The sequence below is a fragment of the Adiantum capillus-veneris genome, chromosome 18, assembly GCF_014529385.1.
Source record: "Adiantum capillus-veneris isolate H3 chromosome 18, ASM1452938v2, whole genome shotgun sequence".
In the NCBI taxonomy this organism is placed as follows: domain Eukaryota; kingdom Viridiplantae; phylum Streptophyta; class Polypodiopsida; order Polypodiales; family Pteridaceae; genus Adiantum; species Adiantum capillus-veneris.
This window is the reverse complement of record NC_140948.1, coordinates 68,294,079-68,438,257: the sequence shown is the minus strand read 5'-3', so window position 1 is coordinate 68,438,257 and position 144,179 is coordinate 68,294,079. Positions and strand designations below refer to the sequence as shown.

Here is a 144,179-nt window from a genome sequence, read left to right as displayed (position 1 = left end):
AATAGTGCCCAAGGTACTTGGCAAGGTAGTTTTTTTAACATGGCTTTCTTTTTGTTACGGTGACATTGACCAAGTAATTTTCCATGGTGGTTTGTTTTGCTATGAGTGTTTGTTTTTTTCATGGAAGTTTGTCTATTATTGTGGTACTTGTCATGCTAGTTTTTTCTACCATGACAGGTGTAGGGGTCATGGCTATTTTTTCAGGTATCATGAAATGGCCAAAATGCCTGTCATGGTACTTCTTTTGATCATGGTGGTGTTTTTTTCATGGCAGTATTTTCTGCTATGATACTTTTCTTTTTCTATGGTTGTAGTGCTCAAGGTACTTTTCTACTATCCATGGTATATGTCATTACCTTAGAGGTTTTTCGGAAAGCCATCTCTATTATGGTGGCAGTGCCCAAGGTACTTTTTCATGATTTTTTCTGCTATGGTAGATTGTTTCTTTAAGGAAGTTTGTTTGCTATGGTGGTTGTGCCCAAGGTACTTGTAAAGGTAGTTTTTTCTACCAAGGTGGTTGTACGGTCATTGCTGATTAGTGTGTAGTGTCCAAGGAACCATTCATTGTACTTTGTTTTTGGTCATGGAGCTTTTTTATCATGACAGTCTTTCCTATTATGGTAATAGCTTTTGCCTTGATGTTTTTAATGGAATGGCAGTTTTTTGTTATGGTGGTAGTGTCCAAGGTACTTTTCTACCTGCCATGGTATTTTTATTTGCCTTGGTGGTTTTTTGGAGTGTCCAAAGTACTTTTTTATGGTAGTTTTTTCTGTTAAAGGTACTTGTCATGGTACTTTGGGGTGTAATGGTGCTCCTCATATCTAATCCCTGTGGGACTTTTGTTATTCATTTGTCATGCAAAAAGAAGTGACTGACTTGGAAGCATCAGGGAGTACGTGTGTGCAATAGATCAACTTTTGTGAGAGCATGTTGGAGCAGGTGAAGGCTGGTGACACAATGTTACTGCTTTTGACAGCTGTCCAGCACTTGAACCACTTGCAGGCTACAATCTCTGTTCCAGGACTATGTGCTGCATTTGGTCTTGCATTCATGGCTTCCCATGTGGTTTGTGTATACACACTAGCATGTGGTCATGCATACCATGCTGTGTGTTTTGTTGCCTGGGTTGGATCAGAGACGGTATGTGCGGACGCCTCTTGCAAGAGTAGTATTCCGGATTCACTTAAATTAATGCTCCTGCATATAGGTTGGTTGCTCTTGCTCCCAATCTCATATAAATGCAAGAACTGTTCAGGTTGCCTTCAAGTATCTGCTGATTGCACAAGCCTGAACTTCACTGATGTGCTTGTAGGTTCTGGCCATATTCCTTGTGTGGCGCCGATACAGGATGACGTGCCAAAGGTTGTGGTACAAGCTAATCCTGAAGCCCATAGTGTGGACTCCAGTGAGGGCACTCCAGCTGTGAAGGTTGACCCCCCTGCAAGCACAACAGCAGTTGAGCCACAACCAAGTGAAAGCAGTCCAAAGGAAGATGCAACGGTTGACGATGCGGAGGCAATAGGGCAAGAGGGAGTGGATGTAGTGTAGCGCATGGTAGCTGGTGATGAGAATCTAGATTCTCCCATCTTTTTGAGTGACATGGTGAAGGTGTCAAAGAAGTGCAAGAAAAACGGTGATGGTAAGTGGTAATGGTATTGGACTTGTCAACTTCTATGCAATGTCTGCATGGGGCTGATGTGTTATTTTATGATATAGGTGGACCTTCCAAAAAGAATAGACCTTTGGAGTCCACACGTTCAAAGCAGCATGCTCAGCATGCAGATGGAGATATGGGAGACAAGGAAGCACCCAGATCACCTCCTGCCATGAAGAAGACTCCCAAAAAGAGTACTCCCCTATGCAATCCTTCTAATGTTTCCCACCCCCCCAAGACTCGAGTTTGCAAGAAATTGTGACTCTTCACTTGTAATACAAGAATCTGTGATTCTTGATTTTGAATGCAAAAGAAACTTTTTTGTCGACCTCTATGTTTTTGCCGCTTTTATGTTTCATAAGCGCAGTGTCTATGTTTTTGTCAGCCTCTATGTTTTTGTCGCTTTTATGTCAAATATTGCCTCATGTTTATTTTTCAATGTTGAATGCTGTCTTTTACAGATCATCCAAAGGAAAAGGGGACCCTCAAGCTACCCGTAGAGGAAATCATCATCATCAGAGATCCCCAAAAGTACATTCCCCCAGCTATCTCCTCCTTGCCATATGATGATCCAACCCAACTAGCCCTCATATTAGATCTTAATGGTGTACTTTGTCTTACATGTACACCTAATAAGTATGACCTTTCCTCTATCCCCGATATTGAGGCTACATCATTTGTCAAGCATGAGGAGGCAGATGGCAGGTACCTGTTTGTTCCAAAAGATGCACAGGATTTTATTGCATGGGCTGTGACATGGGCAAATGTTTACATATGGAGCAGTGCAATGCTCAGCACAGTGGGCTCAAGAATTCAAAGATGTTTTCCCCAGGTTCATAGCTATATTAGTGGATGGGCTGGACAACAGTTATGTGATGTGGGCAGTTACTATTTTGGTGGTGGAAAACCAGCATTTTTCAAGGTATTGCAGAATTTTTTGGCGAAGTTGCAGTGGTATGATACATGCAATGTCCTTTTAATTGACAATAGTTCTTATAAATGTCATTATAATCCCTGTGGTACTTACATCATAGTGCCTGGTATTGAGCACCACTCCAGCCAATACTTGTCAAAAGATATAAAGGCCTGGCTAGAAGGGTGGCAACATGCTACACATAGCCATGCCTTGGCGGACACATTCAACAAATCAAAACCTACTGATGACGACAAGTATGTATTCACAGCAATTGCAAAAGGGTTTGAAAAGACATTGTATGATGCGTACTTATGTGGGCCACATCTCACGCCCATAGAGTACAATAGACGTCATTTTTTAGGATGACAGATCCTTTATGTACCTTTTGTAACTAAACTAAACCCGTGCCAGGACCTTGTATATTTATATGCTACTTTCTATGTGGAAACCAATTTTTTGGCTTCATTTTGATTGCCATTGTAACTCATGTAATGACTTGATGTCAAATTGATGAAGATGTAATATATTCCAACTGGCTGGATGCGTTGTCTTTGTGTCCCAGCATTGAAGTGTTATTTTTGTGATTCTGTTATTGTTTCCCAATTTAAGATAGTTACAATGTAAGGTACTTTGGGTTGGCATACCAAAACTTAACAGATTGTTATGTACAGAAACCACCTGAGGACTACCTATAAGGTACTTTGGGCTAGCATACAACAACTTTTACAAGTCCTTGTTTCCTACATAGTTTAAGACAGTTTCCACCTGTGAACTACATGTAAGGTACTTTTGGTTGGCAGAACTGTAAAGTACCTATAAGGTACTTTGGGATGGCATACAAAAAGTTTTACAAGTGCTTGTTACCTACATATCTTAACATACAGAAACCACTTGAGGACTACCTTAAAGGTACTTTGGGCCGATAGATAAACTTTTAGAAGTGGTTGTTTCCTACATATTTTAATAGAAGTGCTTGTGAACTACCTATAAGGTACTCTAGGTTGGTAGACTGGTACTTTGTGTTCCAGAATTGAAATGCTATTTTTGTTACTCAAGTAGACAAAAGCGTTTACAAGTGCTTGTTTGGACTGGCCTGCAAGAGGTTTTGAAACCTATGATAGGCTCCTACAAAAACCACCTGTGGAATAGTTGCATGGTACTTTGAAGCTAATTACTGGTACTTCTATAAGTTACTTGGGCAGCAACCTATATCACTATTGGCATACTGTTGTACACATTTTCGTATACCTCTGCAACGAGTTTGAACTTATGTGACTCTCCTTTTAAGGGTTCCAAGGGAATCTTAATTGATCTAACCAAGTGTGATGCAAGAAGCACTTTTGATTGACTAGCAGGCATGTAATAGATATGCTCGGAACCTTCCACTAGCTCGTAATAGTACCCCTCAACCAAATAGCTCCCTGCAGAAAGTATGTTTCCCCAGGAATCACTCAAGGCTCTTGTTGTTTTGTATTTCTCCTGTGAGCACCTCAAAAGGTAGAAGTCAGCTCCATCTTCATTGGAATTGGTGGCAAAGGTATCACCGATGCATAGAGCATCACTAATTGCATCATGGTGCCCACCATACATCGGCAGATTTGATCCTTCGTCATCTCTAAGATATTCACTTTCTGCATTGTCACCATCCAATGCCTCAAGGGTTAGATACTCCCAGTTCTCAACATGTGTGTTGTTCAAGCATCGCCTCCAATGCTGGGATATACAAAATTCACAAAAACAAGAGAGAAGTCTGCAAACGGAGTGTACACTTGTCACTCTTGGAGTATCCATTGACACAGTGTATTGATTGTGAGCCTTCAACTCGCTTGCAATTCCCCTTCTTCTCCCTTGGCATCTCAATTGCTTGGACCTCCCAAAAAATCCGATTCACCCCTATGTGACTACTTTCATCATTAAATTTATGCTTCAAGAAGCCAACAACATCCTTGGCACACTTCATGTGCCATGCATCAGCCTTTAAATGCTCACGTGTTAAAGCCCTCTTAACAAGTGCCCCTGCCCCATCATGCTCCCCTTTGCCATGGCCCAAGGCAAAGAAGGTCCACATCATTTCAATGCCAGTCAAACCATAGTACATAAAACAATGACCCACCTTCAATGTTGGGCAGATTTTTTTTTTTGGAAACTTTTCATCAGAGGTGGAATAAAACCTAGCTTACCTTGACACGGAGAAGAACGGTCTAGATGACTTGAATTGAGTAGCACATCCATCTGACCACACCCAGTGCCGCTTCAAAAAGTTGAATCCCTAATTTTGAAGCCAAACACTATGCAGTTGTAACCAATGTTGCAGAAAGAGCGTGTCATGATCTTTGTCATCAAAAATGTAAAAATGTGTATATTTTAATACCTGGTCTTTCTCGTCTCGAATGTATGTAATGTGCACCAAGATGGTGACTTGTGAAGAGTACCAATGCATTGACTGGATTTCATTTTGCTCCTTAAATGAGTAATTTTCCGCAAAGACAAAAACAGAGACCACTACATCACTAGGAAACCTATGAATGCAATCTTTGAACTGCTAAGATTGCCACCGGGCAATAAAATTGTGTCGGACGTAAGTGGTCAGATGCTTTTGAAGAAAAGTTGTGAAATCCTTGCATCCCATTTCCTTCACCAGAAGATCCTTGCGCTTCTTGCCTTGAGAATGGGTTGAGGCAATGTCTTCAAACACCTCAACAGAAATTTGGGCTGCACTTTCAAGTGTTTCGTTTGGACAAATCATTAATCTCTTCGACCCACATTGAAGACATTCTCCCTTCAAGCAAGGCAGCTATGAAATGTGGAGTCCATTGGTTTTTCACATAACACACTTTCAGTCAATGCGCTTACGCTAGTGTATGTGTACGTGGCAGCTTCACACTTACTTGGAGCCTCTTTTGGCAAGCATATAGCACACATGCAGCCACGTCCATCACCATGCATGCCTGTCTTACTGTGTTTCATATGGTTGAATTCTTCCTTGAGATATATCATCTGAATATGAGCAATACAGCAGCACGTGTAACGGTCCTTCAACTTACGAAAAAACCAAGGTTTCAATCCCTCAAAACATCTTAGTGAGATCTTGATGTGTGGATATTGCATTTGGAACCTCCTATAAAGCTCACCCTGTGCAAGAAAAAATAAAACCCATTAGAGGCTTAGACTTTTTTCAAAGTAAAACCCATCAAAGTAAAAGCTCTGTGAGGTATTCAATGATTTTTTTATACCTCCAAAGTACCTAGAGCACCTCTTTACTATCATGGTACTTCCATGATTACCTTTGAAAAGAACTCTATGGTACTTTCAAGGCTACCTTTGCCAGGTATTCTAAACTCTTTCAAAGATCCAGAGTACCTAAAGAGCCTCTTTACTGTCATGGTACTTCCATGACTACCTTTGAAAGGAACTCTATGAACTTTTTCTACCTCCAAAGTACCTAGAGAACCCATTTAAACTCGCATGGTACTTTCAAGACTACCTTTGCGAGGTATTCTAGACTCTTTCAAAGATCCAGAGTACCTAAAGAGCCTCTTTACTGTCATGGTACTTTCATGACTACCTTTGAAAGGAACTCTATGAGCTTTTTCTACCTCCAAAGTACCTAGAGAACCAATCTAAACTCGCATGGTACTTTCAAGACTACCTTTGCGAGGTATTCTAGACTCTTTCAAAGATCCAAAGTACCTAAAGAGCCTTTATACTATCATGGTACTTCCATGACTACCTTTGAAAGGAATTATATGACTTTTCTCTGCCTCCAAAGTTCCTAGAGAACCTCTTCACTCTCATGGTAAATAACTACCTTTGAAAAGAACTCTATGGTACTTTCGAGACTACCTTTGCGAGGTATTCTAGAATCTTTCAAAGGTCTAGAGTACCTAAAGAGCCTCTTTACTGTCACAGTACTTCAATGACTACCTTTGAAAGGAACTCTATGAACTTTTTATACCTCCAAAGTACCTAGAGAACCCATTTAGACTCGCATGGTACTTTCAAGACTACCTTTGCGAGGTATTCTATACTCTTTCGAAGATCCAGAGTACCTAAAGAGCCTTTTGTACTATCATGGTACTTCCATGACTACCTTTGAAAGGAACTCTATGACTTTTGTCTACATCCAAAGTTCATACCTATGAAACTTTAGGAGCATACCTATGAATCATCAAGAAAATGTATTGGATGCTTTATGTAAGATTTTCTACCCAATCGTTTTCGACACACATCTTTTTTGTTTGGCAACACTCTTGTCTCTGTCTGCCAAAAGGAAAAAACAAGGTCTTTTGTTGCCTGTGTGATGGTGGAACTTTGAGGTAGTTGACGACTACATAACTGCAAAGGAAATGCGCCAACCTCAGCTTATTTTAACCGTGAATTGGTTGCTGCAAAGTTTCACCGATGCAATCCAGTAAATCTGTCCAACTTGGAGTTGCTAATAAACCTTGATGGATCTCCTTCACTATTCACCAACATCATGCAGTCAGCTCTTTTAATCTTTCGCTCCTCTTCAGACATGGATGCTTTGACTTTAGTAATTGTGCCTCGAATATTGGATAGTATTGACTTCTCAGATGCATGATGCAAACTTCTAAAAGCTGGTAGTCCTAGAAGACATTGAAAGACGGTTTTCTTAGCATCGCAAGTCATGCCTTTTGTTGCTTTTTGCCAGCATTTTGAGACTTTCATGCAAACCTAATTCACATATTCTATTGATCTTGAACCTAATGCATCACTTTCTCGTTGTCTCCTACGGCTCTCTCTTTTCATCATAGACCAATATTCTCGCATCCGATGGTTACCTTCATGGCGAATTGTGACTGAGTCATCCCTGTGGTAATTGTGAGTCATGTCATCATGATGTGGAGTGGATTGCGCATGCTGCTGAAATATTCAGAGCCCTGCAGTGTACTTGGAGGTGGCTCGTTGTGCACAATCCTCTCTTCAAAACATCTGACACCACAAGCAATGGCCGGCCATCCAACATGGCAATTGCGTGGAGGTTGTTGATGGTGCAGAACGTGCTGTCCCAAACTGCTGAAATTGACATTCCACAAAAGGTGACAATCAAGTGGAGGTTGCAGCTCGGACATAACCTGTTGGCCAATCTCTTGCTGCAACATCTCCATCCCAATCTCCTGGACCATAGTCTCCACACCTTATGACAATTCTCCACAAGGTCCCTCTACAAGTTCCTGCTGCAATTCTCCTTCTTCTTGCAAGGGGGGAAGAGAGAGAGAGAGAGAGAGAGAGAGAGAGAGAGAGAGAGAGAGAGAGAGAGAGAGAGAGAGAGCTTGTAGGCTACTGAAGGGGTAGGTAGAGAGTCTTGCATTCGACTAAATCAAGAACCGTTAAAGTAGTTGGCAGAGCGCCTTTAGAAATATTGAATATTTATCTTTTGGCTTTTGAAAACTGCCAAGAAAACACCATCCAAGAGTGCCTCACAAGAGGTGTCAAGGACACTACTTTTTGCACCACCAACCCATGCTTTCAGCCACACACACGCGAGAGCTGTGGCCACCAAGTGCGGACCAGGAGCCTTAGACTTGTGGAGCTGTAGTTTTTACTTCTCTTGCAAGCCAATTTGCCAATCTCATGCTCCATAACCAGTAGTGGCATGGGAATAGCGGAGACAACTGTCTCGATTGTCGATGCATATTAGGTTCTACATTCCTAAAAAATGTGGTGCTTCACCCACGGATGAGAGAGAGAGAGAGAGAGAGAGAGAGAGAGAGCACTTTTTGATGCATGGAAGGCTTCAGTGCTCGAGGATTTCTCAAGCTCAATAAAGAAGTAGTATAGATATCAAAGTATTAAATTTGTGGCTTGGAGTTTCTTTATAGCCTTCAAAAGGAAAAGTAGTGTAACCCTTTAAGTGACACATGGATGCCTCTCTCTCTCTCTCTCTCTCTCTCTCTCTCTCTCTCTCTAACACACACACACACACACACCAGTGCCCCATGCAAGGGTGTAATAGATTTTCAATAGGTGTACTCGGAATGGTGAGAGAGTGGATATACTGAGTATTCAACTTTTCTACGTCTATCACGCTCTTCTATTTTGGGGCTATTTGAGATTCCGAATGTTTGCAATAAGCCAAGTTTGTTGTATTTTTGCCACTAAAATTGTAATTTTTGGCTAGATTTCAAGCTTGCCAATGAAGAAAATTGACAAAAATTTTGCAAGTTTTAGTGTCACTACTAACAATTCTTCAAATTTCAACCTAAAATTCAAAAGCCTGTTTGATTGTGCAATTTTTTATTTTAAGATTTTTTTGATTAGAAAAAATATTTTTGGCAGGTCCTATTTGAGAAACCCTCTCCCTCCCCCCCCCCCCCCCCCTTCTGTGTGTGTGTGTGTGTGTGTGTGTGTGTGTGTGTGCATGCTCATGCTGTCCCACATAAGGTGTAGGTAGTGCCAATTGACTCCGAGATCATTTGACTCTGACCCTTTGTGCAAAGCTACAACATGCACATTCTCGGGGCTAGAATGAAAATTATACATGAAGGTGCCAAGTGCGAGATTTTAGCTCAACATTATAGAATGCGTGAAATCTTTAAAAGTTCTACACTTTTTGAAGCTCAAGTATCAATTTCAAGGCTAGAAAGGAAAAGACAGTTCTTTATGCTCCGCACAATTTAGCCTGGGCACATCCCAATGGGACATTGAGGGTCATTCGGACCGTCAAATTTGGATTGCGAGTAAATTCAAGGCGAAAAAGTAAATTTGGGCCAAGAAGTAAATTTGAGCTAGTCAAGATTGTCTTGTACCTTGCACGTCAAAGCCACAACCTGTCCTATTCAAGAACCTGCCCTATTCAAGGCATGGGCTCTAACCACCACGTTCACATGCTTTCACTGAAGATCATGGTACTCCTATGCATTACATTGTAAGTGCAGACTAATTTGTAAATTTGGGTGATGATCGCATGGTCTACAATGTGTGCGTGTCATGATCTATCACCTCCACCCTTGATCACATTTAACCATGCCCATGCCATATAGTGCTCGATGTTCTTTACGGCCTTCAAAATGCGAAGTACAGCCACCCTTTACAAAAGCAAAAGTAATCACCCTTCAAAATTGAAGGCTGGAGTGAAACTCCATGGCCTTGCTAAAGAGTTTAAATAATATAAATATAGATATAGTACTAAGTATTGTGACTTTTTGACAGAATTGAGAAATCAAAACTAAGTCTTTTCATTTTCTACCATCACAATACTTGCTACTTACCCTTCACTTTTACATTTCAAACCAAATGACTTGCTACTTACTCTTCAGTTTTACATTTCAAACCAAATGTTTCTTAAGGTTCTTGAAATGAAGGAGAGAGTGACACATGGATGCCCTCTCCTTCCTTGAAAATTTTAAGCTCAATTATATATAGTATAGATATAGATGAAATGGACCTTTCAAGCTCATTAAGTACGAAGAGCCTTTACTATGCAATAATATTCTCCCTCTTTGAAAAAGGACCGGTCTAAGAGAAAAATATACAGTGACATTCATAAATGCAAATAAGTCCTATGAATCTGGCTCTTACAAGCTAGTGAAATACAAATAGCTTTAAAGTATATAAATAATATCCTCCTTCCTTGAGAGCTTTTACTTTACAATATTGTTGCCCTTCCTTGATAATTGACCTACTTAATACTTGACTCCCCACCTAATTGTTGGGGATTCAAGCCTTTTGTCTGGTGTCTAGCATGTGGGAAACTCCCCTTATGAAGCATGTAGGCAGGTTCAGTCAGAACTGGAGTGTTTTTTGCATGGATACCTAAAGCCTCTTATATATGTAAGGCTTCTTGTGAATTAATGGAGAATCATAGTGTCTCTTTTCTCTTGCAGTATCGACTCTCTCTCTCTCTCTCTCTCTCTCTCTCTCTCTCTCTCTCTGCACCTGCACCCCGCCATGGCTGCACGCCATCACCCCCCACAGTCACCCTACCCGACACCATCCACTAGTATCAGAGCCTCGAGGCTTGTGCTTGATAAGCGTCGCCGGAGCAGCCCCTTACACCATAGAGGAGTTGCTTATCGACCTGCAACAATCTCAACAAAACCACCTGCAACGTTTGTGCCTTGTGATGCTCATGAGCCTTCGACACATGATCATCTTCTCTTTTGGCCTCTACAGCCCGCTGCAAGCAAATTTCACCATTGCGCATTGTGTCGGCTGCTACAGAAGCTCTTCTTTTTTTCCTAATTGTGAGTTTCACACTACACACTATTTTCAATCGGCTGTGTTATTTGAGCCTTGGCTAGAGGGTCTTCACACCCCCCACCAGTCAAATCTTGAAACACTTACAAGGCAGTCATAGCCAATAGAAGAAGCTTCTCAAAACGCTGCAAAGAAGTTAATTGGCAATAGTGCAAACAACTTCTCAGCATATCATCACATCCTCTTTTTGATATGCATATGTAACTTGAAGACGAAAACAAAGCTGTCAATGTGACATTGTGCTTGGTAAAATTGAGCCTTAAAGTTTTGAAACCTTTTCAAAAGGAGGTTTTCTATTTCACTTCAACATGGCATCAAAAATCGACAAGTTTAACGGATCCGGCTTCCACACCTAGCAAATCAAAGTGAAGGGATATGTGATGCGCAAGAATTTGTGGAGCGTCGTCAAGCCGCTACCAATTGACGAAGCATGTACATCCGCTGCAGTTACCATAGCGTTATCTGCCTAGCAACAATTCAAGGAAGAGCAAGTATTAGGTATTATTTTGACATCTCTTGAAGATGATTTTATTCATTATCTAGATGACATGCAATCTGCCAACACTGCCTGGATACAGCTAGAGAAGGTTTTTGGTGTTAAAGCTAAGTATTCCTGATGAGTCTAAAGATGGACTTGTACTCTCTTGCTATGCGTGTTGATGAAAACATTACATCTTTAGTTAATCGAATGAAGAGTATTAAAACTCAACTTGTTTATGTCAAAGCCCTAGTGCCAGAAGAAGATCTCATAGCTGTTTTGTTTTAAAAAGTTTGTCTGACAAATTTCATCAAATTGTTACTTTTTCAAAGGAGAAAGATCCGCTGCCCTCCTTGGATGGTATTATCAATTCATCACAGGAAGAAGAACGAAGGATATCGCGTACCAATTCTGCTATTATTCATAGTGCATATACTATCTCCAATGCAATATCCCCCATCAGTTCTTCTAATACTTCCAGTGCCTATGCAGTCACTAATTGTGCTTCTACCTTAGCTTCATCTCGACCTTCCATTGGTACCAGATCTTCTGCCATTTGTGGGTGCAACAATCATCAGACAAAAGACCGTTTCAAGAAGAATCCTTGTGTTCATTGTGGTAAAATAAATCATCCTTCAAATAGATGCTTTCAAAAGGGTAAAAATCAAATTCATGTGATTGAGAGAGACACCGAATCTCCAATATATTATGTTGACAGTGAAGCCTTTTTAGTTCAACTCTTTTCATGTTTTTTAGTCAAAATAAATTGTACCGACTATAGACACTGCCACAAATGAGTGGTAAGACCTCCCAAATTATCAGTTTTTTGTTCAAGTCCTATTTTGTCCTACTTCTCATGAGGTTACTGGGTACACCTTAAACCCAAGGTTTGGAAGTGAACCAAAAACTCCATTTAGTGGGAGCTAATTTTTTGGACCTACACCCTATATGTTCAAGGGGGTTTTACCATCGTAGCACCAGGTTATGGATACACTAGAAATCCTTGGTTTTCAGAGAACCGTAAACTCGCGGTTGAAGAGTACACCACAAATTCGAGGTATCATGAGAGGGTCTGTCTAGTCGGGCTTGAGAGGGGGGGTTGTTGGGGATTCAAGCCCTTTATCTGGTGTCTAGCCTGTGGGAAACTCCCCTTATGAAGCATGTAGGCACGTTCAGTTAGAACTGGAGTGTTTTTTGCATGGCTACCTAAAGCCTCTTATATATGTAAGGCTTCTTGTGAATTAATGCAAGAATCATAGCGTGTCTTTTCTCTTCCAGTATTATCTCTCTCTCTCTCTCTCTATCTATCTCTCTCTCTCTCTCTCTCTCTCTCTCTCTCTCTCTCTCTCTCCTTCTCTCTCTCTTATCTGCACCACCTGCACCTTGCCATGGCTGCACGCCATCACCCCCCATAGCCACCCTAGCCGACACCATTACTAATCATGTAGTTCTTTTCCATTCATGAGTTTTTTTTCTCCGTTTGCTACTTTTATTCAAATAATTGTAAAAACTAAATGTACACGTGAATGTTAGAGAGAGAGAGAGAGAGAGAGAGAGAGAGAGAGAGAGAGAGAGAGAGAGAGAGAGAGATCTTCACCTCTTCATGAACATAACTAGCACACAATATGTCTAAGCCTAGATAGAGCCATTTTAAGATCTTTTGTGGCGACCTCTTTGTGGCTAGCTTCTCAGAGATTGTACAAGAAAGTAAGGAGATAATATATGTGATAGGTAAAATGCAATCCTTGAATGAATGGCTTAGGGTGTCCGTCGCCATTTGGTCGAGCCTTTTTGTGTAAAGAATTAGCTTTTGGAAATAGTACGTTACTGATGTAATCATCTACTTCTCAAGGCTGGACATGAGCTTGAGGCTGATTTGTACATTTCTTGGTGGCATTCTAATACAATCAATTACAATTGTGAGTTTTGCAAGAAAAAAAAAGATCTTTGATTTTATGGATTTTAATATAATTGAATAATTATTTTAAAGGATGTTGGACTCAATTTTAGTCCCCGCCTTTTTTTAATCATATTTTCTTGAGCCTTTGTTATTTTTACGATCCAATGTCAATATACATCTAGGTAGTGTTAGTTGTTTCCAGATGATGGTTGTATTTAAAGATATTTCAAGCTTAAAATAGATTTATAGATCAAAAGGTAAAGAAATATCTTCCATAAAACAAACCAATGTTTAAGTCATTGATCAATGACCTTTGGGCCCAAAGTCACATATTGATGGTAGAAAATTTGCCAAAGATAGCTATGTAGAACTTTATTCTTTTGCCAAGTATTCAAATTTTTATTTTTGATTTTTTTGCACTACAGGCATAGAATCAAAGAAAGCAATGCTGTAAAAAGAAGTTTGTTTAGTAGTATGTGACAAACATTGCCAAGTGCATGGATTTCTAACCATTTTTCTAATAGAAAAAGCGCCATCTTTTTTGTTCCACCTTTTTGTTGATTTAGGCAATTAGATAACAAGTGTCATAAAATATAATATCTAACTTTACTAAATGATTTTCTCATATTAAACTGATCATTTAATGTGGGAGAATAAATAAGAACAAGAGTTAGAATAGAGACATGTGCTTCTAGACCTATCTCAACACGGGACCAAAAGGAGAGATGGTTGCATCTCAGTAGGGGTCCAAAAGAAGATGGTCTATCAAAGAGCAAAGTGCAATAAGTGCTTCTAGACTTACCTCAGCAGGGGACCAAGAGGAGAGATGGTTACATCTCAATAAGGGTCCAAAAGGAGGTAGTCTATCAAAGAGCAATGTGCATCTAATGGAGCTTAAAAGACCTTAGGGTTAGCTTCATTAAAGACCTCCAATGGTTAGTGTTAAAAGTCCTTTGACTGAGCTTGAGGTGGGAACCCGACCTAAGCTTGAGGTGCTTGTCGTGCTTGATGACTAAGGTGCTTGAGGTGCTTGTCATACTTAATGGGGGGTAAGGTGCTTGAGTAAAAAAGAGACCCTACAAACTTAATGATGAAGGTGCTTGAAAAGCTTCCTATGCATGAGAGTCCCAAAGTTAGGGGAATCTTTGACTTAATTTTCCACTCACCCAAAGGGCACCCCTTTTTCAAAGGGGCACATGGGACACATGTCAGACTCTCACTAAGCTTAACCACATGGTGTGCTTGAATGCTATTGGTTGGGCTAAAGAGGGTCCAATGGGCTTCTGATCCATCCAACAAACATCTAGATATTTTCAAGCTCTCTCTCTCTAAGGGGTAAGGAGGACACTTGTCCAAAGACTACCCATGTACTTGAATGCATGCTGCATGTGATTGGCTAGGGGGAAGAGGGGTCCAATGAGCTTGAAACATGTGTAAAAGCTACAACTCACCCCAAGCAATCAAGGGGCGTGCTGGGGGGATACACACACACACACACACACACACACACACACACGCACACTCATTTTGTGGATTCATTCTCACTTGGTGAAAGTTGAGGAACTCCACCTCCTTCTCCAAGCTTGTGAGAAGTAAGAGCCTACACCAACACTCTTGGCTATGGAATGCAAATCCAACTAAGAGCCATGCTTCAATGCTTAAGCTTGCCATCTTCTCCATCTTCATTACTATGTTGTTATGTATGCTAGCAAGAAGAGTGATGATAAGTGAGGAACTATTTCTTTCTCCTATGGAATGTTTCTTCTTCCTCTTCCCGACCCTCATTCCCCGCTAGCTCTCTCCACCTTCGAAGGTGTTTGAGGGGACTGAGGCTTGGGATAGTTAATGCTTTCTACAAAGTTTATGTTATGCTTGTGATGCATGAAGATTTCCATCTTCATTGCATCACCAAGGTCACAAGGAACACAAATATTGTATTATACCAAGTCTCTCTTGATGGGAGAAACTATAATACAAATTCCTATTGGAGCGGGAACCGGCTCTGTATGAATTCGGTCCTCAACTATTGTCATGTTCCTCTAAACTCTCTCTCTTTCAAAAGTATTCTTCATGCCAACTTAACTAAGTACCATGTTTATGTTGCTACCATCAATTAAGTTCACCTGCTATGCTCACAAAGTAATCTCACAAAAGTGCTTGATCTAATTTCCTAATTCCGCTACTCTCAAGGTTCATAGGCCATTTCCATTACATTGGTATCAGAGCGTTTGGTTTCTCTTTTCTTGCTTAAGAAGAGAGGTCCTTAAGTAGCCTATTAATGGTTGATTTTGTTAATTATATTAGGGTTAGTGGAATTGGGATCTATTATCGGTTTTGTTGAGCCCACTATGTGGGATATGCTACACACCTCGGGAGCTTTGGTCTTAATAATGGAGTCTTTTTAGACTTGCCTATGACTTTACCATTATTGAGCCATAAGAATTCCGAAAGGAGCTATACCTCGGCAAGTTTGCTATGTTAGACTCACTCCACTACTCTCTATAATTAACCAATTCGAGCCGTGGGTGTATATACTTAAGTGCCTATTTTCAAAGGCTAAGAGGAGTAGCAACTAAGGTTTTGAATTGCCAAAGCATACACTAAGTAAACACCTAAGTTTAATTAACATGGCTGACAATAACCAAGAGAGTAGAATGAACATTGATAACTTTGATTTTTCACATGAAGGTGTTAATGATGATGCCCCCATGTTTGTTAATTATCTTGTTACTAGGTTGCAACAAGTTATGGGCAACCCCTCTTTGCAAGCTGAAATTACTCAACAACTTCGTGCTTATGGGATTTCCTTTACTCTCAAAGAGGAGAGAGAGCTTAGGAGGCCTCTTGGTGAGACCCCCAAAAGAAGACTCTCTCCCATACGAGAGGAGGAATCCAAAGAACGAGAAAGTAATGACTCCCTAAGTTCCTCAAAAGATGTGGCTCCATGAAGATGGCGGTTTAGACGATCGCCAACTCCTCCCAAGAGGAAATGGTTATAGTCCTTCTCCTCATCACTCGAAAAGGGAAGAGAGGAAACAAAGGAAGAAAAGGGCAAGAAAGGGGTAACCCTCTTCTCCTTCTTCTTCACCTTCCTCCTCTACCGATGAAAGCTATGGCTATTCTCCTAGAGAATACAAGAGGGGAGGACATCACAAATCTTACCCTGCATGGCGATGGTCAAAAAAGCTAAAGAAGTTCAAAGAGGGAGGAAAGAGTATCTCATTTCTCACCTATGAAGGCACCTTTGGTGCTACCGACAAAGTATTGGCCTTCATCCAACAATTTGATGAGGCCTTTGGAGATGAGGGCTTCACGGAGTCCTCCAAGCTACACCATGTAGCTATGCTCTTCCAAAAATCGGCTCGTCAATGGTGGGCTAGCCTTCGTGGCAACGGCGAATCCCCAAAGATAGGGAAATCTGTACGAGTTTCCATCATGAAGCAATTCCTTGCAAGTGATGCAAAGGACAAAGTGCTTACCAAATGGTGAAGTTTAAAGCTTCTCTCTCATGAGTCTATCCACAAATATGTGGACAAGTTTTGGGATTTACATCTCAAAGGCTAGTATCTTTCAAAAGATAGACTTTGCCGAGCAAAAGCAACAATTCTATGCGGGATTACCCAAAGAGATGGCAGAGTATGTCAACTCTCAACGGCCTGGTTCTATCACCAAAGTAATCCACCACACCATGGTTGCTTCGTGCATCTATTTCCAACAAGGGGCTAGACGGAATGTCAAGCCCATGGAAAATAAAGACAAAAGTGATGCCAAGGAGAAAATCAATGCCCAAAACTCTTACCAAGGCTATTCCAACAACAACAACAATCGGTCCAAGGAGAAGGGAATTTACAAAGGTAAATATAAACTCTCTCCTAAAGAGCTATAATCTTTTCATAAGGACCACAAATGTTTTAAGTGTGGGGAGCAAGGCCATGGTTATCGTCCTTGCCCCAAGAGAATTGCCCCCAATGAGACTCCTAGAGCCTCTATGTTTGAAGCTCCAAAAGAGGATGCTCATTGCCAAGGATTTCTCCTTTCCTATGCTTGGGGAAAGATGCAAGAGCATGATGCCTTTATTTTGTTTGACCCTGTTCCAACTCACAACTTCATGTCCACGGAGTTGACCACCAAGCTAGGCATACAAGCCCACAAGATGGGAGATACATTGAAATCTGATGGAGCTATCAAGGGACAAGACCTCTCAATGATTCCCTTAATTGGAAAATTGAGGCTTCATGTCCAAAGCTATGTGGACAAAAAGGATTTCTTCATCTCCCCTCTCAAACATGATAATGTTAATCGTTGGGGCACCATGGTTTAACTGCATGGCTTCCAACATGAATTTCCTTGAAAGGAGAATCTACTTCACCTACAGGAAAAAGAGCATGTGCATACATGCTAATGAGTTGGGGAACACCATATCCTTGCAATAAAGGGAATAAAGAGGAATTAGAGTTGTCTAATTTTCTAAATGGATCCCAAGATGTTTTCATTGGTGACATCCCTAGTGAGCTACCTCTAAAATGAGGGATGATGACCATGCAATTGAGCTCCTACCAGGAAGCTCACTGCCTAACAAGTCTCCTTATCGCGTTTCACAAGCTCAACAAGAGGAGATCATGAGGCAAGTGCATGAAGTGGTGAAAAAAAAGGGATGGTGAGGTCTAGCTCCTCTCCATTTTGTTCACCATTGCTTTTAGTGCAAAAAGAAAGACGACACATATCACATGTGTGTCGACTATAGAGCACTAAATAAGATCACTATCAAAAATATATTTCCCGTGCCGCGGGTAGAAGATCTATTTGATAATTTACAAGTTTTGGCCTGACAAATGCTCCAGATGCATTCAAACTCATGATGGACAAAAAAATCTTCATGCCATTCTCTTGAAGAGTACAAGCGACACCTCCGGGTAATCTTTCAAGTTATGAAAGAGAATAAGCTTTTCATTAATCAAAAGAAAAGTGAATTTTTCCTACAAGAGATTCAATATTTAGGTCACATTATCTCTAAAGATGGCACTTGTATGGATCCAACAAAGTTAGAGATAATAAAAGGATGGCCTAATCCAAGGAATCTATAGGAGGTACGAAGCTTCATAAGTATGTGTGCATACTAAAGATGCTTCATAGAAAAAATTCTCGCTAATAGTAGACCCATTACATGACTTGACAAAAAAAAAAGAATGTTAAGTATTTATGGACTGCAAAAGTGTAAGAAGCTTTTGAGAAGCTTATCTCTCAACGTGTGCTCACACTACTAGATCTCTCAAAGCCATTTTAGGTCCAATGTGATGCTTGTGGTGATTGCCTTGGAGCTATTTTGCTTCAAGAAGGGCATGCCATAGCATATGAGAGTCAAAGACTCAACTTCGATAAGTGATTATTGGGCAAATACGAAAAAGAGCTACTAGCTATTCTATATGTTCTAAACACGTGGAAACACTATCTCTTGGAGACTCCATTCATCCTACAAATGGATCACAAAGCCTCAAGAACTTCATGACGTAAACCAAGCTCTTCAACAAACAAATGAGGTGGGCAAATTTTCCTTTGCAATTTAAATTTCTTATTGCTCACATTGTTGGCAAGCACAATCAAGCGGTTGATGCACTTTCACAACGACCAAGGGTAAATGTGGTGTCTATAGCAACTCACAATGATCTATCTTTTATGGTAGATGAGTATGCTAGTGACCAAGACTTTAAGTACGTAATTAGAGCCTTTGCAATAGGGAAGAAAAAAGAACCACTCACCTTGAAGGGTGGTTATCTTCCAACGGCAATAGGCTATATGTTACTCACCCATAGAATAACAAAGTCATGTATGAATCCCATACTTCTCCTTATGCGGGGCAAAGAGGGATCCATATTCTATTCTTTAAGGAGTAGAAATGTATTTCTGTTGGTCTACCATGAAAATTAAACATACAACAATATGTTTCAAAATACGTGGTATACAAAAAGTTGAAATTTGATCGAGGGAAGCAACTTGGATTGTTTCAGTCGACAGGCTTAACAAGAAAACACACTCTATGCTTGTCAAAAAGACTATTAAGGCACATCAAATGGCAACCCTCTTCAGATCCAAATTTTCAAGCATCATGGCTTTATAAAAGTGACATAAGCATAGATGATGTGTGTATTTAAATTCCATTCTTAAGTTATTAACCTTGCTTCATTCTAAAATCTTGCTTTTTTCCTTAGAAAGATAAGAGCACATTCACACGCAAGAAATAACAGTGTTTTCTTGACGTAATTCCTTTTTTGACGCTTCTATTAAACAATGCCTTGCAAGCTTAACTTCGTCGAAAATGGCAAAGTTGGTTTGAGAAAGGGCTCATTAAGAAGAAGGAAACACGAGTAGTTCCAACCTTCCAGTCTTGTTAATCTCAAGCAGATAATCTTTCTTACGCAAGCTTTACCCCATCTTTGTAGCGGTGTGAAATGTACCTAAGAGGCATTTCACACAACACTGGTCAAGGTTGAGTAACTGCTAGCAGCTTTATCGTTTTGGTGCCATCATGTAGAGCTTTCACATGCAAATGTAGAGTTGGTGGAAGTAAAGAGCTCAACTTGTAACTTTGCCAAAATGGTCAAAATTAGCAAAGGGAGATGGGAGTAGAGATTGCACATTAGGCCGGAGAAAAATGTGCCTCTAACATATTAGACTATCAGAATTACATAAAGAAAATGGAAAAACGTTTTTTTTAAAAAATAGCGATACTCACCAAAGATGAGTTATGAATTGAGACCCAACCATAACACATACTGTTTTGAGCTTTAAATACCCATAACGCAAAGCAAAATCAATAACACCATATTGTTCTGGGCTTTACATACCCATAACAATACATATTACAATCTCATGCACAGTATGTCTTATGAGACCCAACCATAACACATACTATTTTGGGCTTTAAATACCCATAACGCAAAGAAAAATCAATAACACCATATTGTTCTGGGCTTTACATACCCATAACACATAGTAAGATCACCTAGCTCGCAAAGGGAGCCACCTTCCCAAAAAAAACCAAATAGAAGAAGGTAGATAGCATATCACACTAAGGGGGAGCCATGATCTCCATCACCATCCGCCAGTGAACACCAACCATTTGGAAGGAGCCAAAATCAACTAGTGAGATTGATATTGTTACATTGCAAGAATCAAGCTTTTACAGGCGAGCCAAACACCATCTTCGGAAACCAACCAACCATTTGGAAGGAGCCAAAATCAACTAGTGAGATCGATATGGTTACATTGTAAGAATCAAGCTTTTACAGGCGAGCCAGACACCCCCAAGGGCGTTGCCACCAAGAAGGGGGTTGGCTGCCTATCACATACCATCTGCCTAACATACCATCGCAGAAGACTGCTTGTTGCACATATAGAAGTGACAACCAATCTTTCCCCCATAGGAGGGGCGAGCCTATCCTAAGAAGCAAAAAGTTGGTTTGGGGGGGGGGGGGGGGGGATTTGAAACACCATGTGTGGGGCTATAGGCGCCTCCCTTCTGATGCAATTCGAACCCCTCATGACTTGCCCTTTCCCCATGGCGCATCCTCGCCTAGCATCAGTCACCTTGTAAGCCGCCCTTTTGTAGATCGCATGTGAGTGCCCAACTCACGCAAGTCTCACAGGCTACAAATGCGCAACAAACCTTGCTCTCCAAAACCCTAAATCTTCCTACAAAAGGAAAATTTGAAAACAAAAAAAGTGATAAAATCAGGAGGCCTTTATAAAAACAGCTGGGTGTTGTCAAAATTGAAACAAATCTCTCCTGTTTATTTAGCTTTGCTAAGGAAAGGTAATGATGGCATTAGGTCTCCCCAATCTAGGCCGGTGTGTTCATCCTTTCAAAACATCTTAAATGCATAAGTGAAGGTTGAGTTTAGGAAATGAACAGACCCATGAAAATGGAAGGAAAGTCAGGAGACTTTTTGTGCCCATATAAAAAGATGGTTGAGTACACATTGATACATATGATGGTCGAGTACACATTGATATATATGTGTGTTTTTTGGCTTTCTAAAAGAAACCCTTAGTGTTGTGTTGGATTAGAGAGACTTTCATTGTTTTTAGTGCATGATGGGACTTACCTTTCATTTCACATCCTGACATATCTTTACTTTTCTTGCATTCTATTGTTTTAGAATGCTAAAGTGAAGCTTCACCTTGCATAATTTTAGTAAAATTTACACACACACACACACACACACATATATGTTTTTTTTTGCATTCTATTGTTTTAGAATGCTAAAGTGAAGCTTCACCTTGCATAATTCTAATAAATTCTATACACACACACACACATATTAATTAGTTCTTTTTATTTCACCTTTCATTTCACAACTTCACATGGCTTTAAATTTGCATTCTATAGCTTGATTCCAGTCAGTGTTAACATTCGAGAAAGTCTCTTTTATTAAGCGGCCGCTGGTCGAGTTTCCTCCTCACAAAGAAGAAAACCGGAAATACTAGCAAAATTTTTGAGATTTGCAAAATTTTTGGATGACTTTCTCACATATTTCATCGGTTTTTCTTTTGTTTATCATGGTTTGCAGCTAGCTAGTCTCGATTTTCAATTGGCTCAAGGCTAAATGGTAGTAGCCAACCAACCTTCTTTGTAGGCACAAAGAAGCCACAACCTTCAGTTGAAATCACTGTTAGATAGAATGGCTTTGGTAAATTGGTACCTTAGATCTATTAACTGGCATGTGCTTCACGAGAGAGAGAAGAGGTCTAGTCCGAACTGCAAAGCACCATACCACACTCTCTTTCTTCCATTGCCTTGTGTTCGCACAAAAAAACCTTACACTCACGTGCAAACCATTAGATCCTCATCATAGGAGGGGCTATGAGCGCTCGTGGATGTGTCCTAGAGGTAGGCAAGGAAGGTGCTTGCATAGTAAGGCATAGGGGTAAGAAGAAGAAGGAGCGCCCGGGGGGGTGGGGGATATTTAGGGGTATATTCGATACTAATGATCTTTTCAAATGTTGAGCCACTATGAGAAAAGTTCCAAAAATGAAACCATGCCATAAAAAGGTATTCAGAAACCTCTAGCTGGCAAGAAGATTATATCCCATACATTGAAACAAGGTGAGGAGGCACAAAGGCCTGCTAAGGTAAGGGGAGATGAGGGATAATAAGTTCAAATATGTGCTGACAATCACATGGAATTTTTATTGTGTTTTAATATAAAATTATATTATCTATTAGGCGGTACCAACTGTTTAAAAATGATAATTTCCTTTAATTATCTTTCAAGATTCTTTAGTTAAGACTTTTTTTATCGTTAGGGTTGTCGACGATGTGACTGCAAATCTCTCTCTCTCTCTCTCTCTCTCTCTCTCTCTCACACACACACACACACACACACACACACACACACACACACACACATCATGTCATGCCTCAAAGTGTGTGCATGGCCTTGCAATCTCTGCATGTACAAACTGTTGAGTGCACGCTCACGATTGGGGTAGAGCTAGCAACAACTGTGATGGCTAGGCGTAAGTGATTGGGGAGGGAGGCAACACGAGGTGCAGATGATTCAAAAACCTGTGAGAGCCAAGGTTTCACCCAAACTCTGTCGCGTGCAAGGGAACCTATGAGGGCCACAAAATTCACACAGAGATTGCTTGTCACGACTGTTGCAGGAGGTCTTAGTGGGAGAGAGGGCGGGTGTAGGGACATGGACATGCACACAGAGCCGAGGTGATGAGGGAAGGAGCTCAAAAAGAAAGGGAATCTTAAAGGGTAATGAATCTTATTTTGTAAGAGCCATTAGTTGCAAATATTATCTATTATACATATATATTCACAAATGGATTTTAAATTATGAAATGTTCCACTTAAATAATATGAAAGATGCACATTCAAATTAATAAAATAAAATGAGAAAGAAGTAAATTAAAAACAATAAAATTAAAAATTAAAACAAAAAATATTTTAGTGTTTTTTCATAAGAAAGTGTAAATTTAATAAACATAAAAGATAATAAAACAAATTAGTGAAACGAGTCTTTATGAAATCCTTACATCGAAGGGCTCTTTATCAAGATTTTACATCATGGGATCAAACTTCTAGGAATACTTTAGAAAATAGCATTGAATAGACCATGATTCCTTTTCATTCACAAGACTTTTGAGCCTCCTTCGGACACATTTCATGCAAACAAAAATGAACGACCTTTCCCCATATTGCACTAAGGCCTTCATGCAAACAAAAATGAACGACCTTTCCCCATATTGCACTAAGGCCTTTAACAGGCCAAAAAGAACCATATCATTGGTTTGCTAACTATTATAAAAAATACATATGATTAGCCTCTCCCAACCTTACCCTATTGTTTCTTGTTGTGTGAGAGTGAACAAATTAAAGGAAGCTATGGTGCAATAGGCCTTTGTGATTCAAGGATGAAAGGCCTTCATGTACAGGAAAAGAGAGAAGAATCGACAACAATTGCAAGTGCAATGGAATCTTGATAGATCCTCTCACTTCTTAATGGAAGAAAATGTATCTAGATCCATCTACACGCGACACTGACAGTTCATGTATCCATCTAGGAACTGTACAAGGCGCTCAATGTGTAGGTCCCTGGGTGAGTGTGTGGCCCAAAGTCAAGCCATGTGTCAAAAATCGTAGGCACCCCTTTTGGTAAGATCATGCAGCTCTCGCAATCTAGATGCAATCACCTCCATGTTTCACTTTTAAGGCATGTACGAGATCGAGATTAAAGGTCATGTGGTCTTACTGAATGATGAGCAGATTGAGGGCCTTGAGGGGGATGTGTAGAGATTGAGGGCACAGGAGGACTGGATGTTGGAATGTATTTGTGAGCAAAGGGATAGCAATGCCATGGCAGTAGCCATCCAACCTTCTTTTTAGGCACAAAGAAGGCGCAACCTTCAGTTGAAATCACTATTAGACATAATGGTTTTGGTGAATCGGTACCTTAGACCCATTAACCAGCATGTGATTTGAGAGAGAGAGAGAGAGAGAGAGAGAGAGAGAGAGAGAGAGAGAGAGAGAGAGAGAGAGAGAGAGAGAGAGAGAGAGAGAGAGAGAGAGAGAGAGTCTAGTCCAAACTCCAAAGTTCAAAGCACCTTGTCACACTCTCTTTCTTCCATTGCCTTGTGTCCGCACAAAAAAAGCCTACACTCACATTTGAACCATTAGATCCTCATCATAGGAGGGGGTATGAGCTTGTGGATGTGGCCTAGAAGTAGGCAAGGAAGGTGCTTGTTGTAAGGCATAGGTGTGACAAGAAGAAGGGGCCAGGCAGAAGGGGGGGAGGGGGGTGGGGCTGTTTAGGAGTATATTCGATACTAATGATTTTTTTAAATGTTGAGCCAGTATGAGAAAAGTTCCAAAAATCAAACCGTGCCAGAAAAAGGTATTCTCAAACCTCAAGTTGGCAAGAAGATTATATCCCATACATTGAAAAAAGAACCATATCATTGGTTTGCCAGCTATTATAAAACAATACATTTGATTAGCCTCTTGTATGAGAGGGAACAAATCAAAGGAAGTTGTGGTGCAATAGGCCTTTGTGATTCAAGGGTGAAAGGTCTTCATCCACATCAAAAGAGAGAAGAATCAACAGCAATCGCAAGTGCAAAATTGGAGGAGAGTCGAGGAGGGGTGCTACTTAGTACCAACATGCTAGGGGTGTTGCGAAGAGATATAGCCTCAAAACCTTAAGCCTACACTGAGCTCAAAAGTCTACCTCAATACCCATCGTCCTAGTTTATCTGTTGCAAATCTTTGATCACAACCGACCACAAACATATGAAGGTCACCCAAACGTTCAACGATAGCATCCTCCCATAGCCAAGTTCAATGTTTTGAAAATCAGCCAACCTAACTTCCTTCTATAGATTTTGTAAAAGGTACAATAAAAAAATTTGTGCCAAATAGACGATTCATAATTAGAAAGTGAAAGGGATAGGAGAGATACCCTAAGCCTGAAGCGTGCCAACAACTTGTACTCTGCATGTGCTAAGCTTATGCATTGTCAACTTGTTGCTTAATTCCACATACCTTCAAAATGCAATCATAAGCAATCACGTTCATGGAAAGGCCCTCACCGATGATACTAGGCTAGAGTTTCTTTGCTCTATCATGAACGTGGCGAGCATATCCTGCAATTAGTACCATTCAAGAGACAACATTCCAAGTAGACAGCTCGTTAGAGCTTCATGTATTTCTAAAAAGTACGCCAGATTAGGTAGGTCAACCAAAGCATTTTCAACAAGAATCAAAATGACACATTGTTTATCGCAGTTGGGAGAAGCCCAGTGCTTGGAAAAAACTTTTTTCCAAAAACTTGGAAAACCTACATATAAGAAACTTTAGAGGAAAGAAATCAAGAAAACCTACACATGCAAAACAAGAAAGGAAGGTGCAGGTCAACAAATCGAGAAACACGACAACTCAAATAGCAAGGTCAACAAAAGCAAGAAACATAGCAACTCAGATAACAAGTCAGCAAATCAAGAAACACCACAATGCAAATAGCAAGGCAATAGAGTCTCTCTCTCAAATACGTAGGTCACAAATCAAGAAACACGATAACTCACATAGCAAGGCAATAGAGTCTCTTTCTCTCAAATGCTCTCTCTCTCTCTCTCTCTCTCTCTGTGTGTGTGTGTGTGTGTGTGTGTGTGTGTGTGTGAGTAAAGATGGCTGCTAATGCGGGCTATGATTAAAATGTTTTCTTCGAGAGCTCTTTGCTGAGAAGCTGGCTCCAGCCTTGACCAAAATGATCATGCCATGCTACATGAAGTTGAATGGGAAGGAGCAGAAGGCTCGTGTCATCACCTTGTCTGATTGCTATATTACATCTTTGACTTGTCATATGACTACAACAACTCCACCTCCTTATCATGTAACCTTTGTAACACACCTACAAGACCTCTCTCTCTCTCTCTCTCTCTCTCTCTCTCTCTCTCTCTCTCTCTCTCTCTCTCTCTCTCTCTCTCTCTCTCTCTCTCTCTCATTCTTAACACAAACCAAAAGTGTTAGTATTTTGAGAGTTACCCATAAATATGAAGGTTGAACATGAATTGCTAACATGACTGGTTATAGAGTAGTTGCTTGGAACATGATGGCGATGCCTAGGGGCAGTAGTTCCATTCTCTCTCTCTCTCTCTCTCTCTCTCTCTCTCTCTCATCTCAACATGAGATCAACACTATCAGCAAGTAATGATTAGTATCAACTAGATACAATTGCGAGGATGTGCAGAGCAACGGAGTGGCTGATGTAAACAAAAGTGAGGCCAAGAAGAGTGCAAAGGTGATGAGAGGGAGTTGCTTGTATATGAGGAGGGCCCACAGGTGAACGTCCACGTTCCAAGTTCCAACTTGAGAACACTCAATGCAATAAATTGAGGGACTTTCTAATGTGGCGTTGAGTCTATTGTGTGTGCATGCGCACGTGAGTGACACACACACACACACACACACACACACACACACACACACACACACACACACACACACACACACACACACTTTATTTTGTAAATATTTGGGATTAATTTACAAGTGGGAAACCTCAAGGCGAGGAAAACCCACGGAAAGGATCATGTACAAAAGAAAGAATAGAAAACGGTTCATTTGTGAGAGAGGGCTAAAAGAATTCACAGGAAAGTTGATTTATCTCAAGGGTGATATCACCAACTTCCATGGCAAAACCTAAAGATTGCCTAAGGGAAAGCTTGAAAAACAGAAAAGGATTTGCATCAAAGCGGTGGAACATAGAGCCATTAAGTTGGTTCCACATGGTCCAATAGGCCCGGAGTCTTCCCCACATAAAGAAGACCACAAATTGCTGCAAGGAAGGATAGAGAATGCCCAAAACCCAGAACCGCTTGTGGAAGACCATAGAGGGGAAACCGACAGCCGCATACAAGCTAATATGTGGCAAGGAAAAACTATGCTAATGTAGCAATCCAAAAGGAGGTGACTAACAATCTCCTCTGAAGTCAAACAACGGACACAACGAGAAGAGCGGATATGATGTGCATTGAGAAAAGTGCCCACGGCAAGAACTCCAAGCAAGCATCACCAAAGAAAAAATCGCTCCTTCAAAGGAAAGTGGCTCTTCGAGATTGCAGAGAGAGACTTCCTCCACCAAATATCAGACTTATGCATGGACCATAAGGCATTACAATGGTCGGCAAGCCAGTGCCGCGGTACAAGAAGAGCATAAACCTCACTGGCAAAAATGGAATCAAAAGACGTGCCCCAAAAATTCCAATCAGACATGCGGCTACCATCGACCAAAGTAAAAATGGGTAAAAAGTCACCCAGCATGTGACGTTGAAGCTCTCTGCAAAGCTAACAATAATGCATACCCAATCCAAAACGGTAAGCGGCAATGAAAAGTGTAGCCTACCCTATCAACCACGTCACCAACTATGCAAAGACCATGAGAAGAGAAAAAGTATGCCAGTGGAGGTGATCGATCAACCAAAGCAAGATAGAATGGTTGACTCTAGAGAAGACTCTCCAAACAAAGCGAATTCCCTTTCCCTTGTTGTTGACCATACCATGATAAATGCATTGTAGCCTCTTTCTAGGCAGAAATCAAACTGGAAGTAAACAAACATCCAGGAATGTGCCCTTCCATCTTGCCAAACCCTACCTCCTAGAGAGATGATTTCCAATGACCAAAGGAGGAAGTAACAACATGTTGACACAAGTAGGAAAGCATACGAGTCCAAGACTGATTTTGTTGCACAAGGGTAGGCAATAATATGGCTAGATCATTCCTGTGCAAGTCCAAGATATTGAGGCCACCAAAACGCTTAGGAGTACAAAGTTTCCCCATCTACATCAAACGTAAGCCTTTTTTGTGAGCATGGGTTCGCCACAAATGAGACAAAATTAATAGCTCACATAAGAGAATCGAGACAATGGTGAGGCCAATGCAACAATGGTAAATAGAATTGAATGTAAGCGATCAAGACACTTTGAACGGTTCATAGTTGAATATGAAATGGCCATGTGGATAATTTCCACTAATGAAATTTGACATTCAAGCATTTCATAACCCAATCTACTTTTTGAGCGTGAGTGACATTCCATCCAATTGGATATCCCAAATGCCCGAAAATCACATTTGAGAGAACAATCTCACCTGGACATAATAGATTATGCCAATCACATGGATTAAGCAGTAGAAGCTTTGATTTGCGAAAATTGCCTCTAAAACCAATCGCAAGCCCATATAGCTCCATAGCAAATCGAAGATGCATAGATGCCTCCAAATTTGTAATCTGACCATTCAACAAGCATTGCACAATCACCCAGCTGCCGCATGGGTCATTACTTACTAGAACTGGCTCAAGCTCATGACGAACCATCATCAATAATTCCGAATAACCATGCAAGCATGCATGCGCAATCCAATAACCGGAAAAATAGGAACATTGACCAACAAATTCATGTTGATTGTGTTCTTGCAAAACAACTATATCTGCCCTGCATGTATTTACATAGTGCAAGGCTAGGCGCCATTTATCAAGGTTGCATAACACACACATATTGTATGAGATGCATTTCATGTGATTATGCATGGGATATCATATGTACAAGTGGAAAAGAAGCGTAAGGAATGAAGTAGAAGTGCCCATGGGCACATCTTCATCCACCACATGCGTGTTTGAATCACTCCACTGATTCAATGCAGGGAATGTTTCCAAAGAACTTACATGAGATGTGGAAGCCTCACCAGCGAGTACATCCTTATAGGAATGCATCACTTTTTCTCATGTATCAATCAATGTGCTATTATTATTACATGTAAGTTGCTTAAATGAAGCATAGTGGAACATAATTACGAGAGGAGGGTGGAGCCTGAAACTTCACTGTCTTTTTAGGCACCCCCTAAGCGCTAGTATCACTAGACGCAACATTTTTGCCTTTCACAACATTCCCATTACCAAGAACAATAGAGTAAGGAGGCTTAGTTTTTTCTTTCTCCACATTGGAATTTGGGAGCCACATTAGCAATAGAAACTCCATTTTGCTTAGCCTCACCGATAGATTTACGCGTAGGGGTTAGGATCATATGATGGAACTGCTGAAGGAGGGGGTTGTAAGACGGGCTTAGGGCATTCATATTGCATGTGTCCAAATTTTCCACATTGAAAACATGAATTTGCAAACCTGCCAAATTTGAGTTTGAAGGGCCTCTTGCCCACCCATGGGTCTCTCAAATCAACCATGATGCCTTCCGGGGTTGGTTTGTTAGTATCCCAAACAATGCAAATTCTATTGGTGCTCACATCCAATTTCGGAGGGCAGATCACCTTTAGAACTTATGATGATTCCATCTATTGAAAGGTGGAAAGCAGCGAGTAAGTAGGGTCGCACACTGTTTTCTTTAAGTGGAGTCTCCTAGAGATGCTTTCCTAGAAGATAAAAGTTAATAGTGTAAAATGAAATGCACGATTCATGAGTAATGTATAAGGGGACACGAAGGCAGGGGGAGTGTGGTAGCTAGCATCGAGGGTTGCAGGAGGTGAAGGGTGTTTTGTAGGTGGTAGCAGATGTGGCAGGTGTTGTGGCACATCACTAGAGGGGGATAGTGAGAGGGTCCATTTTTTAAAATCTTGAGAGCGTGAATTAGAGAACACAGACGAGCCATTGGAGCGATGGTTAGCGCATAAAGTGTCTTGAGCCCAATGTTGCCGGTTCAAATTGAGCTCTTGGAAAGTTATTCAGGAGATGGTGGAGATGCAAGAGGCAATTAGGCAAGATTTGGGCTAGTAGAAATTGGATGGAGCGAGTAGGTACACCACCCCTCATCTATGCAGAATGAGACCCCCACAAGGTTTCAAAAAAGACCTGTTCTTTCACTTTGCTATAAATGGCCACTAACCAAAGAGACCAATCACCTTTTTTTGTCGGATCAAAATGTAAAATTCTTATGTTTAGTTGGTGACAAAAAGGGTACTCAATACTATAACCCATGCCCTTTGGGCAGGCCAAAAAGGCTCTATGTAGAGAGACATGACTATAGACATTTGCGTGACACATCACTTGTAATTCAAATCATTTCTTGTACACGTGAACTTTTTTTCGGCTTTTGCAAGAAATTCAAGAATTTAGAAGCAAACTAAAAAGCCCATCACACTCAATTCAAACCGACAAAACAAAGATGCTTTTCTATATCCAAATGAAGTAGATGAGCTTATACAAATATCAACATAATTAGCAAATTACTTTTTTAATGCATAAAGTAGACTGAAAAATACACAAGTCAACCTTAAACAATACAATAAACTTAATAAAAATTGAGAAGCAAAACTAACCTTATTAAAAAAAGGAAAAGCAACATGTTAACTTTAATGCTCATTTCCTGTTCGTAACATGCAATAGTTTTAAGCCATCAGTATATATTTTACGCCTAGGAGAACAAGGTAAAGAATCACGGTGGCTTGCTAAGGAAATGTAATGCAAAAGTAGATGAGAGTTGTGTTTGCAGGACATTTATTTTCACAACAAATATTTTGAAAGGTTGTAGAGAGAGAATATTACAAAGGGAAAAAGGTGACTAGTAGGTGTAGGTAAAGTTGTTTTAGTGGTAAACATAGAGAAGTTACTTGTTGACCAAATTTGGCCGAACTTAAAAATTTACTTTGTTGTATTTTGAGATAAATCTTGTAGTGAACTATGTAAAGAAACCAATGTGATTATTTCAATATAGGTTGGGATTTTAGAATTAATATTGACATTTAAATGACATCAAAGTATGACCAAATGACATTGATCATTGCATTATAGAAACATTTCCAAAGGAATGATGGACAGTAATTTTGTTAAAAATTTAAGTTAACAACAATAATATTTCATGAAGATAGCATTAATTAATGACATTTTTCTTTTTGAAAAATTCTCTTAATCAAGTGTTACATGTGACATGTATTCTCCTTTGAAGTTTATTTTATCAACATTGGGAATGATACTTGTTACACTAAAGTAACAACGTGACATTTGTCTATTAGACCAAAAGTCAGAAAAAAATCCTCAATTGTGAAGAAATTTTTTCATTTAAGGATAATTTTTAATTCCTTTATAATTTACTATTCTTTCATTTTTAGTTGTGAAAAAATTCTTTCATTTAAAGACAATTTATAATTTTTTAGTTAAAAATTGTCTTCAAATGAAAGAAAAATATACAAAAAAATATGTTTTAAATAAAAAAGTTGCAAAGAAAGTCATTAGGTTTTTAAATGAAGGGACCCATTGAAATTTGAAACTAACAAGGTGAAGGGTCACACTGGTATACTAAAACAGTTTAACGAAATGGACACATGTGAGGCTCTTAAATTAGTTTTTATCAAATTAAAATATAAAAAATAATTCAATCGATTGACATATTAAATTTTTTAATGAAATATAGACCATGCTCTTGAATGAAATGATTTTTGTACAAACTAAAATAACAAAAACAAGTGAAAGAATCACGTGGCTTTTTAAAATAATTAAAACGTGATAAAATCATTAGGTTGAGTTTAAGTAGAATCAATGTTCAAGAAAGGATTGCCTTAGCTTAGCCTTGAGTTGGTTGAAAATGGAGACTACCTGGTTGCAAACCATGGTAAAGGGAAGAAAAACTAGTGAAATATGTGAGAAAATTTTTCAAAAATCCTGCAAACTATGCTAGTATTTTCGGTTCGTTTCTCTGTGGAAAGGAAACTCAGTCGACGGCCGCTTAATAAAAGAGACTTTCTTGAATATTGACTAGAATTAAGTTATATAATGTAAGAAAAGTCAAGCCAGGTGAGGCTGTGAAATGAAATATAAAATTAAACAAACTCATTAATATATATATGTGTGTGTATCCATAGAATTTACTAGAATTATGCAAGTGCCGGTTCACTTTAACATTCTAAAACAATAGAATGCAAGAAAAGTAAACATATGTGAGGATATGAAATGAAAGTGAAATAAACATTTAAGGTAAGTCTCTACCATGGCATTGAAAACAATGAAAGTCTCTCTAACCCAACACAACACTAAGGTTTCTTTTAAAAAGCCAAAAAGGTGGAACACTAAGAAAAAAATTGTGTTTGACCCAATTTTCAATGGTCCTTTTTAAAGAAAGAGTAACACAAATGTCAATACCTTTCACAAACACCTTAAAAAAATATTAAAAAACAAGTAAATTGTACACGTGTCTTCCATCCGAACGACTTGCATCCACGATCCACAATTTGCACCAAAAATCCACCCATCGCATTATGACCTTCTGCAAGCCAAAAACTACATCAACCTGCTCTACATTTGTAATGAATTAAAGAACAACAATAGACAGTTCTGATTTTGAATGTAGCCTTCAAAAAAAAAGATTAAAATAAACGAGACTTTGCTTAGGCCTAGGCTCTCTCTCCCCCAACCCCCAACTTCATGCGCAGTACTCTGAGTGTGTTTCTTGTGTGGTTGACATGCATGAAGCAAATGAGGCGTCTGAATCTTTGGATAGTTACCCAGATAACATTCGTTTTTCTATGCCATCATGATATGCTCATTTTGGTTGGTGAGCTGAGTGAGAGGAGATTATCAAGCTCAGTTTGGAGAGCACCTTACTATACTGCTACGTATTTAGTTTAGAGTGAGCAAAAAAAATAAAATAAAAAATCTCTTTCTTGTTCTGCTTAATTAAACTGAGTTGTTTTGCTAGATACAAATACCATCTCAGAGAATTGATTCAGCCGTTTCCTTGTTTGAGGCCATTGGTGTGCTTTATTGGCACCGTATGGCATTGAAATTAAACCTCCTGCCCACATTCCTTGTTGTGAAAGCTTTGAAGGACTTTCAGCAGGAATGTGCTAGCATCATGAAGCTGTCATGTTATAAGTGGTGATGTGTAAATGCATAGTACTGAGTTCTGGGCCAAAGCTACGCTGTAAACAGGCACCAACTTTTGGCAAGAGCAAGTAGGGGTGTGATAGCTCGCCCACACCATGCGTGATGAGTTGATGATGACGCTTTCAATTTTAAAGGTTCTATTCTTTGTTGATAGAAAATTATCTTCCCCATGGAAGCGATAAAGGTATGGTAAAGGTAGTGAGCACTGAGAATTTTATTATTTCAGAGCCTCTCCTTGATGTAAATTTTACAAAGCTTAAATATCAGATTACAATGGAGGAAAGGAGCTTACAAAATATGGTTTTATATGGGTTCCCGTAGAAAATTTTTGTATCCCTTTCTTGGTAGCTCTTGATGATCTTAGTTGTTAGACATTGGGGAAAGAAACATAAAAAGGCTACTCAGATGCACTATTGTAGAAGCGATTTCTTGATAGGTTTTTTGCCAATAGCAAGGTTAACTAATCTTTGGTATCTTGGTGGTCAAATGTTTTGTGTTCACCACCAAAATATTTGCCATATTCATCTTCGTCGTTATTATTATCACCTGATCGATGTTTCTTTATACAATCACTTTACTGTTTGTTGTCAGCTCTTTTCCATTTTGATTTGTCTCGCAACTGATTTTTTTTTCAAGATTACCCAAAAATTTTCACCTATTTCTGTGTCTAGTCTTGTTGGGCATCTTCTTGGATTAATGTAGACAATAATAAATGCGATATTGTCCATTTGGCCTTTCTCCTCACCTATAACTTCAGATTGGATTTATGGCCTCCTGAAGGAACATGTTGCGTTCCCCCCCCCCCCCCCCCCCCCCCCCCCCCCCCCCCCCGATATATTCTTACAGGAAAACGACGCAATGTTTTGGTCTGTAACAAAACTTGCAAGGAATGGTTAATGTACAATTCTGTGGGAAACTCTAATAGCCTGGCTGATAATCTTATTTTTCCTGTGAGTTTTTTCCTCATGTAGCTCGAAAACAAACATGAAAAATAGGGTATGTTGACGAGAAATAGCTGACACTGTTTTTCTTAATCATTGTTTTATCTTTTCAGGCTGAAGATCTTTACAATATGAATCCAAAAGAGGGAGCACAATATTGTGAACAGCTCTGGAATGATGCAATAGAAAAGGTAAGGCACACAACTAACGAAAATGCAACCTTATCAGTTTGGAGGTTGCTGTGGCTTTGTTTTGGATTTGAGTACGCTCGAGCTGCAATCTGTAAGCCTGTTTGGCTAATAGGTGTAATACTTCAGGTACACTTTAGCTTTTGGTCTTTTACCTCCTTCATTTTAGTTTGGCTTTTAAGGGAATATTATAGTGAAGCTCTGGTTTTGGAATTGAGGTCTTTGGTACACTTATCCCAGTCAATGACTTAATCGCTGCAAAGGTGATTATCATAAGCAGGCTTTTTTATTCAAGATGTCAATGATAGCTGCATTATGACAATCCAATGTGTGGAAAATTAACTACCTTGGCAATTCTCCCCACCACTAGTTAATTATAATGGCCAATGGGGCCCTTTTGGGACTTCATTCAAATATTATTGGAAACAAAAAGGCCTAATGATTGAGGGGCGAGGTCTCTACTTGAATTCTGTTGTGTCTCTCTCTGATGGGTTCTAGGCTTTAGATTTTCAGATTAGGTTAAAAAAAACATCCGTCCACTGCCTCAGCCTGGCCTTGTAGGGGAGCTCCAGCTCTCAAGAAATGATCGTAATGTACCTGTTTCTTTATTTCTTCAATTTGATCGTACACAATTGCTGGATCAATGCTCCTTGGAATCAAGTACAAAAAGGAGGCTAAATTTCTTCAGGAAGTATTCCAGGTTGACAAGATGGTACTTGTACTTCATCTTTGTGTTGATCCTTATGCTTATGGAAGCTCACTGGAAGCACCGTGCTTAAATGCTTTAGTTTGCAAAGGGCAAGGAGGTAGATCGATCGGTCCCTAAGCTGCCACTTTCAGCGTGCCCAATTGGGTAATTATTCAAAAGTTGAAGCTATAATGAATCAAATTAGGGTCAAAAGCTGAGGCTACCAAAAGAAAAACAAGCAAGGAAAAGAAAAATGAGAGGTCCCATAAGTAAAAGTGGGCACTGATCGTGTGACCTACTGCACTGTGGTATCGAATTACACGACCTTCGTCTTCTCAAGGTTAACAGACATACCAGTAACCTGCACAAATGTGTGTAAAGCATCAAGATGGTGCTGCATCTCCTCAGGTGAATCTGAAATAAACACAATATCATTTGCATACAGCAATAAGGATATTCATGTCCCTCCCAACTGTGCTCCTTTGTCACCCTCTCTCTCTATGTAGTTTGAAGCCTCATTCACATACATACCAAAAAGAGTGGGGGATATAGTGGCCAACTCTGTTTCAACCCAGTGGTGGAGTGAATAATCTTTGGCATCCCTTCGGGTGCATGCACTTGTCCTGTAACTGTCCAGTAGATCTCCCATATGAGCTCTATAGGCACTCCCAGCTCCTGTAGTCTATGCATCAATCTACCCATCGGAAACCCACAAAGCTGCAATAAATCCTCCCATGAAATCTACCTTCAATGATAGCTCGTATTGTGAGAATGTGATCTAGGGTAGACAAACGCCTCTGTCTTGGCGCTCTGATGCCCTCTGTGCCCTCTCTCTCTCTCTGCCCATCTGCTCAACTCATGCTCAATGATGGATGCATCTGTCAGAACCTGGTTGAGTTCATGAAGAGAGCGTCCTGGTTCCTTCATGCAGAGGCGCATGCATATCTCATCAATATAGACACAGTCAAGACTCCCTTGAAAATGTATAAGGAGTGGGCCTTGGTGCTTGTGACGGTGCAGCTAAATTGTAAGAGAACATCATGATCCATTGCCACCCCAACTGCCCTAGGGCCTACCACAAAATCATCAATACATGGAATGGAGCTGGGTGTAGTCATGACATAATCCACTATACTAGCTCCATGATGATGAGGGAAACAAGTGAACCTGCTCGACTTAGGGAATCTCTGGATACCATTCAAGATGGCTAAACCATGTGCACCACCCATCTCAGTAAGAAATCTTCCATGCTCTGTCTGCTCTCTATCATGTGATAGTCTCGTGAAACCCATGTTTGTGGTATCAAGCTCTCTCAACATCTCCACAGAAGTGTCATAGAAAACTGCCTGACACTACGCTGTCCTAGCTTTGAAATCTCCCAAAATCATGATACTCCCATCTCTGGACACCTCCCAAATATCCTCATCCGAGTCAAGTCCTGGCGGATGAGCCCGGTGATCTCGGACTGTGTAAGAGTCAGAGAGGGTGCATCCAATGAGTATTGGAAGGGAGGCAATCTGTCTATGCTGAACCCATGCGCCTGAAACCATGATGTCATCTCCCCATACCAGCATGCTGTATCTCCCTGCATGGCTAACTGTTGAGAGGACTCAAGTGCAAGGCGGGCATATCTGTCTCTGGGAAGTTCCCACATGCGGTGTATGAAGGAGACCTATCTGGTGAGCGCCTCAACCACTAGTGGGGGGGGGGGGCAACTAGCTCTGCTCGAACAATAGCACGTGGTATTGAGGCCTTGGCTCTAATGAGCCGCGAGATCATAGAGACCAGAGATGAAATGAAATGTAATATTAATGTCTTCAAAAGGCCAAAATGACTTATGAGACCAAAAGGTTACATGTGGTGAATCTAATACCAGGTTTGGGTACAAAAAGTACAAAGAACTGAAAAGAAAATAGTGGGTAGGGGTGGGGTGAAAGCTGATACAAAGGGTGAACTGATACAATGGAGCTCTTTGACAGTAGAGGCATCATATATACACATCAGTATCCAAAAGGCTGTAAAGGTGCAATGTCCTCCAAGGTAAGCACTTTGTCGGGACTGCTCCTATGTCGTGCTAGTATGGTATGGATCCTCTGTCGCAATCTGCGTCGATGTTGAGAGGGCCCCCTCATCCGTGGGCGACGGGACCGCCCCAACTCTATTGCCCGATCAAGCAGTATGCCTCTAGTGCTGCTATGCTGTGGGGGCTGCTCGAACTCCTTTGAAAGAAATATGTAATGTGCCGTTGTCGTTTGATCTCTCATTGTGCCCCTCTTCAAGAGGTCCTCTCTGTGTCTGCGAATCTCCATTAAGTATAATCCGAGGAATCTCTGATCCTGGTATCTCATGACTCTAGAAAGTGGTCCAAAATTCACTCTGAATAGATAGTGAAAGCGGCCTCGTATCTCATAATACACTGGGCAGTGACATATGTAATGTAGCTCTGTCTCGGGCTCTATATGGAACATCTAACAAATCCTGGACTCAGCAGGTACTCCTCTAAATCTGGCTGTCTCGATCTCTAGCTGATGTGAGGATGTGCGTATCTGGCTGACCAATAGCAGATCATATCCCGTGGGATAGTTGAGTATCCATGTATCTTGGTTTGATCACAAAACCATCCTCTGTAAGTTGGAGAAGATGCTCTCTATAGAAAGCCATCTATGTACCCAGCTCATGTGTAGGCTGTATCCATGTCCTCTTCATATCCAACTGAATCAAGTCCTGTCTGATAAGCCTGGTAATCTCTGCCCTAGTGAGGGAGATGGAGGGTGCATGTAGAGAGTACTGAAATGGGGGTAGCCGATTCATACTAAAGCCATGTAACTGGAACCAAGGTGCCATCTCTGCATACCAACATGATATATCTCCCTGCAATGCTAGCTTTTGCGAAGACTCTAGTGCTAATCGAGCATATTTGTCTCTAGGGAGAGCCAAGTGCTATGCATAAATGAAACTCATCGAGTGAGTGCCTCCACTACCAATGGAGGAGCAGCGAGCTCCGCCCTAACAATGTCATGTGGTACTGAGGCCTTTGCCCTAATCATCCGAGAAATCATAGACACCAAGGGCCTCTCCATACATCTCCATCCATCAGTACTGCCAGCTATGCTATGATGATCAACGGAGGGACCCCATATCTCCACTCCGTACAACATGGCCGAAGTGACCAAAGTGTCAGAGAGCCAAAGCTTTGTCCGATGTTCCTGGAACTGAACCTGCGAACATATCCTCTCAAGTCTCCCCAATGCTGCATAGGCTTTGGTCAATCTTGTATCTGCTGCATGCCTTAGGGAAAATACTGGACCACTGAAAACCGCCCCAAGATAAGTATATGCATTTGCATACTCCACAGTCTCCCGACCTTATGTAAAAGTGGGGGCGAACCTCCTTACCCACTATGCCGTAGTGTTAAAGACCATTACCTTGGGGGTTCACAATCCACTGTCCTGTGCAAATACATGCAATCCATCCAAATGATGTTGCATCCCCTTTGGAGAATCTGAGATCCACACAATATCATCAGCATATAATAGCAACGGAATCCACGTCCTTGCAAGCTGAGCACCTCTATCACCCTGTTTGTACATAATCTGAAAACTCATCTATATATATCCCCCAAAGAGTCTCAGAGATAGGGGACAACCCTGATTCACCCCAATAGTGGAGTGAACCATGTTGGACATGCCTTGAGTAGTGTGTACTCGCCCTACCACTGTCTTGTATAAAGCTAAGATCCCCCAAATCAGCTCTATGGGCTTCCCCATGTCTTGCAATCTGCATGAGTCTGGCTCGTGGCACTATATCAAAGGCTTTGCGGAAATCCACAAAGCTACAATAAATCCTCCTGCCATGGTGTCTACCCTCCTCAATAATGGCTTTGAGTGTCAAAATCTGGTCAAGAGTGAAGAAACCTCTCCTGAACCCTGTCTGTCCTGCTGCCCGTATGCCCTCTCTCTCTGCCCATGTACTCAACTCATGCTCAAGAATTGATGCATAAATCCTAGCCAGAGTGTGACAACCATGATGGTGCGGTAATTCCTGGGAAGCATAGGACCTCCCGACTTGAAGATAGGCACAATTGTCAAGTCTTAGGAAAACCCTCATACATGGCTCTATTAAACATCATAGCAAGAGGCTATGCAATCATATCTCTGGCATGGATGAAGTGCTGTGCTACTAGACCATCATGATCTTGTGCTCTTCCTGACTTCATCCTGTCAATGGCTTTCCTTACCCTCTCAACAGTAAAGAAAGTACATGTCTTTGGGCATGCCTCTGGAGGGTCAGGCAAAGGTGGCTGCCCCGATGCTGTATAGAGAGATGTAGCATATTCCCCCCATGTCTTTGTGGAAGTGATGGCTTGCGGTGGAGAGTGCTCATGGAAAAGCCTCCATGCCTCACTAGAGTCCTGACTCATAAACAACTGATACAGATCACGCTCTAACTGAGATAGGTAAGCCCTCTTCTTTCGTCGCACTAGGCGGCAAAAGATAATCCGTGACTGTCTATGTGTAGTAGTACCCATGAGCACCTCTCTCTGTAATTTGATCCTCGTCTTTCTACACTTCTCATCGTACCAACTGTTCTGAGGCATGCTCCCATATCGTTTGCATGTAGGTTGGCCTATGGGGATATGCCTCTGATGCTGCATCATGGAGCGTCTCTGTCAGAATCTGGGTGAGCTCATCTAGCTGGCTCCTGACTGCATAGTTGCTTGTATATCTCATCAGTGTACACGGGATTCGTCTCCCTCGGGAAGGTATACCGAGTATGTGTGGAGACCTCTCCCAATGGAGCCGTGCTGAACTGGAACGATAGAGTGAAAGACAAGATAGCATGGTCGACCTCTACCCCAACTGGCCTAATTCCCACCATGAAAACCTGAAAGGAAGGAATGAGTCCTGGCGGAGTCATAACATAATCCATTGTACTAGTGCCATGCTGATGTGGAAAGCATGTAAAACCACCTGCTACAGGGAGTCTCTGTAGGTCATTCAAAATGGTCAATCCATGGGCAGTCCCCATATCAATCAAGTATTTGTCATAGTTAGTGTGCTCCTCATCTTGTGATAATCTAGACAAGCCCATTTCTGTAATGTCAAGCTCCCGCATCAACTCCTCTGAAGTATCATAGAATATTGTCTGGTGATGGGCAGTCCTAGCATTGAAATCCCCCAAGATAATAATGTCACCATCACTGGAAAACTCCCATATATCATCATCCAAAATAGAGAAGGGGGACTGTCCTCTAGGTGATGCATATAGTGACGTACTAGGAGGGAAACATCAAATAGCGATGTAGAGGTATCTGCTTGTCTTTGCCTTCAATCTCACCCACATGTACCTAGCATGCTCATCCCTCGGAGCTATATGTATCAGAGGCTGTAGGTCCTCCCAGAATAAGACTGCCGCTCCTCCTGAGCCTCGTCCTCTGTGCTCTGATCAAGTCTCTTGTCTGCAAGCTGTCTCCCATCTGTATCCGCTCACATGTGGCATGGACTGCCTCGGGGCTTGATGCGTCTCAGAGTAGAAAATGATGTCCCTCCCTGTGAAACTATCCTCGATGGCTCCTACATCAAGGCGAAAAGATCTGTTACAATTCCATGTAGCCACTCCGAGTGTGGTCCCATCGGTCTCACGCCGTCATGCGGGGCGCCTCTCCAGAATAACCACTTTTCCATCCCCGTAGAAGGCCACTTTCCCCTTCTCTGGAGCTGTCATTATCTCGGGCATAACTTCTTTCGTATGAGCAAGTTGTGAGAGTGTGAGGTCATCTACAAGGAATATGCCCGTTTTCGTTAGTGTTGGACGCCTCGTCAAGAAGTCCTTCTTTGCCTTCATGGATGGGAAATGCATGATAAGAGCTCTCTCCTTTGAAGTCTCCCCATTTCCTCGTGTCTTCTTCCCTACCCTCCATGCCTTTGTATGAGTAGCCTCACTACCCATCACGCGGAGAAGTTCTATGACTTCTCGTTCCACATCATCTCGGTCTTTTAGACCAGTTACTCGTACACGCAAAGCTCTAGTCGTCCTTCACTGCTCTTCTTCTAAAGCCATGTCGATGATTGTAGGAGTGGGGATAGATGTAGTTTCTTTCCCTTTCCCTTTCCCTTTCTTAGCAACTTCTGTCCATTTCTCGGCCTCATCCGCCTTCTTCTATGTCTTCGTGATCACATCCACCCACGAAGACGTCTTTGCCACATTCTGTTTCTCTTCTTCTTTGATCATCCGTACGTGTTCCTTGATGACCTTGATTTCCTCTATCACTGAGGGCTAGAATTCACCTTCCTCTAGTCCGCTGTTGAGGGCTGAGACCTCTTCTTTGAGTGCTCGTGAATCCGCCTTAAGTGCTTGTATCTCTGTGTGCAGGTCCTCTTTCTCCTTCTTCCATTGCACGCCTTTGTTGAGGAACATGCGAAGAAGGTTGGGCTTCTCCTTCCACCATCCTTCCATCTCTGCTTTATATTCCTTCATCTCCTTTTCCACTTGTGTTATCCGCTTGTTTGTCAGCATGAAGGTTGCTTTCGTACGGGACTTGCAAAATGGTGAAGCGCTCATGACCTCCATCATAACAACCCCCACAAGCCACCTGGGCGATTGAGTTGGTTACCTACTAGACTTGCAAAGCACACAACGGTGAGAGTTTGCTCACACCAACAACAGCCTACCTGTTCACAAGATGTGCACTCACACAAAATGTCCAACGCAAGCAGAGACTGTCACGCATGCTATAGTAGCAGCAACTTGCTGCGCGTTCACACCTCGAAGGCAAAGCGCAGGCTGAATATAGGACTTTGCAGGCAATAACCTTACGGCAATAAACTTACGTCAAATGTTGTAAGCCAGTCGTATGAATTACGAGGCGAGCGCGCGCGCGCGCACACACACACACACACACACACACACACACACACACACAGAGAGAGAGAGAGAGAGAGAGAGAGAGAGAGAGAGAGAGAGAGAGAGAGAGAGAGAGAGAGAGAGAGAGAGAGAGAACAAATGATATATTAACGTCTTTGAAGGGCCAAAATGACCTATGAGACCAATCTGTTACCAATTGATGAATCTGATATCGTGTCTGGGTATAAGAAAAGAGATACTAAAATGAATCTATAAGTGCTACTAGCTAGAACTTTGTGGGGTATGTGTGACCACTGATAAATGGGTGCCCAATACAAGAGGGTGATATAATATTGGGTCATGAATACATCCTCATTTTCTGTACTCTACATGTCCAGATAGTATGGCTTGAATCCTCTGTTGTAGTCTCCGTTGATGTTGTGAAGTTCCTCTCGTCAGTCGTGGGCTTCTCGATCTCCCTAGCTCCAATGCTCGGTCCATGAGAGTACCGCGGGTGTGAGAATGAGCCGAGCTTTGCAGTGGTGGTTGCTCCTCTATCTGTCCAGTGTCTTACAAATCAGTAATCTGTCTCTGGGATTGTCTCTCTCTAGATCTCCTCAGTAAACTATCTCTGTGTTTGTGTAACTCAAGTAGATACAGTCCAAGACATCTCTGGGCTTGATACCTCGAGTCTCGTAATACAGTGTGCACTAACATATATAATGCATCCATGTCTCTGGCTCTGTATGGCATAGGCGGCATATTCTGCTAGCTGCTAGTATCCCTCTGAATCTACTTGTGTGAATCTCATGCTGTTGTGAAGATGTGTATCTGACCAATGGCACATCGTAACCCATGAGATAGATGTGTATCCATATAGTTGGGTCGAATAACAAACCTATCCTCTGTGAGTTGGAGAAGATGCTCTCTATAGAAAGCCATCTTCGTGTCCAACTCCCGTGTCGGCTCTATCCATGTCCTCCTGGTGTCCAGCGGGGTCAGGTCTCGGCAAATGAGTCTAGTAATTTCCACCCGTGTAAGAGACAATAATTTCCACCCGTGTAAGAGACAAGGATGGTGCATGAAGGGAGTACTAGAAGGGAGGCAAGCTGTCCATGCTGAAGCCATGTATCTAGAACCATGATGACATCTGTGCATACCAGCATGACGTGTCCTCTTGTAAAGCTAACTGTTTGGAGGACTCAAGGGCTAATATGGCATAGAGTAGGAGCCAATGAACAACGTTGTTTCACTCCAATAGTGGAGTAAAGTAAACTAGATATCCCCTTTTGAGTGCGTATATTTCCCACCACCACTGGTCTCTACAGAGCCATGATCCCCCAAACCAACTCAATGGGCACTCTTATCTCCTGTAGTCTGCCATCAATCTGGTCTAGGCACCATGTCAAATGCTTTGTAGAAATCCACAAAGCTACAATAAATCCGTCTCCCATATGCCCTATCCTCCTCAATGATGGCTCTGAGTGTCAAAATATGGTGAAGAGTGGAGAAGCCTCTCCTAAAACCAGCCCGTCCCGCTGCTCGTATGCCCTCACTCTCTGCCCATCTGCTCCACTGCTGCTCAAGGATAGATGCATATAACGGTGCCATTGTGTGTCCAATCATAATAGTACGATAGTTTCCACGCTCCGTAAGATCACCTGCCTTGGAGATAGGCACAATAGTAGACAATCCGCAAGTCTCAGGTAGACCCTCACACATGACACAATTGAAAAGAACTGCAAGAACCTCTGCGAGCATATCTCTAGCATGTATAAAGTGCTTTGCTACTAGACAATCATGATCATATTCCCTCTTGGTCTTGATCCTGTCAATGGCCGTCTTTACCATCTTGGTGGTGAAGAAGGTACTCGTAGGGCATGGCTCAAGACAATCTGGAAGGCGTGTCTGTCAAGGGACCGCATATAAGGATGTTGCATACTGACCCCACACATTAGGAGAAGTAATGACTGGGGGAGGGGAGTTCTCATGAAAGAAACACCATGCCTCTCCTGAGTCTCTACTCAAGAAGAACTAGTATAAGTCTCGACCATCAAAACTAGGAACGCTCGCTTCTTCCATCTCACAAGGCTCTGGTAGGCTATCCGAGATTGTCTGTGATTGATGACCCCTAGGAGAAGATCCCTTTGAAGCTGTGCTATGGTCTCCCTACACTCCTCGTCATACCAACTGTTCTGAGGCATGCTCCAAGAATGGCATCTTTGATCAGGCATGTGTGGATATGCCTCTGCTACTGCATCATGCAATGTCTCAGTAAAGTAAAGTGGTGATCTCCTCCATAGAGAGTCCTGGCTTTCTGGCTGCTGTTGAAACTGGCCCATAGCCTCACTAAAGGGCGTTAAACTTTAGCTTTCACCCAAGAATATGTTGTCAAACTTTTCCTATACTTTATGACACAAGTAACTTACACAAATAAACCTGCAAGTGGAATTCACCACTTCAAAACAATCCACGACTTGGTAGCTAAAGTGCTCCCAAGTAGACAATGAAACCTGTAGGCCCCAAAGACTGGTGCCCCTTTTGGTATTTCTTTATTCAATTGTAGACAAACGACCCGAACACTTACTTTTTTTTTGTAAATCAATTTATATGTGCGAAACTCAAAGAGAGGAAAACCCACCAAAAAGATGGACAAGAAAAGGAACACAAAAGTGTTCGGCTGTACAAAATAGCTAAAAGCATTCATAAGAAAGCTGATGTATCTCTGCCGTGATATCACCAACTTCCAAGGCGAACCGTAAAGACTGCCTAAGGGAAAGCTTGAAGAAAGGCAGGGGATTTGCTCTCACCAAGCTGTCCAAACCTGTCAGGGCTACAACGTAATGGCGCCAAAACTCCTCTAGGTCAAAAGTACATATCTAGGACGGATTCCCTTGCATTTTAGAAGCTTTCCAGTGAGCACTTTAGGTGCGAAACCCTAAGCCTGCAAATAAACACAGCAGGCTGTAATTCTTTGTTTTGGATCATTTTTAGCGGATCAAACACGTCTACGCGTGTCTCAGGAGCTCCCGCACACAATGGGATAGTTCCCCTTGATTGGATGAGTTTTCACGTGAGAAAACTCTTTGTTTTCCGCAATTTGTAGCTATGGAGCTGTGCGTACCTGTTGGAGGATTAGCAATTAGCTAATTGGATTCCTGTTCAGAAGGCTTCTTGCCTTGGCGATCGCACATAAAACCCAGAGAACATTACATGGCCATGTGAGCAGCCTAACTAGTGGGGCATTACCATACGTGCAAAGGGGAGAGATGCACGAGAGCAAATCATCGTGCTACATGAGACAGGGGAAGAAGGCAAGCTTTCCATTTAAGCTGCAGAACGTGAAAATCCACCACAAAACTGAAAATCAGCCTCCACTCTCATATTTGGGTGCCCCAGCTAGGAAGAGGCCTTTTGGTGTGTGTTGGCCTGTAGGTTGCTCTCCTCTTGACATGTGTCCAGTTTGCCCCATTTGGTTTGATTCCTAACCCCCTCCAACCAATAAAGTCTTGCCGAGGGGCCTAAGAGACTTCAACTGAGTCTAGACACTTCTCTACTAGTCATATTTTAGTGCCGATCGGCCCAACCATCTCGTGGTTTGTTGGTCTTGACTCCTACCAATGGCCATTTCACACTAGCTATGCAATGTCCATGCATTTGTGATTTTAAAAAGAGGGTCCAAAAAATTGATAAAAAATGAAGGGAACGAAACCAACGAATAAAGTTAGTGTTTATCACAGTCTCGTGACATATACCCCTCTTGAAATCGCAAATGTCCTCGATTGCATGCATGGTATACATGCCACAGATGGTTTAGTATGATTAGCACCCTTTTATTATTGCATGTATCCGCAAGAAAGACTATCAAACACGAGTACAAATAACTTAATGGAATCTTCACATTTTTGTCATTTCTATCTATGATAGAAGTGAGCATTGTACCTTTAACATATGTCAAGCAATGTATGCTTCTATTGCACTGATTCCGTGTATACATAAGAAGTGCTATCTCCAACATCACCCCCCTCTTTAACAACGTGTCATAACCTTTGATGTCACGTGACACATCCCAACCCTATGTGTCCGTGGACAAGCTACACCACAACAGGGTTCAGTCAGTTCAATCAAGTCTAGATTAGCAGTGATCTAGCACTTTTGTGAGTCTATTCGTAGACCGTGCATGCCCAGTCACTTAGCATAGATGCATATCCTCCGGTTGCACACAGCATGATCATCGGAATTCCCATCAGAATCCATTAGCATAAGTTAGGGGAATTTTCCAATGCATTTAGCCTATTTTCCTATTTTTGGTTATTTTGATTGATTATTTTTAAGTGACTTTCCAACAAAAGTAGGTAGGGTAATTTTGCTAAGTTAATATATAAGCAAACCCAAGTTAGCATTTTCTGGCAGAAGAGGGAGCAGGAGCTTCCCGCTCAACAGGGAACTTCTCAGCAGTACCCCCCTCAGCATCAAGACCCCTCGCCATTCACCTCCCATGCCTGGCGTTTTCTCCCACAATCCCTAGATCCAGCATCGCCAACAACCAACCTTGCCTGGCGTTTTCCCTCCCTAGCAGATATCGCCATCAAAGCTTGAGACCTGGCGTTTTTGCCTAACCTCAATCAACGTTTTTCAGCTTCCACTAACGCTAGGCATTCACAGCGAAACCTCAGCGTTCTGTGGAGTTTTATCAGCATGAAGACCTCAGCCTGATAGCGTTTTTGCAGCAGGTTGGCAGCCCTTGGAAAACGCTGCCCTATCTTGCAGATTTGCAGCAGTTCCAACCAGCCACATCAGCGTTTTTATCTCTAGCATGACCCGCGACCCAAACAGTCATTTTCAGCCATAAGCACAGTACGAAAACAGTCATTTTCAGCCCTAAAACAGTCCAAGAATTTCAGCCTAAAGAAGATCACAGATTCAGCCATCGAGTCGTCGTCGTCATCGCCGTCGTCGTCATCGGCATAGTCCCATTGCATCAGTCCATTGCATTCGCATTGTACACCTTTGTGCAATCAAAGAATAGACCACTCTTGCCAACGAGAGTGGGGCCTTCGGAGGAGGGTTTTACAACCTCTTGGGTGTCATATCTCTTCTCTCTCCTTCTCTCAGTCTCATTCACTTGCACGCACAATATCCACTCACTTTGTTCGTGATCATAGCACTCTCCATAAGACGGAAAACTCTCTCTTTCCCTAAGAACTAAAAGGAACCTTGAGCAATAAAGATCACTAATCTTGAGAAAATACAACATTCATTCCGCTGCACCTAACATTTGACCTTTACTCTAGTGAGATGATCCGAGTTGGGGAATACGTGGGTTGTAAATCAAAGGCTTCAAGGTAAAGGTGCAATACATTTGGTGACTCTACTAGTTCACTCAGTTTCATCCACTTTGCATCCATAGGTGGATAGTTCTTGAACTTAGACTAGCATATTCTTCGGCACATCTCCCACAAAAGGTCTTAGAAGAGTCACATGAAAGGCATTGTGAATCTTCCAATTGTTTGGCAATTTCAGCCTATATGCAACATCGCTGAATTTGTCAATTACTTGAAATGCGCATACTGAGCTTTGGAAACAACCTTTCCTTGCCCTTCATTTTTTTTAGCCTTGCCTTTTCAAATTGTAATAGAATCAATTACCAAGTGAAAACAAGTTCATGTCGATGACGATCAACAACCCTTTTTTGCTTTGCTTGAGTCTTCTCCAAGGCAAGCTTAATTTTCTTGTACATTTCATCCATATTTTCTACATATCAATCTTCTTCAAAAAATTTATCTTTTGTATGCAAAATGGGAGGAACCTTTTTGCCATCCTCAACAATTTCAAAGGGTGCCTTGCCTGTTGATGAATGCACCGTATTATTGTATGCATACTCAATGAGAGGTAAATACTGTTCCCACTTTCCCTTATTGTCTGACACATAGCATTTAAGCAGGTATCGGACAGTAGAATTGGCCTCTTCTGATAGTCCATCAGCTTGTGGATGAAATGAGGATGAAAACTTAAGCGTTGTGCCCATGTTTTCAAACAAGCATAAACAAACTTGTTATGCAAGGATTACGATCACTGATAATAGACTGTGGCATACCATGGTACTTAAAACACATTGTACATGAACAATTGTGCCATCTGACTAGATTTTATCTTCTTCCTGATAGGAATAAAATGGGCTTGTTTGCTAAACCTGCAAAGAATGATCCGTAAACCATCATTCTTTGTTTGCGTCCTTGGAAGATCAAAGATAAAATTTATAGCAATACTGTCCCATGGCTTATCCGGAATAGGCAATCAGGCATGCTCGCACAAAGGCGTCCACATCTCTCCTCAAATTAGGTGAGTAAAAGAATGTCTCAACGACTTTCAATGTTGCATCAATACCACGATGCCCTGCATACGGTTGGACATGACTTTCTCCCATAACCTTATGTTGCAATGGGCTGTATTGTACTGATAGGAGACGGAAAGTGTCAAGAGAGCATGATCCATTGCTACACCCATTGGTCTGGGTCCTATTGTGAAATCCTGAATGGAGGGGATGAAGCTTGGCTGTGCCATGACATAGTCCACTGTGCTGACCTCATGCCTATGTGGAAAGTATGCGAAACTGGCTACTCTAGGAAAACAATGTAGGCCATTAAGTATGGCTAGACCATGTGTAGTCGCCATCTCCATGAGATGTCTCCCATACTTTGTCTGCTCTTTGTCCTGTGAATGTTTGTCAAGCCCCAAATCTCCTACATCCAGCTCTCTAAGCATCTCCTTTAAAGTGTCATTTGAGAGAGAGAGAGAGAGAGAGAGAGAGAGAGAGAGAGAGAGAGAGAGAGAGAGAGAGAGATCTTTTTACGTTATTAGACGCCGAAGTCGGCCTATGAGACAAATCAAATATACATTTGTGTGTCATCCATCTATCGGGAAAGGACAAAAGTACAAAGTAACAGAATATGGTCCTATGGTGGAGGGGGGGGGGGTGGTTGATCCATCGGAGGCTAGGATACAAGATACATGGTATATGGGGGGGGAGAGGTCTTAAAAGTCATTTGGGATCCAAATGGATTCCAGATCTCCCTTGGAAAACTAAATAAACTATTAGTAGGTCTTTCTAAAGACCACACTAGTGTTTAGCTGATCTGTCCCCAAAAATACAAATGGATCAGTCAACGTCTGAATGGTTTGGCCCTTCAAAGGGGATTTTGACATCGAGGTGTAAAGTTTTGTATGCTGGCATAAGAAAATCATGCATGATAGGTAGATATAATTTTGATTATTTAAGCCATGGTTTGGGAGAGGACAAGAGAGAGGTTTTTGAAGAATGTCGATAATTCCAATTTCATATTTTATGATAAATAGACAGCTACATTGTTTTATTGCATGGTTTGTGCTTTTTGTGTTATAAGTGGTTTTGTGTATCGATAACTTGAATATGATTTTATTCTATTGGTGATTGTGACTTTTATGTGCATTAGGTGTATATATTGAAGGCCTTAGTGAAAGTAGTCGAAGATGAACACAATTTTAAGTGGATGTATAAAATCTGGCTATTGTGTGTCCAGTCGCGATAGTACGGTAATTCCCAGGCAAAGTAGGGTGCCCAAATTTGAAAATAGGTACAATCGTGGACATGCTCCAAGTATCAAGGAAACCCTCAGACATAGCTATAAAAAACATCAATGCAAGAAGATCACCAAGCCATCATGGTCATATGCTCTCCCAATATTCATCCTATCAAAAGCCTTCTTTATCATCTCTGCAGTAAAGAAAGTGCAAGTGTGTGGGCATGCTTCTCGTGGATCTGGCAATAATTGCTGGTCCGGGGCCATGTAGAGAGAAGTAGCATACTCACCCCATATGTCTGTGGTTGCAATAGCTAGTGCTAGGGAGTGGTCACAAAATAATTTCCAAGCCTCAGCTCAGTCCTCTCTCAAAAATAATTGATTTAAATCTCTCTCCAGCTGAGTTAGGTAAGTTCTCTTCTTTCGTCGCATAAGGCACCGAAAGGTAGTCTGTGAATGTCTGTGAGTGATGACCCCAAGATACCTCCCTCTGTAGTCTGACTCTCATCTCTCTACACTCCTCATCATACAAACAGTTCTAGGGAATCTTCCCAGAACGAGGTCTCTTTATAGGATGGCTATGTGGGAAGGCTTGTGCTGCTGCATCATGTAGTGTCTGTCAGAAATTCTGTGAGCTCATGAAGAGGGCGCCCTAGATCCTCCACGCATGGGTGCATGTATATCTCATCGATATAGACAAAGTTTGTCTCCCTCATAAATGTCTAGCGAGTGGGCCTGGGTTCCTGCAATAGTGCAGCTATACTGTAAGAGAAACTAAGCGAGAAATGCAGGACTGCATAATCCACCACTACCACCCCAATTTGGCAAGATTTTGACCGAAACGTCAAATTTCTCGGAAACTGGGCAAATGGAGTCCAAATCAAGAAATTTTTGAGCCTAAACCGCATCTCGCAAGAAGTTGGGAGTACCTGTCAAATTTCATGGAAAGTGGTTCGGGGACCCCCATTATAAGAAATTTTCACTTCATTTTAAGCTCATTTCTACTATTGCCTTTTGAGAGAGAGCTCCTGCCATCTAGACCGAATGGGACTTCTAGCAGCTTCTACAACGCACACGACCACCCGACAAGCTCCAAACATGAGAGGTAGGCTCACCACCTTGAGCTTTCCGCGCATGTTTGTTGTTTTGTCGCGAAAACTAGCATAGGGTTCACACAGAAAGCGAGCAGTAGAAACCTACAGGTAGAAGTGGCCACCTAACGGCTGACCCAAAAGCAATGAAACTTCATCAGCAGCTTACCCTAGCATAGGAGACCACTTTTGGATGACCAAAGATAGTAGAAAACCATCGGAAAAAACCCTAATTCCTAGAGCCCCGCAAGAGGCCACCAAATGAAAAATCGGCGGAAAGGCACCCAAATGCTACCAAAACTCATGGGTAGGAGCATCTCGACATGCTCGACAAGTCTATATAGCCCACATGGCCATACGGTGACCCGAAGCGGCACTAAACTTCAGAAAAGGCATCAAGCACACAAAGCGTAAAATAGCTCTCGCGCCCAAACCGCATGTCCGTTTGCCACCAAACTTCACGAGCGGCTTTCCTAGACCATCAACAACCAAGTCCTATGGTGGTAGACCACCGCCAGTCATCGAAGACATGAAAACACAACCACGGGTGCTTCCAGAGCGACAAATTGCCAATCGGAGCTCCGGTGAAGCCAAAGTCGACAAAAACCATATGGCGAGGATCCCCAAGGGACAGTGAAGCTATGGAGACCAACATCAAGAAATTTCATCGCCGAAAGCACTCCAAGAGTCAAAAAACGGCTCGGAGGCTCTGAAATCCACACAGGGAGTTTCTTTCTATCAATTTGACTTTCTTGTTGAAATAATGCTTAAAAGGGACTCTGGGGGGCTCAGGGCAGGCACCAGTAGTGGGGTCAATTGTCAATGGTATCAAGCTCTCTCAACATCTATGCACAGGTGTCATAGAAGACTTTTTGCCATTGCCCTATCTTGGTGTTGAAATCTCCCAAAATCATGACATCTGGAAAATTCCCCTATATCCTCATTCAAAAATGAAAATGGTGATTTCCCTCTCAGTGGTGCATAAGTTGACGTACTAGGTGCAAAATAACATATAGCAATATATAGGTATCTGCCAGTCTCTAGCCTCAGTCTCACCCACATATACTTGGCATGATCATCTCTACAAGCAATGTGTATCATCCGCTGTAACTCCTCCCTCTAGAGTACAACTAATCTGCCAGACCCTCATCCCTTGTGCTCGTTTTTTTTTTCCCGAGAAAAAAGATCCTTCTATTAGTTAATAAAACTGCCCATAGGGCTACCCCTACGCTCTAATCTTGTCTCCTTTCTACCGGCAAAATCCCATCTATATCCACTAACATGTGGTAAACTTTGTCGAGGTGCTTGATGCGTCTGAGAGAGAAATGCAATGAAATAAAATGTTATATTAAACACCTTCAAAAGGCTAAAATGACCTATGAGACCAAATTGATACAATCCTTGTGGATCTAATCCAATGTCTGGGTACAAAAAGTGAATGACTAAACTAAAATACTAAAATCGTCAGAACAAAATCATCATCATCATCATGCCCGAGGATACTCGGCATCAAGCGTTGTCCGAGAAATTATTGCATCGGGCTGAAGAGCTTTGTCAATGTCCGCCTCTGTAAATACTGGTATTGGGCGCCTCCCATATCGTCCTAGAATAGTCTTGATTCTCTGATGGAGCCTCCGTCGATGTCGTGGTCGCCCTCGGAGACGTGGACGTCTAGCTCTCCCGATCTCAGTGCCTCTGTCCACTAATATACCTCTCGTATAAGTGGGCTTTGAAGTCTGCTGTGAAGCATGCTCATTTGGCTGCTGAGTCCCTGCTCTAAAGAAGTCAGTGATCTCCCTCTGTGAATGTCTCCCACTACCTGGTCTCCTCAAGAGACTCTCCTTGCGTCTGCACAGCTCTAGCAAAAACAACCCGAGGCATCTCTGATCCTGATATCTCATGACTCTAACCAATGGTCCAAACCCCCTCTCTGAATAGACAGTGAAAGCGGCTTCGTATCTCAGAGTATACCGAACAATGACAAATGTGATTAACTCTATCTCTAGCTCTATATGACACAAGTGGTATATCCTGACTTCTGTTGGTACTCTCCTAAATTTGACAGTCTCAATCTCTAGTTGATGCCATGATGTGCGCATCTAACCAATAGCACATCGTATCCCATAGGATAAATGAGTGTCCATATAGGCCAATCTGATCACATATCCATCGTGTGTTAATTGGAGAATATGCTCTCTATAGAAAGCCATCTTTGTGCCCAACTCTTGTACGGGTTGTATCCATGTGCTTCTGGTATCTAGTTGAATCAAATCCTGACGTATAAGTCTAGTGATCTTTGTCCTTGTAAGAGAAATAAAGGGTGCATCCAAGGAGTACCTGAATGGGGGCAGTCTATCCATGCCGAAGCCATGTGACTAAAACCATGATGTCATCTGCCCATACCAGCATGTTGTGTCCCCCTGTAGCGCTAGCTATCAAGATGACTCAAGGGCTAGCTGAGCATATCTGTCTTTGGGGAGGTCCCATAAATTATGCATGAAGGAAACTGACCTAGTAAGGAAGCACCCACTTCAGGAGATGGTGGAGTATACAGATGTATACACCTATCTTGGGGTAGTCTTTAGTGGACCGGTGTTTTCATTGAGGAGAGCAGGAGAAACTAGATTGACAAGAGCTTATGCAACCTTGGGAGGATTGGAGAAGATGTGTTCACAGGTTCATTTTTAAGAACCTTGAACAAAGCTGTGGCTTTTTGACACTAGTGTGCTTTAGAGGGTTTAGATTTGGGGACCCTCAGTGGACCACCATGGAAGATCTCGTAGCACTGATGGATGGAGATGTATGGAGAGGCCTCTAGTCTCTATGAACTCTCAGTTGATTCAGGCTAAGGCCTCAGTGCCACATGAGATTTTTCGAGCCGAGCTAGCTGCCCCCCCCCTCTCGTAGTTGAGGCACTGTGGTGTGGTGTTAAACACCATAAACTTGGTTTTCCCCAGGTTAACAGACAATCCACTATCGTGGGCAAATGTGTACAAAGCATCTAAATGTCGTTGCATGCCCTCTGGGAAGTCAGAAATCAACACAATATCATCAACAAAAAACAAGAGTGGGATCCATGTCCCTGCCAATAGTGTTCCTCTATCACCATCCCTCTCAATGTAGTCAGCAACCTCATCCAAATACATGCCAAATAGTGTAGGAGATAGCAGGCAACCATGTCTCACCCCACTAGTGGAGTGAACCAAATCAAAAATCCCATCTAGAGTGCACATATACCCCGCTATTGCCTTGTATAGAGCCATGATCCTTCAAATCTACTCTTTGGGTACCCCCATCTCCTGCAATTTGTGCATCAATCTAGCTCTGGGCACTGTATTGAAGGCTTTGCGGAAATCCACAAAGCAACAATAGAGCTGTCTCCCACGTGATCTCCCCTCCTCAATAATGGCTCTAAGTGTCAGAATATGATCAAGAGTATAGAAACCTCTACTGAAACCCACCTGTCCTGCTGCTCGTACACTCTCTCTCTGCCCATCTACTCAATTGCTACTCAAGGATGATGCGCACAACCGTGCCAATATGTGTCCAATCATGATAGTGCGGTAGTTCCCAAGATCCACAGGGTCCCTTGACTTGAAGATAGGTACGATAGTGGACAAACTCCAAGTATCAGGTAGACCCTCGCACATGGCACGGTTGAACATTCCTGCTAGAAGCTCTGCAAGCAGATCTCTGGCATGTATAAAATGCTCTGCTACCAAGCCATCGTGATCATATGCTCTCCTAGCCTTCATCCTCTCAATGGATTTCTTTGCCATCTCCGCAATAAAGAAAGCACATGTGTGTGGGCATGGCTCTCGCGGATCTAGAAGAGGTGGCTGCCCTGAGACTGTGTAGAGAGATGATGCATACTCACCCCATACCTCCGTAGAAGTGATGACTGGAGGGGGAGAGTGCTCATGGAAGAGTCGCCATGCCTCGCCTGAATCCTAGCTCAAAAACAACTGATATAAATCCTTCTCTAATCGAGCTAGAAACACCCTCTTCTTCCGTCGTACCAAACGCCAAGAAGCAATCCGTGACTGCCTGTGAGTAATGACTCCTAGAAGTACCTCCCTCTAAAGTCGGACTCTAGTCTCTCTACACTCCTCGTCATACCAGCTATTATGGGGTATGCTCCCAAAACGTCGTCGCGCCCAAGCTCAGTGTGTGGTATGCCTCGCCTGCTGCATCCTATAGTCTCTGTAAATATATATGTGAGCTCAGTGTGTGGTATGCCTCTCCTGCTGCATCCTGTGGTCTCTGTCAATATATATGTGAGCTCCCCTAGAGGTCTCCCCGGATCCTCTGTACATAAGCATCTGTAGATACCATCTATGTAGATAGAATCATTCTCCGAAGTAAAAGTGTATCGGGTATGCGTAGATGTTTGTGCTAGTCGAGTCGTGCTGAACCAGAATGAGACGGTAAACGTGAGGAGGTCATGATTTACTGCTACCCCAATAGGCCTGGGCCCGACTGTCCACTGTGCTAGCCCCATGTCTATCAGGAAATCTCGAGGCCATTCAAGATAGCCAGTACATGTGCAGTCCCCAAATCTGTCAAATATCCCCCATATCCAGTGTGCTCTTCATCTTGCGAACACCTGGCCAATCCCATATCACTGACATCCGATTCTCTCAACATTTTCTTTGAGGTATCGTAGAAAGATGTCTAAGACTAGCCCGCCTTGGCATTAAAGTCTCCTAGAAGAATGACACCTCGCCAATCCCATATTGCTGACATCAAATTCTCTCAACATTTTCTCTGAGGTATCGTAGAAAGCTGTTTGAGATTAGCCCGTCCTGGCATTAAAGTCTCCTAGAAGAATGACATCTCCATCCCTAGAGAACTCCCATATGTCCTTGCCCAAATCATGTAGGGTGACTGCCCCTTGGGTAATGCATAATGAGATGTATTGGGGGCAAAATAGCATATTGCAATGTAGAGTGGCGTCCCTGTTTCCACTCTCACTCTGACCCACGTATATCTCTCTCACTTTGACCCACATATATCTGGCCTGCTCATCTCTTTGAAGAATACGAATGAGAGGTTGAAGCTCCTCCATAAATAGGATTGCTACACCTCCTGACCCCCGTCCTCTATGCGTTGATCTGACATCCTGTCTACATGTAGTCTCCCGATGGTATCTCATCACTCTAGGTAATGTGCCCCCAGGAGTCTGATGCGTTTCCGAGTTTAAAAAAATGTCTCTTCCCTTAAAGCTATCCTCAAATGCGCCTACATCTAGCTTCATTGATCCATTACAGTTCCATGTTGCCATTTTAAGGTTGGTCCCATAGGTCTCGCACCGTCATGCGGTACGCACCGTCATTCAGTGCGTTTTCCAACACCACTACTCTCCCTCCCTTGTAGAAAACAATTTTGCCTTTCTCCCTCGCCGCCTTGATCTCTGGCATCAACTCTTTTTTTTCCCCCGAGAAAAAGATCCTTCTATTAGTTAATGAAACTGCCCATAGGGCTACAACCACCTCTTCAAAAGAGGGCTACAACAATCATGAAGGGGAGACTCTCCCAATGAAGAAACAGGATATGTACAATGAGTCTGAATCAAGAGATGGGAGGAGGGAACAGCCACACAGGTGGACGGTAATGCCATCTGAGCACACCCTGGACCATGGTGAAGAAAGGCCCAAGGCGCCAGAGTCGAAGGAAAGCCTCCCTACGCTCCCGCATGCGGTCGGAGCTGCGCTAGAGTCTCTCAAACTGTCATCTGAGAGTATGCACCAACTCTAACCAAAGATCCCGAACAGTCTCTGCTGGTGGTATAGGGCGAGCCTCGAAGATGTGGAAGCAACGGGCCCGCCAGATGAACCAGAGTGTCAGACCGCAGATGAGCCAACACCACTCTCTCTCATTGCACCACTCATGTGGGGTTAGCTCTGTAGTAGCAGGCTGGAGTGTAGGTTGACCCCCTGCAACACTATCATCCTGTTGGTGGAGGAAAGCTCAAACTGAAGCACCGGGCCCGTGAGAGTGGACCAAGCAGCTGCCCCCCAAGTGTATTGCCGAGCTGTGGAAAGAGTTGGCATCAGCCAAAGGACCCGAAGCCAACGTGCTGTGCCAAAGGACAATCCCAAAGACAGTGGCGCTGACTCTCCACAGGATGGTCGCAAGCTACGCATGCTGCCGAGAGACCACTATGTACAAGCCAGCTCCCAACTGCTGTAGCCCGATGTGCAACCAGCCCCACTGGAACAAAGTGACTCGCCGCGGCTGTCTGGAGTCCGCATCTTGGTTCTCGTCAGCCAGCTTGGCGTGTGTGTGCGTGCGTAGGTGTGAGAGTGTGTGTGTGGGGAGGTGCGCACCCGAAACCAGAGCGTGACGAACCTTGCGTTCTGCAACCTCTATACGCGAGGAGCCTGCCCTACGCCTTGCAGGTCTCTGCGTGCTGCTCTGCCCTACCCCCTACAGCCCCTGTGCGCTGCCCAACCCTGCACCTACATTCCTTGCGTGTTGCTCAGTTCTGCGTGCAGTTGACAGACAGTCCCTTGCTGGGTTTTCGCACCAAATTATGCTTAGCTCTGTGTGTGTGTGTGTGGGTGTGTGAGAGAGAGAGAGGATGTGTGTGTGCGCTCTTGTACAATGATCCGCAGGGCCGCTGGATGGTAGTTCAATGCCTGATAAACGGTCAGGTTTATGAATTTGGAGGTGTTTATGCGCATACAGCATCTGGGCAAAGGGATGCTCTATGGTGAGCCATCTCTTCTCGTTTATGGACTTCAAATGCATTCCTTTGCGGTGATTTTTATAATACCCTTGTGATGGATGATAGTACCACAAGTATTTCACACATGTTGTCTGTGGAAAGGCTAGAATGGGATAATCTGTTTGCTACTACTCCGATGATTGATTTATGGCGGCGTTTGTACCCAAATGCCCTTGGATTTACTTTTCAGCATGTTGCTCACTCTTCTTATCGAGCATGGTTGGATCGATGGTATTTGCTTAATCTGCAACAATATGAGGATTCTGTATGTGAGGTTAGCATCGATTACACTTTACAGTTATCTGATCATTACCCTGTTTTGTTGAATGTGAGTTTTGGGCAGTCTCGTTGTGATTGACCTCTTTCTAGGAAACACGTGCTACATATTAACAATGCTTATCTCACTCATGCGGCTTTTCGTGACATGATTTCTGATATTATCCCCCCGCTTCTTGCTCACATGCATTGTGATCTTGATGCTGCCTGGTATCGCTTTGTTATGAGGGTGCAAAGTGTCATTTATGACTATGGCACGCATTACAGGCAATGCACTTTGGGGGATATTAAGGATGCGAAGCAAGCTTGTCAATAGTTGCAAATGTTGGCTGATTTGCAACCTTTGTCTGACTCTGAGATGTCGGAGTTGTACGAAGCTTGTGTATGTATTCAGCATAATGACAAGCGTAAACTTGCTAAATGGTAGACGCGTGCCCGTCAACAGGCTTTCATGGATAAAGGCTGTGCTTCGAAGCAATTTTTCAAGCAATTGCATCATGCGAGGGTCTCGCAAGCAATCAAGCGGGTTATGCTTTCCCCAGGTGTTTGGACTTCTTCAAAGCAAGAACTTGCTCATGCCATGGTTTTGCATTATCGACAGGTGTTTGCTGCTCCTTCTCAGGCATCCTCGGTTGCTTGCCATGCGCGTCAATTGATGCTTTTCTTTGTTCATCCGATCATATCTCCACAAGATGCATGTTGCCTTGAGGACCCGTTCACTGCCTTGGAATTGCATAGTGCGTTACTTGCTATGGGCCGTTGGCGGTCTCTCGGTTGGGATGGGCTTACTGTGGAATTCTTCCTCTCTTTTTGGGACGCTCTTGAATTTCCATTGCTTTTCATGATTAATGCAGCATGGCAGAAATAGGATTTGCCACTATCTTGGAAAGAAGGTTTACTTAAATTGCTGCCTAAGCAAGCCCTTTGCGAGCGATTCTCTCACTAGCGCCCGATTACTTTGATGCCGATGATTTACAAGATATTGGCTAACATGCTGGTGCACCGCATTAAGGACCATCTTTTTGCAGGACTCCATCAGGCTCAATATGGTTTCATTCCACGTCGTCAGATTATGGACAATTTGGCTAATGTTATGATCGGCATGGAGTATGCTAAGTATACTCATCAAGATGTGCTAGTTATGCAAGTTGATATTGAAAAGGCCTTTGACACTGTACAGTGGGCTTTCATTGCTGCCACGATGAGGTGCCTAGGGTTGTGTCCTAAAATTGCCAATGTGGTTTATTTCTTGTATGCATGTAGCACGTCTTCGGGAATCTTAGAAGGCGAATTAACAAAATCTTGGCCTCTTGGTTGTTCGGTCAGGCAGAGTTGCCCCCTTAGTGCTTTGTTGTATGGTATAGCCACTCATCCGTGTAGCATGGCTATAGTGTCACTTTCATTGGACCCAGTAGTACAGTTGGTCTGGTCAAGTGGACATCGTGGCTAGGTCACCACCACCACTCAGTTTGGAGATAGACTTAGACGGTTGACATTTATGAGCCGTTGGTGGCTCTTTATTATTGTACCGGGGAGTAGTAGTTGTTGGGTCGGGTTTATCATCTTGTTTATATATGGTCCTACGTCGTCGGCTAGGGCAGCGAGTCTATACACACAGCATGGCTGCACCATCCTAGCACATTTGAGCCTCGACACCCCCATTGTACCTGTGAGTTCTGGGCTGGAGCTAAGTGTGCTGCCACGCCGGAGTCTATATCGGTTCTTTGAGATAGTTGAGTCCTTATGTTCTCGTCTGCTGTTGTGTCTCTGTGTTGATCAACTGTTATCTATTGTTTCCTTTGTTTTCCTTCTGTTTTGAGTGAGATGTCACGCACATTGCACTGAGGAGCACCCACTGTAGAGAGCACGACACACTATCAACGCTACAACCGACTGTTGATTTATCTTGATCACTTGACCTCGGTTGAGCGTCTTCATGGTTTGTAGTTACCTTCGGGTCGTACCTTTGTTGGCAAGGCTTACGCAGATGATTCGTTGTTAATGCCTCGTAATCAGAAGGCTGATGTCGAAGTGATTATGGAAGCATTGGAACTTTTTGGTATTGCCGTTGGGCTTAAGTCAACTTTTGTAAATCGAAGCTTGTGCCTCTTCGTTCTTGTGATTGGCATAGTCTATTGTGGCCAAGTGAGATTGTTTCTCCAAACGTGATTACTAGGCATTTGGGTTATCCAATTGGATGGAATGTCACTCATTCTCAGAAAGTGGATTGGGTTGTGCAACGCTTGAATGTCAAATTGCACTACTGGAAGTTATCCACTTGGCCATTGCATGTTCGTCTGCGAATTGTTCAGAGTATCCTGTTGGCTTATGTTCAATTCTTTTTGCCACTGATGCATTGGCCTCGTCGTTGCCTTGATTCTCTTATGTCAGACATTATGTCCCATTTGTGGCGGACCCATGCTCAGAAAAAAGGCTTGCGCTTGATGTCTATGGGAAAGCTTTGCACTCCTAAATGCCTGGGTGGCCTTAACATTTTGGATTTGCGTAGGCATGTTCTTGCTTGGAAAGCTATGTTGTTGCCTACACTTGCGCAGCAAATTCAGCCTTGGACTCTTATGTTTGCACACGTTGGTCAGCATGTTGTTACTTCCTCTATTGGCCATTGGCAACCATCTATCTGGGAGGTGGTTTTCGGCACGTTGGAAGGGTACATTTCTGGGTGTCCTCTTGCTTCCACCCTAGTGTCTGACTGGAAAGAGGTTACGACTCATCTTTCATGGAATCTCCGGCAGGAAGGTGATTCGATTTGTTTGGAGAGTCTCCATTGGAGCCGAGCATTTTCTCTTACTTTGGTCGACCGCTCCCCTCGCCAGGCTTATTTTCTCTCTGGCCGTGGCATTCGTGTGGTTGAGGATGTAGTCGATGAGGCTGGATATACTTTTGAGTTCCCCTTCGCCGCTCGCCGTTTTGGATTGGGCATGCATTACCGTCAGTTTTGGAGAGAACTTCAAAGTATGTTGCATGACTTTTTGCCAGTTTCACCTTTACCTGATGGTGATCGCATGTCTGATTGGGATCTTCGAGATACGCCTTTTCGAGATATTTCTACGGGTCGAATTTATGCTCTTCTTCTACCACTATCATGGCTTGCTGATCATTGCAATGCCCTTTGGCACATGCACAAATCTGAACTTTGGTGGAGGAAGCTTCTCTCTGCCTTGTGGAAAAGTCATTTGCCGTTGAAGGAGCTACTCTTTCTTTGGCGCTGTTTGCTTGGAGTGCTTTCTGTTGGCACTTTGTAGTAGGCTACAGTGTCACTTTCACAGGACACACAATTAGTACAGTTGGTCTTTGGTCTGGGTTGGTTCACACTGGACGGACTCGCTCGGCAGTGACGTGGCAAGGATACGGTGGTCTAGTGGACATCGTGGCCAGGTCACCACCACCACTCAGTAGAGATAGACTTAGATGCTGACATTTATGAGCCGTTGGTGGCTCTTTATGGTGGTACATATGAGTAGTAGCGGTTGGGTCATGACTTATCTTCTCCACATCGTCGACTAGAGTAGCGAGTCTATACACATAGCACGGCTGCACCATCCCTGCACATCTGAGCCTCGACACCCCCATTGTACCTGTGAGTTCTGGGCTGGAGCTGAGTGTGCTGCCACGCCAAAGTCTATATCGGTTCTTTGAGATAGTCGAGTCCTTATGTTCTGGTATGTTGTTGTGTCTCTGTGTTGATCAGCTGTTATCTATTGTTTCCTTTGTTTTCCTTCTGTTTTGAGTGAGTTGTCACGCATGTTGCACTGAGGAGCACCCACTGTAGAGAGCACGACACACTATTTGCGCTACATGTGCTCTCATTTTTGGCATGCCCGGTGGGACCTCAACTGAAGTCTCACTTTGTTGAGTTGCAAATCGAGGAGCTAGCTGGGTTTTAGCTAGCCTCGCCTACTTCGCCTTGCCAATGCAGCCTGCTGTTCTGGTCCTCTCTAGCTCTGGTCCAACCAAGCTCTCGTCCTGGTCTAGTCTTTCCTCATCTTGGTCCTCTCTTGCCCTGGTCCAACAAAGCTCTCATCCTGGTCTAGTCCTTCCTCGTCCCACTAGTCCTTCCTCGTCCTGGTCCAGCCTGGCGGTCTAGTCACTTGCCTGGTCTAGTAGAGTCTAGACCTGTGTTTGTGTTCAACCAGTTAAAGGTCTTCTTGTCCAAAGCTTGGTTGGGTTTGTGGTCACTGCGTGACACATAGAAGGGGTTCCTTAGAGCGTCAAAGCGCACTACTGAGTCCTCTGAAGCATTACAACAGAAGACGTCAACCCTTGGTACCTAGTAGAATTCCACCAACCTCATCACCCATACCTCCACATACGGCTCCATCCGGTTCTACATCTTCTAGGTCACCTTCCCCAGTAAAGCTCTCTCCCATTTTGTTACAGCAAGCTATTGAGCAACGGACTCCTGAGCAAGCGGCCATAAAGGCGTTGACCAATGTTTTGGCCAAGGTAAACATCAAGTTTCCTACTTTCATGGGACTTTCCTCAGAAGATGCAGACGACCATGCAAGGAGGTTTGTATCTCTTTGTAGAGGTCGTGGTCTTAATAGAGAAGATGCTTATTTGGTACTCGTTCCATCTATCTTGGATGACTTAGCATACAAGTGGTACAATCAGTTTGCAGAGAACCATTTTGCAACTTGGGCAGCTTTAAGACAACAGTTCTGTGTAGCATTCAGGCCATGTGACTACCAGGAAAAGGTTTTGGATGAGTTGGCCAACATGGTGCTCCAGCCAAAGGAGACTTTTGCAGAACTCATGACTAAAACCAAGTCTCTGGTTGCCAAGCTTCCTCAGCAACCAGGGGATTTTATGGTTAAGAAGTGGGTGAGAAGGTTCTTTCTAAAACTTCCCAGCAAAAACTCCGAGAGAGTCTCCGACCTGATGCCACTCTGGAGAAGTTTGTTGTGGCTCCTACTAGGATAGAGGGAGCTAGGAAGCTGTTCACCAACTTCCCTCAGGTAGAGACCCCCTCAGTGTTTTCGGTAAGTCCTTTTGATCCGTTAACTTCTTTACGCAGGGAACTGGAAGCCCTAAAGTTACAGCGAGCTCTTCAAGAGGAGAAATCAATCTCTCTCAGACAGGAGACGCCCCCACATCACGACGCTTTGGATCAAATCAAGAGAGAGCTAGAAGAGCTTAGGTCTCAACAGGAGACTAAGGCTATGGTATGGAGCAGCTCGTGTCGCTCTCCAGGACACCCTCCACAGGACTGTCCCCTTCATGCTTATTGCCATTTCTGCGAAAAGTCTGGGCATGAAGACAAGGATTGCTACTATATCAAGGGATTATGGCAAATACAACAAAGTCTAGGTCCTTCTCTCCAACAAGGGCTAGCACCAACATCCAATCTGGTTTCCCCCTATGGCCCTCCAAATTACATGCCACCTTTGCTCAATACCCCTACTGTCCAAGGTATGTCAGGTACTTTTCCGTCTCAAAGTTATTATCATACTCATGCTCCCTCAACCCCTCAGAGTTTCTACACCTCAGCCTCCAACTCCATGCAACAACAAGAGCAGAGACCACCTCGTCCCCCGTTTCGCCGTCTAATAGGCCCATCTTATGCTACAGATCTGGAGAATATGGGCATTACCAAAGTAAGTGTCCTTTACCTGAAGGGTCTCCTCCTTGCCGACATTATCTAGAGTCTAAGGACCACTACAGTAAGGATTGTCCCAAGCAAAGGGCATCCTCATCTTCAGGCCCAACTTAGAACCAACAAGAATTCACATTCCCGAAGATCAATCTGATCGCAGTGAACACCACCCCTCAGCCATCACTTGCTACTCATACAGTTCGGCCACAACAAGTGGAGCCCGCTGGCGTACTCACTCGCGCACAAAGAGCAGCTCTTGGTCTCAGCTTGCCAACAGTTCCATCTCGCCCATCTCCACTTCCACAACCTGACCAAATTGATGAGCCCTTCATTGGTGCTAAGAGTAGGCAAGTCTCTATGCTTTCGGACATTGATGGAGCCTTCTTAGAAGGAGTGGCTGACTTGGAACAGGTCAGAGTTCCAGAAGAAGCCCAGAGTAAAGGAGCTAAGCCCACAGCGGAAGCAATCTTAAAGAAAACCTTTCAACAAGTGTCCCTTTATGAGATGCTTCGGCTAGATGCAACCCTCAGAAGTGACACCCTCTCAGTCATTCAGTCTCTGTACCCAGGTGCGCGGCCTAATGGCGGGCATCTCCCTATACAGCCTTCAGAGTCTTACATGATTTCTTACCCAGCTGCTCCCCTCACTGACTACAAAAGTCCTCGTCTCACTGTGTCTATTCTTGGACATCAATTTTCAGGCATCATAGTGGATGGTGGATCTGGGATCAATCTGATGCCAGAGTTTACTATATTGGCTTTAGGTCTGCAGCCTACCCGCTGTTCCATTCACTGTTACATTGGCGGACCAGAGGACAGTCTGTCCAGTGGGCATAGTAGATAAGGTGCCTCTGAAGGTACAAGACTTCACATTTAGCTTGGATTTGATGGTGGTCAGTCTTCCCCAGGTGGTGGGAGGATTTCCTTTGCTTATTGGTAGACCATGGTTGCGGCATACTAAGGCACTTCATGATTGGGAAAACGACGCCATGTGGATACATACTCCTGGCTCCCCCATGCAACCAATTCGACTCGAAGGAGGTATGGATCCAGTGGTTCATCACAACTCATTGTCAGTAAAGTCCAACCCCAACCCCGAGCAGCCTATCCCACCTGACGGGTCTGACGAAGACCTGCTGCAATGGTTGGAAGCTACTACATCGATGCCATGCTATGTGGTCTCTATTCAAGCCTCACCTGTGCCTGTAACACTCTCTCTCCCGGCTCCTCCTCAGGCTGACACCAGTGACCCAAGCCCTGGAACAGAAAGTGTGCCAGTCAAAGAAGCAAGGGTGTTAGTCCCTGATGACCATGATTCAAGTGTTCCTCTGATGGAAGCCATCGGCCTTGGTGAACCTATAACATATCACCGAAGGAGGAAGAAATCTCCTCTGCATGAGCTCGTCAACGTTCCACCTCTTCCTCTAACATCTTCCGGGTCGGACGCCCCGCCCACTCAAAAGCACTTTGCTATGTCTGTGTCTGGAGACTTACCCTTCGAGGAGCTCCCACCACGATGGTTACAAGAGGAGTATGCGAAGTTTCCAATCGATCAAACACCAGCCCATGATGTCTCGAAGCTCCAAGAGGCAGCTCACTTTTCATCTTCTGAGGCACCCTCTCCAGCTACACCTCCTGATCTGGTCAAAGAAGTCAACCTGGGTGACCGTGACAACCCTCAACACGTCCTCTTAGCAGCTTGGTTATGGGAGCATCCCGTGTTACTCGATCAGGTAGTTTCTTTTATACACTCTTTTAAAGATGTTTTTGCTTGGTCCTACAAGGATTTGGAAGGGATCCCATCAGAATTGGTTGTGCATACTATCCCTCTAGAAGGGGCTAAGCCTGTCAGAGGCCGAGCTTACAAGCTCAACCCAAAGTATGCAGAGGCTGTCAAGTCAGAGCTCGAAAAAATGCAAGAGGTAGGGATCATCGTACTGCGGAGCACTCTGAGTGGTTATCACCCATGGTGATAGCGCCTAAGAAGCTGTCCAATAAAATCCGCGTGTGCGTAGATTACCGCGCTCTGAACAAGGTAACTATCCCAGATGCTTTTCCCACACCTTTCACTGACCGTGTGCTAGAAGATGTAGCAGAGCATGTTTTGTACAGCTTCATGGATGGGTTCAGTGGATACAATCAGTTGGGTATTCATCCAGGTGATCAAATTAAAACGGCTTTCGTGACTCCCTAGGGTATTTTTATCTACACTAGAATGTCGTTTGGGTTCAAAAATGCTCCACCTTCCTTCAATCGAGCAGTATATCTCATATTCTATCCTTTGCTTACAGATCATCTTCGCATCTTCATGGATGATTTTTCAACTTTCTCGAGTGTTCAGTGTTCAACCCCAGTGGAAAACCTAGAGGAGCACCTCGCTCAGCTCTCTGCTGTCTTTCTCAGATGCAGAGAGGCACGCCTGAAGCTCAATCCCAACAAATGTCATTTTTTGGTCACTGAGGGAACACTTCTAGGCCATGTGGTGTCTGCTAAAGGTTTAGCACCTGATCTAGAGAAGATAGTGGCCATCTTGAAGTTACCACCTCCCATCAACCCAATAGGTGTGCAGAGCTTTGTAGGCCATACAGGCTATCATCGCAGGTTTATACGCATGTATGCACAAGTGGTTAAACCACTGACCCGACTCACCACTGCTACTATCCCCTTTCAATGGTCCAATGCAGAGGCTGAAGCATTTGCATACCTCAAAAAATGCCTCACTGAAGCCTCTATTCTAGTGGCTCCCGATTGGTCTCTTCCTTTTCACGTGCATACTGATCTCAGTCAACTGGCTATGGGTGTTGTGCTGACTCAACCTCGTAAGGAGTACAACTTGGATCGCCGTGTTCACTATGCAAGTCGCCTGCTCACCAAGGCAGAGCGCAACTATAGCACCATAGAAAGGGAAGGTTTGGCCATTGTGTATGCTTTACAAAAATTTCGCCATTATTTATTAGGAGTCCATTTCACAGTTATTATTGATCACCATGCCCTGCGCTATCTGCTTAATAAGCCGCAAGTTGCAGGTCGAGTATGGCGATGGCTACTCTTATTTGAGTTTGATTTCGAAGTGGTACTCAGGCCCAACAAACATCATGTCCTTGCTGACCACCTCTCTCGCATCCACACAGGTGAAGAAGCAACAGGGGTTGCAGATGACTTTCCAGATAGCAGTCTCTTTAAGGTGGATACCACTCCGGAATGGTACGGCGATGTCTTGCATCTGCTATCCACTGGCTTGTCCCTAATAATGTGTCTCCACTGCAAAAGAGAAGATTGCTTTCAAAGTCGAGGCCATTCACTCTAATTGGGGGCCAGCTCTACAAATCCGGACCAGATGGTGTTCTGAGACGATGTGTCTCGCCTCATGAAGTAGAGTATATTCTGGAGGATGCCCACAGTGGTCCCACTGTTGGCCATTACCCTGGTCACATCACTGCCCAGAAGATTCTACAGAGTGGTCTATGGTGGCTCAATTGCTTATGTAAAAGTAGGTGATGTGTGTCAGTGCTGTAGACCTAAACCAAGCAAGCAGTCCAACCGTCCTCTGCAGGTCTCTACGGCATGGCTGCCTTTTGAGAGATGGGGTGTAGATTTTGTGGGTCCAATTGCTCCCTCGGCCCAACCAGGTAATCGGAAATATCTACAGGTGGCTACAAATTATGCAACCAAGTGGGCAGAGGTACTGGCAACAACTGTTTGCACTGGCAATACTGTAGCCAAGTCTCTATATGAAAATATTTTGTGCAAGTTTGGATGTCCCCTGGAGATCACCAGTGATAGGGGCAGTCACTTTGTGAATGAAATGATTTCAACCTTGCTCTCCAACTACAAGATTTTTCACCGTAAGTCTTGTTCCTATTACCCTAGAGAAAATGGGCAGGACGAGAGCACCAATAAGGTTCTTATAGCCCTTCTGCGGAAAGCATGTCATCTCCATCTAGCGTCTTGGGCTCAAGCTATCCACGGCACCCTTTGGGCATACCGAACTTCTTTCAAAGCCACAACCAATTACACCCCATTTCAATTAGCTTTCGGTTTGGAAGCGATAGCATCCTTCGAATTCAACTCAGGATCTCCGCGAGTAGGCAGTCTGCGTGGCAATGGGGATTTGGGGTCGGCATCTGTCTCTCGTCTCTACCTTTTGGATGAAAGCCGAAGATTGGCTTCTCTGGCTCTACAAGCAGAGCAGCTTCATCGCAAAGCATGACATGATCGTCATCTCAGAAAGCCAAAAATAACGCAAGGAGCCCTGGTGCTACTTTATCAAGCTCGATATCAGAAAAAAGCAAAGAAGTTGGTTCCAACCTGGCAAGGACCATTCAAGGTGCAGGAGATTCTACCTCAAGGGGCCGTACAATTATCTACCCTAGAAGGAGTTTAGTTGCCTTTAGTCAATGGGTCTAGGATCAAATGCTATCATTCTGTAAGCTGATGGTCAAGGTTATAGAATCAAGTCTTGATCTTACTCGCCGCGTCTTCAACCCTAAACTTGATCTTGATGTTCACATCACTATCTCATATACCCTCTCCCTCAGCTGCTTTGGTAAGCATGCTTCTAGATTTTGTAAAACTCTATCCTTCATTCTGTGTTAGTATCTCATGTACCCTCTCCTCCTCTCCTTCAGCTGCTCTGGTGAGCATGGTTCAAAATTTTGTCTGACTCTTTCTTTGGTCATATTACAGTTGATCACTCTTGTAGTGGTTCACTTTGAGGTCCTCAATTGTAGTTTGTTGTTCTTCGATTAACTCTGCTCGCTTCACTTAGCTCGCTTCCTTGCCTTTTGTTTGGCCTACCCACTATCTCAACCTGACTAATGCCTTATTAAAACTTTTGGTGATCTCTAGCGCCCATGTGAACTAAGTTCTTTTTGCCATTTATATAAGTCTCTATGCTCTTCATTTGGGTATCTTGCGGGTGTGCCATTTACATGTCATCAGCAATTTAACTTCGCATTTTCATCTACCATGATTCTTTCAATAAGTAGGATCACCTTATTCTCTGCATTCATCTTCCCATGCTATTGCTGTTGTTGCTAGTCCCTTTGCCTGCTTGATGCTGGTGTACTCAGACATGCTGCTGGCTTTGCCTTCCCGTGTTGGCCTCGCCTCGCACCTAATGGCCGCGCCCTTGCTGGGCTCACCCTCAGTACCTTGCTGCCCTCGCCCTCGCCCTTGGTGGCCTCGCCCTCGCCCTCGCCCTCGCCCTCGCCCTCGCCACTGCCCTGTTGGCCTCGCCCTCACCCTGCTGCCCTCACCCTCGCCCTGGGTGGCCTCGCCCTCGCCACTGCCTTGCTGGCCTCGACCTCCCCTTGCCCTCGCACCTGTTGGCCTCGCCCTCGCCCTCAACCTCTCCACTGGTCTCCATGTAAGTTAAAAAATTAATAGAAAATCTGGCCTGGCTTTTATTTTTTACCTCACTCAGCTAAAGATAGCCATCCAGCGTATCAAATTCAGCCCGCAGCTCGTGTCACGAACGTTCTCTGCAAATCCTTTTCAGCCGGACTGCATCTCACGTCTATCGCCAGGCTTCCTACCTCTCCATCCTCTCTCTCCAGCGCCAAGAATTCGCCAGGCCAGGCTTCCTCTCTCTCCATCGCCAGGATTTCGCCAGGCTTAATTCTCTCTCCGTGCTCCTTGAAACTGGAAGCTTTTGAACAGAGTTAAATTCAAGCTAGACCTTGCTTCATGTAATTGGGTGTGGTTGAGAACAAGGAGCTCTACTCAGTTGCGGAAAATAGCTGTATCTGTGTCAGGTGTGTCAGTGTATCATCAGGTGTGTCATCAACTGCAATTGCAGAATTGAGTTACAAAAAGATTCCTTGGTACATTTCATCAATATGGTTCGTACTCGAAACCCAGAGCAACACCTCCAGTCTGAGCAAGAGTCCTCTGCCTCCTCTGGGGATAGCAGTGAGAGTAAGTCAGACTATGCCCCGAGTTCAGAGCAACTGTCAGAGGAATCTTCCGAGGAAGATTCACCCCAATCAGTCACTCCTTGCAAGGTCACCACTCTCCAAGTGCCCCGCCCTTCTGGTGCCATCTCGAAGGTACCCTTACTAATGATCTATCACTTACAGGCGCTCAACCCTGTACTCAAAGATATGTTCTCTCAGCAGAAGTTACTACACCTTGGTCTTCAAAATCTGGCTCAGGCCGATGTGTCCTGCCATTTCGAATGCCAAGCCGAGTGCCCTCTTACTTACTTTTCCAAAACTAAATGGAGCTACTCTTACAATGGAGGATATTGGTCATGCGATGGGAATATTGAATGTGCTTGCACCGTTGCCCACCACTAAAACCTTCTCCAATCTCTCCCTTGAAGACACTGCAAATGCGTGCCAAGAACTGTTGCTGCACTCACATACGGACTATCACAGGAATCAGCAGCTGTACTCCATTTTATAGTATTATTTTTTACTGCGCGCACCGGAAAGAGCACTGGTTCCCTCCACTCCAAGAATATGTAATGCATTTTTTTGTCTCTGCCACTGTCTGCCATATCCGTTTCACCATCTGCTCTTTAAGACGCTGCAGGACAGGGCAAAGCGATTTCGGACTCAACGGAAAGGAAAAGCAGAGAGGTTCAATTGCTATGCAGCCCCTATTATGTATTGGGTAGTGCAAACTATGCAGCAAAAAGCAAATGCAACTGCTGTTCTCACTCTGCAAGATGATGCCAAAGAACAAGGACGTTCCAAAATGTCCAAAGGGAAAGGCACTTTACGGAAGAGGGCTAAAGTACAAAAGGATTCGATGGAAGAGCTAGCAACACTACCCTTCTTTGAATCACAGGTTAAAATCTCTGACGTCAATACCGCAAACCCCAGAGTGAGCATGACTACTTCTGTGGCCACCTCTACTTTTACACCACCTATTGTTAGTAGTGTTACAGGCACCCAAACACACTCTCCTGTTGTGTTGGCAGTACCACCTTCTACTACTCCTAGTGCAGGGGCACATAGGAGTACTGCAGGGACACCTAGTTCAGGGACACCTAGCTGTTGGCAACCTGACATGTTTGCCAACTTTGCACCTCAGGCCGACAGACTTCTAGATGCGGACAGAAGAGCAATTTCAACTATTATAGATGCATCCATCTCATTGCAAGGTACTAACGGTCTGCATCGCGCTGTCCATGACAGTATGCAAAGGAAAGTGCGCAGCCACCTTCAACGATCGATGGATAGGGATATGTTAATTGCTCAGGCTCAAGACCGCATAAGGATTCTCACTCAACAGGTACAAGACCTCAAACATATAGTCCGCACTTTACAAATACAGTTAAAGGAGGCAAATGATATGGCCGCAGTTCAGGAACTTTCTCCTGTGGTAAATTCAATGTGTCCCTCATGTGCCCAACATCAGTCTATAGCCATTTCACAAACAGCTACAGCTCCAAATTCTACGCAAGTTCCTGCTATGGCACTACAAATAGACGTTTCCAAAGCTCATTCAAGGGATTCTCAAGCAGCTGAGAAAACACATCCTACTATGGAGTCTAAGCCAACAGGATCGGCTTCCTCACAGTTTCATGGACCCTCCATGGCCTCCCTCTCCCAGTCCACCTCTTTCCCTCCTCCCTTCTACAACAGCTTCCCTGGGTTTTCACCAACTGTCCCACCTTCTCACCCTACTCAGTCTTTTCCTGGGTTTCCACCTGTTCCACCTTCTCACCCTACTCAGTCTGCTGCTCATGGAGTTGCTACTCCATATCAAATATACCCTCCTCATGGCCACTACCCTCCACCATTTACCTGGCCTCCATGTCCTTACCCACCTTTCTACCAGCCTTCCCCTCCCCCTCTGTCATCCGACCACTAGTAGATATCACCTCTTGGAGTCTTCACCAGTAGTAGACCTGGTTGCAGATCTTTCAGTTTTCCACTCTCCGGGACGGGGAGTGGTCTTGTGGCGGGCAACCTGTAGCAGGCTTTAGTGTCACTTTCACAGGACACATTGTTAGTACAGTTGGTCTTTACAGTTGGTCTTTGGTCGCGGCTGGTTCACACTGGACGGACTCGCTGGGCAGTGACACGTGGCAAGGATATGGTGGTCTAGTGGACATCGTGGCCAGGTCACCACCACCACTCAGTGGAGATAGACTTAGATGTTGACATTTATGAGCCGTTGGTGGCTCTTTATGGTGGTACATATGAGTAGTAGCGGTTGGGTCATGACGTATCTTCTCCACATCGTCGACTAGAGTAGCGAGTCTATACACATAGCACGGCTGCACCATCCCTGCACATCTGAGCCTCGATACCCCCATTGTATCTGTGAGTTCTGGGCTGGAGCTGAGTGTGCTGCCACGCCAAAGTCTATATCGATTCTTTGAGATCGTCGAGTCCTTATGTTCTGGTCTCTTGTTGTGTCTTTGTGTTGATCAGCTATTATCTATTGTTTCCTTTGTTTTCCTTTTGTTTTGAGTGAGATGTCACGCACATTGCACTGAGGAGAACCCACTGTAGAGAGCACGACACACTATCCACGCTACACACTTTTCTTAGGGCACGTCATATCCGCCCCTCCTCTTGCATCAATTGCTCCACTGTAGAAGAGGATATTTGCCACTTGTGGGATTGCTGCATTACTAGAGACTTCCTTCGCCGCGTATCGGCCTGTATGCGGCTCTGCTTTCCTGGGGTTGTTTTTCACAAAAGGTTCTGGGTAATTGTAATTTTCTCACCGACACTACAGCGTTTTGCAGTCTTCTTTATGTGGGTCAGATACTGGGCTTATTGGACCCTGTGGAGTCAGCGTAATGCTTACATGTTTCATCGTACTCATGTAGACCCATTCCCACTCTTCAAGCTTTCCCTTAGGCAATCGTTAGAGTTTGCTTTGGAAGTTGGTGATATGACCGCAGAGATACATCGGCTTTTCTATGAATGTTTCTAGCTACTTTGTACAGCTGAGTAGTTTTGTGTTCTTCCCCTTGTACATTACCCTTTCGGTGGGTTTTCCTCGCTTTGAGATTTCCCACTAGTAAATTAATCAAATAGATCTAACAAAAAAAAAAAGTGTGTGTGTGTGTGGGGGGGGAGGTGTGCTCGGTTTGAGGTTTCCCACTTGTAAATTAATCAAAGCAGATTTACAAAAAAAAAGTGTTTGGGTGTGTGTGTGCAAGCAGCAGAGTTTGTGTATAGCCAGCCTCTGTATGTGTGTGTGTGTGTGTGTGTGTGCGTGCGCATAGCAGTCAATATTCAAATACACCAAAAAAGAGTGTGTGTGTGTATGTGTGTGAGAGCTTCACATGGATTCGATTGAGTAGTGTATATACAAGCGCCGGAAAGGCATGGAAACTTCGGATATGGATGCTTTAAGCCTTGTCAAAGAATGTTTGCATGAGGACTTCTAGGATGCACGTCAAGCCTGGGAAGGATCCGCTCCCGTCATGGAAGTGCGCATCCCTATATAGGAGCTTATGGATCCTGTTGCTCAATATGCACTTAACACGGTGATTCTTTTTTTCCCGAGTAGAATGCCTACGGCTCAGGATGTAGGCCAATGGGTTGATTTCCTACTTAAACAGCAAGTAGTCAAAGGGGTTTACTTTGGCGAGCAAGGTTTCTATGAAGTATTGCTAGCTAACATGGAAGCTCGGGATGCTTTGCTTGAAATGTCTCCTCTTTCCTTCAATACGCGAATGACTCATGTATTGCCCTGGGCTCTCACCAAGGACTATCAGAGCCTCATTCGTCACAAGTGTTCCGTCTGGGTTGAGGTGGTTGACTTTCCTCGCACTTGGCGTCACTTTCTTCCCTTGTTGGCTGCTCAACTGGGCAAAGTCATTTGCCCTCGTAAGCTGGATGCAAACACAAATTGTTTTTGTATTCTGTGTGGCACGGATATCGCCACGCTAGCAGGTACTTTTAACGATTCTGGGGATGCAGTAGCTGGAAAGCGTCCATTTAAACTTAAATGGGGTAAATTTGCAAATTTTTGCTTCCACTTTGGCAAATTTGGTCATATGTAGTCCGCATGTCTGGAACCAAATCTGCAACCACCTCCTTCAGCTATCCCTACCCCTCAACCTCACTCACCTCCGAAATCTTCTACTGAGGTTCAAACGAAAGGTGCTTCAACCTCCTCCCCGACAGGTGGGGTGAATAAAGGAAAAGGGAAACAATTACAATTGTCTGCACTTTCTCCTTCTGCAAATATTAAAGACAAAGGAAAAGAACAGGTTTCAATCTTTCAAACTTGGATAGTGCCCAAGAAACCCGCTAAAGCCGCTACAGCCCGTATTCTGGTATCTTCTCGTAATTATGTGTCCCCTTTGAAGAATGTTGCTCAGAAAAAACTCCCTTGTAATGACAACACTTCTTTGGCTGAAGCTTGGGACAAGGTTGTTCGCTCTTACAAGGATGTTGTTATAGGAGAAGCCTCTTCATCGCAAGCTGCCTTTATTTTCAATCATCCTGGTCCAAGTCTTGACCCACCTCCTCAGGTACCTACAGCTATGGAGGCAGTGTCGATGGGTACTGGTACTTGAGTTTTCTCCCTTTTTCCCGTTTCCTCGCTCATTGTATATACCATATAGAATGCATAGTTCTTTGAATTGCATCTCCTATAATGTGCGTGGGTTATGCAATCACGACAAGAGGCGGCTTACCTGGCACTATGTACAATATGTAAAGCGGACATTGTGGTTCTTCAAGAGCATAACCAGCATCAATTTGCAGGACAGACTTCTTACTTTGCGGGCTACTAGATAGCTTATGCAGGATCAACTGGCTATTCTAGAGTGCTTATACTTGTTCGACATGAACTCTTACCGACCTTGGTCTTCAATGACCCGGCTAGGAGATGGATGGTCATCCAATGTATTGTTAATGGGGAAGTTTTTGAATTTGGAGGATTATATGCATACACAGCTTCTGCAAATAGGGCACGGTTGTGGAGTGCTATCTCCTCTTATTGTTGGCGTTCCAATGCATTTCTCTATGGGGATTTTAATAATGCACCAAACCTTGCGGATAATACTACTGGGCATTCTCACATGCTTCATATGGAATGGCAACCATGGGATCAGTTTATGTTGACATGTAATGGGTTTGATTTGTGGCCCTTTTTGCATGCGGCTGATCTAGGATTCAATTTTTAACATAATGCTCAATCTATGTATCGCGCTCGGCTGGATCGTTGGTATCTTATGTGAGATGAGGATTGATTATGCTATGTGTCTCTTGGATCACTTTCCTGTATGCTTGAAACTTCGTTTTGGCTCTTTTGATGTCAATGACTGCCTACCCAAGAAGAGACTTTTGCATGTCAATAATGCTTATCTCAAGCATGAGCTTTTTCGCGCTATGATTGTGGATATCATCCCGCCTTTGATCTCTCAGATGTATGTTGATATGGACATAGCCTAGTTCCGCTTTGTTTTTTTTTTTCCCGAGAAAAAGATCCTTCTATTAGTTAATGAAAGTTGCCCATAGGGCTACATCCACCTCTGCAAGAGAGGGCTACAACAAACATGATGGGGAGACTATCCCAATGAAAAAACAGCATATATACAATGGGGCTAAATCAAGAGATGGGAGGAGGGAAAAGCCACACAGGTGGACAGTAGTGCCATCTGAGCACCCCCTGGACCATGGAGTAGAACGGCCCAGGGCGCCAGAGACGAAGGAAAGCCTCGCGGCGCTCCTGCATGCGGTTGGAGCTGCCCTGTAGTCCCTCAAGCTGTCCTCTGAGAGTATGGATCAGCTCTAGCCAAAAGTCACGAACAGTCTCTGCTGGTGGCACAAGGCGAGCCTCAAAGATGCGGAAACAACGGGCCCGCCAGATGAACCAGAGAGCTAGGCCGCTGATGAGCTCCCAACACTCCGCTCTCTCACTGCTCCACTCCTGTGGAGTAAGGTCTGTAGCAGGCTGGAGTGTAGGTCGACCCCCCTGTATCACTATCATCCTGCTGGTGGAAGATAGCTCAAACTGAAGTGCCGGGCCCGTGAGGGTGGACCAAGCCGCCGCCCCCCAAGTGTACTGCCGAGCCGTGGAGAGGGCAGGCATCAGCCGAAGAACTCGTAGCCACACCTGCTGGGCCGAGGGACAGTCCCAAAGACAGTGTCGTTGACTCTCCACCAACTGGTCACAGGCTGTACATGCCGCCGAGAGACCACTATGTACAAGCCAGCTCCCTACTGCTGTGGCTCTGTGTGCAACCAACCACTGGAACAAGGTGACGCGCCTCGGCTGTCTGGAGTCCCACAGCCTCTGCCAAAAAGCTGCCAAGAACTCAACTGTGAGACCCTCCTCCTGCCAATGACGTGCTGCAGCGGGGCGGGCCTCTCTCTGTGCTGCAAGTATATGACGTCCAAGCCGAACAGTGTACTGAAAGAAAGGGACTCCTGGGCGGTCTGCAGAAGAGAATGGGTCCCTCCATAGCCACTCACCAGGATCCCACTGTACTCGTGCCAGTGGACAGCACTCCCAAGCCCATAGCCTCCAGTGTCCTGTCTCAAGAGCTGCTGGGTCAGGGTCTATGACGCAAGTCCTCCCACAGATGCCCACAACTCGGATCCTCTGGAAACAACACTCTGCTACCTGCGGGGCCTCTACTGCAACTCTCTGTAATCGTCCCCCACCCTGAAGCTCGAAGAACAGGGCTGGGACAGTCTCTGAGCAAGCCCTGACTGAAATGAGAACCTCCAGTCGTGTGAAGGCTCCCATCCACCGGGGTGCTACTGGCTCGAGAGGCGTGAGCCAATCAGCTGGAATTGACTCTGAGATGTCCTGACACATGCTCTGAACCCCTCTCATGCCCTGTAGCTGGACAACTTGCACCTCCTCTGACAAACCTGTGAACTCTAGCCAGTCACCTAGAGAGCGCGTTGGACCTGCTGCCATGGGACCCCAAGAAACATGAGGCCTACTCCCAACCAAGTGGCCTCTCTGAGTGCTAACCATGGGGTTCCAGACGAGGGGCTGCCGTAGGCGCTCCTCCGTGCACGTCGGCTGTCGTTGCTCTAGGCCACGCCGCAATAGCTCCCAAGCCCGAAGCAAACTCACAGCGAATCGGTCCTCCAGTCTCCTGCTCAAACCAACTCGGCGCAACTCTGTAAAGATCCATCTGGTCGAAGGTTGCCCAGGGCCTCCTGCCTGAGGCACCCTGGCACGAAGCCTCTGCAACAAGAACTCCTTCCAGGGCTCCTCGCCTGGAAGAAGTCCTCTGACGACGAACTTCCCAAGAAGGGCTCTGCTCTGCTGTGCTGGATCAATGATCCCAAGCCCTCCCTGAGAACAAGGAAGTGTGATGACCGACCAAGCCACCTTGGCTCGGGCAATCTGAGTGTCGCGACCAGACCAAAGGAAGTTCCTGATCAGCCTCTCTACCTGGCTGATGCAAGAACTCGAGAAGATCCAGCAAGAAGTGATGTACCACATAGTCGCCAACAACACCTGGTTGGCAACTACTACTCTACCAGCCAGCGAAAGTCGTGCTGAGCTCCAATGTAACAGCTTTCTCCTGATGGATAGGAGAAGAGGAGCAATCTGCTGCTCGGGGGACAAATCCAAACCAACCTGACAACCCAAGTACCGAACTGCAGTCCCTGGAGGAATCCACCTTAAACCCTCTCCTGGCATCCAATCTGGCACAGGAGCACTACCAACTGAGAAAACCACTGTCTTTCTCCAGTTGATTAGTGCGCCCGATGCACAGCAGAAGGTCTCCAAAGCCTGCCCACATCTGTGTAAATTGGCCTCCTGGCCCTCTAAGTACAAGGCTGAGTCGTCGGCAAACTCAGCGTCCAGAAGCTCATCTCCCCGTATAGGGAGTGCTAAGCCCCTCAAACCAACCTGCTGTGACACCAAAAATCTGCTCATCGCCTCCGCATAGAACAGAAAGAGAAAGGGGGCAAGAGGACAACCCTGTCTGACCGATCGTGTGAGCATGAAGCGCTCACCTCTACCTCCTGCCAAAAGCACCTGACTGTGGGCCTGTCTGTGCAAAGCTGACACCCCTCTGATCCAAGCCTCTGAGAAGCCCATCCTGCGTAGCGTGCCCTCTAGAAAGTCCCAGTCAACTCTGTCGTATGTCTTCTCAAAATCGAGAAGAAGAATCACAAGGTCCTCCCCACGGAGCCGTGCAAGGGCAGAAGCCTCCCAAAAAGTGAAGATGTTGTCAAGGATACTGCGTTCCATGACAAAACCTGTCTGAGTCCCATGTATAAGGCTCTCCAAAAGTGGCTGAATCCTCAAACTCAGAGCCTTGGCAAGAATTTTGTAGGCTGAGTTGAGAATGGTGATGGGACGCCACTGTCGAATCTCATCCAAGGAGCCACCCTCGTTTGGAATGAGGTAAATCAGGCCCTCACTCATGCTATCCGGCATCACTCCTGTGTGCAGAATGTACTGAAAGGCACTACAAAGATCTGGGCCAAGCAGGTCCCAGTACTCCAAGAAGAAGCTGAAAGTCAGCCCATCCTCACCTCGACAGCTACCACGAGGGAGGGCCCTAAGAGCCGTGTGCAGCTCCTCAAGCTGAAGAGGTAACTCAAGCCTCTGCCGCATCTCCTCAGTCACAAGACAAGGCATCTGTGCCCAAACCTGCTCCCTGCATGCATCCTGTCTCTCTGACTCGGGCTCAACCGACAGTAGCTCACGGTAAAAGTCAGTAGCAACTGCACGCATATCCTCTGGCTCACAAACAACTGACCCATCGGGTCTCCTCAACTGATTGACCTTGGCATGCGAGTGCCAAGGTCCCACTGTCTCAAAAAAAGCACCTGTCACTCTGTCACCCACCTGAGTCCACTGAGATGCCTGTCGGTGGAAGGCAAACTCATGGCGCCTCTCCTCTGTGCAAGCAAGCTCCTGTCGAGCCTGCTGTAGCTGTTCCTCCAACCATGGACTGTCTGGATGCTGCTCCTGCATGCTCTATAGTGAAGCAATGCCTCGTCTGAGACGCTGCTCCTCTCTCGTTGCAGCCCGTCGAGCCAAAGACTCCTGGAGAAAGAAGTGGCTAAGCTGAGCTAGGCTTGAGGCCACTCTGTCTGCAGGTGGAGCTTGGCTGTCCATGCCCTCTGTCCATAGAGCCTCGACCCTCTCTCTGAGTGCTGAGTCCAACAAGACCCGCTCTGGGATGCGAAGCATCGTGCTCCCACTCCTCTGCCTGTCTGCCACTGTGAGGATCACTGGTGCATGGTCCGAGAAGGATGTCCCTGTCAGGATGCCCACTGATCCCCCCAAGTCACTGAAGTGGTCACTAGTGTAGAAGCGATCTATGCGCGATAGATTCACTCCTCCCACTCTGCGGTCCGATCTAGAGAAGGCAAGACTCTCTGGAGGCCTCACAAAGCCAGAATGCTGCCATGTATCCGAGACCCTCAACGTCATACAAAACCTCTCCCAAGCTGCTAACTCGACTCCATGCAAAGTAGCATGGCTGCCTCCGATCCTGTCAGAGGGGTCCTCCAACATGTTGAAGTCCCCTCCTACACACCACTGGTCAACCTGTGGCAAAGACTCAACAATCTGTGACCAAAACTCTGCACGAGCACTCGCCACATTGGGCGCATAGATGTTCAGGAAACCCACAAGGCTACCCTGAACCTGCATAGTAATCCACTGAGCCCTGCTTGGTACAATAATCCCTCTGCCCACAATAGTCTGCTGTAATGAGTCCGCAATAGTCATACATACCCCACCCTGGATGCCTCCAGGTCCAAAAGCAGCTGACCAAAAGGTATCATAGCGTCCACGCAAAATCTGACCACATCGCCGAATGCGGCTCTCAGACAAATGGTGCTCCTGAAGCATAAGGAGATCAATCTCTCCTCCCACAAGGCAACGCTGAAGCTCCTGACGCAATCGGCCCCGCTGTCGCTGAAACTGGGGCCCACGTAGTCCCTGCACGTTCCACGAGACGATCCTCATGGGGAGCGAGAGAGAACAGATGCTGCCGCAGCAGCAAGACGAGCTATCTTCGAAGCAGGCTTGGATGGGGAGTAATCCGCATCCGAGCGTCCTCTAGATAGGCGAGACTGCAGCGAGTGCCTGGTCCAAGCCCAAGGAGAGCGAGCCGTGCGTAAAGCAACCTCCTCTGTCCAGGAGTCCTCATGAATGAATACATAGCAAGGCAAACACTGCGTATCAGCAAAAAAGTACACCACAATGTGTCTACATCCTGCTGAATCTGGGGGTGTCACCGCAAACTTGGCCAGTGGCCACAAAGTCTGCAGCAAATCTGTAACGCCAAGTTCTCCCATGTGGTGAGAGAACTCGAGAACCTGTGTGTGCAACCATCCTACCACTGAGTCGAGGGACCACTCTGTCTCAGTCCTGCCACAGAGGGGGAAGGAGAAACCAACTGCTGAGTCCAAGGCCTCTGTCCCCCTAGCGGCGAGGAACAAAGCGTGGACTCTGAAGCAGGTTGCCTCGTGGTCTGGTGCGGAATCGCCAAGAAAACGAGTAAACCCATAATCGAAGAAATCCCAGCGGCGTCGGAGGTCAAAGCTCGTCAAACCACGAGGGATAGCTGCAAGAGGAGATATGTGAATCTGCAGTGGGGGCCGCATGAAGGGCTGACCCTCTCTCGCTAGGCGACTCGTGGCGAAGGCGCTGCCAAGAGATCTCCTGGCCGCCGGCAAGGGTCCAGTCTCCTGAGCCGACTGTGGTACTGAAGCAGGAGGAGGGGGAGAAGGGGCTGGGGGGGGGCGGGGGAGAGGAGAAGCGGGGTGGGGCGGCAGAGACATGGGGGGGGCGAGGTGGGGAGTGAGCGGTAGCAGAGGGCGGGGGAGGGCATGAGGAGGAGGAGGGGAGATCGGAAGGCGGAGCGGCTGGCGAGGGTGAAGCGGAGGTGGAGGCTGGCGTAGGGGGCTCCTCCTGCTCAAGAGGACCAAAGCGGTTCCCCGTGGGAACCCACTGCTGCTGAGTAGGCACCTGGGGGCCACTCTGAGTGCCAGGCTGTCGCTGTGGCCCCTGGCGTCGACGGCCACGGGCCTGCTGCCACCCCTCCTCCGCTGGAGCCCCAGGCTCGGAGGGTGGCGCTGAATCTGTGCTTTGTGTCGCTGGCTGTGGCTGCGGCCCAGCCTTGGTAGGCTGGGGCTGAGGCTGGGGTGCGGGTCGTGGTCTCCTCCGTGGACAGGCCTTCGCTAGGTGGCCCATCTGTTTGCAAATGAAGCACTGGTTTGGGAGACCCGAGTACTCCACACTCTGTCGAAACCAACCCCCACTCACCCGAGGCAGAAGGATGACCTTCGGGAGCGTGTGGGTATCTCTGACCAAAACTCGAGCTGAAGGGATGCCAGCCGCCTTGGCAGCTACTGATACTGCCGTACGAGGTGTCTCCAGGACAGTTCCGATGGCGGAGCCAATCCTGGAGAGAAGTGGAAGGTACTCCCTCCGTAAACCCGGAAAGCAGACTGAGATGGGGATGTCCGCCTCCTCTACTAGCACATCCGAAGACGGGTCAAAACCATGTCGCCACTGTCGAAAGTGGGTGCGTGCTGCTCGGATGGCCAATGGACTCATAGCTATGACCTTGGAGGCCATCTCGGAAGTCTCGAACTCAATCTGGTAGTACCCCCGTCCGAGAATCTGGACATCCAAGATCTTGCCCACCTCTGCGAGGAGGCGGGCCTGGAGAAGGTCTCGCAGCTCTCCTCTGCTAGGACGAGTGCCGAGAACCTTGCAGATGACAGAAGTCGCCTGCAAGCGTTCTACCTCTGTGGCAAGGCTCGCTTGCTCTGCCGGCGTAAGAGCAAGTCGAATGGTGGGCTCAGCGGGGTCGGGCGAGGGGGCTTCAGGCGAGTCCCTCTGAGGTGAAGCTGGAGCCTCCATCTATGTCTATTGCTGAGTCGAAGAAGCGGGCGGCGAAGAAGAAACCTGCAAACAAGTCAGCCATGCACTTTTCCGAAGAGAAAGTGCTGCCGAGCCAGGTGCAGAGGGCCTTCGGGAGCGAAGAGGATGGGGGGGGGGGGGGGATGAGGAGACAGCGAGGGCAAAGAGGGCAGCTGTGCAATGTGCGGGTGCACAAGCAGCAACGAGCGGGGGGGATGGAGCGGGGAAGGCAGAGCAAGAGGAGGGCAGCGGGCTGCGGCAGCCAAAGGGCAGCGCGCAAACAGGGGGGGCAGCGGGCTGCGGCAGCTAACGGGGCAGCGCGCGCAGATAGGGGGGGCAGCGGGTGGGTTGAGAGGCAGTGCGCAGGGGCTGAAGGGGGTGGGGGGGCAGCGAAGGGGCAGCGGGGGGAGGGAGGGGGGGGGGGAGGAGAGCAATGGCGCAACAGCAAAAGGGGGGGGGGGGGGGGGGGGGGAGCAGCAGTAGCGAGCACAATTCTGCGTTGACAACCTGCTAATATTCCTAGTTCCGCTTTGTTATGCGTGTTCAATGTGTTATCCAGGATTATGGTAGGGATTATTTGTCACAATTAAGGGAACAGGTTAATCAGGCAAAGGATGCTTGTAGCAGATTAATGCACTTGGCTAATCATTCTTCTCTGACTGGCACTCAAATGATTGAGTTGCTTTCTGCTCGCACTATGTTACGGCATAATGATGAGAGGAAATTGGCCAAATGGCAGACTCGAGCTCGTCAACAGGCTTTTGCAGATAAAGGATGTGCTTCTAAACAATTCTTCCAGCATTTGCATCACTCCAGGCAGTCTCAAACTATACGGAGAGTTACATTACTGTCAGGGAGGGGACCTCCACTTTACAGGAGCTAGCACTACCCCTACACTCTCATTATGGCAAGATTTTTGAGACCCCTTCTTCTCCCACGAGAGAAGCTCGCTAAGTGCATCACATGTTTCTATCGCATGTTACTCCCATTGGATAAATGGCAAACTCGTGCTCGTCATCGGGCGTTTGTAGACAAGGGATGTGCCTCAAAGCAGTTTTTTAAGCACTTGCATCATTCAAGGGCCTCTCAAACTATTAAGCGGGTTATGTTTAGACCAGGAGCTTGGACAGCTTCGAAGCGTGAGCTTGTAGATGCCATGGTGTCCCATTTTAGGATTGTTTTTGCCGCTCCCCCTTTGGCATCCTCCGCAATTATTCATGTACGCCAACTTTTGTTATCTACAGTGCATTCAATTGTCTTGCCTCAAGATGCTTTGGCCATGGAGGCGGCTTTTACAGAGAATGAATTGCACTCAGCTTTGCTTGCTCTCGGAAAATGGCGTTCGCCTAGTTGGGATGGGCTCACTGTGGAATTTTTTCTCTCTTTCTGAGAGCCTCTGAAAGAATCTTTACTTTATATGATGAACACTTCGTGGGTGAAACAGGATTTGACAATGTCTTGGGAAGAGGGTTTATTGAAGTTGTTGCCTAAACAAGCGCTTTGTGAGTAGTTCTCGCATTGGCGGCTAATTTCTCTTATGCCGGTGATCTATAAAATCTTGGCTAAGATCATTGTGAATCGTATCAAGGAACCTCTTATGGCTGGGATCCATTCCGTGCAATATGGCTTTATTCCTCGTCGCCAAATTTTGAATAATCTCTCTAATGTATTAATTGGAATGGAGTATGCCAAATATACCCAACGGATGTTCTTCTAATGCAGGTAGACATCGAAAAGGCTTTCGATACGGTTCAATGGGATTTCATTGCTGCTACCCTGCAGGCCCTTGGCTTTGGCCCAAAGATGGTCAATGTCGTTTACTTTTTGTATGCTCGCAGTACATGTTCAGGCCTCCTTGATGGAGAGCTGACAGAACCTTGGCCTCTTGGATGCTCTGTCAGACAGGGTTGCCCGCTTAGCGCCTTCTTGTATGCCATTGCCACTCACCCTTTCTTATTGTATTTGGATCAATTGACTTCGCTTCGTCATCTTCATGGGCTGAAGTTACCCAATGGGAAAGACTTCGCAGGACAGGCCTATGCTGATGATTTGTTGTTCATGCCTCGTAACAACCAAGATGATGTGCGCGAAATTATGCAAGCACTGGATACATTTGGCTTGGCAGCAGGCCTTAAGGATAACTTTTGGAAATCTAAACTCTTGCCTCTTGCTGTTTGTGATTGGCATCATCTTTTGTGGCCTGCCGAGATCCTCAATCTGCATGTGGTGGTCAGGCACTTAGGATATCCTATCGGTTGGCAGGTTACTAATACGCAGCAAATCGATTGGGTCATGCAACAATTGAATGTCAAATTGCACTATTGGAAACTGTCTACATGGCCGCTGCATGTTTGACTTCGTATAGTGCAAAGTATCATGATGGCATATGTTCAGTTTTACTTGCCATTGTTGCACTGGCCTCGCTCCCGCCTCTCATTGCTTATGTCTACCATTGTATCTCACTTGTGGCGCACGAGTTTTCATAAGAAAGGCCTCCGTTTGTTAGCAATGGAGAAACTTTGCACTCCAAAGCGTCTTGGCGGGCTGAATATTTTGGACCTTCGTCGCCATGCATTGGCAAGGAAGGCTATGTTATTGCCCACTCTTGCATTGCAGTCTCAGCCATGGACAGTTATGATTGTTGATCTATGTCGACATGTTGCCACTCCTGCCTTTGGTCGTTGGAAGACTTTGCTTTGGGAGACTGTGTTTGGCAAGATGGTCGGTAATATTCATGGTTGCTTGATCACCTCTGGCTTGCTCTCCGCTTGGAAAGTTGTTACAAATCATCTCTCTTGGCATGGCAGGCGCAAGCAGATGGGAATTCGTTGCGTTTGAAAAGCATTCATTGGAGCAGGGTGTTCTCTTTTACCCTCTTTGATCAGTTGCCTCGTCAAGCCTACTTCCTTTCTGGTCGTGGCATACACACAATGGATGATGTGGTGGATTCATTTGGGAACTTGCTTACCTTTTCTCAAGCGGCAGCACGCTTTGGGTTGGGCCTACATTAATGTCAGATTTGGAGCTTGCTTCGGCATATGCTGGATGTTTTTCTCCCTATTCCGCCGCTGGCCGATGGATGCTGTATGCAGGATTGGAATTTGTGGGACACTTCTTTGGATGCAATTTCTGTCCGCCATATCTATGCTTCTCTCATGCAGGACTCTTGGCTGGCTGATCATTGTAATGCGCTCTGGGACTTACACAAATCCGATCAATGGTGGAGGCATGCTCTTATTGCAATCTGGAAGTCTAGCTTGCCTCTTAAGGAGCGTTTGTTTCTTTGGCGTTGTTTGCTGGGCGCGTCGTATTAGCTCCTCTCGTTGTGTCTGTTGCTCCGCTGTTGATGAGACTGTCAGACATCTGCTTTGGGAGTATCGCTGCACCAAGGCTTTCCTTCGCCGCGTTTCTGCTTGTATGCACCTTCGATTTCCCTCAGCAGTCTTCCACAAACAATTCTGCCTTTTGGCATTCTTCCGAATTCCCTCCAGCAATTTGCCATTTTCTTCGCAAGGGTCAAATTTTGGTTGCTATGGTCCTTGTGGCACCGTCGCAATCTCCGCATGTTTCACCAGCATGATGTAGATCCTTTTCCATCGTTCAAGTTTTCACTAAGGAAATCGTTACATTTTGCCTTTGACATTGGGGACATATCCTTGGGTTTCTATGTTTGCTTTTAGCGCTTTTGTATCGCAGAGCACTTTAGTGTTCTTCTCTTTGTATTTGATCTTTTTCGTGGGTTTTCCTCGCCTTGAAGTTTCCCACAGGTAAATTAATCAAAACAGATTTACAAAAAAAAGAAGAAAAAAGTGTGTGTGTGTGTGTGTGTGTATACTGGTGTGTGTGAGTGAGAGGAACCTTCGTGCTGCTTCCCCCTATCTCCCGCTGCTCCTCAGTCTTGCTTGCGCTACTGCTCTAGTCACCTCTCGCACTGCCCTGCCTTTGCTACAGGAGCAGTCCCAGCGGGCCCTCATCACCCTACGCACAGGCCTCTGTTGGTTCAGTGACGGACAGCGCTGCTGTGAGGTTTGACAGCAGCACCCGAGTGTGTGTGCACAGGCCTCTGCTGGTTCAATGACGGACAGCGCTGTTGTGAGGTTTGACAGCAGCACTCGAGTGTGTGTGTGTGTGTAGTGTAAGGTGTGTGTGTGTGTAAGCATCGTGTGTGTGGGTCTATGTCGAGTGCGTGTGTGTGTACGCTTGTGGGGGATTTGGGTGTGTGGTGAATCCTTCGGCCTCGTCTGTCGCGCGACTTTGTTATGCACAACATCTACCCTGTGCACGCCCTTCACAGAGCGTCGGGGGTGGAAGTTTGATTTCGCCTGCACGCGGTCCTTCCATCGTCTTGTGTGCGAGAGAGGGGTGTGTGTTTTTGTACAACTAGCTGGTATGTGTGTCTGCCTGTGTATATAGCAGTCATATATCAAAAACTCCCAAAAAAAAGAAGAGAGTGTGTGTGAGAACTTTGCATGGATTCCACTGATCAGTGTATATATAAGCGTCGAAAAGCCATGGAAACTTCGGAGATGGATGCTTTGAGTCTTATCAAAGAATGTTTGCATGAGGACTTCGAGGATGCACGTCAAGCTTGGGAAGGATCCGCTCCTATTATGGAAGTGCGCATCCCTATAAAGGAGCTCATGGATCCTGTTGCTCAATATGCACTTAACGCTGTGATTCTTTTTTTCCCGGGTCGAATGCCTACTGCTCGGGATGTAGGCCAATGGATTGATTTCCTACTCAGACGGCAAGCAATCTGAGGGGTTTACTTTGGTGCGCGAGGGTTCTCCGAAGTCTTGCTGGCTGACATGGATGCTCGAGATGCTCTGCTTGAAATGTCTCCTCTTTTCTTCAATACGCAGATGACTCATGTGGTGCCTTGGGCTCTTACCAAGGACTATCAGAGTCTCATTCGTCACAAGTGTCCCGTCTGGGTTGAGGTGGTTGACTTTCCTCGCACTTGGCGTCATTTTCTTCCTTTGTTGGTTGCTTAGTTCGGCAAAGTCATATGCCCTCCTAAGCTGGAGGCAAACATAAACCGTTGTTGTATTTTGTGGGACACGAATATCCCCACACCAACAGGTATTTCGATCGATTCTGGGGATACAGTGGTTGGAAAGCGCCCATTTAAGCTTAAATGGGGCAAGGTTGCGAATTCTTGCTTCCGATGTGGCAAATTTGGTCATATGCAGTCTGAATATCCGGAACCAAATCTGCAACCACCTCCTTCAACCGTCCCTGCTCCTCAACCTCGCTCGCCTTCGAAACCTTCTACTGAGGTTCAAACTAAAGGAGTTTCAACCTCCTCCCCCTCAGCTGGGGCCATTAAAGGAAAGGGGAAACAAGTACAATTGTCTGCACTTACTGCTTCTCCAAATATTAAAGACAAGGGAAAAGAACAGGTTTCGATCTCTCAAACTTGGGCGGTGCCCAAGAAACCAGTCAAAGATGCTACACCTCGTGTTCTTGCATCTTCTCGTAATTATGTGCCTCCCTTGAAGAATGTGACTCAAAAAAAACTCCCTTGTAATGACAACACTTCTTTGGCTGTGGCTTGGGACAAGGTTGTTCGTTCTTACAAGGAGGTTGTTATTGGAGAAGCTTCTTCATCGCAAGCTGCGTTTCCTTTCAATTATTCAGGTCCAGGTATTGACCCACCTTCTCAGGCACCTTCAGCTGGGGAGGATGTGTCGATGGGCACTGGTACTTGAGTTTTATTCCCCCCTTTCTTTCCCTGTTTTCTCGTCCACTGTATATACCATATAGAATGCATAGTTCTTTGAATTGCATCTCCTATAATGTGCGTGGGTTATGCAATCACGACAAGTGGCGGCTTACCTGGCACTATGTACATACATGTAAAGCAGACATTGTGGTTCTTCAAGAGCATAATCAGCATCAATTTGCAGAACAGACTTCTTACGTTGCGGGCTAGTAGATAGCTTATGCAGGATCAGCTAGCCATTCTGGAGTGCTTATGCTTGTTCGACATGAACTCTTCCCGACCTTGGTCTTTAATGACCCAGCTGGGAGATGGATGGTCATCCAATGTATTGTTAATGGAGAAGTTTTCGAATTTGGAGGATTATATGCATACACAGCTTCTGCAAATAGAGCACGGTTGTGGAGTGCTATCTCTTCTTATTGTTGGTGTTTCAATGCCTTTCTCTGCAGGGATTTTAATAATGTACCAAACCTTGCGGATAATACTACTGGCCATTCTCACATGCTTCATATGGAACGGCAATCTTGGGACCAATTTATGTCGACCTGTAATGGGTTTGATTTGTGGCCCTTTTTGCATGCGATTGATCCAAGCTTTACTTTTCAGCACAATGCTCAATCCATGTATCGCGCTCGGCTGGATCGCTGGTATCTTTTTCACATGCAACAATATGAGGACTTTGTATGCGAGATGACGATTGATTATGCTATGTGTCTCTCAGATCATTTTCCCGTATGCTTGAAACTTCGTTTTGGCTCTTTTGATGTCAATGATCGCCTACCCAAGAAAAGACCTCTGCATGTCAATAATGCTTATCTCAAGCATGAGCCTTTTCGCACTATGATTGTGAATATCATGCCGCCTTTGCTATCCCAGATGTATGTTGACTTGGACATAGCATGGTTTCGTTTTGTTATGCGTGTTCAATCAGTTATACAGGATTATGGCAGGGATTATTTGTCACAAGTAAGGGAACATGTTAACGAGGCAAATGATGCTTGTAGCTGATTAATGCACTTGGCTAATCATTCTTCTCTTGCTGATGCTGAAATGACTGAGTTGTTTTCAGCTTGTGCAATCTTAAGGCACAATGATGAGAGGAAATTGGCCAAATGGTAGACTCGAGCTCGTCAACAGGCTTTTGCAGATAAAGGATGTGCTTCTAAACAATTCTTTAAGCATTTGCATCACTCGAGGAAGTCTCAAGCTATACGGAGAGTTAAATTACCGTCAGGGGAGTGGACCTCCACTCTTCGAGAGCTAGCACTAGCCCTACGCTCTCATTATGGCAAGATTTTTGAGGCCCCTTCTTCTCCCACGAGAGGAGCTCGCCAAGCGCGTCACGTGTTTCTATCGCATGTTACTTCTATTCTCTCATTGCGGCAAGCTCAGGACTTGGAAGCGGGTTTTCACTGAGTCTGAATTGTATGCCAGCTTGCTTGATTTAGGTCAATGGAGAGCTCTTGGTTGGGGTCTCTCTGTGGAATTTTTATTGTCTTTCTGGGATTATTTGAAGTTGCCTCTATTATTCATGATGAATACAGCTTGGGAACAATAGGAATTACCCTCCTCTTGGAAAGAAGGTTTGCTCAAGCTGATCCCTAAGCATGCATTGTGTGAAGAATTTTCACATTGGCGGCCTATTACACTTATGCCTGTGGTATATAAATTAATGGCAAAAATGCTTGCTAATCGACTCAAATGCTTTCTGCATGAAGGCTTGCATCAATCTCAATACGGCTTCATTCCGCGACGTCAAATTACTGATAACCTCGCAAATGTCATTATTGGTATGGAATATGCAAAATATACTCGACAGGATGTATTAGTCATGCAGGTTGACATTGAAAAGGCATTTGATACTGTTCTTTGGGATTACATTGCGGATACCATGCGACATTTGGGCTTTGGGCCTAGGCTATCCCGTGTCATGCTTTTTTTGTATGCAAACAGTACTTCTGCAGGCTTGTTGGATGGTTCTCTCACAAAATCTTGGCCTTTGGGACGGTCGGTACGGCAGGGCTGCCCTCTGAGTGCTTTGCTTTATGCGATCGCTACTCATCCCTTGTTTATGTACTTGGATTCTTTGACCTCCACTGGTAGGCTACATGGCCTTACTTTACCTTCTGGTCGACAGTTTGCTGGTCAGGCTTAAGCGGATGACTCTTTGTTCATGCCTCGTAATAACTATGATGATGTACAATAGATTATGCACACTCTTCACTTGTTTGGATTGGCAGCAGGTCTCAAAGTTAAATTTTGCAAATCCAAGCTATTGCCTTTGAAGGAGTGTGACTCGCATAGGATATTGTGGCTTGGGGAGATTGTTCCTCCCCATGTTCTAGTTCGCCATTTGGGTTATCCGTTGGGTTGGAACGTATCGGCTATGAAGAAAACGGATTGGGTGCTCCAACATCTACATTCCAAGTTGAATTATTAGAAATTGTCCACGTGGCCACTTCATGTGCGTCTCAGGATTGTCCAATGCATCCTTGTGGCTTATGTGCAGTTTTACTTGCCTTTGTTGTCCTGGCCTCGATTGCGCTTGCAGTCTCTAATGTCCAATATTTTAGAACATTTTTGGCGGACCTCGTCTACCAAGAGGGGCATTCTGCTTTTATCTATGGACAAGCTGTGTTCTCCCAAGCTGCTTGGAGGGTTGAATATTTTGGACTTGAGACGTCATCTTCTGGCTTGGAAAGCTATGTTGTTGCCAATTTTGGTGGAGCAGCAGCAACCCTGGGCTCTCATGGTCACACATTTATCTGCGCACATTGTCACCCCTTCTTTTGGTGATTGGCAACTGACTTATTGGGATGTTGTTTTTGGGAAGCTTGAAGGACACATTCCTAGATGTCCCTTTACTTCTTCTCTAATTGTTGATTGGAAGGTTGTCACTTCACATTTGCCTTGGGATGGTTGACAATCCTCTGGGGGTAACTCTCTTCGCTTGGAGAGTCTGCATTGGAGCAGGGTTCTTGCTTCGACTTTGGTTCAACGGTCTCCTCGCCAAGCGTATTTTCTTTCCCAAAAAGGAATCTGTCAGGTGCATCAGGTGGTTGATGACTCGGGTTATGTTCTTTCTTTTGCTGATGCCGTCTCCCGCTTTCGGTTGGGTCTTCACTATTCTCCTCTTTGACGAGAGGTTCAAAACATGCTTGCTGCTCATTCGTCCATTCCTCCGCTGGATGAAGACTCTCGCTTCTCTGATTGGAATCTGGCTACTACTAGATTGGACTGCATCTCAGCTGCCAGTGTCTATGCCATCCTTCAGTCTGATGTATGGATTGTGCATCGGGGTAATCAGCTGTGGCCGCTTTCCGAGTCATCCTTGTGGTGGCAACACACATTGTCTCGCATTTGGTAGAGTCATCTGCCTTTGAAGGAACGTGTTTTCTTGTGGCGGTGCTTGGTGGGAGCTCTACCTATTGGCTGTGTGTTGCATGCTCGGCATATTGCGCCTTCCCGCTGCCCCAGATGCCTTGAAGCTGAGGAGACCGTGCCACACTTGCTGTGGTGTTGTCGTCACTCCAGAGCCTTCATTCGGCAAGTGTCGGCTGCTCTTCGACTACGTTTTCCTTCCGGCTCTTTTCACATACGATTTTGGCTTTTTGAGGTGCTTCAGTCACCAAAATCTCAGTTTGCGGTCTTCTTCACCTGGGTCAGATTTTGGACTATGTGGGCCATTTGGCATCATAGGAGCTCCTTAATGTTCCAGGGCACTTTTGTTGACCCCTTTCCCTATTTCAAATTATCTCTTGGTCAAGCGCTGCATTTTGCCTATGAAGCTGGAGACATCACTCTTGATGCCTACAGGATTTACTTTGACTGTTTCTAGCCTTCAGAGCCTTATAGTGCTCCGTCTTTTGTATCCCTTTCTTTTCGTGGGTTTTCCTTGCTTTGAGGTTTCCCACTTGTAAATTAATAAAAGCAGATTTACAAAAAAAGTGTGTGTGTGTGTACTTCGGCAGCTTGTCGAGCGCGTGAATTGTTGCTTTCTTATGTTCGTCCGATCCTGTCTTCGCAGGAGGCACAATGCCTGCGGAGGCACAATGCCTTGAGGATCCTTTCTCTGTCTCCGAATTGCATGGTGCTTGCTTGCATTGGGCCGGTGGAGATATCCTGGTTGGGACGGACTTATTGTGGAATTTTTCCTCTCATTTTAGGATGCTCTTAAACAACCCCTGATCTTCATGATAAATGTGGCATGGGAAAAACATGATCTACCAATTTCATGGAAAGAGGGCTTACTTAAGTTGTTGCCCAAGCACGCGCTTTGCGAGCAGTTCTCTCATTGGCAGTCCATAACTTTGATGCCGGTGATATACAACATTTTGGCTAAAATGTTGGTCCACCGCATCAAGGACTATTTGTTTACAGGACTTCATCAAGTTCAGTATGGTTTCATTCCTCGTCGTCAAATCATGGACAATTTGGCCAATCTTATGATTGGCATGGAGTATGCTAAGTATACGTAACAAGATGTGTTGGTCATGCAAGTTGATATTGAAAAGGCCTTTGACACTGTGCACTGGGACTTCATTGCTGCCATAATGAGATGTCTAGGATTTGGTCCTAAGTTGGCCAATGTGGTTTATTGCTTGTATGATTGTAGTACGTCTTCGGGAATCCTGGACGGGGAATTGACAGAATCGTGGCCGCTTGGTTGTTCGGTTAGGCAAGGTTGCCCTATTAGTGCTTTGCTGTATGCAATTGCCTCTCATCCTTTGTTGATGTATCTTGATCACTTGACCTCTGCGCAGCGTCTTCATGATTTGCAACTACCATCGGGTCATACTTTTATTGGGCAGGCTTATGCAGATGACTCGCTATTTATGCCCCGCAATCAGCAAAACGATGTTCAAGAGATTATGAACGCTTTGGAATTGTTTGCGATTGCGGTTGGTCTTAAAGTCAATTTCCGTAAATCAAAGCTTTTGCCGCTTCGTTCTTGTGATTGGCATGCTCTGTTGTGGCCAGGAGAGATTGTTCTTCCAAATATAATCACTAGGCATTTGGGTTTATCCAATTTGGATGGAATGTTACTCACACGTAGAAAGTGGATTGGGTCATGAATCGCTTGAATGTTAAATTGCATTACTGGAAGCTTTCTACCTGGCCGCTACATGTTCGCCTGCGAATGGTTCAGAGTATCCTCATGGCATATGTTCAGTTCTTTTTGCCATTGTTGCATTGGCCCCGTCATTGTCTTGTCTCTCTCATGTCGGCCATTTTGTCTCATTTGTGGCGAACGCGTTCTCACAAAAAAGGTTTGCGCTTGATATCGATGGCAAAACTTTGTACACCAAAGTGCTTTGGTGGTTTGAATATTTTGGACCTGCGTAGGCATGTCATTGCTAGGAAGGCTATGCTTTTGCCTACACTTGTGCAACAATCTCAGCCTTGGACTCTTATGTTTGCACACTTGAGTCAGCATGTGGTTACATCCTCATTTGGTCACTGGCAATCATCCATGTGGGAGGCAGTATTTGGTAAGATGGATGGTCATATTCTTGGATGCCCACTTTCTTCCACCTTGCTTTCTGCATAGAAACAGGTTACGATTCATCCCTCATGGAATGCTCGGAGGGAAGGAAACTCTCATGGAATGCTTTGTACAGCCGAACACTGTTGTGTTCCTTTCCTTGTAAATCTTTTTGGTGGGTTTTCCTCTCTTTGAGGTTTCCCACAGATAAATAAATCAAATTGATTTACAAAAAAAAGTGTGTGTGTGTGTGTGTGTGTGTGTGTTGGGTTATGTAACCTGGACAAATGGCGACTGACCTGGCACTATGTACATACATGTAAGGTAGATATCGTGGTTTTGCAAGAACACAACTAGCATGACTTTGTTGGTCAGTGTTCTTATTTCGCAGGTTACTAGATTGCATATGCTGGTTTGCATGATTACTCAGGTTTATTGATATTGGTTCGGCATGAGCTTCAGCCAGTTCTCTTGTATAATGATCCGAACGGCCGTTGGATGGTGATTCAATGCTTCTTGAACGGTCAGGTGTATGAATTTGGAGGTGTTTATGCGTATACATCATTTGGACAAAGGGTTGCTCTATGGCGAGACATCTCTTCTCGCTCATGGACCTCGACTGCATTCCTTTGCGGTGATTTTAATAATACCCCTGAGATGTATGAAAGTACCACTGGCAATTCACATATATTGTTTGCGGAAAGGCAAGAATGGGATAATCTCTTTGCTGTTACTCAGATGACTGATATATGGCGGCATTTGCATCCAAATGCATCTGGTTTTACTTTTCAGCATGTTGCCCATTCTTCTTATCGAGCGCGGTTGGACAGATCGTATTTGCTTAATTTGCAACAATATGAGGAATTTGTATGTGAGGTCAACATCGATTACACCTTGCAATTATCGGATCATTACCCTGTTTTGCTGGATGTGAGTTTTGGGTAGACTCGTTGTGATCGGGCTCTTCCCCGGAAACGTCTGCTACTTGTCAATAATGCTTATCTCACACATGAGGTTTTTCGAGGAATGATCTCTGAGGTTATTCCCCCTCTGTTGGTTCATATGCATCTTGATCTTGATGCCGCTTGGTATCGCTTTGTTATGAGAGTGCAAAGTGTTATTTGTGACTATGGCAAGAATTACCTGCAGTGCACTCGAGGGGAAGTCAAAGATGCAAAACATGCTTGTCAACGACTGCAAGAGTTGGCTGATTTGCGGCCTCTGTCTAATTCTGAGATGTCGGAGCTATGTGAAGTCTCTGTGTGTATTCAGCGTAATGACAAGCGAAAGCTTGCTAAATGGAAGACACGTGCCCGTCAACAGGCTTTCATGGATAAAGGTTGTGCTTCAAAGCAATTTTTTAAGCATTTACATCATTCAAGAATCTCACAGGCAATCAAGCGGGTTATGCTTGTGTTTGGACCTCTTCAAAGCAAGAACTTGCAGATGCCATGGTTTTGCATTATCGAGACAGGTGTTTGCTGCTCCTTCTTAGACATCTTTGGCTGCTTGCCATGCGCGTCAATTGATGCTTTCCTTTGTTACTCCGATTGTATCCCCGCAAGATACATGTGGTCTTGAGGACCCCTTCACTGCTTTAGAATTGCATAGTGCGTTGCGTGCTTTGGGCCGTTGGCGGTCTCCCGGCTGGGATGGGCTTACTGTGGAATTTTTCCTTTCCTTCTGGGAGGATCTTGAGCATCCACTGCTTAACATGATTAATGCGGCATGGGAGAAACAAGATTTGCCGATATCTTGGAAAGAAGGTTTACTTAAATTGCTGCCTAAGCAAGCGCTTTGTGAGCGATTCTCTCATTGGCGTTCGATTACTTTGATACCTGTGGTTTATAAGATATTGGCTAAGATACTGGTGCACCGCATTAAGGACCATCTTTTTGCATGACTCCATCACGCTCAATATGGTTTCATTCCACGTCGCCAGATTATGGATAATCTGGCTAATGTTTTGATTGGCATGGAGTACGCTAAGTACACTCAACAAGATGACGTGTTTAGGGTTTGGTCCTAAATTCAACAATGTGGTTTATTTTTTGTATGCATGTAGCACGTCTTCAGGGATATTAGAAGGTGAATTAACTGAATCTTGGCCTCTTGGTTGTTCGGTCAGGCAAGGGTGCCCTCTTAGTGCTCTGTTGTATGATGTTGCTACTCACCCGTTGTTGACTTATCATGATCACTTGACCTCTGTTCAGAGTCTGCATGGTCTGTGGTTACCTTCGGGTCGTACATTCGTTGGCCAGGCTTACGCTGATGATTCCTTCTTTATGCCTCGTAATCAGCAGGCGGATGTCAAGGTGATTATGGAAGCCTTGGAACTGTTTGGCATTGCAGCTGGGCTTAAAGTCAACTTTTGTAAATCGAAGCTTCTGCCTCTCCATTCTTGTGATTGACATAGTCTGTTGTGGCCAGGTGAGATTGTGTCTTGATCACTAGGCATTTGGGTTATCCATTGGATGGAATGTTACTCACTCTCAGAAAGTCGATAAGGTCATGCAACGCTTGAATGTCAAATTGCATTACTGGAAGCTTTCTACTTGGCCCTTGCATGTTCGTCTGCGAATTGTTCAGAGTATCCTGTTGGCATATGTTTAGTTCTTTTTGCCATTGATACATTGGCCTTGCCGATGTCTTGATTCTCTTATGTCGAACATTATGTCCCATTTGTGGCGGACTCATGCTACGAAAAAAGGCTTACGCTTGGTGTCAATGGAGAAGCTTTGCACTCCTAAACGTTTTGGTGGACTTAATATCTTGGATTTGTGCAGACATGTGTTTGCTTGGAAAGCTATGTTGTTGCCCACTCTTGTGCAACAAATTCAGCCTTGGACTTTGATGTTTGCATTCCTCGGTCAGCACGTTGTTACTTTTGCTTTTGGCCATTGGCAACCCTCTCTCTGGGAGGTGGTCTTTGGCAAGATGGAAGGGCACATTCCTGGATGTCCACTTGCTTCCTCTTTAGTATCTGCTTTGAAAGAGGTTATGACGCATTTATCATGGAATCCTCGGCAGGAAAGTGATTGCATCCGATTGTAAAGTCTCCATTGGAGCCGAGCATTCTCTCTTACTTTGGTCGATCGCTCACCTCCTCAGGCTTACTTTCTCTCTGATTGTGGCATTCGTGTGGTTGAGGATGTGGTCGATGAGGCTGGATATACTTTTGAGTTTTCCTTTGCTGCTTGTCGTTTTGGGTTGGGCATGCATTACCGTTAGTTTTGGAGAGAGCTTCAAAGCATGTTGCTCGACTTTTTTGCCTGTTTCACCTTTGCCTGATGGTGATCGCATGTTTGATTGGGCCTTTCAAGAAACGCCTTTTCGAGCTATTTCTGCAGGTCGAATTTATGATGTTCTTCTACCACGACCATGGCTTGATGCTCATTGCAATGCCATTTCGCGTATGCACAAATCTGACCTCTGGTGGAGGAGGCTCCTCTCTGCCTTGTGGAAAAGCCATTTGCCTTTGGAGGAGCGTCTGTTTCTTTGGCGCTGTTTGCTTGGAGTGCTTCCCGTTGGCACTTTTCTTCGGGCGCGTCATATTCGTCCTTCTTCTTGCGTTCGTTGCTCGACTGCAGAAGAGGATATTTGTCACTTGTTGTGGGATTGCTGTGTTACTAGAGACTTCCTTCCCCATATATCGGCGTGTATGCGGCTCCGTTTTCCTGGGCTTTCACAAAAGGTTCTGGGCATTTGGCGTTTTCTCACCGACGTTACAGCGTCTTGCGGTCTTCTTCATGTGGGTCAGATACGGGGCTTTCTGGACCGTGTGGAGTCAGCGTAATGCTTACATGTTCCATCGTACTCATGCGGATCCATTCCCTCTCTTCAGGCTTTCTCTTCGGCAATCGTTACGGTTTGCTTTGGAAGTTGGTGATATCACCTTAGAGATGCATCAGCTTTCATATGAATGTTTTTAGCTATGCTCTACAGATGAGGAGTTCTGTGCTCTTCCCCTTGTATATGATCTTTCCAGTGGATTTTTTTCGCTTTGAGGTTTCCCACTAGTAAATTAATCAATCGATTTACAAAAAAGTGTGTGTGTGTGTGTCTGTGGGAAGGGTGTGTGTGTGTGTGTGAATAAGTTGTTAGTCGCGTGAATTCCCTGCGCACAACAACAGTCATCAGCATCCTCGCCAGCGTGTGTGTGTTGGGGTAAGAGAATCAGAGCAAGCACGTGCAACGATTCAACATTCTCAGAACCCTGGCTGCGCGTTTCTGCCTCCCTGCGCGAATTGCAATCTGCAGGCAGACAGCCCGTGTGGCCAGTAGCCTGCGTGTTCAACTGTTTGACCTCTCTCGCCCAATTGAGTCTGCTCGTCGTTGTCTAGAATTTGAACGACCTGCTGCATCAACAGTGTTGGGCAATTTACAGTTAGGGGCAGTTTACAGTATTCCTGGCAAAGTTTTCATCACATGTATGAGTTCTGTGGAGATGTACATATTTCTAAGGTTCCTGTAAATAGTTAAATTGACAAAATACCCAAAAAAAAGTCTTGCTTTAGTTTTCGGTTGTGGTCTAGTTAATGCATGTCAGAGTTCCCGTGCGTCTTGAAGCGTCATAAAGCCATGGAAAGTGTTTTGGAAAGTGCTTCTGAAATTAAACCTTGTCTGTATGAAGATTTCGAAGAGGCCCGGAAAGCTTGGAATGGTCAGACACCTGCTCTTGAGGTGCGAATTCCAGTGCAAGACCTAATATATCTTTGTTTTGTACTGTTGCTAGGTTATCTTGTTACTCTGACTTGGGTATCAGATCCACCACTTTGTAACTTTCGGGTCTCATAGATCATTATGGCCTTTTGAAGACGTTAATATAACATTTCATTTCTCTCTCTCTCTCTCTCTCTCTCTCTCTCTCTCTCTCTCTCTCTCTCTCTCTCTCTCTCCAGGCGAGAGAGAGAGAGAGAGAGAGAGAGAGAGAGAGAGAGAAATGAAATGTTATATTAACGTCTTCAAAAGGCCATAATGATCTATGAGACCCGAAAGTTACAAAGTGGTGGATCTGATACCAAGTCAGAGTAACAAGATAACCTAGCAACATTACAAAACAAAGATATATACTATGGGGTCCTAAGTTGGTTGATGTGAGCCAAGCAAAAAACTAAGCAAAAAATGGGTGGCTTGTTGGGATAGCTGAATCACAAGAGATCTAGCATTGGTCGTTGGCGAATCTCATCAATTTCCTCCATGGTTAGTAGTCTGACCGGGCGTCATGCATGCCTGGCCAGCGTGCTCCGAATTTTCTGTCATAGCCTCCATCGATGCTATGTAGTTCTTCGCAGTCACGGGCGCCTGGATTTCCCCAGTTCAATCGCTCGGTCAATCAGTGTGCCTCTGGTGTGAGACGAGGCGGAGCTCTGTTGTGGGAGTGGCTCTTGCGGCTGTCCCGTGTCTGCTCTGAAGAAGTCTGTGATCCGTCTTTGAGACTGGCTAGCCTCGCCATTCATCAGGCTATTCTGTGTCTGCACAGCTCGAGCAAGAACAAACCAAGACATCTCTGATCTTCGTATCCCATAACTCTTGAGAGTGGTCCAAAACCCTCTTTGAACATGCAATGGAAGCGGCCTCGTATCTCGTAGTAGACGGGGCAGCGGCATGTATAGTGTAGCTCTGTCTCAGGTTCCATGTTACACAAGGGGCATGTCCTGTCCTCTGCTGGTACTCCGCTGTATCTCCCAGTCTCAATCCGCAACTGGTGAGAAGATGTGCGTAACTGGCCAATAGCACATCGTATCCCATGAGACAAGTGGGTATCCATGTATCTGGGTCTCGCCACAAAACTATCTTCCGTAAGCTGGAGAAGGTGGTCTTTGTAGAAAGCCATCTTCGTGCCCAATTCCTGTGCTGGTTGTATCCATGTCCTCCTGGTGTCTAGCTGGGTCAGGTCTTGGCTGATGAGGTTGGTGATCTCTGACCGTGTGAGAGTGAGAGATGGTGCATCTAATGAGTAATGGAATGGTGGCAGCCTGTCTATGCTGAACCCATGTGCCTGAACCATAATGTCATCTCCCCATACCAGCATGTTGTATGTCCTTGTATGGCTAACTGTCGAGAGGATTCAAGTGCTATGGGAGCATATCTGTCTCTAGGAAGTTCCCATGTGCGGTTTATGAAGGAGACTGATCTGGTGAGCGCCTCCACCACAAGTGGGGGGGCCGCTAGCTCTGCTCGGATAATGGCCCGTGGTACTGATGCCTTGGCTCTAATGAGCCGCGAGATCATAGAGACGAGAGGTTTCTCCATGTTCCCCCATCCGTCTGAGCGACCCGGCCTCCCGTGGTGATCCAGTGAAGGTCCCCATATCTCGGTTCCATAGAGCAATGCTGAAGCTACCAAAGTGTCGAAGAGCCAGAGCTTCGTCCGGGGCTCCTGAAATTGAACCTGCGAACACATCCTCTCCAATCTACCCAATGCTGCGTGGGCTCTAGTAAGTCTGGTCTCTGCTGCTCTTCTGAGTGAGAATGCAGGTCCGCTAAAAACCCCTCCAAGGTAAGTGTAAGCGTCTGTGTACTCCACAGTCTCCTTGCCGTATGTGAATGTAGGTGCTGACCTCCTGATCCACTGTGGGGTGGTATTAAACACCATAACCTTGGTTTTACCCAGGTTGACAGACAAACCACTTTTGTGGGCAAACGTATGCAAAGCATCCAATTGACGTTGCATTCCCTCTGGGGATTCGGAGATCAACACTGTCATCAGCATATAACAAAAGTGGAATCCATGTCCCTGCCAATTGAGCACCTTTATCCCCATCGCTGTCAATGTAGTCAGAAACCTCATCCACATACATACCGAAAAGAGTAGAAGTATGGTAGATAGAGTGGGGGAGGGGGGGCGGGGGTTTTATTTATTTAAAAAAAAAAAAAAAGAAGTCCCTACGCGTAGAAGAAGGGGGGGACATCCTACGCATTAAAATTTTGGGGGGGGGGGCAACCCTACGCGTAGAGGAAGGGGGGGGTTCATCCTACGTGTAGCATGTGGGGAGGGGCGGGGGGCTGCTTTTCCTCACTCACGCGCCTCGGCGGGGCTGCAGGAGAAGCGAGGGGGGGCGGGTTTGCAGAGGCAACGCGAGGGGGGGGAGGCGGCAGGAGTTCCACTGCAGGCGGGCACAGCAGCGCTGCGCACGGGGGGCAGCGAGGGAGCAGCGAGCAGGGCAGCGGGAGCAGAGCGAGCGAGCAGGGCAGCGGGGACAGCAGCAAGCACAGAGAGAGAGAGAGAGAGAGAGAGAGAGAGAGAGAGAGAGAGAGAGAGAGAGAGAGAGAGAGAGGTCTATGCTGGAGTTGTGGGCGACACATACGAAGGGGAGAGAGAGAGGGCGAGAAGCAGCGGGTTTTCACCGACAGAGAGAGAGAGAGAGAGAGAGAGAGAGAGAGAGAGAGAGAGAGAGAGAGAGAGAGAGAGAGAGAGAGAGAGAGAAATGAAATGAAATGAAATGTTATATTAACGTCTTCAAAAGGCCAAAATGACCTATGAGACCAATCAGTTACAAAATAGTGAATCTAATACCATGTCTGGGTACAAAAGAACTAGAAAAGAACTAGAAGTGGAACAAAATACTACTACTACTACTACAATCTAAAACTACGTGGGTGTAGCAGCTGATACAATAGGTACCCGGTAAACTGGAAGTAACAGTGTGTGAAACAAAGATGGAAGAAATGGTGAGGATCCATCCTCATCTGCACTCTGGATGTCGAGAGAGTATGGCTCGAATCTTCTGTTGTAGTCTCCGTCGATGCTGTGTAGCTCCTCTCCTCAGTCGCGGTCGTCTGTATCTCTGTAGCTCCAATGCTCGGTCGATGAGAGTGCCAGTAGTGGTCGAATGAGTGTTGGACGAGCTCTGCAGTGGTGGCTGCTCCTCTAGCTGTCCCATATCTAGTGAAAAGAAATCTGTAATGTGTCTCTGGGACTGCCTCTCTCTAGCTCTCCCCAGTAAAGTGTCTCTATACCTGTGTAACTCAAGTAGATATAGTCCAAGACATCTCTGATCCTCATAACTCATGACCCTAGATAGAGGACCAAAACCCTCTCTGAATAAGCAGTGGAAACGCCCCCGTATCTCATAGAACACTGTGCAATGACATATGTAGTGCAACTCTGTCTCTGGCTCTCTCTGGCATAATCGGCATATCCTGCTGTCTGCTGGTATCCCTCTGAATCTACCAGTCTCAATCTCGAGCTGATGTGAGGATGTGCGTATCTGACCAATGGCACAACGCAAACCATGAGACATATGTGTGTCCATGTAGCTGGGTCGAATCACAAACCCATCTCCTGTGAGGTGGAGAAGATGCTCTCTATAGAAAGCCATCTTCGTGCTCAACTCCTGAGGCGGCTCTATCCATGTCCTCCTGGTGTCGAGCTGGGTCAGGTCCTGACGAATGAGTCTAGTGATCTCCACCCGTGTAAGAGACAGCGAGGGTGCCTGAAGAGAATACTGGAAAGGGGGCAACCTGTCCATGGTGAAGCCATGCGTCTGAAACCATGAAGTCATCTGTGCATACCAGCATGAAGTGTCCCCCTGTAGAGCTAACTGTCTGGAAGACTCAAGGGCCAGTCTAGCATATCTGTCTCTAGTAGTATCCCATAGGCTGTGCACAAAGGACACTGATCTGGTAAGCGCCTCAATCTCCATGGGGGGGGCAGCTAGCTCTGCTCGAATGATCGCGTGAGGTACGGAGGCCTTGGCTCTAATCAATCGGGAGATCATAGATACCAAGGGCCTCTCCATACGTCTCCAACCATCCTGGCCTACAGAAGGTCCCCATACCTGTACCCCATACATCATAGCTGAGGCTACTAAAGTATCAAAGAGCCATAACTTTGTCCGAGGTTCCTGGAACTGAACCTGCGAACACATCCTCTCCAAGCCTCCCAAGGCCGCATAAGCTCTGGTCAGTCTAGTCTCTGCTGCTCTCCCCAAAGAAAACCTCGGCCCAGTGAAGACTATCCCAAGGTAAGTGTATGCATCTGTATACTCCACAATCTCTTGACCATACGTGAAGGTCGGTGCCGATCTCCTGATCCATTGCGGTGTGGTGTTAAATACCATGACCTTGGTTTTACCAAGGTTTACAGACAATCCACTATCCTCTGCAAAACTGTGTAATGCATCCAACTGTCGCTGCATACCCTCTGGTGAGTCAGAGATCAAGACAATATCATCAGCATATAACAACAATGGGATCCACGTCCCTGCCAGCTGGTCACCTCTATCACCCTCTCTGTCAATGTAATCAGACACCTCATCAACATACATACCAAATAGAGTAGGAGACAATGGGCAACCCTGTTTCACCCCGATAGTGGAGTGAACTAAGTCAGATATCCCCTCTGGGGTGCGTACATGTCCCATCACTGATCTGTATAAAGCCATAATCCCCCAAATCAACACTGTGGGCACCCCCATCTCCTGCAGTCTGCGCATCAGTCGAGCTCTCGGTACCATGTCAAATGCTTTGCGGAAATCCACAAAGCTACAATAAATCCGTCTCCCATGTGACCTGCCCTCCTCAATGATAGCTCTGAGTGTCAGAATATGGTCAAGAGTGGAGAAACCCCTCCTGAAACCTGCCTGTCCCTTTGCCCGTACACCCTCACCCTCTACCCAGTTACTCAACTGCTGCTCAATAATGGATGCATACAATCGTGCCAGTGTGTGTCCAACCATAATAGTGCGGTAATTTCCAGGCTCTGTAGGATCACCTGCCTTGAATATAGGCACAATAGTAGACAACCTCCAAGTCTCAGGTAATCCCTCACACATGGCACGATTGAACAACACTGCAAGAACCTCCATCAGCATATCCCTAGCATGTATAAAGTGCTCCGCTACTAGACCGTCATGATCGTAAGCCCTCCTGGTCCTCATCCTGTCAATGGCTCTCTTTACCATCTCAGTGGTAAAGAAGGTGCTCGTAGGTGGACATGGCTCTGTAGGATCTGGAAGGGGATCCTGCCCAGGAACCGTATATAACGATGTCGCATACTGGCCCCACACATCAGGAGAAGTAATCACTGGGGGAGGGGAGTGCTCATGGAAGAGTCGCCATGCCTCGCCTGAGTCTCTACTCAAGAACAACTGATACAAGTCTCGCTCCATCTGGGCCAGGTAAGCTCGTTTCTTCTTTCGCACAAGGCGCCGGAAAGCAATCCGCGACTGTCTGTAGGTGATGACTCCTAAATGAAGATCCCTCTGAAGCTGGGCTCTCATCTCTCTGCACTCCTCATCATACCAACTATTCTGGGGCATGCTCCCAGAATGTCGCCTCCGATCCGGTTGAGTGTGTGGGTATGCCTCTGATGCTGCATCATGTAGTGTCTCAGTCAGTAAAGTAGTGCACTCCTCTACTGAGAGGCCTGGAGCAACTGTGCATAGACGATCCCAGATCGCCTCTGTATAAACTGAGTCAGTCTCTGGTGTAAATGTATAACGGGTGTGTGACCTGCCTCCTGATTTCTGGGCTGTACTAAACTGAAAAGATACGGACAGTGTCAAGAGAGCATGATCCACTGCTACGCCCACTGGTCTGGCTCCCACTGTGAAATCCTGAATACAAGGAATAAAGCTCGGCTGTGTCATAACATAGTCCACTGTACTGGCCCCATGTCTGTGTGGAAAGAATGTGAAGCCTGCTGCTCGAGGAAACCGCTGTAAGCCATTAAGTATGGCTAGCCCATGTGTAGTCGTCATCTCCGTGAGGTATCTCCCATACTCAGTCTGCTCTCTGTCATGTGAGCATCTGTCAAACCCCAGCTCACCCACATCCAACTCTCTAAGCATCTCATCTGAAGTGTCGTAGAAGACTGTCTGACAGTTGCCCGTTCGAGCATTGAAGTCTCCTAGGAGGATGATATCACCATCCCTAGAAAACTCCCATATATCATCATCTAGAATTGAGAAAGGCGACTGCCCTCTGGATACAGCATATACTGACGTACTGGGGGGGAAGTAACATATAGCAATATATAGAAATCGACCTGTGTCAGCTCTCAGCCTCACCCACATGTATCTAGCCTGATCATTTCTCCGTACAATATGTAGTAGTGGCTGTAGCTCCTCCCTAAACAACACCGCTACTCCTCCTGAACCTCTACTCCCATGCTCAGATCTCGTGACTGTTCTGTGGGCTGTCTCCCATTTGTATCCCACCACATGTGGCAACAGTTGGCCAGGGGCCTGGTGAGTCTCTGAAAAGAAAACAATGTCCTTGTCTCTGAAACTGTCCTCAAAGGCACCAACATCCAACCTCATAGACCCATTACAATTCCAAGTCGCCATCCTCAATGTGGTCCCATAGGTCTCGCACCGTCATGTAGAGCGCCGCTCTACAATCACCACCCGACCATCTCTGTAAAAGGCCATCTTCCCCTTCTCCCTTGCCGCTTGAATCTCGGGCATTACTTCTCTCATATGCGCAAGTTGTGAGAGAGTGAGGTCATCGCCTAAGAAAATACCTGTCTTCTTGAGAGTAGGTCTCTTCCTCAAGAATTCCTTCTTCTCTTCCAATGAAGGGAAGCGTAGTATGAGAGCTCTTTCCTTTGAAGATTCTCCGGGGCCCTCACTCTTCTTGCCCACTCTCCATGCCTTTGTGTGTGAAGGCTTCTCCACCCCCATCATTGATGTGAGGCTTGTGACCTCTTTTTCCACATTGTTTATGTCCTTGAGGCCGGTTACCCTCACATGTAGAGCCCGCACCCTCCTTCTTTGTTCCTCTTCGAGGGTCATGTTGATAAGAGTGGGTGTACAAGGAGCTTCCTTACCTTTCCCTTTCTTGGCAACCTCAATCCATTTTTCGGCCTCCTCTACTTTCTTTTGCGTTTCGGATATGACCGCGGCCCATGACTTCTTCTCCTCATTGATGTTGTCAATTTCTTCCCTCAAAGAGGGTTGAAATTCCCCCTCTTCAAGCCCATTTTTTGACCGTGTTTCCAACACTTCTTTGTGGAGGTCCAAAATGCTATTCTCCAACGTGGCGATCTTGTTGAGAAGATGATCCTTCTCGTCCTTCCACCTCTTCTCCTTTTCTTCATTTTCTCGGAGGAAAACGGTCTTCGCGTTCCTCCAATCTTCCATCTCTTTTCTCCATGCTTTCATTTCCAATTCAATGATGGAAATTCGTTTGGAGTGAAGCATATATTTGAGTTTGCTTGTTGCCATAGGTGAGGTTGGGGATGACATGAGAGAGAGAGAGAGAGAAGAGAGGATTGATGTTTCTAAAGTGTAGAAAATGCAGCAAACCCTAAAACGCAGATCTGTCCAACAACCCCAAAAAAAAAGAAAAAAAAAAAAAAAAAAAAAAAAAAATCGCGAACCCTAAAATACAGGTCGCGAGCCCTAAAAACAGGTCGCGAACCCTAAAATACAGCAGCGAACCCTAAACGAAAGCATGGTAAAGAGAGAGAGAGAGATGGCGTGGAGAGAGAGAGAGAGAGAGAGAGAGAGAGAGAGAGAGAGAGAGAGAGAGAGAGAGAGAGAGAGAGAGAGATGCCTTTGCATAGGCAATAAGAGTTGATGCTTGTATGTTGCCAATAACTCTGTCTTCTTTAACTGTAGACCTTCCTTTCTCCTTGTTTTTTGTTGAGTTCAGAGGTTCTGGCTTCTTGATGAGTATTTTGTCAGCTGTTTTCCTGTTTTCATTCACTCCGACATGCATTAATGCGTCGACATCTGTTTCTTCTATCTGATTTGAGGGATCAGCTGAAGTATTCACTTGTTTAAGCTCGTTGTCCTCTTGGAGTGATCCATTCTCCATGTAGTAAACACGATCACATACTTCAAGAGCTGTTTTGTTATGGGTAACTATGACAACAGTCCTCCCTTTTAAAACACCATTGAGGACATGATTAATCAAATGCTTTGCTGTAGGAATGTCAACTGCAGCTAAAGGGTCATCCAAAAAAACAATTGGAGCTGCACTGTAGCACGCTCGGGCAAGACTAATACGTGCTTTCTGGCCTCCACTCAAATTGATACCTTTGTCCCCCTGAAATCAAGGGCATCAAGTATGGAGAAAAGTAAGAAACTCAATTCAGAGAACAGAGTGACCGCAAAAGAGGTGAAAACAAAGTAAACTTGTTTCTTTTCAATGTACATCCAAGTTGAATACAGCTAAGATCGTTGGCTTTAGACGTCCCTTACACAAGAGAGGCCTGCTGCATGCCTTCTCCGCCATTGACTTGTGGAAATCTCCTCCATTGGTGCAACATCTAAAGATTTCTTTTCAACTTCTTTTGAGTAAAAAACTAAATCTAAGACAAGATTGCTAGAAAACCAGCCCGTGAATCAAAAGACAAAAGACGCTCCAGTTCCTTTTCGTGTAAACGAGTTCCAAAGTTATATCGTTAAGGCTTCTTGCAACATATCATGTAGAATGTGGACTATAAATTGGAGCATGCGCCAACTTTAAAAATGGGTTGAGCTTCGTAGTAAAAAGGAGCTGCCCCTGGAAAGAGCATTGGCAAAGAGCATTTTATAAGCAAGGTAGATGAAGACTTGAAGAAGCCCTTCAAGTTTGTGACATTTTGTTGTGCTGATGACTTTATAGAACTCTCCAGAATCTCAACTTCCTACATGAGAGTAAATTGGTTTTCTGTGAAATACTATCATAAACACAACACAACTCCCGTTGAACTTGAAGGCTGTTACGATTTCTGATGAGAAATTTGTGGAATTGCCAAATTAGTATTTGACCCCCTTAGTTACCCATTTAAAAAGGAAATCAAAAAATGTCATTTACAAAATGCTTTTCAAATAATGATTATACCCACATTCCTGTAAGCCATCTAAAGAGGCACATAATAGTTTCACTCAACTGAAAGAGAGGAAACTATATTACTTGAGGACAGGCATGCCTTGAGTAAAATTAATTTAGGTTTCTAGTTTCCTTCAAAGGTACAGAACCGTTTGTTTTTTATTTCTAATTACATTCAAAGATACAAAACCCTTCTTGAGCTCATCCAGATCAAAAAATTTTAAAAAGTGTGTGAAAAGTTGCTAGTCATAAAGAGCATGATGTTGTGTTAAGAATCAAGTGATTTCAAGCAGTTCAAAGGACTTAGTTGTCCCACAGATATGCATAGTCAACACAAACTCAAATGAATTTTAAATGCTTACAATGTTCGCACATGAAAATTCAATTCACGATCGAAGGCCTTAAACAACTATATACAGCTGCTCACCACAAGCGAACTTTTGGCTTCCTCAACTATATACAGCTGCAAACCATCTCAACACCAAATGCTACGTCATTGAGATCTTTAGACCCCAACAGAGCTTGCTTGTTGTGGACTTTGGACACAGTTCATTCAAATCTCAGTAAACCCCTATAGTTGATTCAAAACAATATCTACTTGATCTGCAACACAGTTTGTATATTTACATTTTTGATACTTTCCCAGCTCAATGTTTCCTAGATATTCCAATCACAACCATTAAGAGTTCAATACGTTACTATCCTCATTCGATGATTGCCTTTCTATAGTAAACAATTCTGGTCTTATAGTTAAAAGACAACTTCTAAAATGGGCCAATCTAGTATACAGTTAAAATTCAATCCTTTCCTATATAAAATTCTTTTACTCAAGATAATTCAGGTGCGGATGTGAAATAAAGAAGAGGAGATAGAAGACATACAATCTTTGTGTCATGGCCTCCAGCAAATAGTGAAATGTCATGCTCCAGGGCACATGCTGCAATTACCCTTTGATAGCGTTCTGGGTCAAAAGGACTTGTGAAAACAATGTTTTGTCGGATGGTATTATTCAAAATCCACAGCTGCTGAGGCACATAGGCAATGGTATCTTGAACAAAAGTACTTCCTCTCAAGCACTGGAGAAAAAACACATAAATAATTGAGTAACGTCATAATATGACACTTGCTTCTCAAATTAGGAGGAAGAAAACACAGCAAAGGAACTCAGAAGAGATTTAGTGCCTAACATGGACGAATTCCCACTCATTACCTGCATTTCCCCTAGTATCCCAAGCAATAGGGAGCTCTTTCCACTTCCAACTGGGCCATAGATAGAAACCAACTTCCCTTTTTCAACTGAGAAATTGACAATCCTCACGACTAAATCAACTTCAAATCGATCACGTCCAGAAGGATAGTCGTCAAGTCTCAAATCATGAGCATCTGCCCCAATATCCTTCTCAACTGCAATGTGCATTTTTCCACTACCCTTATTGCACATAAGATTTCAACACATCAAAAGCCAACTGACTATAAATTTCCATTTGACCATCTGACTGTGGATGAAAAGCGGATAAAAAATTCAACTTTGTGCCAAAATTTTCAAAGAGTGCATGCCAAAAGTTGGACGTAAACTTAACATCCCTATCTGAAACAATGGACTTTGGCAAACCACAGAGGGGGTACCAATGCTTTATGAACAATCGTGCAACATCTTGTGCAGTAACTGTGGCCTTACAAGGAATTAACATGTAGAATTTGCTGAAACGATCAACAATAGTTAAACATTGAGTGTTCCTTGAATGCTAACTTGGTGGTAAGTTAGTCACAAAATCCATAGAGATATCCTGAAAAGGTCCCTCGGGAATAGGCAGCAGAAGCAAGAGGCCTTGCTGCTTACCCCGAGGAGCTTTTACTTTTTGACATATAAGCAATGTGTGACATAACTAAACACATATTTTCGCATTTTAGGCCAATAGAAAAATCGTTCAATCTTTTCCAATGTGGTGTTCATGTCTCTGTGCCCACCCGTAAGAGAGTCATGTGCATCATGCAATATGGCTGGCCTGAGAGAGGGCAACACACATAGACACTGACAAAAAAATAACAATCCATCACGAATGAGATAGTTGCTAGGCCCTTGGGAAGCAAGAGCCTGCAACCAATACTTACCAAACTCCGAATCTGCATATTGATTCTTCATGCTGTCAAAAGACTCACCTTGTATAGAAAATGTGGTTCTTGACTCAAGAGCCAAAATCTATCCTTTGCGACTCAACGCATCTACAACAGGGTTAGCTTTTTCAGGCACATACTCAATCAAACCTCCAAATTGCTCAAAAAATTGTGACCACCGCGCTTGGCGATCACTCCAATGTGCACTAGGCATAGACTGTAGCCACTTGAGGGCTTGATGATCTGTGCGTATTGTAAACTCTCTACCATACAAAAAATGCTTCCAATGCTTAAGAGAGTGAATGATAGACAAAAGTTCTTTATCATAAACTGAATAATTCTTTTCCGCACTATTGAGCTTCCGGCTAAGAAAAGCTACTGGGCGACCATGCTGCTGGAGCACAACGCCTATGGTGACATTGCTCGCATCCGTCCATACCTCAAAGGGATCATCCCAAGAGGCAAGGATAAGACACGGTGCTTCTGTCACCGCAACCTTGAGAGCTGCGAAAGCCTCAATGGCTGCCTCGGGCAAGTCTACGCGCTGACGGTGAGTCTTTACCCCTTTCAAAACATCAGTCATAGGTACAGCAATGCGTGCAAAATTCTATATGTGCGAACTATATGCTTGACATAAACCAAGAAAAGAACGCACATCATATGCAGTTTTGGGCAAATCCCAATTACGAACCTGCTCCACCTTCGCGGGGTCTAGCTTGACGCCTTCTGCAAAAATGATATAACCCAGATAAGTGACTTCAGCAAGAAAAAATTCAGACTTCTTAGCTACAATGTACAACTGACACTCATCCAAACGAGTTAGTACCCTTTCAACATCTCTTTCATGTTGTTCCCACGATGCAGAAAAAATGAGAATATCATCTAAAAAGATGAACACATACACCTACCATGTCACCGAAACGACCTACCATGAGACGATTGAACGTACCCATTGCCCTCGCTCGGTGCGAAAGGCAGTCTTGAAAATATCGCCTTTGAATACCCGTACCTGATGGTATCCACTTTTGAGATCGACCTTGCTGAAAACCTTTGCCCCATTGAGCCTATCCAAGATATACTCAATGCGAGGCATCGGAAACTTGTTCTTGACGGTCATCTTGTTTAATGCCCTGTAATCAACACACAAATGAGACGAACCATCCTTCTTGCGAACAAACAAAATAGGGGCAGCAAAAGGACTTACACTAGGACGTATGAATCCTCTAGCCACTAACTCCGTGAGTTGTCGCTCTAACTCTTCCTCCTGTGACTTGTTCAAACGGTAGAGAGCTTACTGACAGGCTGCACTCCCTCCATAAGCTCGATGCGATGGTCCTCCGGCCGCTCCGGTGGGGGACGAGGTGGAAGATCATCCTACAAAAAGAGATGTTTAAATTTCGTAAACAACTCCGAATACTTACCTAGAGCGTGAATGCTCTGGGAAACTGGGGCAACATAGATGAATGCCGCTTGTGCTCCTCGTCGTAATTCACGCTTTACCTGCACATGCGAGATGAGAGACAAAGAATGCAAGCCCTCCTCAGTATGAATGATGAGAGGGGAATTTGTTTTGACATGCAAAGTGAGAGTTAGAGTCTCCCAATCAACGAGAGGGTTCAGTTCACGAAACCATTTCATGCCTAATATCATATCACATCCTGAGAGAGGAGACACAAGAAATTTTCTACGAAAAGAAGCTTGCTGAACGGTAAACATCACATCAAGGCAATCTTTCGTGATGAGAGAGTTCATCCCAGGAGCGAAGCCAGAAACCTTGATAGGAGATTTCTGACTAACCTCTAGGTGGGCTCTCTCAACAAGATGGAGACTAATCACATCATGCATATTGCCTGGATCAAACAATATGATAAAACGCTGTCCTTTTACATGGCCATAACACTTCATGAGAGATTCATCAATGTGTGTGTCAGAGTCATGAGAAGATGCAGGTTGTGTTGTGACAGAGTTTGTGGTAGTTGTGGGTGCCTTTGGTTCTTTAGGTGGGACTGTCTTAGGACAGGCCTTCTTAATGTGACCCTTGACATGACATTGAAAACATCTACCTTCTTTAGCATAAATCACTTGTTCTTCAGCCGTGATATATCCTCCTATAATTCCTTGAGAAGCTTTTTCATTAGGGGTTAGCTTAGGTTTTGCAGGTGCTTTAGCTTTACCCTTCGATTCATTGTTAGAGTTCTTTTCCGAGGAATTAGAGGAAGAAGGGCTAGAAGAATTACCATTCTTACTGTTCTTACCGTTCTTACCATTCTGTGTGTCCTGAGAATTCTGAGATGTCCCTTTAGAAGACTTGTTCTCCTTAGGCTTCCCCTTGTTGTGCTTCATCTCTTGGGCGAGAGCGATTGCTACCGCCTTGTTGAGATCCGCGGGGTCGAAGACTTCAACATCAAACTTGATGTATTCGTCTAACCCAAAGAGAAAAGCCTCTTTGCGCCATCATCAGACTTGCGTAACTGAGTGCCTAGCTGCAAAACACGGTTAGAAAAAGACATGATTGGCATACCATGTTGCTTGAGATTACGCCAATCCTCTTTCAATCGTGCGAGGTACTGAGGTAGCATAAACCGTGCCTTGAGCTTGTCTTGGAAATCAGCCCAACTAAAAGAGAGGGGCGTGAAATCGTCGGCTGCCTCTCGGTGCGCGGCTAGCTGTGCCTCTTGCCATGCATGGTACCAATTGATGGCATCACCGGCAAGGCACATAGCTGCCGTCAAAACTTTGCTATTGCCTGTTTTCTTAGTTGTCGCAAAATAAGCATTAAATTGATGCAACCAAGAATGAATAATTGTAGCATCCATCTTACCGTCATACTTACTGAAAGTCAACTTTTCTGTAACTGGATGGTTGGAATCCGCGTCGTGGCTTGCGCCACTTGACGAACTTCCACGATCTTTGGGTGGATTGGTCTTCGAGGCTAGGACTTGGGCAATAAATTCTTGATTGCGAAGCTCCCTTTGAGCTTCACGCTCGGCGTCTTTTTCTGCTTTTCGTTCATTTCATTCCTCGCGCTCGCGTTCGAGAGCAAGTCGATTTTCTTCTTGTTGTGCCGCAAGTTTTGCTTGTCTTTCTTCGCGCTCACATTCCTCAGCAAGGCGATTTTCTTCTTGTTTTGTGGTGAGTCTTGCGTTTCTTTCATCGCGCTCACGTTCTTGAGCAAGGCAATTTGCTTCTTGTCTATCCATCATGGCCATCATCTGCTTGACCATTGCCTCCATAGCACTTGGTGGCGTAGATGGCGAAGGGGGAGGGTTGAAGAAATCATCTCCAGGTGGGGACGAGTCTTCGTCGCCTCTCTCATGCTCATCACCTGTATGCGAAGTATCCATGTCGCTTCGGGTGACGACCATGCACTAAGATCTTGGGTTCTTAAACTCGCGAGGAACTTGGGTTCTTGAGGGTCTTGAGGTTCTTGATTCGTGAGAATCTTGGGTTCTTGAGGTTTTCTTTCGCTTGCAAATCGTGTTGGAGAAGGATCTTCTCTTCACCCGAGTTATACCCTTTTCTGCGGGCGCACCCCTTAGTGGCCTTGCGCTCACACCAAGGTTGCTTTTTCCCACCTCACGTCCATTGGCCGGCCGCTAAGTGCACGGTCCGCTCTCAATGAGTGAAAAGAGACACAAGGGGAGGCTGGACAAGCCCTTCTTTCTTGGGATTCCTCTCACTCTTCAACAAAACACGATTAGGAATCGCCACGCCAAAGTAAACTTGGGTTCGTGCGATCACAACAAGAAAAAAATTCTTGTGGTTCTTTCCTTGAGTAATGCAGAACACTTCCAAAGCTCTGATACCAATGTAAGGTGCAGCAGAATGAATGTTGTATTTTCTCAAGATTAGTGATCTTTATTGCTCAAGGTTCCTTTTAGTTCTTAGGGAAAGAGAGAGCTTTCCGTCTTATGGAGACTGCTATGATCACGAACAAAGTGAATGGATATTGTGCGTGCAAGTGAATGAGACTCAGAGAAAGAGAGAGAAGAGATACGACACCGAGAGGTTGTAAAACCCTCCTCCGAAGGCCCCACTCTCGTCGGCGAGAGTGGTCTACTTTGATTGCACAAGGTGTACAATGCGAATGCAATGGACTGATGCAATGGGACTATGCCGATGACGACGACGGCGATGACGACGACGACTTTGTGGCTGAAAATTGGGATCTTCTATCTGCTGATTTCCATGGACTGTTTCGGGGCTGAAATGGGCTGTTTCTACTGCTGGTTTAAAGGCTGAAAATGGGCTGTTTCTACTGCTGGTTTAAGGCTGAAAATGACTGTCCTTGTCGGGCTGAGATGATGATAAAAAACGCTGATGTAATATGCTCTTTGGCTGCGTTTTTGGAGAGAAACTCTTGGCTGAAAAACACTGTGACAGCAGGTATCTTCTTGCTAAATGACTATTTTGCAAGCGTTAGTAAACCCTTACTGGCCGTGGTTATTCTGCTGCAGTTGATGATGAAAACGCTGAACCTGCTGATGTGTTTCCTGGCGTTAGTAAAGGCTGAATTTGCTGCAGATCTGCAAGCAATGCTAGCGTTAGTGATTCTTGAGGATGCTGCTGCTAGATGGTGGTAAAAACGCCAGGCAAGTGTGGTCTTGGGTGGCGATGGCAGGTTCTAGAAAACGCCCAGGAAGGGAGAGGCAGGCTATGATGAAAACGCTGGGAGTGGCCTCGCCAAGGTAATGGAGAGGGTCTTGCTGAGAGAGGGTGGGACACCTGTTGCTTGGGGAAGCCTGCTGTGTCTTTGCTCATCTGCCAATTTGTGCTAACTTGGGTTTGCTTATATATTAACTTACCCAATTTTCCCTACTGAGTACCCAACAAAAGTCACTTAATAAATAAGTGAAAAAATGTCAAAAATAGGGAAAAATGGGATAAAGTCATCTGAAAAATCCCCAAACTGACTCTGATGGAATCTGATGGAAATGCTTATGCTTATGCAGTGTGCAACCAGAGGATATGCATCTACACTGAGTGACTGGGCATGCACGGTCTACGAATAGACTCACAAAAGTGTCAGATCACTTCTAATCTAACTTGACTGGACTTGATGGAAACCCTGCTATGGTGTAGCTTGTCCATGGACACATAGGGTTGGGATGTGTCACGTGACAATCCGGCTCAGTATGGATCCATCCCTCACCGGAAAATTATGAATAATATTGCTAATGCTTTCATTGAAATTGAGTAAGCAAAATATACTGGATAAGATGTACTTATCATACAAGTTGATATAGAGAAGCATTTGACATTGTTCATTGAGACTTCATTGCTCAGATTATGATGGCTTTGGGCTTTGGGTCCAAATGTGTCGGGTGGTCTATTTTCTTTATGAGTGTAGTCAATCTGCTCGAATTCTTGATGGTGAGCTAACTCAATTATGGGACCTTGGTCGATCGGTCAGGCAAGGTTGCCCTTTGAGTGTCTGTTGTATGCTATTGCTACACATCCTCTATTGTTGTATCTAGACTCCTTAATGGCATCTGGCCATTTACATGGATTGGAACTGCCATCTTGTGATCATTTTGTGGCGCAAGCGTATGCAGATGACTCCATGTTTTGGCCTAGAAATCAACCTGAGGATGTTCGATGTATCATGGAAGCACTGCATGTTTATGGGTTGGTTGCAGGCCTGCAAGTGAATATTTGAAAATCTAAATTGTTGCCATTGCATCAAATGGATTGGCACTCTATTATGCCAGGTGAGATAGTGAAGCCTGATCAAATTGAGGCATCTTGGATATCTGCTGGCTTGCTCAGTTAACAATGAAAAATTATTGGATTGGGTTGAGAATAAATTGAGGTCTAAATTGCACTATTGGAAATTGTCTACCTGGCCGCTGCATGTAAGACTCAGAATAGTGCAGTCTATCTGGGTGGCCAATGCAACAATGGTAGGAAAAATTGCATGTATGCCACCATGTCGTCTTCGGGCCTTCATGTCTTGGATTCTAGAGCACTTCTGGTCTACCTCCTCCCAGAAAAAGAGCCTGCGATTGCTCCCGATTGATAAGTTGTGTACTCCAAAGCGTTGTAGTGGTCTGAATATTCTACATTTGTGTTCTCATGTTACAGCAAGGAAGGCTACTTTGTTATTGGTACTAGTTGACCAAAAACAGCCTTGGACTCAGACGTTTGCATTTCTATGCTCTCATGCGGTTTCTACACCAGCTTTTGGCCATTCGCACCCGTCGTATTGGGACGCACATGTCTTCTCTTCTTCCCATACATTGGCTCCTCAAAGTCAAAACTATCAAATGATGAGATATCCTCGTCAGTTCTTTTTAGTCTTTCTCTACTTCCGATGCTTCCTGCCATGAGGAAGACGATGAACTCGGATCATCCTCAAAGCAGACATGCTTCTTGGATTTTCTTGCTTCCTCAAAAGTAGACTTCCGACATAGCTGCGATAGTTTATTGAATAGACCTTCTTTCAAAAAGTATTCATAGTATTCATTAGTTTATTGACCTTATGCTCAAGGGCATGGTCAAAATCTTCTTGTGAGTACAATTTTCTTATCTGCACCCGATTTTACTTTCGGCTTCATGGTCGACTTGAGAGGCGAGTGGATGGCAGTACACCATCGTGAATAAACCTCGTCAAGTCGATGATTCTTCAGATACTTTGCATATTGTGGATCCTTAGAGTACTTGATCATCTGCTTAGCACAAGTGTCAACCTACAATTGATGATGGTACTCCATCATGTCGAAATCGCTTGGCGGGAAAGGGACATGCTCTTTCCTCGATTCCTCAAAGGGAGGCTTGCCCACATTAGAAGTCCCGTTGGTATCTATTGATCCCCGATTAGGGTTGGGGTTGACTTCATCTTCGTGAAGTGAAATAGTCAATGGAACAGTTCTCTCTTCACCTCTATTATAGTGACATGAGAGAGCTAAGACGATGAGAGTCAGGCATAGTGCCCCAACCCCAAACAATCTCACAAAGGGTTGTAACTGGCTCTTTGAAAGCATCAGATACTGAAAGAACGATTCATTGGTAAGTCCATCCCATATGGGGGATTTCTCTCAGCAATTCGCCCCTGCCCTATTTTTTTTTAATTCGCCCCTGCCTATTTTCAATTCACCCCCTCTCAAAATTCGCCCATACCTCTCAGCACAATTAGATTCGCCCCTACCTAACTTCATTCGCCCCTACCCTAACTGGCCCAAATTAGACCAACCCTTATTAATTCGCCCCAGATAACTTTCTAGCGCCTGCACTCTTCATTCGCCCCTACCCTAACTTACTCGCCCCAGCCTAACTCCCTTCGCCTATTAGCTCTTGATTCGCCCCTATACCCAATTCTCAATCGACTCCTCTCGCCCAGCCCCACAAAATCGCCCCAGCTCCCTTCTGTCCAGCCTCTGCCTAGCCCAATCCCAAATCGTTTTGTAGAAACTCCACCTTGGTCTGCATCTGACTGAGTTCTTTTCCATCACTTGTCTAATCAACTGCTCCCTGTTTGTCATCCACCCGACCTCACCATGGTAGGAGGTAGCAAGCAACAGGAGAAACAGCCAGAAGGAAGTAGCAAGAAAAAGGTAGAGTTGAAGAGGAGGAAAGCTCTGGTTGCAGAATCAAAGAGCGAAGCAGAGGAAGTATCTGCAAGCAGCAGCAGCCATGACATAGATGACTTTACCTCCAGTGACCCAAGTGATGAGAGCTACAAAGAAGACTCAGCAGCATCTGATGATTCCGATGTAAATTCCGAGTCAGGTGCTTCCAGTGATCAGGAGGAACATTCAAAAGTGGCTCAGAAAAAAGAAAAGCAGCCAATCATCACTCATGAAATCAAGAGGCTTGCTTCTTCGAAAAATCGCACAGCTTCTCATTAAATTTTCATATGCAGCAACCTCGACCATCTCTCAGTGAGGTGCTTTCGACTGCTCAGCTACGGACTCTGGGCCTCACAGCATTGGCTGATGCAAATTTACCTGATAATGTTCCAGCAGAGCTGATACATCAACTGTTGAAAGACTTTCCAAAGGTCTGGGGCCACAAGCTAACAGCTACAAGGCTTGGCCATGCCATGGGTATGACCAACTTTCCAGCTGTGAAGTCTACTACTCGCACTTTCTCTTTGCTGTCCAAGGATGCGACAATTCAAGCATGTCAAGAGCTATTGAGTTCGGATCACCCAAATTATGAGCGAAAAAGACGGCTTCTCGCAATCTTCAGGTATTACTTTTTGGCTCGAGATGCCAAAGAAGACAAGGAAAAAAATGATCTTCTCACTACATTCTCCCACTGCGACGGGCTATACTGTTTAATCCACACTATCCCATGTGGATTCCACCAAATTCTCTTCAGCTCTTTGCAGTCTAGGGCTAAAAGATTTCGAGCCCAAGTGCAGTCTGTGTAGTTAAGTTTTAAATGTTTTGCGGCACCTCTCTTGGCATGGGTCATAAACATACCTATTAACATAAATGAAGTGGATGAGGAGCAGGGAACCTCGAAAGGGAAAAGCAAAACCGTGAGCATGCAAGTTGACCCCACAGTCACCAAGAAAAAGAAGATCAAGGCGAAAGTGGTGAAGGATACAGTGAAGTCTCTACTCTCCTTGCCAGTTTCTGAGAGCCAGCAGACTAGGGTACATCTTCAGCGTCACACGTCTACTTCTACCCCTGGTTTTGCTGTGCCGGCACCAGTGTCTATTGCCGCTCCGCAGGACAGGATGGTCACTTCACCCATACAAGATCCTCTTCCTTCTTCTCCCATCTTCACTCATACACCGGTCACAATATCTCTCGCTCCACCTACAACAACAATCTCCGAGGCACCTACTACACCAACTGTACCTACTTCTAGCTCGCCGGCTGTGCCACATGTGCGCCCTTCAGCATCACATCTATCTGAGGGATCTTCAGGTAGGACCGACTTCACTTCTCTGTTTCAGCTTTGAGAGAAGTTACTTCAGGACTCCAGAGCTGCTATTGCCACCATCGAGCTAGGTGCGGAGCAGCTAGCTGCAACCCACTAGCATCACTCCGCCACATACGCAGCTATGGCGGGATCTCTGCGAGTTGCCGAGAGTGCCATCGCAGATTGAGATGCAACAATTTTTGCACTACAACAGGCATTGAAGATAAAGTCGAGGATTATTGATGACCTAAAAGCACAGGTGCAGGGATTTCAAGAAATGCTTATGTATGGTAACAGCCCTACCCAGGCTCCTGTGGGATATGGATGGACTGGGCCAGGGATACAGGTCCAGAATTGAGCAGGCTTTGCAGCGCCAGCAGGTCCCTCTCAGCCCTCTCAGCAGTTCATGGGACACTACCCAGCAGGTCCCTCTCAGCCCTCTCCGCAGTTCATGGGACACTACCCACAGCCCCAGTTCCAGTACTTTACTCAGTAGGGGTCTCAGATGCCACATATACAGAGCCAAAGTGTTCCTTGTTGTGACGGTGTTGCGGGTGCACACCGCCATGGTTGTGTTACTAGGCGTCCGGAGTTCACTTCAGGGCAGGTGCTTCCATCCGCTATGCAGCAGATGGCTGCTACAACCGCATAGTTATACAATCGATCTGATGGCTCCTCCCGATCAGGATACTTCTGGAGCAACAGTGGCGACGACACTTTCCCTTGGGTGACAGGACTGTGCTCTTGCCCCACCTTTCATTGTACATATAGTTACTTTTGCAGTTTCATTCAGTTTTGGCTCACCGAGACGGTGACCAGTCTTGTGGCGGGCAACCTATAAGCAGGCTATAGTGTCACTTTCACAGGACACAGTTACAGTTAGTACAGTTCGTCTGGTCTATTCACACTGGACGGACACTCTGGGCAGTGACACACGACAGGAATACAGATGGTGGCCTAGTGGACATGTGGCCAGGTCACACTTAGCTAGATGACATTTATGAGTCGTTGGTGGCTCTTTATGATTGTATCTATGAGTAGTAGCCGTTGGGTCATTATCATTATCTTTTATAGATGGTCGGGTCATCGTCTAGGTGGAGTCTTACACAGAGCACTGTTTCACCATCTCTGCAGCCTTGACACCCCCATTTGTACCTGTGAGTCCTGGGCTGGAGCTGAGTGTGCTACCACGCCAAAGTCTGTACATGGTTCTTTGAACTAGTCGAGTCCACATGTTCTGGTCCACTGTTGTGTCTCTGTTGTTATCCATTATTTCTGTGTTTCATTCTCTTTGAGAGAGTTTCCATTTGTTTGAGTGAGATTGTCACGCACACTGCACTGAGAGGCACCCACACTGTAGAGAGCACGACACATTATCCGCGCTACAATGTGCTGTGATGATTGCTCCTCTGGCTGTCCTCTAGCTGGTGTAAAGAAGTCTGTGATTTGTCTTTGAGACTGATTCTCCCTCGATGTCCTCAGCAACCTCTCTCTATGTCTACGCACCTCTAGTAGAAACAATCCAAGACATCTCTGATCCTCATACCTCATGACTCTAGAAAATGGTCCAAAACCCCCTCTGACCAGACAGTGGAAGTGACCTCGTATCTCATAGAACATCGGGCAATGACATGTGTAGTGCAACTCTATCTGTGGCTCTTGGTGACATAAGTGACATATCCTAGCCTCTTCTGGTACTCCTCTAATTTGGCCAGTCTCAATCTGAAGCTGAATGTGCGTATCTGCCCAATAGCACACCGTATCCCATGAGATAAGTGTGTATCCATGTATGGAGGCCTAGTCACAAAACCGTCCTTTGTGGGTTGGAGAAGATGCTCTCTATAGAAAGCCATCTTCATGCCCAACTCCTGTGTCGGCAGTATCCATGTGCTCTTGGTAACCAGCTGAATCAGATCCTGACGTATGAGTTTGGTGGTCTCTGTTCGTGTAAGAGATAGGGAGGGTGCAAGAGTACTAGAACGGGGGCAATCTATCCATGCTGAAACCATGTGACTGAAACCATGACGTCATTTGCCCATATCAACATGCTTTATCTCCCTGCAGCGCAAGTTGTCGGGATGACTCCAAAGCGAGCCGAGCATATCTGTCTCTGGGGAGGTCCCATAAGCTGTGTATAAAGGATACTGATCTAATCAATGCCTCGACCACAAAGGGGGAGCGGCTAGCTCGGCTTGGATAATCTCATGTGGCACTGAGGCCTTAGCCCAAATCATCCGAGAAATCATAGACACCAAAGGCCTCTCCATACATCTCCATCCATCCGTGTTGCTTGATCTACCATGGTGGTCTACTGAGGGTCCCCATATATGAACTCCGTAGAGCATAGCTGAAGCCACTAGAGTGTCAAAAAGCCAGAGCTTCATTCGTGGTTCCTGAAACTGAACCTGCGAACACATCCTCTCCAATCCTCCCAAGGCTGCATAAGCTCTCGTCAGTCTAGTCTCTACTGCTCTCCTCAATGAAAATACCGGTCCACTGAATACCACCCCGTGACCCCAAGATAGGTGTATGTATCTGTGTACTCCATTGTCTCCTGGCCATACGTAAATGTGGGTGCTGACCTCCTGACCCACTATGATGTGGTGTTGAACCCATAACCTTGGTTTTCCCAAGGTTAACAGACAATCCACTATCATGGGCAAATATGTGCAAAGCATCTAAATGATGTTGCATCCGAGAGAGAGAGAGAGAGAGAGAGAGAGAGAGAGAGAGAGAGAGAGAGAGAGAGAGAGAGATATGAAATGAAATGATACATTAACCTCTTCAAAAGGCCAAAATAACCTATGAGACCAATCCGTTTCAAACTGGTGAATCTGATACCATCTGTGCTATAGTCTCCATTGATGCTGTGAAGCTCCTCTTCTCAGTCATGGGTGTTTAATCTCCCTAGCTCTAGCGGTTGGTCAATGGGGAGTATGAGCTTTGTAGTGGTGGCTACTCCTCTATCTGTCCAATGTCTGGTGTGAAGAAATCCATAATCTATCCCTGGGATTGTCTTCTCGAGATCTCCTCAGTAACCTATCTCTGTGTCTGAGTAACTCAAGTAGATACAGTCCAAGACATCTCTGCTCTTGATAGCTTATGACTTTGGAGAAGGGTCCAAAGCCCTCTCTGAATAGACAGTGGAAGCGACACTGTATCTTGTAATACACTGTGCACTGACATATATAATGCATCTCTGCCTTTGGCTCTTTATGGCATAGGCGGCATATCCTTCTAGCTATTGGGATCCCCTTGTATCTACCAGTCTCAATCTCAAGCTGGTGTAAAGATGTCCATATCTGACCAATGGCACATCGCAACCCATGAGATGGATGTGTATCCATATAGCTAGGTCAAATCACAAACCCATTCCCTATGAGTTGGAGAAGATGCTCTCTATAGAAAGCCATCTTGGTGCCCAACTTCTGTGTCGGCTCTATCCATGTCCTCTTGGTGTCCAACTGGGTCAAGTCTTGGCGAATGAGTCTAGCTATCAACACCCATGAAAGAGACAACGATGGTGCATCAAGGGAGTATTGGAAGGGAGGCAAGCGCTCCATGTTGTAGCCATGTATCTGGAACCATGATGACATCTGTGCATACCAGCATGACGTGTCCCCCTCTAAAGCTAGCTGTCTAGAGGACTCAAGGGCCAATTTGGCACGTCTCTAGTAGTATCCCATAAGCTGTGCATAGAGGAGACTGATCTAGTAATCACCTCTATCTCCATAGGGGGGCTCCTAACTCCGCTCTAATGATCTCGTGTGGCATGGAGGCCTTGGCTCTAATCAATCGAGTAATCATAGATACGAGGGCCTCTCCATACGTCTCCATCCATACTAACCCACAGAGGGTCCCCAAACTTGAATCTGATAGAGCATAGCTGAAGCTACAAAGGTATCAAAGAGATAGAGCTTTGTTCGGGTTTCCTTGAACTGAACCTGCGAACATATCCTCTCCAATCCTCCCAAGGCCGCATATGATTTGGTCTATCTAGTCTGTGTTACTCTCTTCAAAGAAAACCTTGGCCCAGTGAAGACTACCCCAAGATAAGTGTATACATTTGTGTGCTCCACAGTCTCCTGACTATAAGTGAATGTAGTTGTTGATCTACTGATCCACTGCGGTGTGGTGTTAAACACCAGAACCTTGGTTTTAGCAAGGTTTACAGACAATCAACTTTCCTGTGCAAAGCTATGTAATGCATTCAAATGTCTCTGCATACCCTCTTGTGAGTTAGAGATCAACACAATATCAACAACATATAACAACAATGGAATCCATGTCCCTGCCAGCTGGGCATGTCACAAAGTGATGACTTGGCATGCCCAATTGGAAGAGAAATGGCCGAGTGGACAAGAGAAACTGAAGAACTGAACCTAGAAGAACTTCGTTGAACGGCCTAATTTTAAAAATCCCAAGGCTTGAACTCTGAGGAGGATTTCTATAAAATGCGTTGACAAGCTGATGTGGCAGTTCGTTGGACGATGACATGGCAAGAGAGCACGGATTTTTTGCGTTTTGAGCTGCAAGTGCCACATGGCAAGCTGTACGAATTTTTGCAAATTACATTGCCTGCTTTTGGGAGATCCTAACGCTAGCTATTGAGAGCGGAAGAAGTTCTTTTGAACTGATAGCTTCTGGGGCTCTACCTTGGGTCTTGCACTCTGTAGAGCATCTGGATGCAGAGTCTGAGAGCAGAGGACCTCGGGAGATGTACTTTGTTGTGAGCAATAATAAAGAAATACCGAAAGGGGCGCCAGTCTTTGGGGCTAGTGCTATTGGGCACAGAACTCCTCCATGCCGTGTCAACTCTCTCTCTCTCTCTCTAGTAAAGTTCAGTGATTTTTCAGTTTCTATTCATGTGTTGCTATTGATTTCTCGCTTGGAGTGTCAAGCCTGTAATAGTGGTATCACAGCTCAGAAAGATCCTTCTTCTACGAAGGATCTGATCCCTTCTGCAGAACACATAGGTTCTCGAGGAGAATCTGAAAGAGGAGTCAAGATTTTCTTTGTCAAGGAATCTTCGTGTCCCTGCCTTGGACTTACTAGCCACTTCCACCCTTAGTCCTTCGCGCATCGGGCGCGCTCCCGTCTTCATCGCTCTGTCTTAAGGGGCATCTATACTATAATAAAAGGGGGAGGGCTTATGTGCCCCCCCTCCCCCCCGACACATGGTAGCAGCACGATGATCCGGCGAGTGGATTCTGTTGAAGTCCGGTGGCACAGAGAGAGAGAGAGAGAGAGAGAGAGAGAGAGAGAGAGAGAGAGAGAGAGAGAGAGAGAGAGAGAGAGTGCTTTGATTGCGCTGGCGTCTAGAGTTCCGCTGCAACTTTCTCTTTCTCTGCCGTTTTAAATGCACACTAGTTGCGAGTCATCCCTCCTCTCTGACCTCGACGGCTCAGACTTCATGGCATCCTCAGCTTGCACGATGATGGAGCCTGCACGCACCCTTTTGGGGTACTGAATCACTCGCAGGCGATTTTCTCTCTCTCTCTCTCTCTCTCTCTCTCTCTCTCTCTCTCTCTCTCTCTCTCTCTCTCTCTCTCGTAGATTTTTTTTTTTTTGTGGTCCCATGGGTCATTTTGGCCCCCCGAGGACGTAAATACAACATCATCATCATCCCTCTCTCTCTCTCTCTCTCTCTCTCTCTCTCTCTCTCTCTCTCTTGTTTTAGCCTTCAATATTGGTTGCATGCACAGCGTATGAGAAACTATAGAGGTAAATTGACTAAATTTGAAGGTTTTTACACCAAATACACTATTTTTTTCAAATTTTTGTAGGATTTCTCACCTTCAAATATAGAATTTAGAGGTAAATCTCAAAATTTGTAGGTGGGATTACACTAAACCTAGGTTTTTTTGGAGCACTGTCGGTGATGTACCCTTTCAACTGTCTATGTCATTCTTACTATGGCTATGGCTGCAAGCCTGCACCTACTCTTTTGAGCTTATACATGCAGCCACCTACGGCCTTCTTTCAAGGCTCCCGTGCAACACCCATTTGTTGCAACCAGTGTTCGGAAAAAACCATTTTCCCAAACATGCAAAATTCCTTTTCTTGAATTTGTCACGAGGAAGCTTTTATCGATTTTTTTACACTATTTCTCTTTTTTAGAGGGAAATTTCTCCTTTTGAGCTTGCCCTCAACCGGCATTTTTGAAATAAAAAACATCACGATATTAAGCTAAGACACATTTTTCCCGAACACTGGCTGCAATTCATTTGGGAAGAGCCGTACGCAATAGCTCCATAGCCACAAACTCTGGGCTGCACAAGTTGCCACAATAGCCCCCAAGTCCATGTAGCAACGGGTAGTACCACATCGCTATTTTCAAATTGCTCCATGGCCGCGAACTCTGGGCTGCACGAGTTGCCACAATAGCCCCCAAGTACATGAAGCAACAGACAATACCACATCACTATTTTGGGCCACCTGCACCTCATCTGCACTTAGCATTCAATGGTTTTCGTGGGTCTATCTATACTATTATAAAAGGGGGAGGGATTCCGTCCCCCCGACCCGACACGTGTTGACACATGCTCTATCCGGTGGCTTCAGGCAACAGTGTTCTCTGCGTGAACACTGTGTGTGTGTGTGTGTGTGTGTGAGAGAGAGAGAGAGAGAGAGAGAGAGAGAGAGAGAGAGAGAGAGAGAGAGAGAGAGAGAGAGAGTGTGACGCCCCAGAATCTGGGCGTGTCGGGGAGGGGACGTTTCGGGCCCGGCTCGGACGGGACCGGCTCGGGTCGGGGTGTTCCTTCAAGGGGTCCTGGCGCGGACGGCACCGGCTCAGGAGGGCCCGGCTCGGACGGGACCGGCTCGGGTCGAGGTGTTGCTTCAAGGGGTCCTGGCGCGGACGGCACCGGCTCAGGAGGGCCCGGCTCGGGCGGGACCGGCTCGGGCGTGGTTGCGTTCCATGGGTCGACGGCCGTTTGCGTTTCGCGGGTCTTCGCGGGTCTTGCGTTCCGGGTCCCTAGCCCCACGTAGCCTCAGGCTCCGCCGCACTGACGGAGGGTCATAGCGTGCCCCGGGGAACCTTGCGTGGAGTCCCCACGGTGCGCGAGTGCGTGGAGTGAGGCTACAGTGTCTAGGTGGGGGGTCCCCTCCCGTGGCCGGTCTCGGGAGGCTCATACCCTTTATATACACCCCCGGTTGAAGAGAGTTCGACGACCGCGTCGAACGTGGGAAAAGAGTGCTTGGCTATGCATGAGGCCGTGGGGACAAAGGGGTGCATATAAGTGCAAAGTGAGCAAAACTGTTCCCAAAATGCAAGTAAGTCGGCATGCTTTGTTTTTGTACTTTTGAGAATAAAGTGAGTGTGTGTATTTTTGGGGTTTTGGCAGAAGGCTGAAAAAGTATGCTTTGAACACCCAAGTAGAATTCCCCGTACTTGAGCGTTCCCCGAATAGGTAACCCAGTGTGCGCGGAGCCACCTGCTGCGTTGGCCCGCGCGGAGGCTTCTTGAAAGCCGAATCTGAAGTAGCGTTCCGTCGCAATGCAGCACTTGCGAGTTGGTCCCTGTTTGGACGTCATTTGGAGGGCAAGCTCGGGGCCCTGTGGTCTCTTTGTAGACTTGAATGGGTCTTCAGCTCAGCATGGGCCACAAAAGTGGCCGGGGCGCGACGAACACCGTTGGCTTGGTTCGTCGCGTTTTTGTTGTTTCTCTGTTTTTGATATAAAGAGCCCTGTCTGGCTCGCATCTGCCTTTTTCTCATGTGGAGAGCCCTGTCTGGCTCACATCTTTGCTTTTTGTGTTTGGAGGTGCCCGGCTCGGATCGGGGCCGGCGCGGGTCACGGGTGACGGCCCGGTGTTTGGACGCGTCACGGGGAGCCCTGTCTGGCTCGCATCTTTCCTTTTTATCATGGAGGTGCCCGGCTCGGATCGGGGCCGGCGCGGGTCACGGGTGACGGCCCGGTGTTCAGGGACGCGTCACGGGGACGGAGGGCGTGTGGTTGCTTTCTGGAGCTCTCTTCACCAAGATTTTGACGACCCGGGCCATTGTGGTTGGAGTCGTCGTGAGGATCGTGCGCGTCGGGCACGTCGGTCTTCAGCTCGTTTCCAGGAGCTCTTTTCTGGAGCTCTGATACCAAGTGTGACGCCCCAGAATCTGGGCGCGTCGGGGAGGGGACGTTTCGGGCCCGGCTCGGACGGGACCGGCTCGGGTCGGGGTGTTTCTTCAAGGGGTCCTGGCGCGGACGGCACCGGCTCAGGAGGGCCCGGCTCGGACGGGACCAGCTCGGGTCGAGGTGTTGCTTCAAGGGGTCCTGGCGCGGACGGCACCGGCTCAGGAGGGCCCGGCTCGGACGGGACCGGCTCGGGCGTGGTTGCGTTCCATGGGTCGACGGCCGTTTGCGTTTCGCGGGTCTTCGCGGGTCTTGCGTTCCGGGTCCCTAGCCCCACGTAGCCTCAGGCTCCGCCGCACTGACGGAGGGTCATAGCGTGCCCCGGGGAACCTTGCGTGGAGTCCCCACGGTGCGCGAGTGCGTGGAGTGAGGCTACAGTGTCTAGGTGGGGGGTCCCCTCCCGTGGCCGGTCTCGGGAGGCTCATACCCCTTATAGAGAGAGAGAGAGAGAGAGAGAGAGAGAGAGAGAGATTGATTTTCACCAATCAGCCGTTTTCTCCACGGCCTGCAATTCCCCCGCACGTGTTTACATATCCTGGTGATCAATGGTCTCGACTCCCGCTCCTGCTGTTGGCTGAGCTCAGCTCCAAGAGCACGCTCTCTCTCTCTCTCTCTCTCTCTCTCTCTCCCTCTCCCTCGAATCTCTCTCTGAAAATCTCTTCCTAGCTACTGAAGTCGGCGAGCACTGAGCAGTCTCCAACGGAACGCTGGGCATGCCAGCCTAGAAGTCGTAACATCTCCCTCCACGCTCCCGTGGCTCTCTCTCTCTCTCTCTCTCTCTCTCCCGTGCGAGGTTGCGAGCCTTGGAAGTTACGTGTTCGTGAAAAATGTATCTTAACTGTGCCGTTTTCAATTTCAGAAAATTAGTGTAAAAACACGAAAAATAACATAATTTTTAAAAATTGACTCTCGGCAAATTCAAGGAAGAGAATTTTGTATGTTTGGAAAAATGATTTGTCCCGGACACTGCTTGGAACATTGGAATTTGGAACATTGACACATCAACACAGCAGATTTGGACCCCATGCTTGCAACCATACGGGTACGCATCGCAGTGAATTTCACTCTCTCACACACAAAGGAGTACATCTCATGGTGTTTATGCACACTCACATTGCGACGTTGCGTTCATCTCAGAGGAGGTGCTTTTTCACAGTCACTCTTATCAAGGCTTGTAGTCATACCATATTATAGATGCGCACTTATAATAGTAACCCAATTTGGAGAAGATCAATAATTAGCAGCTAACTAACACTTGCGTCTTGGAGGCATCTAGCATTACACAAGATGTTGATATGGGCAAATGAATTCACGGTCATATTGCTAAACTAGGGCTGTTGAAAGAAAGCGTCGTGCTTGGCATTGCCTTGGTCGACATGTATCCCAAATGTGGTGCACTTCATAAAGCTCAAAAAGTGCGCGAGGAGCTTCCTATCCGGGATGCCATCTCTTGGAATGTGGGTAGGGGCGAATTGCTGAGAGGGTAGGGGCGAGTTGCTGAGAGAAAATGGGTAGGGGCGAATTAAAAAAAAAAAAAGGACAAGGGGGAATTGCTATAAAAAAAAAGGGTAGGGGTGAATCCAAACAAAATAGGGTAGGGCAAATTTTACCAGGTAGGCTGGGGCGAACTTTTTGTGCTGGGGCGAATATTGAAAGATGGGGCGAATTTTGCAGGGCTGAGGCGAGGGGTCAATAGGGTGTGGGGCGAGGGTGAAGGTTGGAGGGGCGAGGGGTTGAGCATGTTCAGGATGGGAACTCTAGGAGGAGAGAATGTGGGAATGTGGGGCAGGTTAAGAGATGACAAGGGCTCAGTAAGCAAGAACAGTGCGGGTGAAAAGAAAGAACAAGGCCTAGATAGAGAGCCATATATAAATGCTGTCAGAGAGAGAATAACGATTTAGGCCTTATCTTTTTATGGGGTTTATTAACCAGAACGGGCTCTAATTAACAGGAGGAAAACATCATTACTGAATCAATTTGAGGAGTCTTTTACAATAGATAGTCCCAGAAGGCAAAGAGAGATTTGATGGTGAGAGAGTGCTTGTAAAAATTAGAGACGGAAAAGAGCGATGCAGTTGAGCTGGTTTAATCGTCGAACAATTACAGAGGGGGAGCAAAGATAGAGACAGAACAAGAGAGACAGAACAACAGTAACTGATGCATACATTGAAACAAGGGGAGTTTTGAAAGATAAGAGCTGTCATGAGGAAGATTTGAGAAGAGGGGAAAATGATAAGCCAGGGAGAAATACCGAACTGGGGAGGGAATAATCATATGGTGTTGGGATAGCTATCATCAGTAGATGTGTATATAATTAGGGCGAGTGATAGCACTTAATCCTTGATCCGTTTACCAGTGGCAAGGGAACGCCTTCTAGAGTGACTAACTGGATTGCCCCCTGTGGTAAAATCTCTTCCACCACGAAGGGCCCTTGCCACGCTGGAAGCAGCTTCTTTGCTTTTTTCAAATATTTTTCTTGATAGAGTAGCACCAATGTGCCTTGCGTTATTTTTGGCTTTCTGAGGTGGCGATCATGCCACGCTTTGCGACGAAGTTGCTCCGCTTGCAGAGCATGAGAAGCTAAAAGGCGGCTTTCATCCAATAAGGTAAGACGGGATATAGAAGCAGCTTCCATGCCCCAACTTGCACGCAGACTGCCCACCCTAGGGGATCCGGAGTTGAACTCAAATGGAGCTATGGCTTCCAAACCGAAAGCGAGTTGAAAAGGCATGTGATTCATTGTTGATTTGAAAGATGTACGGTATGCCCAAAGAGTGCCGTGCACAGCCTGAGCCCACGATGCTGGATGGAGATGACATGCTTTCCTCAGGAGTGCAATCAGAACCTTGTTGGTGCTCTCGGCCTGTCCATTGGCTCTTGGGTAATAAAAGCACGACTTGCGATGAAAAATCTTATAATTGGCCAGTAAAGTTGAGATCATGTCATTGACAAAATGACTGCCCCTGTCACTGGTGATCTCTAAGAGACATCCAAATCTGCATAAAATATTTTTATATAAAAATTTGGCTACTGTATTGCCAGTGCAATCTACTGTCGCTAGTACCTCCGCCCACTTTGTTGCATAGTCTGTAGCCACTAGCAGATATTTGCGATTACCTGGTTGAGCCGGGGGATATATTGGACCCACAAAGTCCAAGCCCCATCTCTCAAAAGGTAGCCACGCCATCGAGACCTGCAGAGGACGGTTGGATTGCTTACTTGGCTTCGGCCCACAGCGCTGGCACACATCACAAACCTTAGAATATGCTATTGCATCCTTAAAAACGTAGGGCTACTATAGACCACTCTACAGCATCTTCTGGGCAGTTATGTGACCAGGGTAATGGCCACCAGTGGGACCATTGTGGGCATCCTCTAGAATATGCTCCACCTCATGAGGCGAGACACAACGCTTCAGGAATCAGAACACCATCTGGTCCTGATTTGTAGAGCTGTCCCCCAATTAGAGTGAAAGGCCTGGACTTCAACAACAATCTCCTCTTCTGCAGTGGAGATGCCTTCTCTAGGTACAGCCCAGTAGATAGAAAATGTAGGACTTCGCCGTACCATTCCGGTGTTGTATCGATTTTAAAAAGACTGCTATCTGGAAAGTCATCCGCAATCCCGGTAGCTTCTTCACCTGTGTGAATGCGAGAGAGGTGGTCAGCCATTACATGATGCTTACCAGGACGGAGTACCACTTCAAAATCAAACTCTTGGAATAGGAGGAGCCATCGCCATACTCGACCTGCGACCTGTGGCTTATTAATCAGATAGCACAAGGCATGGTGACCAGTAATAATTGTGAAGTGGACTCCGAGCAAATAGTGACGAAATTTTTGTAGAGCATACACTATAGCCAAACCTTCCCTCTCTGTGGTGCTATAGTTGCGCTCTGCTTTGGTGAGCAGGCAACTTGCATAATGTACAGGGCGATCCAAGTTGAACTCTTTGCTAGGTTGAGTCAGAACAGCATCCACAGCCAGCAGACTGGCATCTGTATGCACATGAAAAGGTAGGGCCCAATCCGGGCAACTAGAATAGGCGCTTCAGTGAGGCGTTTTTTGAGGTATGCAAATGCTTCGGCCTCAGGTGTTGACCACTGGAAGGGAACAGCAGCACTGGTGAGCCGGGTCAATGGTTGAGCCACCTGTGCATACATACGTATAAACCTGCGATGATAGCCGGTGTGGCCCACAAAGCTCTGAACACCTTTGGGATTTATGGGAGGAGGTAACTTCAAGATGGCCACTATCTTCTCTGGGTCAGGTGCCAAACCTTGAGCAGACACCACATGGCCCAACAGTGTGCCCTCTGTGACCAAAAAATGACACTTGTTTGGATTGAGCTTCAAATGTGCCTCTCTGCACCTGAAAAAGACTGCAGAGAGCTGAGCAAGATGCTCCTTTAGATTTTCTACTGGGGTCGAACATTGAGCACCCGAGAAGGTGGAAAAGTCGTCCATGAATATGCGAAGGTGATCAGTAAGCAGAGGACAAAAGATGAGATATACTATGCGATTGAAAGAAGGCGGTGCATTTTTAAGCCCAAAAGACACTAGTGTAGATGAAAATACCCCAGGGAGTCACAAAAGCTGTTTTGATTTGGTCGTCAGGATGTATTCCTAACTGATTGTAGCCGTTGAACCCGTCCATAAAACTATACAGTACATGGCCAGCGACATCTTCGAGGACTCTCTTAGTGAAAGGTGTCGGAAATCCATCCGGGATTGTGACCTTATTCAGAGCCCGGTAGTCGATGCAAACTCGAATTTTGTTGGACTACTTCTTTGGGGCAATAACCATAGGGGACAACCATTCTGAGTGCTCTACTCGTACAATAATACCTGCTTCTTGCATTTTTTCTAACTCGATTTTGACCGCTTCTGCATACTTGGGATTCAGTTTGTAAGACCGTCCTCTGACCAGCTTAGCCCCCTCAACTAGAGGAATTGTGTGGACTCCTAACTCTGCGGGGATTCCTTCCAAATCGTGGTAAGACCAGGCAAACACATCCTTGAAAGAGCGCACAAAAGAGATTACCAGGTCGAGTAGAGCAGGGTGATCCCATAACCAAGTGGTTAACAAGATGGGCTGATGGTTGTCAGGGCCGCCTAGGTTGACCTCTCTGACTGGGTCAGGCGGTGCAGTGGGCGAGGCTGCGTCAGGGAGAGAAGACCTTGCCGCCTCTGTTAGCTTCTGGACATTATGAGCTGGCGTCTGATCAATGTTGAAATCAGCATACTCTTCCTGCAACCATCCTGATGGAAGCTCTGCAAATGGTAAATCCTCAGATACCTCAAAGTGCTCCGGCATGGGTGGAGAGTCAGATGGAGTAGAGGCTAAAGAAGGAGCTGGGGTGTTGGCCAACTCTTGCAAGGGAGACTTTTTCCCCCTTCTATGGTGGGTTATAGGCTCACCCAGGCCGACGGTTTCCATCAAGGTTTCCATCAAGGGACCCTCTGAAGGATGGGCACCAGAGACCGGTCCACTTGGTTCTGGCTCACTTGGCTGACTGGGATTACTGGCTTCAGTTGTAGCTTCAGGTTTAGCTTCAGGTGTAGGATCAGGGGGAGAGGGTGAATCTGTTGGCAAAGGTTGAAGAGAGACTACATAGCATGACATCGAAGAGGTAGCTTCTAACTACTGCAGTAAGTCTTCATCAAACCCATCAGGAGGGACCGACTGCTCCAAGTCAGGGTTGGACTCTACTGACAAAGAGCTATGCTGAACGACCGGATCCATACCTCCTTCGAGACAAATTTGTTGTATTGGAGAGCCAGGAGTATGTATCCACATGGCGTCGTTTCCCTAGTCGTGAAGTGCTTTCGTATGTCGCAACCATGGCCTACCAATCAGCAAGGGATAACCTCCCTCTACCTGGGGAAGATTAACTACCACAAAATCCAAGTTGAAAGTGAAATCTTGTACCTTCAGAGGCACCTTGTTGACTATGCCCACTGGGTAGACTGTTCTCTAATCGGCCAATGTAACAGTGAAAGGAGCAGGTCGGGTAGGTTTTAGACCTAAGGCCATCATAGTGAATTCGGGCATCAAATTGATTCCAGATCCACCATCAACGATGACGCCGGATAGCTGGTGCCCAAGAATAGATACAGTGAGACGAGTACTTTTATAATCGGTGAGGGGAGCAGATGGATAGGAAATCAAATAAGACTCTGAGGGCTGTACAGGGAGGTGCCCGCCACTAGGCCCAGCCCCCGGGTACAGAGACTGAATGACTGACAGGGTGTCACTTCTAAGTGTTGCGTCGAGCCTTAGCATGTCGTATAGTGACACTTGCTGAAAAGTATTTTTCAAGATGGCTTCTGCTGTGGGCTTGTCGTCTTCGAACTGGGCTCCCTTTGGGACCTTAATCTGTTCCAAGTCAGCCACTGCTTCCAAGAAGGCTCCATCAATGTCAGATAACAGGGAATTTGGTTTGCTCTGAGCAATTTTGAAGGAATCGTCCTTTGGGTCAGGTAGACCAGATTGAGGAAGTGGGGACTGGCAAGGTGGACCCGTGGGCAGACTGAGACCAAGAGCTGCTCTTTGTGCCCGAGTAAGGACACCAGCAGGCTCCTCCACTTGCAGTGGCTTAACCACATGAGTAGCAGGTGATGGTTGAGGCACGGTGTTCACAGTAATCAAATTTATCTTCGGGAAGGTGAAATCTTGCTGGTTCTGAGTCGAGCCTAAAGACGTGGATGCCCTTTACGTGGGACAATCCTTACTGTAGTGATCCTTTGAATCTGGGCAATGACGACAAGGAGGGGACCCCTCAGGTAAAGGACACTTGCTCTAATAATGCCCATATTCTCCGCATCTGTAGCAGAGTATGGGCCGGTTTGAAGGACAAAACGGGGGACGAGGTGGTTGCTGCATGGAGTTGGAGGCTGAAGTGTAGAAGCTCTGAGAGGTTGAGGTGGAATTAGCATTATAAAAACTTTGAGTCGGGAAAGTACTTGACATACCTTGGACAACAGGGGTATTGAGCAAAGGTGGCATGTAGTTGGGATGGCCGTAGTGGGAAACCATGTTGGAAGCTGGTGCTAACCCCTGTTGGAGAGTAGGACCAAGACTTTGCTGTATTTTGTGCAATCCCTTTATATAGTAGCAATCCTTATCTTCATGACCCGATTTTTCGCAGAAGTGACAATAAGAGCGAAGGGGACAGTCCTGTGGAGGGTGTCCTGGAGAGCGGCATGAACTACACCATACCATAGCCTTAGTATCCTGTTGAGACCTGAGCTCTTCTAACTCTCTTTTAAGTTGATCATAAGCCTCTTGATGTGGAGGCTTCTCCTGTCTGAGAGAGAAGGATCTCTCTTCTTGAAGGGCCCGCTGTAACTTTAGGGCTTCCAGTTCCCTTCGTAAAGAAGTCAAGGGGTCTGATGGACTGTCCACGAGTACAGGGGCAGTATCTAACTGAGGAGAGTAAGTGAACTGCCTTCTTGCTCCCTCTATTCTAGTAGCAGTAGCAACAAAGTCCTCTAGACTAGCTTCAGGACGGAGACTTTCTCTGAGCTTTTGTTGAGAAGTCTTAGGCAGAGACTTCTCTACCCACTTCTTCACCATGAATCCCCCTGGTTGCTGAGGCAGCTTAGCGACCGGGGACTTTGTTCTGGTCACGAGCTCTGCAAATGTCTCCTTGGGCTGGAGCAACAGGTTGGACAACTCATCTAGAATCTTCTCTTGATAATCCCCTGGTCGGAAAGCTTCACAGAACTGCTGTCTTAACATGGTCCAAGTAGTAGAGTGGTTTTCAGCAAATTGACTGTACCATTTATCTGCAAGACCATCCAAGGTGGACGGAAAAAGCACCAAGTATGCGTCTTCTCTGTTGAGCCCACGACCTCTGCAAAGAGAGACAAACCTCCGAGCATGGTCGTCTGCATCATCTGTGGAAACTTGATGTTCACCTTTGCCAGAACACTTGTGAGCTCCTCCATGGCCTCTTGCTCCTGAGTCTGTTGCTCACTAGCTTGCTGTAACAAAATGGGGGAGAGCCTTACCGGAGAAGGTGATCTAGAGGATGTAGAACCGGTCGATGGAATGGAGGTAGCCGTATGAGTAGGTATGGGTGATGGGGTTAATATGCTTCTACTGGGCACCAAGGGTTGACGCCGTCTGTGGTAGTACTTCAGAGGACTCAGTAGTGCACTTTGACGCTCCAATGACCTCCTTGTATGTGTCATGCAGTAACCGCCAACCCCACCAAGCTTTGGGCAAGAAGACCTTCACTTGGGCAAGACAACCTTCACTTGGCTGAACATTGGTCTAGACTCTACTAGACCAGGGCGAGTGACTAGACCACCTGGCCTGGACCAAGACGAGGAAAGACTAGACCAGGGACGAGAAGGACTAGACAAGGACGAGGACTGGGGGACCAGGGCGAGAGAAGACCAGACCAACATGCACAGGCGAAGCGAAGAAACTAGCTACTCAACAGAGTGAGACTTCAGTTGAGGTCCCACCGTGATCGCCAAAATGAGAGCACCTGTAGCGCGGATAATGTTTCGTGCTCTCTCCAGTGTGGGTGCCTCTCAGTGCAGTGTACGTGACAATCTCACTCAAACAAATGGAAACTCTCTCAAATAGAATGAAACACAGAAATAATGGATAACAATAGAGACACAACAGTTGACCAGAACATGTGGACTCGACTAGCTCAAAGAACCATGTACAGACTCTGGCGTGGCAACACACTCAGCTCTAGCCCAGGACTCACAGGTACAAATGGGGGTGTCAAGGCTCAGATATGGAGGGATGGTGAAACAGTGCTCTGTGTAAGACTCCACCTAGACGATGACCCGACCATCTATAAAAGATAATGATAATGACCCAACGGCTACTACTCATAGATACAATCATAAAGAGCCACCAACGGCTCATAAATGTCAGCCAGCTAAGTGTGACTTGGCCACATTTCCACTAGGCCACCATCCGTATCCCTGCCACGTGTCACTGCCCAGAGTGTCCGTCCAGTGTGAACAGACCAGACCAACTGTACTAACTATAACTGTGTCCTGTGAAAGTGACATTGTAGCCTGCTACACACATCTCAGATCCCACCCACACCAGAGGTACGCTGATTGATCGAGCAATTGCGCTAGGTAGATCCAGGCGTGCACGATCACAGGGGACCTCACATCATTGACAGAGGTTGCAACAGAGGATCCAGTCCACTCTAGCTCGACATGCGAGACGCCTAGTCAGAGTATTGACCATGGAGGATATTGATGAGATTCGACAGCAACCGATGAGGGATCTCATCTGAGACCTCCCTATTTCATTTCAGTTTTAGTCTTTCAGTTCTCAGACATTGTATCAGATTCACCGATTGTAACTTTTTGTACTCAGACATTGTATCAGATTCACCGATTGTAACTTTTTGGTCTCATAGGTCATTCTGGCCTTTTAAAGACGTTAATATAACATTTCATTTCATTTTTCTCTCTCTACATATATATATTTTTTATTTAGAGAGGAGTTACAGCCGCTTGTGCACATTGTTCAAAGAGATGATCAAGCCAAATATGCCAGTGAGATTGACAGCTGAGACAGGAAGATTCTTGTACATTGTTATATGTTACTTTGTCCCAAGCACATCAATGTATGCTACACCTAGAGGACAGTACCCTTTCTCTACATTAGACGAGGACGTATAGGAGTTTTCCAGAGATGGTGATATCATTCTCCTGGGGGACTTTAATACCCACACAAGAAATTATCAGACAATTTTTTATGATACCTCAGATGAGATACTGAGAGAGCTAGAGACCAGTGATATGGGGCTTGACAGACGCTCACAGGATGAGTACACTAAGTACGGGAGATATTTTGATGGAAATGGGGGCCTCACATGGATTGGCCATACTTAATGGCCGACAGCAATTTCCCACGGTAGTTGGGTTTACTTGCTTCCAACATAGGCATGGGGCCAACACAGTGGACTATGTCATGGCGCAGCCAAGCATCATCCCCTGCATTCAATATTTCACAGTAGGACCTAGACTAGGGGGTATAGCAGTGGATCATGCTCTTTTGACACTTTCTATCTGTCTCCTTTTAGTACAGGTGAGCCCAGGTGTCAGGAAGGAGGACATATACCCACTATACATTTACACGAGAGACTGACCCTATCTATACGGAGGAGATCTATGGTCATCTATGTACAATAGCCAGTCCAAGACTTTCAGTGGAGGAGATCACCACTTTCCTGACTAAGATATTGCATGATGCACCAGCAGAGGCATACCCATACACTCAGCCTGATAAGAGACGATGGCCCAGGAGTATGTCTCAAAACAGTTGGTATGACGAGCAATGTAGAGAGACGAGCATAGCTTTAGAGGGATCTTTTCCTAGGGGTTATCGATCACAGATGGTCTAGGATAGCCTTTCAGCGCCTTGTGCTACGGCAAAAGCGAGCGTTCCTAGCTCAGATACAGCAAGACTGATACCAATTGTTTTTGAGCAGAGACTCAAGAGAGGCATGGCGTCTCTTTCATGAGCACTCTCCTCCCTCAGTGATTACTTCCCTCGATGTATGGGGACAGTATGTAACATCCTTATATACGGTCCCTCGACAAACACCCCTTCCAGATCCTCCTGAGCCATGCCCATCTACAAGCACCTTCTTTACCACTGAGATGGTAAGGACAGCCATTACAGGATGAGGACTACGAGGGAATATGATCATGATGTTCTACTAGCAGAGCACTTTATACATGCTAGAGATATGTTGGGAGAGGTTCTTGCAGTCCTATTCAATCGTGTCATGTGTAAGGGTCTACTTGAGACTTGGAGGCTTTTTACTATTGTGCCTATCTTCAAGGCCGATGATCTTACCGAGCCTAGAAATTACCGTATTATTATGATAGGACACACATTGGCACGGTTGTATGCATCTATCCTTGAGCAGCAGTTGGGCAGAGAGTGAGGGCGTGCGGCCAGCGGAACAGATCGGTTCTAGGAGAGGCTTCTCCACTCTTGACCACAATCAGACACTCAGAGCCATCATCGAGGAGGGTAAGGCACATGGGAGACGGCTTTATTGTAGCTTTGTGGATTTCCGAAAAGCATTCAACATGGGGCCCAGAGCCAGATTGATGTGCAAACTACACGAGATGGGAGTGCCCAATGAGTTGATTTGGAGGATCATGGCTCTATTCAAATCAATGATGGGACATGTATGCACTTCAGAGGGGGATATCTGATTTAGTGTACTCCACTATTGGATTGAAACAAGGTTCTTCATTGTCACCTACTCTATCTGGTATGTATGTAGATGAGGTGTCTGATTACATTGACAGAGACAGTGATAGAGGTGCCCAACTGGCAGGGAAATGGATTCCATTGATGCTATATGCTATAAGTCCAGATGCTCCCCAGACCGCAGCCTACGTCACTTGGAGGTCTAAGCATACAACCAAACGCTCCCCAGACATCCCGTTTGCGTCATTCAGAGGTTTTCTAGCATACAACGAGACGCCCCCCAAACATCCTCTCTGTGTCGTTCCGAGGTTTAGACAATACCAAAACAACATTTCTCACTACTCCACCCGAGAGTAAATCACCAAGCATTGAAACCAAGATTAAAACCAACACAAAAAACTTCTAAAGATAATTGAGAAAGCATTCTTAACATCGTCTAGCTCGAAGGTCGACAGGTCTTCCATTCTGAAACTTGCACCAAAATTAAGGTTAGATTTCTTCCATAAGGTTGTAGCCAACCACAGTATGGTCCATAAGCTCTTGAATAGTCGAAACAGATCTCGACAGACAGTGTTCCTGTGGCGGTGATGGTAGTCCCAAGACATAGCAATCACAGTGGACCTCCAAGGTTATTAGCTCGAGAAGAGACACCTATTCCAAGATGTCCAAAAATTTCAAATTGTAATCTGCTAGGGTTTCTGTGGCAAGCATTTCAGGATACCCCCCTCCGCCATAAGCTGCATTCCGAAGAAAGATGTCTGAAGGCATATGACATCGGGCAAAATTTTTTATTGAAAGCTTGCCAAGTCCTTGGAGTGTGCGTCTTGGTAGATATAGACATCCACGACTGCATGGCAATGCCTCCAAGAAAAAAAAAACGATGGCTCGAAAAAAAATTGATCCTTCTCCTGCAAATGACCTTGAATTCCTTATGGCTTATACCCTGTACCAGAACGATGAAGACGAGAGTGTGTCCGATGCACGATGGAGTAAGGGTGGGAGTGGCTAGTAAGAGGGCCACGAAGATTCTTTATTAATATCTTTTGAGAGGCAATTTGCACTTCCAAGTCTTTTGTAGAATACATTTTTACCAACGAAGAGCTTGTGCAAATTCCATAATCGGTTACCATGCTCCAAAATCCAAGGTGGGGAATAAACAAGCGATATGCATTGGAAGCAATAAGCACATGAAAACGAGAGGAGTAGGCTCGGCGATAAAATACCAATCCTACAAACACTCCATAATCTCCAAGCCATGTTCGAATAGCCACATGCAAAGAAAGAACCATACCATCCGTAGCAACCACATCATCAGCATGACATATACCAATCATACAGAGATTACATGCTTTTCATGGATAGGCAAAAGCTAATGGCTCGAGAAAGGCTCTTCTCCAATCAACCGCAATCTATTGCCCATGTTTGGCGGTCGTACATACCAAACAGACAGCACAATATTTTTTGCCAAGCCAAAATCGAAGAGGTGGTATATGGGCAACACACATGCACCCATGCATGCAGCATGTTGTACTTGGCATATTTTATAATTCAAAGTTACAATTTGATATTGTACAATGTTTTTATCGTACTGTTGTTTTTAATGTACCCATTCTCTGTGGTTCTGTGCTTATTGTAAGAATCATTGAAAGCTACCATAAAAAAGTAGAGTCCTCTATCAAGCACATAAAATTAGCATCATCACGTGACAAAAAGATGCCTTTACGGCTGAGCTACGAGGAGGTGTTCTTGAATTCTAAGCGCCGTACGAGATGCCTGCATCGAGGCATGCACAATCACTCCTGCGCACCTCTTTCCCCCTTCTTGCTTTTGTTGGGCTCACCTTCTATTGCATACTAAGGCTCCAACTGCTCCCTTCCCCTCTCGGGGGGGGGGGGGGGGGAGCACGGCATTACATGACGCTCTGCTTAATGGCTTTGTCTGTAAAAATGGACATCTCAACCCTCCTCAAACTGTTCCTACTCAACCTCCTTTTTCCCCCAAGGGGGAACATCGATTCAGAGCCCCTCTCAGTATACAACCATAGTGACATGAAACGGCGTAAGAAACGGAACGGAGTTTCTTGAGTGAAAAAAAAAATCCCAAAGAAAAGTTGCGGATATCCAAAGTTAAAAGTGGTCATTGGTAGACCGTAGGTTGAAGGTTCTAAGTGTTTCTCGTGAAAATTCTAAAGTTATGTAGAATATGATCATTGACTTATCTTATCTTTCTAAGCTTCTTGTTTTAAGTAAAAAAACCTCATTTCTTAACCGTTTCGACCTCTATCAAAACTAGGAAACTCTTGTTTTCTCGTTTCCGTTTCGGATTGTCACTATGTCACTATTTGGGGTCAGGCGGGCAACTACTATCACTCAGGCCTCGAGCAGAAGGGCCCCTTTCATATGCTCATGCAGTTCAAGCAAGGCCAACTCCCAGCCCATTTCCTACTATGCAACAGTTCCACCAACATGATCTCTTCAACTCTCTGTCTCCTCGTCCAGCGGGACAAAATCAGTAACATGGAAGTCCACACCTTTTCTCTTCAGAGGCCTAACCTCGTAAATACCCATTCCCTCTACTCAATGGACAATTTTCCAATGTCTCGAAAAACATTGACAACCCTCAAGTGAAGCAAAAGAGAGAGAGAGAGAGAGAGGGGTGAAGCTCACTCCAGGAAGGGAGGGACGGCAAGGGGAGAGAGAGAGAGAGAGAGAGAGAGAGAGAGAGAGAGAGAGAGAGGAGGAGGGGGCGGGGGTGTGTAGGGGGTGGGAGGGGGAGACAATGAGAGAGAGGGGTGGCGGGCGAGAGAGAGACACACGCACTAAGGGAAGACAACACGAGAGAGAGAGAGAGAGAGAGAGAGAGAGAGAGAGAGAGAGAGAGAGAGGGATAAGGAGAGGGGTTATAGAGCAACTAAGAAAAGAGAGAGGGGTTATAGAGCAACTAAGAAAAGAGAGAGGAAGAAGGGAGTAGGAGATGGGAGGACTTTAGGGAAGGGATGGTGGTTTATAGAGGAGGAGCTGGAGGAAGGGAAGGTGGTTAGAGGAGTAGAGGGAGAGAGGAGCTGGAGGAGAGGAAAGATTTTGGAGGAGGAGGCTGAGGAGGAGGAGGAAGGGAAGAGGAGGAAGCACATGGGCAGCAAGAGGAGGAAGGGGAGGTAGAGAGGGCGGCACTCCAAAAAAAAAAAAAAAAAGCTTGCTCCAAAGCTCGCTCTGTTGAGCTCGCTCGAAGACCTAACTCTCTTGTATATACTAGTTGTAGGCTAGTCTTCTCGCCACTTATCGGCACATAGCCTTTAGTGGGAAAATGTTAGGTAAAGGCGGTGTGCCTCACCGTGCTTTGCCTGTGTCCGTCGGCTAGTGTCCGGCGGCCCACATTTATCTCCTTATTCTTTATACATACAAAGAATAAGGAGCTCTCACTCACATTCTCACATGGTGCTCACACAGTGAGATTTGGGAGCTCCACCCCACATCCTGTGTCCTTCTCTCTGTCTCCCTCTCTCTCCTTCTCACTCTCCGCACATGCACCGCATCCGCGCACTCAGAGAGAGAGAGAGAGAGAGAGAGAGAGAGAGAGAGAGAGAGAGAGAGAGAGATACACTACAGTAGGTATCCTTGCAACCACAACCTTGGCTTGCATGGCTTGAAAATCTTCCTTTGCCACGTGAAATTTCTTTGCTGCCAGAATCTCTTCACACACAAGTACAATAGTGTTAGTGATAGAGTTGTTGAGTGGCACGAGCTTGGTCTCAAGGGTATCTAGAGTGGAGTCTAGGGTAAATTGGGCATTAGTGCATAGCACACTAAGGCACTCATCCATGCACAGGTCAAATGCTTTCTCCAAGTCATGCAAAAAAAGAAAATCCTCCCCATTCGCTACCACTGACGATAAGTGGCTGATCTCTACTTCTGGTGGATGGCCTCATCGATCAGTGGAGCATGCTCTAGAGTGGATCTAATTTTAGCCACAAAAATGGTTTTTTTTAAGACTTCCTCAATCCCCCTTGGGTACTCAAGCATAAGTGCCTGGCCTTCAATCGAAGGGTTCATGGGGACACCCTACGGCTCCTTGGGATCCTTGATGAAGGTGCCAATCTACATATGTGGCAATCGCACCTCCTCTAAATTGGATTCCTCACTGAAAAGGAATATGAATGTAGCCAAGAGAGAAAGGTACTCCACCCCAATTTTTCACTTTTTTATTGCTAGCACCCCTGGAGCCTGCTCGTCCAAGAAATGACCTATATCGGCAACCATTTTGTTTGAACAATCTCAACCGCTTTCAGAACAAGCGATCTCCTTTGTGGATTAATTGGAACCTTGCATGTGAGATACATCATATTTGATGATGTGCTTTTCCATGAATGCTGAAATCTCCACAAATGCATTGATATGGAGGGAAACTGTGGGGGCAAAGTTGGGGAGATGAGTGAAAAGTGTGTCAAGTTTTAACTTTCCCATGTAGTTGGTGTCCTCAAGGAAGTGGGTGAAGCATGACAAAGGGGTGGGTGTGGGTACAAAGGAAAATGTTGTGGATGCATCCATATTTGGTTGTTTGAGTGCCGACAGACAATGGAAGAGCTCAAGGGTAGTGAAAGCGAAAAGTGAGAATGAGTTACTAAGCCCCCCTTTTATAGTAGTGGCTTTTTAAAAAAAGGAAAAATTTTCAAAAGTAACTCAATAAAATATCATTTTTGATAGGCCATCCAAATCACACTATTACAATGGACTTTTGTCTCATTATGATGCCAAGATTTTGAAATATACACAAAAATGGTACTCAAACAAACTGTACACAAGACAATTATTGTTAAATGAAAAATTATATTCAAATTCCAAATGTGCCAAAGGTAAGCATATTGTGGTTAGAGAGGGGAATTTTCTCAAATATGTAAGAGTAACAAAACTATAGCATCAATAACAAATTTCCATCCAGACCCTAAAAATACTACATTCACCTAGGCAAGTGCCTTCATCCTCCCCTCATTGGAGGAGCTGACTCCTGCATTGGTAGGTGTGAAATTAGCAATTGGTATTCCTATTTCATTTCTATGCTTGCACCATAGTTCACAGGTAGATCCCCCCTTGTGTCCCAAAGTTCTACAGTAGGTGCATGGTTGTAATGGGTTGTCTTTTTGTGGGTATCTCTACAAATGTTTCCAATATCCTTGCTAAAATGTCCTTGGCAGACCTCTGTTCTGAAACCTGGTCCTAGAGGGTTGCAGTTCCACCAAATCTTCTCTTGTTTCCATCTTGGCAAAAATATGTGGTGGTCTCCTTCTCTTCAAATTAGGATTATAATCACAATTATTATGATTATGCCCAAGTCTTTGGCATACCTAGCAAAATGGTGATCTGAAAGAATTTGTAAATGATGAAGCTTCAAATCTCCTTCTACTTTTCCAAGAATCAATTTGTTTGATACTAGAGACATCTTCAGGATTTGATTTCCTACTTTTCTTCTACCCTTGCTCTTATGTTTCTCTGGCTTGATATCTTTATTCTTCTTTGTCTTGTTTTTCTTCTTTGCACTCCCTTCTTTATCTAAATCAATGTCTAAATCTTCCTCTTCATCCTCATTAGATTCCTCATCTTTAGAATCTTGATCCTCCTTGATTTTTTTCTTCTTTCTTTTCTTCTGCTCACTTGTTCCATATCTTCTTTTAGCCCTCATTGCTACATCCACCAAGTTTCCAAAGTCCTATTGTTGGGTGAGAGGTGCATGCCTTGCAATAACACTTTTGAGTTTCTTCCTTAATCCCCTACAAAAAAAATCACCTAATTTCTCCTATGATGGCCTTTGGTTTACTTTCAATCTATTTAGGTTCTTGAATTGCTGGGCATAATCTTCTATTGATATATCCTTTTGTTTAATTTTCTTGATCTTCTTTGATACATCTCTACGTGTCTTTTATACCCTACATCTTGCCAAAAATATGTTTTTCAAATTGTCATAATTTGGAAAAGTTGATATGCAATACTACATAAACCATGTCATAGCTTTTTCCAATGGTGTCGCTACAAAGTGCTCCTTCTTGATAGCATCATTGTACAATACATCATACCCACTTTCAGACCACGTGGTTTCAAATTGGCCCACATGAATGTTAGCATCTTGGGATTCTTGTTCAGTGAATTTTTTTGTCCCTACTTTAGGGTTTGGTGGTGGTAATTGAGCCTTTGGGGGTGGTTGAGGGGGTAATAGACCTACTAATGGATTAAATGTTAATGATGGCAATTGTGGTATTGGAAATGGAGGTGGTGGAAATTGCAATTGTATTCTTTTCTTTAAGAATTGGTGAATTGGTTGAATCCCAATCACAGTGGTTGAAAACATTTTCTGGAGCTTGTGGGGTTCCTCCCTGCTCTTCTAGCTTAGGTGAAGAACTCTCCCCTCTTTCTTGTTCTAGGCTCCCCCTTGTTTGGCTGGATTCTTGTGACTCTTTCCCCTCAACAATTGCTGACAAGCATGTAGCCATCCCTTGAATGCCCACCTGATCGTTGCCATTGTGCTTCAAGCTAGGAGTCCCAACTTCTTTTCTAAAACTTGGTGCCATAAGTTGTTATTGGTTGTTGTTTCCCTAGTTCTCTCATGTAATTTTTCTTCTTCTATGGAGTTAAACATTGGATGATATCCCTTCTGTAGTAGAAGGAAAGGCACGGTGGAGCATTAGACACCCCAAGAGGCATACAACTAACTCAAGGGGGTGATAACGTTCACTTTTTCTCATATGAATCCCTTAGTACGAAAACATATTTTTTCTTACCGGTTCAACTTTCCAATCAAAGTCATCAGACTAAATATAAACTTAACCTTCCAGGTTCAGCTGATGTGAGTTCTCTAATTCTCGGTTTTTTTCTCTGGTGCTGTTTTCTCGGTTACAAACGAGCACAGCCATTAGTGTGTTCCCCTAAGATGAGTGTATTTATTAACTACATGAATCCATCGTTCCTAAGTTTGATCCCCAGTCCATAGATTAGAATCCCTTTTCGTGTTATTGACATAACTTAATGGTCAACATAAAATTGGTTCAACTTTTTGACCAGCAAACTAACCCTCTGGAATCCAACCTCCCACCGAACCATTCAATAAATGCACCTTTCCAAGGTAATACTATGATACTAGGAAAACAATATTAAAAAGCAGTATGCAAATAGTTGCATACGCTTGTAAGTGTGCATTTATTAGGTCGTTCCCATATTTTTTATTTTTAGAATATTTTACTTTCTTTTTCCTTTAGTATTAGTAAAGTTATCTAGTTATCTTTTAAGCAGTCACATATACTTCTCTATGCATATCCCTGTCTTCATCCCAGGACTCGACTATCATGTCTCCTCTACCACTTGTGGAGGTATCGTCTTTACACAATTTTCAATTCTTATTTTTCTTTATCTTGTTTGGGAAGGCTTACAATTTACTCTACCTTAAGTTTCTTTTAGATAAATATTTTAAAAAGCAGAGCAAAGGTCTAACTGATGAGGACAATTAAGGGATAGCCCAATTAAGTCCCTAATCTTTTGAAGGTTCATTTTTACCAAACAAATATAAGAGTTCCTTAATAAAACCACATCTTTCTCCCTTATCCGATCACTTCTTGGATCCATTTTGCTTCCTCCTTCTTCATCGGCATCAGGCCTAGTTCAGGCCTACCTGAACTAGATCGATTTCCAGAAGCATCTGTGGGTCTCACCACTCGGCTGGGACACACTCCCATCCAATCCCAAATCAAGACCATCCCCCGTTGCATCCCATATGTAAACACCTGAGCCGGTCTTTTTTCAAACATGTAAGACAAATTTTACACTTAAATCTTCTATGTTATGCTAGAAATATCCACGTCAAATCTTCTCGGTAAAGCTTTTAATATTAATTGAAATTTAGATTAGGTTCATTGAGTTATATTCCTTCAATTCCTATTTCTTTTAAATTTCTACTCAAATGAGACCTTAAAAAACCAATGAGTCTCTTGGAAGTTAAGGTTTTGTTTTCTTTGCATCATTTACTATCCATGTGGCATCTCCATGGAAGCGATGGAATGTTTATGTTCAAACAACACGATCATCAATTCCGTGAAGCTATCCACTTACTCC

The 144,179-nt window shown here is 45.2% G+C and overlaps 1 protein-coding gene across 1 annotated transcript; it reads right to left on the bottom strand.

The window, feature by feature from the left end:
* Positions 1–32,254: 32,254 nt before the first annotated feature.
* On the bottom strand, positions 32,255–107,184 carry LOC147435838 (ABC transporter C family member 13-like). The gene is made up of 3 exons (XM_086488056.1): positions 106,965–107,184; positions 106,636–106,830; positions 32,255–32,439 (listed from the first exon to the last, which is right to left on the bottom strand). Exons 1-3 carry the CDS (start codon positions 107,169–107,171, stop codon positions 32,341–32,343), a joined length of 501 nt encoding a protein of 166 aa, XP_086344182.1. The 5' UTR covers positions 107,172–107,184; the 3' UTR covers positions 32,255–32,340.
* Positions 107,185–144,179: the final 36,995 nt, after the last annotated feature.

Coding starts and splice junctions, on each gene's coding strand:
- LOC147435838 (XM_086488056.1), bottom strand. CDS start 107,171: ATGCACATTGCAGTTGAGAAGGATATTGGGGCAGATGCTCATGATTTG. Junction 106,831..106,964: donor GGATACTAGGGGAAATGCAG/GTAATGAGTGGG, acceptor TTTTTTCTCCAG/TGCTTGAGAGGAAGTACTTT. Junction 32,440..106,635: donor GAGGCCATGACACAAAGATT/GTATGTCTTCTA, acceptor TTTGGCTTGCAG/AAGGTCATAATGCGATGGGT.